Consider the following 144,179-nt stretch of genomic DNA (forward strand, 5'->3'; position numbering starts at 1 on the left):
TATAAAAAACTTATCTCGGGGATTCTCGGAGCAGACTCGGAGGGCGGAGTTCCAGAGTGGTGAGTATATAAAAAAACCTATCTCGGGGATTCTCGGAGCAGACTCGGAGGGCGGAGTTCCAGAGCGGTGAGTATATAAAAAAACCTATCTCGGGGATTCTCGGAGCAGACTCGGAGAGCGGAGTTCCGGAGCGCTGAGAAGATAAAAAAAAACCTATCTCGGGGATTCTCGGAGCAGACTCGGAGGGCGGAGTTCCAGAGCGGTGAATATATAAAAAAACTTATCTCGGGGATTCTCGGAGCAGACTCGGAGGGCGGAGGTCCGGAGCGGCGAGTATATAAAAAAAACTATCTCGGGGATTCTCGGAGCAGACTCCGAGGGCGGAGTTCCAGAGCGGTGAGTATATAAAAAACTTATCTCGGGGATTCTCGTAGCAGACTCGCAGGGCGGAGTTCCAGAGCGGTGAGAAGATAAAAAAAAACCTATCTCGGGGATTCTCGGAGCAGACTCGGAGGGCGGAGTTCCAGAGCGGTGAGAAGATTAAAAAACCTATCTCAGGGATTCGCGGAGCAGACTCGGAGGGTGAAGTTCCAGAGCGGTGAGTATATAAAAAAACTTACCTCGGGGATTCTCGGAGCAGACTCGGAGGGCGGAGTTCCTGAGCGGTGAGTATATAAAAAAACCTATCTCGGGGATTCGTGGAGCAGACTCGGAGGGCGGAGTTCCAGAGCGGTGAGTATATAAAAAAACCTATCTCGGGGTTTCTCGGAGCAGACTCGGAGGGCGGAGTTCCAGAGCGGTGAGTATATAAAAAAACTTATCTCGGGGATTCTCGGAGCAGACTCGGAGGGCGGAGTTCCAGAGCGGTGAGAAGATAAAAAAACCTATCTCGGGGATTCTCGGAGCAGACTCGGAGGGCGGAGTTCCAGAGCGGTGAGTATATAAAAAAACTTACCTCGGGGATTCTCGGAGCAGACTCGGAGGGCGGAGTTCCAGAGCGGTGAGTATATAAAAAAAACCTATCTCGGGGATTCGTGGAGCAGACTCGGAGGGCGGAGTTCCAGAGCGGTGAGTATATAAAAAAACCTATCTCGGGGTTTCTCGGAGTAGACTCGGAGGGCGGAGTTCCGGAGCGGTGAGTATATAAAAAAACCTATCTCGGGGATTCTCGGAGCAGACTCGGAGGGCGGAGTTCCAGAGCGGTGAGTAGATAAAAAAACCTATCTCAGTGTTTCTCGGAGCATACTCGGAGGGCGGAGTTCCAGAGCGGTGAGCACATAACAAAACCTATCTCGGGGATTCTCGGAGCAGACTCGGAGGGCGGAGTTCCAGAGCGGTGAGTATATAAAAAAACTTATCTCGGGGATTCTCGGAGCAGACTCGGAGGGCGGAGTTCAAGAGCGGTGAGTATATAAAAAAACCTATCTCGGGGATTCGCGGAGCAGACTCGGAGGGCGGTGTTCCAGAGCGGTGAGTATATAAAAAAACTTATCTCGGGGATTCTCGGAGCAGACTCGGAGGGCGGAGTTCCAGAGCGGTAAGTAAATAAAAAACTTATCTCGGGGATTCTCGGAGCAGACTCGGAGGGCGGAGTTCCAGAGCGGTGAGTATATAAAAAACTTATCTCGGGGATTCTCGGAGCACACTCGGAGGGCGGAGTTCCAGAGCGGTGAGTATATAAAAAACTTATCTCGGGGATTCTCGGAGCAGACTCGGAGGGCGGAGTTCCAGAGCGGTGAGTATATAAAAAAACCTATCTCGGGGATTCTCGGAGCAGAATCGGAGAGCGGAGTTCCGGAGCGGTGAGAAGCTAAAAAAACCTATCTCGGGGATTCTCGGAGCAGACTCGGAGGGCGGAGTTCCAGAGCGGTGAATATATAAAAAAACTTATCTCGGGGATTCTCGGAGCCGACTCGGAGGGCGGAGTTCCGGAGCGGTGAGTATATAAAAAAACTTATCTCGGGGATTCTCGGAGCAGACTCGGAGGGCGGAGTTCCGGAGCGGTGAGTATATAAAAAAACCTATCTTGGTGATTCTCGGAGCAGACTCGGAGGGCGGAGTTCCGGAGCGGTGTGTATATAAAAAACTTATCTCGGGGATTCTGCGAGCAGACTCGGAGGGCGGAGTTCCATAGCGGTGAGTATATAAAAAAACTTATCTCGGGGATTCTCGGAGCAGACTCGGAGGGCGGAGTTCCGGAGCGGTGAGTATATAAAAAAACCTATCTCGGGGATTCTCGGAGCAGACTCGGAGGGCGGAGTTCCAGAGCGGTGAGTAGATAAAAAAACCTATCTCAGTGTTTCTCGGAGCAGACTCGTAGGGCGGAGTTCCAGAGCGGTGAGCACATAGCAAAACCTATCTCGGGGATTCTCGGAGCAGACTCGGAGGGCGGAGTTCCAGAGCGGTGAGCACATAACAAAACCTATCTCGGGGATTCTCGGAGCAGACTCGGAGGGCGGAGTTCCAGAGCGGTGAGTATATAAAAAAACTTATATCGGGGATTCGCGGAGCAGACTCGGAGGGCGGAGTTCCAGAGCGGTGAGTATATAAAAAAGCCTATCACGGGGATTCTCGGAGCAGACTCGGAGGGCGGAGTTCCAGAGCGGTATATATATAAAAAAAATTATCTCGGGGATTCTCGGTGCAGACTCGGAGGGCGGAGTTCCAGAGCGGTGAGTATATAAAAAAACTTATCTCGGGGATTCTCGGAGCAGACTCGGAGGGCGGAGTTCCGGAGCGGTGAGTATATAAAAAAACCTATCTCGGGGATTCTCGGAGCAGACTCGGAGGGCGGAGTTCCAGAGCGGTGAGAAGATAAAAAAACCTATCTCGGGGATTCTCGGAGCAGACTCGGAGGGCGGAGTTCCAGAGCGGTGAGTATATAAAAAAACTTACCTCGGGGATTCTCGGAGCAGACTCGGAGGGCGGAGTTCCAGAGCGGTGAGTATATAAAAAACTTATCTCGGGGATTCTTGGAGCAGACTCGGAGGGCGGAGTTCCGGTTTGGTGAGTATATAAAAAACTTATCTCGGGGATTCTCGGAGCAGACTCGGAGGGCGGAGTTCCAGAGCGGTGAGTATATAAAAAAACCTATCTCGGGGATTCTCGGAGCAGACTCGGAGGGCGGAGTTCCAGAGCGGTGAGTATATAAAAAAACCTATCTCGGGGATTCTCGGAGCAGACTCGGAGAGCGGAGTTCCGGAGCGCTGAGAAGATAAAAAAAACCTATCTCGGGGATTCTCGGAGCAGACTCGGAGGGCGGAGTTCCAGAGCGGTGAATATATAAAAAAACTTATCTCGGGGATTCTCGGAGCAGACTCGGAGGGCGGAGTTCCGGAGCGGCGAGTATATAAAAAAAACTATCTCGGGGATTCTCGGAGCAGACTCCGAGGGCGGAGTTCCAGAGCGGTGAGTATATAAAAAACTTATCTCGGGGATTCTCGTAGCAGACTCGCAGGGCGGAGTTCCAGAGCGGTGAGAAGATAAAAAAAAACCTATCTCGGGGATTCTCGGAGCAGACTCGGAGGGCGGAGTTCCAGAGCGGTGAGAAGATTAAAAAACCTATCTCAGGGATTCGCGGAGCAGACTCGGAGGGTGAAGTTCCAGAGCGGTGAGTATATAAAAAAACTTACCTCGGGGATTCTCGGAGCAGACTCGGAGGGCGGAGTTCCTGAGCGGTGAGTATATAAAAAAACCTATCTCGGGGATTCGTGGAGCAGACTCGGAGGGCGGAGTTCCAGAGCAGTGAGTATATAAAAAAACCTATCTCGGGGTTTCTCGGAGCAGACTCGGAGGGCGGAGTTCCAGAGCGGTGTGTATATAAAAAACTTATCTCGGGGATTCTGCGAGCAGACTCGGAGGGCGGAGTTCCATAGCGGTGAGTATATAAAAAAACTTATCTCGGGGATTCTCGGAGCAGACTCGGAGGGCGGAGTTCCGGAGCGGTGAGTATATAAAAAAACCTATCTCGGGGATTCTCGGAGCAGACTCGGAGGGCGGAGTTCCAGAGCGGTGAGTAGATAAAAAAACCTATCTCAGTGTTTCTCGGAGCAGACTCGTAGGGCGGAGTTCCAGAGCGGTGAGCACATAGCAAAACCTATCTCGGGGATTCTCGGAGCAGACTCGGAGGGCGGAGTTCCAGAGCGGTGTGCACATAACAAAACCTATCTCGGGGATTCTCGGAGCAGACTCGGAGGGCGGAGTTCCAGAGCGGTGAGTATATAAAAAAACTTATATCGGGGATTCGCGGAGCAGACTCGGAGGGCGGAGTTCCAGAGCGGTGAGTATATAAAAAAGCCTATCACGGGGATTCTCGGAGCAGACTCGGAGGGCGGAGTTCCAGAGCGGTATATATATAAAAAAAATTATCTCGGGGATTCTCGGTGCAGACTCGGAGGGCGGAGTTCCAGAGCGGTGAGTATATAAAAAAACTTATCTCGGGGATTCTCGGAGCAGACTCGGAGGGCGGAGTTCCGGAGCGGTGAGTATATAAAAAAACCTATCTCGGGGATTCTCGGAGCAGACTCGGAGGGCGGAGTTCCAGAGCGGTGAGAAGATAAAAAAACCTATCTCGGGGATTCTCGGAGCAGACTCGGAGGGCGGAGTTCCAGAGCGGTGAGTATATAAAAAAACTTACCTCGGGGATTCTCGGAGCAGACTCGGAGGGCGGAGTTCCAGAGCGGTGAGTATATAAAAAACTTATCTCGGGGATTCTTGGAGCAGACTCGGAGGGCGGAGTTCCGGTTTGGTGAGTATATAAAAAACTTATCTCGGGGATTCTCGGAGCAGACTCGGAGGGCGGAGTTCCAGAGCGGTGAGTATATAAAAAAACCTATCTCGGGGATTCTCGGAGCAGACTCGGAGGGCGGAGTTCCAGAGCGGTGAGTATATAAAAAAACCTATCTCGGGGATTCTCGGAGCAGACTCGGAGAGCGGAGTTCCGGAGCGCTGAGAAGATAAAAAAAACCTATCTCGGGGATTCTCGGAGCAGACTCGGAGGGCGGAGTTCCAGAGCGGTGAATATATAAAAAAACTTATCTCGGGGATTCTCGGAGCAGACTCGGAGGGCGGAGTTCCGGAGCGGCGAGTATATAAAAAAAACTATCTCGGGGATTCTCGGAGCAGACTCCGAGGGCGGAGTTCCAGAGCGGTGAGTATATAAAAAACTTATCTCGGGGATTCTCGTAGCAGACTCGCAGGGCGGAGTTCCAGAGCGGTGAGAAGATAAAAAAAAACCTATCTCGGGGATTCTCGGAGCAGACTCGGAGGGCGGAGTTCCAGAGCGGTGAGAAGATTAAAAAACCTATCTCAGGGATTCGCGGAGCAGACTCGGAGGGTGAAGTTCCAGAGCGGTGAGTATATAAAAAAACTTACCTCGGGGATTCTCGGAGCAGACTCGGAGGGCGGAGTTCCTGAGCGGTGAGTATATAAAAAAACCTATCTCGGGGATTCGTGGAGCAGACTCGGAGGGCGGAGTTCCAGAGCAGTGAGTATATAAAAAAACCTATCTCGGGGTTTCTCGGAGCAGACTCGGAGGGCGGAGTTCCAGAGCGGTGAGTATATAAAAAAACTTATCTCGGGCATTCTCGGAGCAGACTCGGAGGGCGGAGTTCCAGAGCGGTGAGTATATAAAAAAACCTATCTCGGGGATTCTCGGAGCAGACTCGGAGGGCAGAGTTCCAGAGCGGTGAGTATATAAAAAAACCTATCTCGGGGATTCGCGGAGCAGACTCGGAGGGCGGAGTTCCAGAGCGGTGAGTATATAAATAAACTTATCTCGGGGATTCTCGGAGCAGACTCGGAGGGCGGAGTTCCAGAGCGGTGAGTATATAAAAAAACTTATCTCGGGGATACTCGGAGCAGACTCGGAGAGCGGAGTTCCAGAGCGGTGAGTAGATAAAAAACTTATCTCGGGGATTCTTGGAGCAGATTCGGAGGGCGGAGTTCCGGTTTGGTGAGTATATAAAAAAACCTATCTCGGGGTTTCTCGGAGCAGACTCGGAGGGCGGAGTTCCGGAGCGCTGAGACGATAAAAAAAACCTATCTCGGGGATTCTCGGAGCAGACTCGGAGGGCGGAGTTCCAGAGCGGTGAATATATAAAAAAACTTATCTCGGGGATTCTCGGAGCAGACTCGGAGGGCGGAGTTCCGGAGCGGCGAGTATATAAAAAAACCTATCTCGGGGATTCTCGTAGCAGACTCGCAGGGCGGAGTTCCGGAGCGGTGAGAAGATAAAAAAAACCTATCTCGGGGATTCTCGTAGCAGACTCGCAGGGCGGAGTTCCGGAGCGGTGAGAAGATAAAAAAAACCTATCTCGGGGATTCTCGGAGCAGACTCGGAGGGCGGAGTTCCAGAGCGGTGAGAAGATAAAAAAAACCTATCTCAGGGATTCGCGGAGCAGACTCGGAGGGTGAAGTTCCAGAGCGGTGAGTATATAAAAAAACCTATCTCGGGGATTCGTGGAGCAGACTCGGAGGGCGGAGTTCCAGAGCGGTGTGTATATAAAAAAACTTACCTCGGGGATTCTCGGAGCAGACTCGGAGGGCGGAGTTCCAGAGCGGTGAGTATATAAAAAAACTTATCTCGGGGATTCGTGGAGCAGACTCGGAGGGCGGAGTTCCAGAGCGGTGAGTATATAAAAAAACATACCTCGGGGATTCTCGGAGCAGACTCGGAGGGCGGAGTTCCAGAGCGGTGAGTATATAAAAAAACCTATCTCGGGGTTTCTCGGAGCAGACTCGGAGGGCGGAGTTCCAGAGCGGTGAGTATATAAAAAGTATATAAAAAACCTTATCTCGGGCATTCTCGGAGCAGACTCGGAGGGCGGAGTTCCAGAGCGGTGAGTATATAAAAAAACTTATCTCGGGGATTCTCGGAGCAGACTCGGAGGGCAGAGTTCCAGAGCGGTGAGTATATAAAAAAACCTATCTCGGGGATTCGCGGAGCAGACTCGGAGGGCGGAGTTCCAGAGCGGTGAGTATATAAAAAAACTTATCTCGGGGATACTCGGAGCAGACTCGGAGGGCGGAGTTCCAGAGCGGTGAGTATATAAAAAACTTATCTCGGGGATTCTTGGTGCAGACTCGGAGGGCGGAGTTCCGGTTTGATGAGTATATAAAAAACTTATCTCGGGGATTCTCGGAGCAGACTCGGAGGGCGGAGTTCCAGAGCGGTGAGTATATAAAAAAACCTATCTCGGGGATTCTCGGAGCAGACTCGGAGGGCGGAGTTCCAGAGCGGTGAGTATATAAAAAAACCTATCTCGGGGATTCTCGGAGCAGACTCGGAGAGCGGAGTTCCGGAGCGCTGAGAAGATAAAAAAAACCTATCTCGGGGATTCTCGGAGCAGACTCGGAGGGCGGAGTTCCAGAGCGGTGAATATATAAAAAAACTTATCTCGGGGATTCTCGGAGCAGACTCGGAGGGCGGAGTTCCGGAGCGGCGAGTATATAAAAAAACCTATCTCGGGGATTCTCGGAGCAGACTCCGAGGGCGGAGTTCCAGAGCGGTGAGTATATAAAAAACTTATCTCGGGGATTCTCGTAGCAGACTCGCAGGGCGGAGTTCCAGAGCGGTGAGAAGATAAAAAAAACCTATCTCGGGGATTCTCGGAGCAGACTCGGAGGGCGGAGTTCCAGAGCGGTGAGAAGATAAAAAAACCTATCTCAGGGATTCGCGGAGCAGACTCGGAGGGTGAAGTTCCAGAGCGGTGAGTATATAAAAAAACCTATCTCGGGGATTCGTGGAGCAGACTCGGAGGGCGGAGTTCCAGAGCGGTGAGTATATAAAAAAACCTATCTCGGGGATTCTCGGAGCAGACTCGGAGGGCGGAGTTCCAGAGCGATGAGTATATAAAAAAACCTATCTCGGGGATTCTCGGAGCAGACTCGGAGGGCGGAGTTCCAGAGCGGTGAGTATATAAAAAAACCTATCTCGGGGATTCTCGGAGCAGACTCGGAAGGCGGAGTTCCAGAGCAGTGAGTATAGAAAAAACTTATCTCGGGGATTCTCGGAGCAGACTCGGAGGGCGGAGTTCCGGAGCGGTGAGTATATAAAAAAACCTATCTCGGGGATTCTCGGAGCAGACTCGGAGGGCGGAGTTCCAGAGCGGTGAGTAGATAAAAAAACCTATCTCAGGGTTTCTCGGAGCAGACTCGGAGTGCGGAGTTCCAGAGCGGTGAGTATATAACAAAACCTATCTCGGGGATTCTCGGAGCAGACTCGGAGGGCGGAGTTCCAGAGCGGTGAGTATATAAAAAAACTTATCTCGGGGATTCGCGGAGCAGACTCGGAGGGCGGAGTTCCAGAGCGGAGAGTATATAAAAAAACTTATCTAGGGGATTCTCGGAGCAGACTCGGAGGGCGGAGTTCCAGAGCGGTGAGTATATAAAAAAACTTATCTCGGGGATTCTCGGAGCAGACTCGGAGGGCGGAGTTCCGGAGCGGTGAGTATATAAAAAAACCTATCTCGGGGATTCTCGGAGCAGACTCGGAGGGCGGAGTTCCAGAGCGGTGAGAACATAAAAAAACCTATGTCGGGGATTCTCGGAGCAGACTCGGAGGGCGGAGTTCCAGAGCGGTGAGTATATAAAAAAACTTACCTCGGGGATTCTCGGAGCTGACTCGGAGGGCGGAGTTCCAGAGTGGTGAGTATATAAAAAAAACCTATCTCGGGGATTCGTGGAGCAGACTCGGAGGGCGGAGTTCCAGAGCGGTGAGTATATAAAAAAACCTATCTCGGGGATTCGCGGAGCAGACTCGGAGGGCGGAGTTCCAGAGCGCTGAGTATATAAAAAAACTTATCTCGGGGATTCTCGGAGCAGACTCGGAGGGCGGAGTTCCAGAGCGGTGAGTATTTAAAAAAACTTATCTCGGGGATTCTCGGAGCAGACTCGGAGGACGGAGTTCCAGAGCGGTGAGTATATAAAAAACTTATCTCGGGGATTCTCGGAGCAGACTCGGAGGGCGGAGTTCCGGAGCGGTGAGTATATAAAAAACTTATCTCGGGGATTCTCGGAGCAGACTCGGAGGACGGAGTTCCAGAGCGGTGAGTATATAAAAAACTTATCTCGGGGATTCTCGGAGCAGACTCGGAGGGCGGAGTTCCGGAGCGGTGAGTATATAAAAAACTTATCTCGGGGATTCTCGGAGCAGACTCGGAGGACGGAGTTCCAGAGCGGTGAGTATATAAAAAACTTATCTCGGGGATTCTCGGAGCAGACTCGGAGGGCGGAGTTCCGGAGCGGTGAGTATATAAAAAACTTATCTCGGGGATTCTCGGAGCAGACTCGGAGGGCGGAGTTCCAGAGCGGTGAGTATATAAAAATACCTATCTCGGGGATTCTCGGAGCAGACTCGGAGGGCGGAGTTCCAGAGCATTGAGTATATAAAAAAACCTATCTCGGGGATTCTCGGAGCAGACTCGGAGAGCGGAGTTCCGGAGCGGTGAGAAGATAAAAAAACCTATCTCGGGGATTCTCGGAGCAGACTCGGAGGGCGGAGTTCCAGAGCGGTGAATATATAAAAAAACTTATCTCGGGGATTCTCGGAGCAGACTCGGAGGGCGGAGTTCCGGAGCGGGGAGTATATAAAAAAACCTATCTCGGGGATTCTCGGAGCAGACTCCGAGGGCGGAGTTCCAGAGCGGTGAGTATATAAAAAATTTATCTCGGGGATTCTCGGAGCAGACTCGGAGGGTGAAGTTCCAGAGCAGTGAGTATATAAAAAAACCTATCTCGGGGATTCGTGGAGCAGACTCGGAGGGCGGAGTTCCAGAGTGGTGAGTATATAAAAAAACCTATCTCGGGGATTCTCGGAGCAGACTCGGAGGGCGGAGTTCCAGAGCGGTGAGTATATAAAAAAACCTATCTCGGGGATTCTCGGAGCAGACTCGGAGGGCGGATTTCCAGAGCGGTGAGTATATAAAAAAACCTGTCTCCGGTATTCTCGGAGCAGACTCGGAGGGCGGAGTTCCAGAGCGGTGAGTATATAAAAAACTTATCTCGGGGATTCTCGGAGCAGACTCGGAGGGCGGAGTTCCAGAGCGGTGAGTATATAAAAAACTTATCTCGGGGATTCTCGGAGCAGACTCGGAGGGCGGAGTTCCGGAGCGGTGAGAAGATAAAAAAACCTATCTCGGGGATTCTCGGAGCAGACTCGGAGGGCGGAGTTCCGGAGCGGTGAGTATATAAAAAAACCTATCTCGGGGATTCTCGGAGCAGACTCAGAGGGCGGAGTTCTAGAGCGGTGAGAAGATAAAAAAAACCTATCTCGGGGATTCTCGGAGCAGACTCGGAGGGAGGAGTTCCAGAGCGTGAGTGTATAAAAAAACCTATCTCGGGGATTCTCGGAGCAGACTCGGAGGGCGGAGTTCCAGAGCGGTGAGTATATAAAAAAACTTATCTCGGGGATTCTCGGAGCAGACTCAGAGGGCGGAGTTCCGGAGCGGTGAGTATATAAAAAAACCTATCTCGGGGATTCTCGGAGCAGACTCGGAGGGTGAAGTTCCAGAGCAGTGAGTATATAAAAAAACCTATCTCGGGGATTCGTGGAGCAGACTCGGAGGGCGGAGTTCCAGAGTGGTGAGTATATAAAAAAACCTATCTCGGGGATTCTCGGAGCAGACTGGGAGGGCGGAGTTCCAGAGCGGTGAGTATATAAAAAAACCTATCTCGGGGATTCTCGGAGCAGACTCGGAGGGCGGAGTTCCAGAGCGGTGAGTATATAAAAAAACCTATCTCGGGGATTCTCGGAGCAGACTCGGAGGGCGGAGTTCCAGAGCGGTGAGTATATAAAAAAACTTATCTCGGGGATTCTCGGAGCAGACTCGGAGGGCGGAGTTCCAGAGCGCTGAATATAAAAAAAAAACTTATCTCGGGGATTCTCGGAGCAGACTCGGAGGGTGGAGTTCCGGAGCGGTGAGTATATAAAAAAACCTATCTCGGGGATTCTCGGAGCAGACTCAGAGGGCGGTGTTCTAGAGCGGTGAGAAGATAAAAAAAACCTATCTCGGGGATTCTCGGAGCAGACTCGGAGGGAGGAGTTCCAGAGCGTGAGTGTATAAAAAAACCTATCTCGGGGATTCTCGGAGCAGACTCCGAGGGCGGAGTTCCAGAGCGGTGAGTATATAAAAAACTTATCTCGGGGATTCTCGGAGCAGACTCGCAGGGCGGAGTTCCAGAGCGGTGAGAAGATAAAAAAACCTATCTCGGGGATTCTCGGAGCAGACTCGGAGGGCGGAGTTCCAGAGCGGTGAGAAGATAAAGAAACCTATTTCAGGGATTCTCGGAGCAGACTCGGAGGGCAGAGTTCCGGAGCGGTGAGTATATAAAAAACCCTATCTCAGGGATTCGCGGAGCAGACTCGGAGGGTGAAGTTCCAGAGCGGTGAGTATATAAAAAAACCTATCTCGGGGATTCGTGGAGCAGATTCGGAGGTCGGAGTTCCAGAGCGGTGAGTATATAAAAAAACCTATCTCGGGGATTCTCGGAGCAGACTCGGAGGGCGGAGTTCCAGAGCGGTGAGTATATAAAAAAACCTATCTCGGGGATTCTCGGAGCAGACTCGGAGGGCGGAGTTCCAGAGCGGTGAGTATATAAAAAAACCTATCTTGGGGACTCTCGGAGCAGACTCGGAGGGCGGAGTTCCAGAGTGGTGAGTATATAAAAAACTTATCTCGGGGATTCTCGGAGCAGACTCGGAGAGCGGAGTTCCGGAGCGGTGAGAAGATAAAAAAACCTATCTCGGGGATTCTCGGAGCTCACTCGGAGGGCAGAGTTCCAGAGCGGTGAGTATATAAAAAAACTTATCTCGGGGATTCTCGGAGCAGACTCGGAGGGCGGAGTTCCAGAGCGTTGAATATAAAAAAAAACTTATCTCGGGGATTCTCGGAGCAGACTCGGATGGCGGAGTTCCAGAGTGGTGAGTATATAAAAAACTTATCTCGGGGATTCTCGGAGCAGACTCGGAGGGCGGAGTTCCGGAGCGGTGAGAATATATCAAAAACCTATCTTGGGGATTCTCGGAGCAGACTCGGAGAGCGGAGTTCCGGAGCGGTGAGAAGATAAAAAAACCTATCTCGGGGATTCTCGGAGCTCACTCGGAGGGCGGAGTTCCAGAGCGGTGAGTATATAAAAAAACTTATCTCGGGGATTCTCGGAGCAGACTCGGAGGGCGGAGTTCCAGAGCGTTGAATATAAAAAAAAAAACTTATCTCGGGGATTCTCGGAGCAGACTCGGAGGGCGGAGTTCCGGAGCGGTGAGTATATAAAAAAACCTATCTCGGGGATTCTCGGAGCAGACTCGGAGGGCGGAGTTCCAGAGCGGTGAGAAGATAAAAAAACCTATCTCGGGGATTCTCGGAGCAGACTCGGAGGGCGGAGTTCCAGAGCGGTGAGTATATAAAAAAACCTATCTCGGGGATTCGCGGAGCAGACTCGGAGGGCGGAGTTCCAGAGCGGTGAGTATATAAAAAAACTTATCTCGGGGATTCTCGGAGCAGACTCGGAGGGCGGAGTTCCAGAGCGGTGAGTACATCAAAAACATATCTCGGGGATTCTCGGAGCAGACTCGGAGGGCGGAGTTCCAGAGCGGTGAGTATATAAAAAACGTATCTCGGGGATTCTCGGAGCAGACTCGGAGGGCGGAGTTCCAGAGCGGTGAGTATATAAAAAAACCTATCTCGGGGATTCTCGGAGCAGACTCGGAGGGCGGAGTTCCAGAGCGGTGAGTATATAAAAAAACCTATCTCGTGGATTTTCGGAGCAGATTCGGAGAGCGGAGTTCCGGAGCGGTGAGAAGCTAAAAAAACCTATCTCGGGGATTCTCGGAGCAGACTCGGAGCGCGGAGTTCCAGAGCGGTGAATATATAAAAAAACTTATCTCGGGGATTCTCGGAGCAGACTCGGAGGGCGGAGTTCCGGAGCGGTGAGTATATAAAAAAACTTATCTCGGGGATTCTCGGAGCAGACCCGGAGGGCGGAGTTCCGGAGCGGTGAGTATATAAAAAAACCTATCTCGGGGATTCTCGGAGCAGACTCGGAGGGCGGAGTTCCGGAGCGGTGATTATATAAAAAACTTATCTCGGGGATTCTGCGAGCAGACTCGGAGGGCGGAGTTCCAGAGCGGTGAGTAGATAAAAAAACCTATCTCGGTGATTCTCGGAGCAGACTCGGAGGGCGGAGTTCCAGAGCGGTGAGCACATAACAAAACCTATCTCGGGGATTCTCGGAGCAGACTCGGAGGGCGGAGTTCCAGAGCGGTGAGTATATAAAAAATCTTATCTCGGGGATTCGCGGAGCAGACTCGGAGGGCGGTGTTCCAGAGCGGTGAGTATATAAAAAATCCTATCTCGGGGATTCTCGGAGCAGACTCGGAGGGCGGAGTTCCATAGCGGTGAGTATATAAAAAAACTTATCTCGGGGATTCTCGGAGCAGACTCGGAGGGCGGAGTTCCAGAGCGGTGAGTATATAAAAAAACTTATCTCGGGTATCTCGGAGCAGACTCGGAGGGCGGAGTTCCGGAGCGGTGAGTATATAAAAAAACCTATCTCGGGGATTCTCGGAGCAGACTCGGAGGGCGGAGTTCCAGAGCGGTGAGAAGATAAAAAAACCTATCTCGGGGATTCTCGGAGCAGACTCGGAGGGCGGAGTTCCAGAGCGGTGAGTATATAAAAAAACTTACCTCGGGGATTCTCGGAGCAGACTCGGAGGGCGGAGTTCCAGAGCGGTGAGTATATAAAAAAAACCTATCTCGGGGATTCGTGGAGCAGACTCGGAGGGCGGAGTTCCAGAGCGGTGAGTATATAAAAAAACCTATCTCGGGGTTTCTCGGAGTAGACTCGGAGGGCGGAGTTCCGGAGCGGTGAGTATATAAAAAAACCTATCTCGGGGATTCTCGGAGCAGACTCGGAGGGCGGAGTTCCAGAGCGGTGAGTAGATAAAAAAACCTATCTCATTGTTTCTCGGAGCATACTCGGAGGGCGGAGTTCAAGAGCGGTGAGTATATAAAAAAACCTATCTCGGGGATTCGCGGAGCAGACTCGGAGGGCGGTGTTCCAGAGCGGTGAGTATATAAAAAAACTTATCTCGGGGATTCTCGGAGCAGACTCGGAGGGCGGAGTTCCAGAGCGGTAAGTAAATAAAAAACTTATCTCGGGGATTCTCGGAGCAGACTCGGAGGGCGGAGTTCCAGAGCGGTGAGTATATAAAAAACTTATCTCGGGGATTCTCGGAGCACACTCGGAGGGCGGAGTTCCAGAGCGGTGAGTATATAAAAAACTTATCTCGGGGATTCTCGGAGCAGACTCGGAGGGCGGAGTTCCAGAGCGGTGAGTATATAAAAAAACCTATCTCGGGGATTCTCGGAGCAGAATCGGAGAGCGGAGTTCCGGAGCGGTGAGAAGCTAAAAAAACCTATCTCGGGGATTCTCGGAGCAGACTCGGAGGGCGGAGTTCCAGAGCGGTGAATATATAAAAAAACTTATCTCGGGGATTCTCGGAGCCGACTCGGAGGGCGGAGTTCCGGAGCGGTGAGTATATAAAAAAACTTATCTCGGGGATTCTCGGAGCAGACTCGGAGGGCGGAGTTCCGGAGCGGTGAGTATATAAAAAAACCTATCTTGGGGATTCTCGGAGCAGACTCGGAGGGCGGAGTTCTGGAGCGGTGTGTATATAAAAAACTTATCTCGGGGATTCTGCGAGCAGACTCGGAGGGCGGAGTTCCAGAGCGGTGAGTATATAAAAAAACTTATCTCGGGGATTCTCGGAGCAGACTCGGAGGGCGGAGTTCCGGAGCGGTGAGTATATAAAAAAACCTATCTCGGGGATTCTCGGAGCAGACTCGGAGGGCGGAGTTCCAGAGCGGTGAGTAGATAAAAAAACCTATCTCAGTGTTTCTCGGAGCAGACTCGTAGGGCGGAGTTCCAGAGCGGTGAGCACATAACAAAACCTATCTCGGGTATTCTCGGAGCAGACTCGGAGGGCGGAGTTCCAGAGCGGTGAGCACATAACAAAACCTATCTCGGGGATTCTCGGAGCAGACTCGTAGGGCGGAGTTCCAGAGCGGTGAGTATATAAAAAAACTTATCTCGGGGATTCGCGGAGCAGACTCGGAGGGCGGAGTTCCAGAGCGGTGAGTATATAAAAAAGCCTATCTCGGGGATTCTCGGAGCAGACTCGGAGGGCGGAGTTCCAGAGTGGTAAATATATAAAAAAACTTATCTCGGGGATTCTCGGAGCAGACTCGGAGGGCGGAGTTCCAGAGCGGTGAGTATATAAAAAAAATTTTCTCGGGGATTCTCGGAGCAGACTCGGAGGGCGGAGTTCCGGAGCGGTGAGTATATAAAAAAACCTATCTCGGGGATTCTCGGAGCAGACTCGGAGGGCGGAGTTCCAGAGCGGTGAGAAGATAAAAAAACCTATCTCGGGGATTCTCGGAGCAGACTCGGAGGGCGGAGTTCCAGAGCGGTGAGTATATAAAAAAACTTACCTCGGGGATTCTCGGAGCAGACTCGGAGGGCGGAGTTCCAGAGCGGTGAGTATATAAAAAACTTATCTCGGGGATTCTTGGAGCAGACTCGGAGGGCGGAGTTCCGGTTTGGTGAGTATATAAAAAACTTATCTCGGGGATTCTCGGAGCAGACTCGGAGGGCGGAGTTCCAGAGCGGTGAGTATATAAAAAAACCTATCTCGGGGATTCTCGGAGCAGACTCGGAGGGCGGAGTTCCAGAGCGGTGAGTATATAAAAAAACCTATCTCGGGGATTCTCGGAGCAGACTCGGAGAGCGGAGTTCCGGAGCGCTGAGAAGATAAAAAAAACCTATCTCGGGGATTCTCGGAGCAGACTCGGAGGGCGGAGTTCCAGAGCGGTGAATATATAAAAAAACTTATCTCGGGGATTCTCGGAGCAGACTCGGAGGGCGGAGTTCCGGAGCGGCGAGTATATAAAAAAACTTATCTCGGGGATTCTCGGAGCAGACTCCGAGGGCGGAGTTCCAGAGCGGTGAGTATATAAAAAACTTATCTCGGGGATTCTCGTAGCAGACTCGCAGGGCGGAGTTCCAGAGCGGTGAGAAGATAAAAAAAAACCTATCTCGGGGATTCTCGGAGCAGACTCGGAGGGCGGAGTTCCAGAGCGGTGAGAAGATTAAAAAACCTATCTCAGGGATTCGCGGAGCAGACTCGGAGGGTGAAGTTCCAGAGCGGTGAGTATATAAAAAAACCTATCTCGGGGATTCGTGGAGCAGACTCGGAGGGCGGAGTTCCAGAGCGGTGAGTATATAAAAAAACTTACCTCGGGGATTCTCGGAGCAGACTCGGAGGGCGGAGTTCCAGAGCGGTGAGTATATAAAAAAAACCTATCTCGGGGATTCGTGGAGCAGACTCGGAGGGCGGAGTTCCAGAGCGGTGAGTATATAAAAAAACCTATCTCGGGGTTTCTCGGAGCAGACTTGGAGGGCGGAGTTCCAGAGCGGTGAGTATATAAAAAAACCTATCTCGGGGTTTCTCGGAGCAGACTCGGAGGGCGGAGTTCCAGAGCGGTGAGTATATAAAAAAACCTATCTCGGGGTTTCTCGGAGCAGACTCGGAGGGCAGAGTTCCAGAGCGGTGAGTATATAAAAAAACCTATCTCGGGGATTCGCGGAGCAGACTCGGAGGGCGGAGTTCCAGAGCGGTGAGTATATAAAAAAACTTATCTCGGGGATTCTCGGAGCAGACTCGGAGGGCGGAGTTCCAGGGCGGTGAGTATATAAAAAAACTTATCTCGGGGATACTCGGAGCAGACTCGGAGGGCGGAGTTCCAGAGCGGTGAGTAGATAAAAAACTTATCTCGGGGATTCTTGGAGCAGACCCGGAGGGCGGAGTTCCGGTTTGGTGAGTATATAAAAAAACCTATCTCGGGGTTTCTCGGAGCAGACTCGGAGGGCGGAGTTCCGGAGCGCTGAGACGATAAAAAAAACCTATCTCGGGGATTCTCGGAGCAGACTCGGAGGGCGGAGTTCCAGAGCGGTGAATATATAAAAAAACTTATCTCGGGGATTCTCGGAGCAGACTCGGAGGGCGGAGTTCCGGAGCGGTGAGTATATAAAAAAACGTATCTCGGGGATTCTCGGAGCAGACTCGGAGGGCGGAGTTCCAGAGCGGTGAGTAGATAAAAAAACCTATCTCAGTGTTTCTCGGAGCATACTCGGAGGGCGGAGTTCCAGAGCGGTGAGCACATAACAAAACCTATCTCGGGGATTCTCGGAGCAGACTCAGAGGGCGGAGTTCCAGAGCGGTGAGTATATAAAAAAACTTATCTCGGGGATTCTCGGAGCAGACTCGGAGGGCGGAGTTCAAGAGCGGTGAGTATATAAAAAAACCTATCTCGGGGATTCGCGGAGCAGACTCGGAGGGCGGAGTTCCAGAGCGGTGAGTATATAAAAAAACTTATCTCGGGGATTCTCGGAGCAGACTCGGAGTGCGGAGTTCCAGAGCGGTAAGTAAATAAAAAACTTGTCTCGGGGATTCTCGGAGCAGACTCGGAGGGCGGAGTTCCAGAGCGGTGAGTATATAAAAAACTTATCTCGGGGAGTCTCGGAGCACACTCGGAGGGCGGAGTTCCAGAGCGGTGAGTATATAAAAAACTTATCTCGGGGATTCTCGGAGCAGACTCGGAGGGCGGAGTTCCAGAGCGGTGAGTATATAAAAAAACCTATCTCGGGGATTCTCGGAGCAGACTCGGAGGGCGGAGTTCCAGAGCAGTGAGTATATAAAAAAACCTATCTCGGGGATTCTCGGAGCAGATTCGGAGAGCGGAGTTCCGGAGCGGTGAGAAGCTAAAAAAACCTATCTCGGGGATTCTCGGAGCAGACTCGGAGGGCGGAGTTCCAGAGCGGTGAATATATAAAAAAACTTATCTCGGGGATTCTCGGAGCCGACGCGGAGGGCGGAGTTCCGGAGCGGTGAGTATATAAAAAAACTTATCTCGGGGATTCTCGGAGCAGACTCGGAGGGCGGAGTTCCGGAGCGGTGAGTATATAAAAAAACCTATCTTGGTGATTCTCGGAGCAGACTCGGAGGGCGGAGTTCCGGAGCGGTGTGTATATAAAAAACTTATCTCGGGGATTCTGCGAGCAGACTCGGAGGGCGGAGTTCCATAGCGGTGAGTATATAAAAAAACTTATCTCGGGGATTCTCGGAGCAGACTCGGAGGGCGGAGTTCCGGAGCGGTGAGTATATAAAAAAACCTATCTCGGGGATTCTCGGAGCAGACTCGGAGGGCGGAGTTCCAGAGCGGTGAGTAGATAAAAAAACCTATCTCAGTGTTTCTCGGAGCAGACTCGTAGGGCGGAGTTCCAGAGCGGTGAGCACATAACAAAACCTATCTCGGGGATTCTCGGAGCAGACTCGGAGGGCGGAGTTCCAGAGCGGTGAGCACATAACAAAACCTATCTCGGGGATTCTCGGAGCAGACTCGGAGGGCGGAGTTCCAGAGCGGTGAGTATATAAAAAAACTTATCTCGGGGATTCGCGGAGCAGACTCGGAGGGCGGAGTTCCAGAGCGGTGAGTATATAAAAAAGCCTATCTCGGGGATTCTCGGAGCAGACTCGGAGGGCGGAGTTCCAGAGCGGTAAATATATAAAAAAACTTATCTCGGGGATTCTCGGAGCAGACTCGGAGGGCGGAGTTCCAGAGCGGTGAGTATATAAAAAAACTTATCTCGGGGATTCTCGGAGCAGACTCGGAGGGCGGAGTTCCGGAGCGGTGAGTATATAAAAAAACCTATCTCGGGGATTCTCGGAGCAGACTCGGAGGGCGGAGTTCCAGAGCGGTGAGAAGATAAAAAAACCTATCTCGGGGATTCTCGGAGCAGACTCGGAGGGCGGAGTTCCAGAGCGGTGAGTATATAAAAAAACTTACCTCGGGGATTCTCGGAGCAGACTCGGAGGGCGGAGTTCCAGAGCGGTGAGTATATAAAAAACTTATCTCGGGGATTCTTGGAGCAGACTCGGAGGGCGGAGTTCCGGTTTGGTGAGTATATAAAAAACTTATCTCGGGGATTCTCGGAGCAGACTCGGAGGGCGGAGTTCCAGAGCGGTGAGTATATAAAAAAACCTATCTCGGGGATTCTCGGAGCAGACTCGGAGGGCGGAGTTCCAGAGCGGTGAGTATATAAAAAAACCTATCTCGGGGATTCTCGGAGCAGACTCGGAGAGCGGAGTTCCGGAGCGCTGAGAAGATAAAAAAAACCTATCTTGGGGATTCTCGGAGCAGACTCGGAGGGCGGAGTTCCAGAGCGGTGAATATATAAAAAAACTTATCTCGGGGATTCTCGGAGCAGACTCGGAGGGCGGAGTTCCGGAGCGGCGAGTATATAAAAAAACCTATCTCGGGGATTCTCGGAGCAGACTCCGAGGGCGGAGTTCCAGAGCGGTGAGTATATAAAAAACTTATCTCGGGGATTCTCGTAGCAGACTCGCAGGGCGGAGTTCCAGAGCGGTGAGAAGATAAAAAAAAACCTATCTCGGGGATTCTCGGAGCAGACTCGGAGGGCGGAGTTCCAGAGCGGTGAGAAGATTAAAAAACCTATCTCAGGGATTCGCGGAGCAGACTCGGAGGGTGAAGTTCCAGAGCGGTGAGTATATAAAAAAACCTATCTCGGGGATTCGTGGAGCAGACTCGGAGGGCGGAGTTCCAGAGCGGTGAGTATATAAAAAAACTTACCTCGGGGATTCTCGGAGCAGACTCGGAGGGCGGAGTTCCTGAGCGGTGAGTATATAAAAAAACCTATCTCGGGGATTCGTGGAGCAGACTCGGAGGGCGGAGTTCCAGAGCGGTGAGTATATAAAAAAACCTATCTCGGGGTTTCTCGGAGCAGACTCGGAGGGCGGAGTTCCAGAGCGGTGAGTATACAAAAAAACTTATCTCGGGCATTCTCGGAGCAGACTCGGAGGGCGGAGTTCCAGAGCGGTGAGTATATAAAAAAACCTATCTCGGGGATTCTCGGAGCAGACTCGGAGGGCAGAGTTCCAGATCGGTGAGTATATAAAAAAACCTATCTCGGGGATTCGCGGAGCAGACTCGGAGGGCGGAGTTCCAGAGCGGTGAGTATATAAATAAACTTATCTCGGGGATTCTCGGAGCAGACTCGGAGGGCGGAGTTCCAGAGCGGTGAGTATATAAAAAAACTTATCTCGGGGATACTCGGAGCAGACTCGGAGGGCGGAGTTCCAGAGCAGTGAGTAGATAAAAAACTTATCTCGGGGATTCTTGGAGCAGACTCGGAGGGCGGAGTTCCGGTTTGGTGAGTATATAAAAAAACCTATCTCGGGGTTTCTCGGAGCAGACTCGGAGGGCGGAGTTCCGGAGCGCTGAGACGATAAAAAAAACCTATCTCGGGGAGTCTCGGAGCAGACTCGGAGGGCGGAGTTCCAGAGCGGTGAATATATAAAAAAACTTATCTCGGGGATTCTCGGAGCAGACGCGGAGGGCGGAGTTCCGGAGCGGCGAGTATATAAAAAAACCTATCTCGGGGATTCTCGTAGCAGACTCGCAGGGCGGAGTTCCGGAGCGGTGAGAAGATAAAAAAAACCTATCTCGGGGATTCTCGTAGCAGACTCGCAGGGCGGAGTTCCGGAGCGGTGAGAAGATAAAAAAAACCTATCTCGGGGATTCTCGGAGCAGACTCGGAGGGCGGAGTTCCAGAGCGGTGAGAAGATAAAAAAAACCTATCTCAGGGATTCGCGGAGCAGACTCGGAGGGTGAAGTTCCAGAGCGGTGAGTATATAAAAAAACCTATCTCGGGGATTCGTGGAGCAGACTCGGAGGGCGGAGTTCCAGAGCGGTGAGTATATAAAAAAACTTACCTCGGGGATTCTCGGAGCAGACTCGGAGGGCGGAGTTCCAGAGCGGTGAGTATATAAAAAAAACCTATCTCGGGGATTCGTGGAGCAGACTCGGAGGGCGGAGTTCCAGAGCGGTGAGTATATAAAAAAACCTATCTCGGGGTTTCTCGGAGCAGACTCGGAGGGCGGAGTTCCAGAGCGGTGAGTATATAAAAAAACTTATCTCGGGCATTCTCGGAGCAGACTCGGAGGGCGGAGTTCCAGAGCGGTGAGTATATAAAAAAACTTATCTCGGGCATTCTCGGAGCAGACTCGGAGGGCGGAGTTCCAGAGCGGTGAGTATATAAAAAAACTTATCTCGGGGATTCTCGGAGCAGACTCGGAGGGCGGAGTTCCAGAGCGGTGAGAAGATAAAAAAACCTATCTCAGGGATTCGCGGAGCAGACTCAGAGGGTGAAGTTCCAGAGCGGTGAGTATATAAAAAAACCTATCTCGGGGATTCGTGGAGCAGACTCGGAGGGCGGAGTTCCAGAGCGGTGAGTATATAAAAAAACTTACCTCGGGGATTCTCGGAGCAGACTCGGAGGGCGGAGTTCCAGAGCGGTGAGTATATAAAAAAAACCTATCTCGGGGATTCGTGGAGCAGACTCGGAGGGCGGAGTTCCAGAGCGGTGAGTATATAAAAAAACCTATCTCGGGGTTTCTCGGAGCAGACTCGGAGGGCGGAGTTCCAGAGCGGTGAGTATATAAAAAGTATATAAAAAACCTTATCTCGGGCATTCTCGGAGCAGACTCGGAGGGCGGAGTTCCAGAGCGGTGAGTATATAAAAAAACTTATCTCGGGGATTCTCGGAGCAGACTCGGAGGGCAGAGTTCCAGAGCGGTGAGTATATAAAAAAACCTATCTCGGGGATTCGCGGAGCAGACTCGGAGGGCGGAGTTCCAGAGCGGTGAGTATATAAAAAAACTTATCTCGGGGATACTCGGAGCAGACTCGGAGGGCGGAGTTCCAGAGCGGTGAGTATATAAAAAACTTATCTCGGGGATTCTTGGTGCAGACTCGGAGGGCGGAGTTCCGGTTTGATGAGTATATAAAAAACTTATCTCGGGGATTCTCGGAGCAGACTCGGAGGGCGGAGGTCCAAAGCGGTGAGTATATAAAAAAACCTATCTCGGGGATTCTCGGAGCAGACTCGGAGGGCGGAGTTCCAGAGCGGTGAGTATATAAAAAAACCTATCTCGGGGATTCTCGGAGCAGACTCGGAGAGCGGAGTTCCGGAGCGCTGAGAAGATAAAAAAAACCTATCTCGGGGATTCTCGGAGCAGACTCGGAGGGCGGAGTTCCAGAGCGGTGAATATATAAAAAAACTTATCTCGGGGATTCTCGGCGCAGACTCGGAGGGCGGAGTTCCGGAGCGGCGAGTATATAAAAAAACCTATCTCGGGGATTCTCGGAGCAGACTCGGAGGGCGGAGTTCCAGAGCGATGAGTATATAAAAAAACCTATCTCGGGGATTCTCGGAGCAGACTCGGAGGGCGGAGTTCCAGAGCGGTGAGTATATAAAAAAACCTATCTCGGGGATTCTCGGAGCAGAATCGGAGGGCGGAGTTCCAGAGCGGTGAGTAGATAAAAAAACCTATCTCGGGGTTTCTCGGAGCAGACTCGGAGTGCGGAGTTCCAGAGCGGTGAGTATATAACAAAACCTATCTCGGGGATTCTCGGAGCAGACTCGGAGGGCGGAGTTCCAGAGCGGTGAGTATATAAAAAAACTTATCTCGGGGATTCGCGGAGCAGACTCGGAGGGCGGAGTTCCAGAGCGGTGAGTATATAAAAAAACTTATCTCGGGGATTCTCGGAGCAGACTCGGAGGGCGGAGTTCCAGAGCGGTGAGTATATAAAAAAACTTATCTCGGGGATTCTCGGAGCAGACTCGGAGGGCGGAGTTCCGGTGCGGTGAGTATATAAAAAAACCTATCTCGGGGATTCTCGGAGCAGACTCGGAGGGCGGAGTTCCAGAGCGGTGAGAAGATAAAAAAACCTATCTCGGGGATTCTCGGAGCAGACTCGGAGGGCGGAGTTCCAGAGCGGTGAGTATATAAAAAAACTTACCTCGGGGATTCTCGGAGCAGACTCGGAGGGCGGAGTTCCAGAGTGGTGAGTATATAAAAAAAACCTATCTCGGGGATTCGTGGAGCAGACTCGGAGGGCGGAGTTCCAGAGCGGTGAGTATATAAAAAAACCTATCTCGGGGATTCGCGGAGCAGACTCGGAGGGCGGAGTTCCAGAGCGGTGAGTATATAAAAAAACTTATCTCGGGGATTCTCGGAGCAGACTCGGAGGGCGGAGTTCCAGAGCGGTGAGTATTTAAAAAAACTTATCTCGGGGATTCTCGGAGCAGACTCGGAGGACGGAGTTCCAGAGCGGTGAGTATATAAAAAACTTATCTCGGGGATTCTCGGAGCAGACTCGGAGGGCGGAGTTCCGGAGCGGTGAGTATATAAAAAACTTATCTCGGGGATTCTCGGAGCAGACTCGGCGGACGGAGTTCCAGAGCGGTGAGTATATAAAAAACTTATCTCGGGGATTCTCGGAGCAGACTCGGAGGGCGGAGTTCCGGAGCGGTGAGTATATAAAAAACTTATCTCGGGGATTCTCGGAGCAGACTCGGAGGGCGGAGTTCCAGAGCGGTGAGTATATAAAAAAACCGATCTCGGGGATTCTCGGAGCAGACTCGGAGGGCGGAGTTCCAGAGCGGTGAGTATTTAAAAAAACTTATCTCGGGGATTCTCCAAGCAGACTCGGAGGACGGAGTTCCAGAGCGGTGAATATATAAAAAACTTATCTCGGGGATTCTCGGAGCAGACTCGGAGGGCGGAGTTCCAGAGCGGTGAGTATATAAAAAACTTATCTCGGGGATTCTCGGAGCAGACTCGGAGGACGGAGTTCCAGAGCGGTGAGTATATAAAAAACTTATCTCGGGGATTCTCGGAGCAGACTCGGAGGGCGGAGTTCCAGAGCGGTGAGTATTTAAAAAAACTTATCTCGGGGATTCTCGGAGCAGACTCGGAGGACGGAGTTCCAGAGCGGTGAGTATATAAAAAACTTATCTCGGGGATTCTCGGAGCAGACTCGGAGGTCGGAGTTCCGGAGCGGTGAGTATATATAAAACTTATCTCGGGGATTCTCGGAGCAGACTCGGAGGACGGAGTTCCAGAGCGGTGAGTATATAAAAAACTTATCTCGGGGATTCTCGGAGCAGACTCGGAGGGCGGAGTTCCGGAGCGGTGAGTATATAAAAAACTTATCTCGGGGATTCTCGGAGCAGACTCGGAGGGCGGAGTTCCAGAGCGGTGAGTATATAAAAAAACCGATCTCGGGGATTCTCGGAGCAGACTCGGAGGGCGGAGTTCCAGAGCGGTGAGTATTTAAAAAAACTTATCTCGGGGATTCTCGGAGCAGACTCGGAGGACGGAGTTCCAGAGCGGTGAATATATAAAAAACTTATCTCGGGGATACTCGGAGCAGACTCGGAGGGCGGAGTTCCGGAGCGGTGAGTATATAAAAAACTTATCTCGGGGATTCTCGGAGCAGACTCGGAGGACGGAGTTCCAGAGCGGTGAGTATATAAAAAACTTATCTCGGGGATTCTCGGAGCAGACTCGGAGGGCGGAGTTCCGGAGCGGTGAGTATATAAAAAACTTATCTCGGGGATTCTCGGAGCAGACTCGGAGGGCGGAGTTCCAGAGCGGTGAGTATATAAAAATACCTATCTCGGGGATTCTCGGAGCAGACTCGGAGGGCGGAGTTCCAGAGCATTGAGTATATAAAAAAACTTATCTCGGGGATTCTCGGAGCAGACTCGGAGGGCGGAGTTCCGGAGCGGTGAGTATATAAAAAACTTATCTCGGGGATTCTCGGAGCAGACTCGGAGAGCGGAGTTCCGGAGCGGTGAGAAGATAAAAAAACCTATCTCGGGGATTCTCGGAGCAGACTCGGAGGGCGGAGTTCCAGAGCGGTGAATATATAAAAAAACTTATCTCGGGGATTCTCGGAGCAGACTCGGAGGGCGGAGTTCCGGAGCGGTGAGTAAATAAAAAAACCTATCTCGGGGATTCTCGGAGCAGACTCCGAGGGCGGAGTTCCAGAGCGGTGAGTATATAAAAAACTTATCTCGGGGATTCTCGGAGCAGACTCGGAGGGTGAAGTTCCAGAGCAGTGAGTATATAAAAAAACCTATCTCGGGGATTCGTGGAGCAGACTCGGAGGGCGGAGTTCCAGAGTGGTGAGTATATAAAAAAACTTATCTCGGGGATACTCGGAGCAGACTCGGAGGGCGGAGTTCCAGAGCAGTGAGTAGATAAAAAACTTATCTCGGGGATTCTTGGAGCAGACTCGGAGGGCGGAGTTCCGGTTTGGTGAGTATATAAAAAAACCTATCTCGGGGTTTCTCGGAGCAGACTCGGAGGGCGGAGTTCCGGAGCGCTGAGACGATAAAAAAAACCTATCTCGGGGAGTCTCGGAGCAGACTCGGAGGGCGGAGTTCCAGAGCGGTGAATATATAAAAAAACTTATCTCGGGGATTCTCGGAGCAGACGCGGAGGGCGGAGTTCCGGAGCGGCGAGTATATAAAAAAACCTATCTCGGGGATTCTCGTAGCAGACTCGCAGGGCGGAGTTCCGGAGCGGTGAGAAGATAAAAAAAACCTATCTCGGGGATTCTCGTAGCAGACTCGCAGGGCGGAGTTCCGGAGCGGTGAGAAGATAAAAAAAACCTATCTCGGGGATTCTCGGAGCAGACTCGGAGGGCGGAGTTCCAGAGCGGTGAGAAGATAAAAAAAACCTATCTCAGGGATTCGCGGAGCAGACTCGGAGGGTGAAGTTCCAGAGCGGTGAGTATATAAAAAAACCTATCTCGGGGATTCGTGGAGCAGACTCGGAGGGCGGAGTTCCAGAGCGGTGAGTATATAAAAAAACTTACCTCGGGGATTCTCGGAGCAGACTCGGAGGGCGGAGTTCCAGAGCGGTGAGTATATAAAAAAAACCTATCTCGGGGATTCGTGGAGCAGACTCGGAGGGCGGAGTTCCAGAGCGGTGAGTATATAAAAAAACCTATCTCGGGGTTTCTCGGAGCAGACTCGGAGGGCGGAGTTCCAGAGCGGTGAGTATATAAAAAAACTTATCTCGGGCATTCTCGGAGCAGACTCGGAGGGCGGAGTTCCAGAGCGGTGAGTATATAAAAAAACTTATCTCGGGCATTCTCGGAGCAGACTCGGAGGGCGGAGTTCCAGAGCGGTGAGTATATAAAAAAACTTATCTCGGGGATTCTCGGAGCAGACTCGGAGGGCGGAGTTCCAGAGCGGTGAGAAGATAAAAAAACCTATCTCAGGGATTCGCGGAGCAGACTCAGAGGGTGAAGTTCCAGAGCGGTGAGTATATAAAAAAACCTATCTCGGGGATTCGTGGAGCAGACTCGGAGGGCGGAGTTCCAGAGCGGTGAGTATATAAAAAAACTTACCTCGGGGATTCTCGGAGCAGACTCGGAGGGCGGAGTTCCAGAGCGGTGAGTATATAAAAAAAACCTATCTCGGGGATTCGTGGAGCAGACTCGGAGGGCGGAGTTCCAGAGCGGTGAGTATATAAAAAAACCTATCTCGGGGTTTCTCGGAGCAGACTCGGAGGGCGGAGTTCCAGAGCGGTGAGTATATAAAAAGTATATAAAAAACCTTATCTCGGGCATTCTCGGAGCAGACTCGGAGGGCGGAGTTCCAGAGCGGTGAGTATATAAAAAAACTTATCTCGGGGATTCTCGGAGCAGACTCGGAGGGCAGAGTTCCAGAGCGGTGAGTATATAAAAAAACCTATCTCGGGGATTCGCGGAGCAGACTCGGAGGGCGGAGTTCCAGAGCGGTGAGTATATAAAAAAACTTATCTCGGGGATACTCGGAGCAGACTCGGAGGGCGGAGTTCCAGAGCGGTGAGTATATAAAAAACTTATCTCGGGGATTCTTGGTGCAGTCTCGGAGGGCGGAGTTCCGGTTTGATGAGTATATAAAAAACTTATCTCGGGGATTCTCGGAGCAGACTCGGAGGGCGGAGGTCCAGAGCGGTGAGTATATAAAAAAACCTATCTCGGGGATTCTCGGAGCAGACTCGGAGGGCGGAGTTCCAGAGCGGTGAGTATATAAAAAAACCTATCTCGGGGATTCTCGGAGCAGACTCGGAGAGCGGAGTTCCGGAGCGCTGAGAAGATAAAAAAAACCTATCTCGGGGATTCTCGGAGCAGACTCGGAGGGCGGAGTTCCAGAGCGGTGAATATATAAAAAAACTTATCTCGGGGATTCTCGGCGCAGACTCGGAGGGCGGAGTTCCGGAGCGGCGAGTATATAAAAAAACCTATCTCGGGGATTCTCGGAGCAGACTCGGAGGGCGGAGTTCCAGAGCGATGAGTATATAAAAAAACCTATCTCGGGGATTCTCGGAGCAGACTCGGAGGGCGGAGTTCCAGAGCGGTGAGTATATAAAAAAACCTATCTCGGGGATTCTCGGAGCAGAATCGGAGGGCGGAGTTCCAGAGCGGTGAGTAGATAAAAAAACCTATCTCGGGGTTTCTCGGAGCAGACTCGGAGTGCGGAGTTCCAGAGCGGTGAGTATATAACAAAACCTATCTCGGGGATTCTCGGAGCAGACTCGGAGGGCGGAGTTCCAGAGCGGTGAGTATATAAAAAAACTTATCTCGGGGATTCGCGGAGCAGACTCGGAGGGCGGAGTTCCAGAGCGGTGAGTATATAAAAAAACTTATCTCGGGGATTCTCGGAGCAGACTCGGAGGGCGGAGTTCCAGAGCGGTGAGTATATAAAAAAACTTATCTCGGGGATTCTCGGAGCAGACTCGGAGGGCGGAGTTCCGGTGCGGTGAGTATATAAAAAAACCTATCTCGGGGATTCTCGGAGCAGACTCGGAGGGCGGAGTTCCAGAGCGGTGAGAAGATAAAAAAACCTATCTCGGGGATTCTCGGAGCAGACTCGGAGGGCGGAGTTCCAGAGCGGTGAGTATATAAAAAAACTTACCTCGGGGATTCTCGGAGCAGACTCGGAGGGCGGAGTTCCAGAGTGGTGAGTATATAAAAAAAACCTATCTCGGGGATTCGTGGAGCAGACTCGGAGGGCGGAGTTCCAGAGCGGTGAGTATATAAAAAAACCTATCTCGGGGATTCGCGGAGCAGACTCGGAGGGCGGAGTTCCAGAGCGGTGAGTATATAAAAAAACTTATCTCGGGGATTCTCGGAGCAGACTCGGAGGGCGGAGTTCCAGAGCGGTGAGTATTTAAAAAAACTTATCTCGGGGATTCTCGGAGCAGACTCGGAGGACGGAGTTCCAGAGCGGTGAGTATATAAAAAACTTATCTCGGGGATTCTCGGAGCAGACTCGGAGGGCGGAGTTCCGGAGCGGTGAGTATATAAAAAACTTATCTCGGGGATTCTCGGAGCAGACTCGGCGGACGGAGTTCCAGAGCGGTGAGTATATAAAAAACTTATCTCGGGGATTCTCGGAGCAGACTCGGAGGGCGGAGTTCCGGAGCGGTGAGTATATAAAAAACTTATCTCGGGGATTCTCGGAGCAGACTCGGAGGGCGGAGTTCCAGAGCGGTGAGTATATAAAAAAACCGATCTCGGGGATTCTCGGAGCAGACTCGGAGGGCGGAGTTCCAGAGCGGTGAGTATTTAAAAAAACTTATCTCGGGGATTCTCCAAGCAGACTCGGAGGACGGAGTTCCAGAGCGGTGAATATATAAAAAACTTATCTCGGGGATTCTCGGAGCAGACTCGGAGGGCGGAGTTCCAGAGCGGTGAGTATATAAAAAACTTATCTCGGGGATTCTCGGAGCAGACTCGGAGGACGGAGTTCCAGAGCGGTGAGTATATAAAAAACTTATCTCGGGGATTCTCGGAGCAGACTCGGAGGGCGGAGTTCCAGAGCGGTGAGTATTTAAAAAAACTTATCTCGGGGATTCTCGGAGCAGACTCGGAGGACGGAGTTCCAGAGCGGTGAGTATATAAAAAACTTATCTCGGGGATTCTCGGAGCAGACTCGGAGGTCGGAGTTCCGGAGCGGTGAGTATATATAAAACTTATCTCGGGGATTCTCGGAGCAGACTCGGAGGACGGAGTTCCAGAGCGGTGAGTATATAAAAAACTTATCTCGGGGATTCTCGGAGCAGACTCGGAGGGCGGAGTTCCGGAGCGGTGAGTATATAAAAAACTTATCTCGGGGATTCTCGGAGCAGACTCGGAGGGCGGAGTTCCAGAGCGGTGAGTATATAAAAAAACCGATCTCGGGGATTCTCGGAGCAGACTCGGAGGGCGGAGTTCCAGAGCGGTGAGTATTTAAAAAAACTTATCTCGGGGATTCTCGGAGCAGACTCGGAGGACGGAGTTCCAGAGCGGTGAATATATAAAAAACTTATCTCGGGGATACTCGGAGCAGACTCGGAGGGCGGAGTTCCGGAGCGGTGAGTATATAAAAAACTTATCTCGGGGATTCTCGGAGCAGACTCGGAGGACGGAGTTCCAGAGCGGTGAGTATATAAAAAACTTATCTCGGGGATTCTCGGAGCAGACTCGGAGGGCGGAGTTCCGGAGCGGTGAGTATATAAAAAACTTATCTCGGGGATTCTCGGAGCAGACTCGGAGGGCGGAGTTCCAGAGCGGTGAGTATATAAAAATACCTATCTCGGGGATTCTCGGAGCAGACTCGGAGGGCGGAGTTCCAGAGCATTGAGTATATAAAAAAACTTATCTCGGGGATTCTCGGAGCAGACTCGGAGGGCGGAGTTCCGGAGCGGTGAGTATATAAAAAACTTATCTCGGGGATTCTCGGAGCAGACTCGGAGAGCGGAGTTCCGGAGCGGTGAGAAGATAAAAAAACCTATCTCGGGGATTCTCGGAGCAGACTCGGAGGGCGGAGTTCCAGAGCGGTGAATATATAAAAAAACTTATCTCGGGGATTCTCGGAGCAGACTCGGAGGGTGGAGTTCCGGAGCGGTGAGTATATAAAAAAACCTATCTCGGGGATTCTCGGAGCAGACTCCGAGGGCGGAGTTCCAGAGCGGTGAGTATATAAAAAACTTATCTCGGGGATTCTCGGAGCAGACTCGGAGGGTGAAGTTCCAGAGCAGTGAGTATATAAAAAAACCTATCTCGGGGATTCGTGGAGCAGACTCGGAGGGCGGAGTTCCAGAGTGGTGAGTATATAAAAAAACCTATCTCGGGGATTCTCGGAGCAGACTCGGAGGGCGGAGTTCCAGAGCGGTGAGTATATAAAAAAACCTATCTCGGGGATTCTCGGAGCAGACTCGGAGGGCGGAGTTCCAGAGCGGTGAGTATATAAAAAAACCTATCTCGGGGATTCTCGGAGCAGACTCGGAGGGCGGAGTTCCAGAGCGGTGAGTATATAAAAAACTTATCTCGGCGATTCTCGGAGCAGACTCGGAGGGCGGAGTTCCAGAGCGGTGAGTATATAAAAAACTTATCTCGGGGATTCTCGGAGCAGACTCGGAGGGCGGAGTTCCGGAGCGGTGAGAAGATAAAAAAACCTATCTCGGGGATTCTCGGAGCAGACTCGGAGGGCGGAGTTCCAGAGCGGTGAGTATATAAAAAAACTTATCTCGGGGATTCTCGGAGCAGACTCGGAGGGCGGAGTTCCAGAGCGCTGAATATTAAAAAAAAACTTATCTCGGGGATTCTCGGAGCAGACTCGGAGGGCGGAGTTCCGGAGCGGTGAGTATATAAAAAAACCTATCTCGGGGATTCTCGGAGCAGACTCAGAGGGCGGAATTCTAGAGCGGTGAGAAGATAAAAAAAACCTATCTCGGGGATTCTCGGAGCAGACTCGGAGGGAGGAGTTCCAGAGCGTGAGTGTATAAAAAAACCTATCTCGGGGATTCGCGGAGCAGACTCGGAGGGCGGAGTTCCAGAGCGGTGAGTATATAAAAAAACTTATCTCGGGGATTCTCGGAGCAGACTCAGAGGGCGGAGTTCCGGAGCGGTGAGTATATAAAAAAACCTATCTCGGGGATTCTCGGAGCAGACTCGGAGGGTGAAGTTCCAGAGCAGTGAGTATATAAAAAAACCTATCTCGGGGATTCGTGGAGCAGACTCGGAGGGCGGAGTTCCAGAGTGGTGAGTATATAAAAAAACCTATCTCGGGGATTCTCGGAGCAGACTCGGAGGGCGGAGTTCCAGAGCGGTGTGTATATAAAAAAACCTATCTCGGGGATTCTCGGAGCAGACTCGGAGGGCGGAGTTCCAGAGCGGTGAGTATATAAAAAAACCTGTCTCCGGTATTCTCGGAGCAGACTCGGAGGGCGGAGTTCCAGAGCGGTGAGTATATAAAAAACATATCTCGGGGATTCTCGGAGCAGACTCGGAGGGCGGAGTTCCAGAGCGGTGAGTATATAAAAAACTTATCTCGGGGATTCTCGGAGCAGACTCGGAGGGCGGAGTTCCGGAGCGGTGAGAAGATAAAAAAAACCTATCTCGGGGATTCTCGGAGCAGACTCGGAGGGCGGAGTTCCAGAGCGGTGAGTATATAAAAAAACTTATCTCGGGGATTCTCGGAGCAGACTCGGAGGGCGGAGTTCCAGAGCGGTGAGTATATAAAAAAACTTATCTCGGGGATTCTCGGAGCAGACTCGGAGGGCGGAGTTCCAGAGCGGTGAGTATATAAAAAAACTTATCTCGGGGATTCTCGGAGCAGACTCGGAGGGCGGAGTTCCAGAGCGCTGAATATAAAAAAAAAACTTATCTCGGGGATTCTCGGAGCAGACTCGGAGGGCGGAGTTCCGGAGCGGTGAGTATATAAAGAAACCTATCTCGGGGATTCTCGGAGCAGACTCAGAGGGCGGAGTTCTAGAGCGGTGAGAAGATAAAAAAAACCTATCTCGGGGATTCTCGGAGCAGACTCGGAGGGAGGAGTTCCAGAGCGTGAGTGTATAAAAAAACCTATCTCGGGGATTCGCGGAGCAGACTCGGAGGGCGGAGTTCCAGAGCGGTGAGTATATAAAAAAACTTATCTCGGGGATTCTCGGAGCAGACTCAGAGGGCGGAGTTCCGGAGCGGTGAGTATATAAAAAAACCTATCTCGGGGATTCTCGGAGCAGACTCGGAGGGCGGAGTTCCAGAGCGGTGAGAAGATAAAAAAACCTATCTCGGGGATTCTCGGAGCAGACTCGGAGGGCGGAGTTCCAGAGCGTGAGTATATAAAAAAACCTATCTCGGGGATTCGCGGAGCAGACTCGGAGGGCGGAGTTCCAGAGCGGTGAGTATATAAAAAAACTTATCTCGGGGATTCTCGGAGCAGACACCTGAGGGAGGAGTTCCAGAGCGGTGAGTAAATAAAAAACTTATCTCGGGGATTCTCGGAGCAGACTCGGAGGGCGGAGTTCCAGAGCGGTGAGTATATAAAAAACTTATCTCGGGGATTCTCGGGGCACACTCGGAGGGCGGAGTTCCGGAGCGGTGAGTATATAAAAAACTTATCTCGGGGATTCTCGGAGCAGACTCGGAGGGCGGAGTTCCAGAGCGGTGAGTGCATAAAAAAACCTATCTCGTGGATTCTCGGAGCAGACTCGGAGGGCGGAGTTCCAGAGCGGTGAGTATATAAAAAAAATTAGCTCGGGGATTCTCGGAGCAGACTCGGAGGGCGGAGTTCCGGAGCGGTGAGTATATAAAAAAACCTATCTCGGGGATTCTCGGAGCAGACTCGGAGGGCGGAGTTCCAGAGCGGTGAGTAGATAAAAAAACCTATCTCGGGGTTTCTCGGAGCAGACTCGGAGGGCGGAGTTCCAGAGCGGTGAGTATATAACAAAACCTATCTCGGGGATTCTCGGAGCAGACTCGGAGGGCGGAGTTCCAGAGCGGTGAGTATATAAAAAAACTTATCTCGGGGATTCGCGGAGCAGACTCGGAGGGCGGAGTTCCAGAGCGGTGAGTATATAAAAAAACTTATCTCGGGGATTCTCGGAGCAGACTCGGAGGGCGGAGTTCCAGAGCGGTGAGTATATAAAAATACTTATCTCGGGGATTCTCGGAGCAGACTCGGAGGGCGGAGTTCCGGAGCGGTGAGTATATAAAAAAACCTATCTCGGGGATTCTCGGAGCAGACTCGGAGGGCGGAGTTCCAGAGCGGTGAGAAGATAAAAAAACCTATCTCGGGGATTCTCGGAGCAGACTCGGAGGGCGGAGTTCCAGAGTGGTGAGTATATAAAAAAACTCACCTCGGGGATTCTCGGAGCAGACTCGGAGGGCGGAGTTCCAGAGTGGTGAGTATATAAAAAAACCTATCTCGGGGATTCTTGGAGCAGACTCGGAGGGCGGAGTTCCAGAGCGGTGAGTATATAAAAAAACCTATCTCGGGGATTCGCGGAGCAGACTCGGAGTGCGGAGTTCCAGAGAGGTGAGTATATAAAAAAACTTATCTCGGGGATTCTCGGAGCAGACTCGGAGGGCGGAGTTCCAGAGCGGTGAGTATTTAAAAAAACTTATCTCGGGGATTCTCGGAGCAGACTCGGAGGACGGAGTTCCAGAGCGGTGAGTATATAAAAAACTTATCTCGGGGATTCTCGGAGCAGACTCGGAGCTCGGAGTTCCGGAGCGGTGAGTATATAAAAAACTTATCTCGGGGATTCTCGGAGCAGACTCGGAGGACGGAGTTCCAGAGCGGTGAGTATATAAAAAACTTATCTCGGGGATTCTCGGAGCAGACTCGGAGGGCGGAGTTCCGGAGCGGTGAGTATATAAAAAACTTATCTCGGGGATTCTCGGAGCAGACTCGGAGGGCGGAGTTCCAGAGCGGTGAGTATATAAAAAAACCTATCTCGGGGATTCTCGGAGCAGACTCGGAGGGCGGAGTTCCAGAGCGGTGAGTATTAAAAAAAACTTATCTCGGGGATTCTCGGAGCAGACTCGGAGGACGGAGTTCCAGAGCGGTGAGTATATAAAAAACTTATCTCGGGGATTCTCGGAGCAGACTCGGAGGGCGGAGTTCCGGAGCGGTGAGTATATAAAAAACTTATCTCGGGGATTCACGGAGCAGACTCGGAGGGCGGAGTTCCGGAGCGGTGAGTATATAAAAAACTTATCTCGGGGATTCTCGGAGCAGACTCGGAGGGCGGAGTTCCAGAGCGGTGAGTATATAAAAAAACGTATCTCGGGGATTCTCGGAGCAGACTCCGAGGGCGGAGTTCCAGAGCGGTGAGTATATAAAAAACTTATCTCGGGGATTCTCGGAGCAGACTCGGAGGGTGAAGTTCCAGAGCAGTGAGTATATAAAAAAACCTATCTCGGGGATTCGTGGAGCAGACTCGGAGGGCGGAGTTCCAGAGCGGTGAGTATATAAAAAAACTTATCTCGGGGATTCTCGGAGCAGACTCGGAGGGCGGAGTTCCAGAGCGCTGAATATAAAAAAAAAACTTATCTCGGGGATTCTCGGAGCAGACTCGGAGGGCGGAGTTCCGGAGCGGTGAGTATATAAAAAAACCTATCTCGGGGATTCTCGGAGCAGACTCAGAGGGCGGAGTTCTAGAGCGGTGAGAAGATAAAAAAAAACTATCTCGGGGATTCTCGGAGCAGACTCGGAGGGAGGAGTTCCAGAGCGTGAGTGTATAAAAAAACCTATCTCGGGGATTCGCGGAGCAGACTCGGAGGGCGGAGTTCCAGAGCGGTGAGTATATAAAAAAACTTATCTCGGGGATTCTCGGAGCAGACTCGGAGGGCGGAGTTCCGGAGCGGTGAGTATATAAAAAAACCTATCTCGGGGATTCTCGGAGCAGACTCGGAGGGCGGAGTTCCAGAGCGGTGAGAAGATAAAAAAACCTATCTCGGGGATTCTCGGAGCAGACTCGGAGGGCGGAGTTCCAGAGCGTGAGTATATAAAAAAACCTATCTCGGGGATTCGCGGAGCAGACTCGGAGGGCGGAGTTCCAGAGCGGTGAGTATATAAAAAAACTTATCTCGGGGATTCTCGGAGCAGACTCGGAGGGCGGAGTTCCAGAGCGGTGAGTATATAAAAAAACCTATCTCGGGGATTCTCGGAGCAGACTCGGAGGGCGGAGTTCCAGAGCGGTGAGTATTAAAAAAAACTTATCTCGGGGATTCTCGGAGCAGACTCGGAGGACGGAGTTCCAGAGCGGTGAGTATATAAAAAACTTATCTCGGGGATTCTCGGAGCAGACTCGGAGGGCGGAGTTCCGGAGCGGTGAGTATATAAAAAACTTATCTCGGGGATTCACGGAGCAGACTCGGAGGGCGGAGTTCCGGAGCGGTGAGTATATAAAAAACTTATCTCGGGGATTCTCGGAGCAGACTCGGAGGGCGGAGTTCCAGAGCGGTGAGTATATAAAAAAACGTATCTCGGGGATTCTCGGAGCAGACTCCGAGGGCGGAGTTCCAGAGCGGTGAGTATATAAAAAACTTATCTCGGGGATTCTCGGAGCAGACTCGGAGGGTGAAGTTCCAGAGCAGTGAGTATATAAAAAAACCTATCTCGGGGATTCGTGGAGCAGACTCGGAGGGCGGAGTTCCAGAGCGGTGAGTATATAAAAAAACTTATCTCGGGGATTCTCGGAGCAGACTCGGAGGGCGGAGTTCCAGAGCGCTGAATATAAAAAAAAAACTTATCTCGGGGATTCTCGGAGCAGACTCGGAGGGCGGAGTTCCGGAGCGGTGAGTATATAAAAAAACCTATCTCGGGGATTCTCGGAGCAGACTCAGAGGGCGGAGTTCTAGAGCGGTGAGAAGATAAAAAAAAACTATCTCGGGGATTCTCGGAGCAGACTCGGAGGGAGGAGTTCCAGAGCGTGAGTGTATAAAAAAACCTATCTCGGGGATTCGCGGAGCAGACTCGGAGGGCGGAGTTCCAGAGCGGTGAGTATATAAAAAAACTTATCTCGGGGATTCTCGGAGCAGACTCGGAGGGCGGAGTTCCGGAGCGGTGAGTATATAAAAAAACCTATCTCGGGGATTCTCGGAGCAGACTCGGAGGGCGGAGTTCCAGAGCGGTGAGAAGATAAAAAAACCTATCTCGGGGATTCTCGGAGCAGACTCGGAGGGCGGAGTTCCAGAGCGTGAGTATATAAAAAAACCTATCTCGGGGATTCGCGGAGCAGACTCGGAGGGCGGAGTTCCAGAGCGGTGAGTATATAAAAAAACTTATCTCGGGGATTCTCGGAGCAGACTCGGAGGGCGGAGTTCCAGAGCGGTGAGTAAATAAAAAACTTATCTCGGGGATTCTCGGAGCAGACTCGGAGGGCGGAGTTCCAGAGCGGTGAGTATATAAAAAACTTATCTCGGGGATTCTCGGGGCACACTCGGAGGGCGGAGTTCCGGAGCGGTGAGTATATAAAAAACTTATCTCGGGGATTCTCGGAGCAGACTCGGAGGGCGGAGTTCCAGAGCGGTGAGTGCATAAAAAAACCTATCTCGGGGATTCGTGGAGCAGACTCGGAGGGCGGAGTTCCAGAGCGGTGAGTATATAAAAAAAATTATCTCGGGGATTCTCGGAGCAGACTCGGAGGGCGGAGTTCCGGAGCGGTGAGTATATAAAAAAACCTATCTCGGGGATTCTCGGAGCAGACTCGGAGGGCGGAGTTCCAGAGCGGTGAGTAGATAAAAAAACCTATCAAGGGGTTTCTCGGAGCAGACTCGGAGGGCGGAGTTCCAGAGCGGTGAGTATATAACAAAACCTATCTCGGGGATTCTCGGAGCAGACTCGGAGGGCGGAGTTCCAGAGCGGTGAGTATATAAAAAAACTTATCTCGGGGATTCGCGGAGCAGACTCGGAGGGCGGAGTTCCAGAGCGGTGAGTATATAAAAAAACTTATCTCGGGGATTCTCGGAGCAGACTCGGAGGGCGGAGTTCCAGAGCGGTGAGTATATAAAAATACTTATCTCGGGGATTCTCGGAGCAGACTCGGAGGGCGGAGTTCCGGAGCGGTGAGTATATAAAAAAACCTATCTCGGGGATTCTCGGAGCAGACTCGGAGGGCGGAGTTCCAGAGCGGTGAGAGGATAAAAAAACCTATCTCGGGGATTCTCGGAGCAGACTCGGAGGGCGGAGTTCCAGAGCGGTGAGTATCTCAAAAAACTCACCTCGGGGATTCTCGGAGCAGACTCGGAGGGCGGAGTTCCAGAGTGGTGAGTATATAAAAAAAACCTATCTCGGGGATTCGTGGAGCAGACTCGGAGGGCGGAGTTCCAGAGCGGTGAGTATATAAAGAAACCTATCTCGGGGTTTCGCGGAGCAGACTCGGAGGGCGGAGTTCCAGAGCGGTGAGTATATAAAAAAACTTATCTCGGGTATTCTCGGAGCAGACTCGGAGGGCGGAGTTCCCTAGCGGTGAATATTTAAAAAAACTTATCTCGGGGATTCTCGGAGCAGACTCGGAGGACGGAGTTCCAGAGCGGTGAGTATATAAAAAACTTATCTCGGGGATTCTCGGAGCAGACTCGGAGGGCGGAGTTCCGGAGCGGTGAGTATATAAAAAACTTATCTCGGGGATTCTCGGAGCAGACTCGGAGGACGGAGTTCCAGAGAGGTGAGTATATAAAAAACTTATCTCGGGGATTCTCGGAGCAGACTCGGAGGGCGGAGTTCCGGAGCGGTGAGTATATAAAAAACTTATCTCGGGGATTCTCGGAGCAGACTCGGAGGGCGGAGTTCCAGAGCGGTGAGTATATAAAAAAACCTATCTCGGGGATTCTCGGAGCAGACTCGGAGGGCGGAGTTCCAGAGAGGTGAGTATTTAAAAAAACTTATCTCGGGGATTCTCGGAGCATTCTCGGAGGACGGAGTTCCAGAGCGGTGAGTATATAAAAAACTTATCTCGGGGATTCTCGGAGCAGACTCGGAGGGCGGAGTTCCGGAGCGGTGAGTATATAAAAAACTTATCTCGGGGATTCTCGGAGCAGACTCGGAGGACGGAGTTCCAGAGCGGTGAGTATATAAAAAACTTATCTCGGGGATTCTCGGAGCAGACTCGGAGGGCGGAGTTCCGGAGCGGTGAGTATATAAAAAACTTATCTCGGGGATTCTCGGAGCAGACTCGGAGGGCGGAGTTCCAGAGCGGTGAGTATATAAAAAAACCTATCTCGGGGATTCTCGGAGCAGACTCGGAGGGCGGAGTTCCAGAGCGGTGAGTATATAAAAAAACCAATCTCGGGGATTCTCGGAGCAGACTCGGAGAGCGGAGTTCCGGAGCGGTGAGAAGATAAAAAAACCTATCTCGGGGATTCTCGGAGCAGACTCGGAGGGCGGAGTTCCAGAGCGGTGAATATATAAAAAAACTTATCTCGGGGATTCTCGGAGCAGACTCGGAGGGCGGAGTTCCGGAGCGGTGAGTATATAAAAAAACCTATCTCGGGGATTCTCGGAGCAGACTCCGAGGGCGGAGTTCCAGAGCGGTGAGTATATAAAAAACTTATCTCGGGGATTCTCGGAGCAGACTCGGAGGGTGAAGTTCCAGAGCAGTGAGTATATAGAAAAACCTATCTCGGGGATTCGTGGAGCAGAATCGGAGGGCGGAGTTCCAGAGTGGTGAGTATATAAAAAAACCTATCTCGGGGATTCTCGGAGCAGACTCGGAGGGCGGAGTTCCAGAGCGGTGAGTATATAAAAAAACCTATCTCGGGGATTCTCGGAGCAGACTCGGAGGGCGGAGTTCCAGAGCGGTGAGTATATAAAAAAACCTGTCTCCGGTATTCTCGGAGCAGACTCGGAGGGCGGAGTTCCAGAGCGGTGAGTATATAAAAAACTTATCTCGGGGATTCTCGGAGCAGACTCGGAGGGCGGAGTTCCAGAGCGGTGAGTATATAAAAAACTTATCTCGGGGATTCTCGGAGCAGACTCGGAGGGCGGAGTTCCGGAGCGGTGAGAAGATAAAAAAACCTATCTCGGGGATTCTCGGAGCAGACTCGGAGGGCGGAGTTCCAGAGCGGTGAGTATATAAAAAAACTTATCTCGGGGATTCTCGGAGCAGACTCGGAGGGCGGAGTTCCAGAGCGCTGAATATAAAAAAAAACTTATCTCGGGGATTCTCGGAGCAGACTCGGAGGGCGGAGTTCCGGAGCGGTGAGTATATAAAAAAACCTATCTCGGGGATTCTCGGAGCAGACTCAGAGGGCGGAGTTCTAGAGCGGTGAGAAGATAAAAAAAACCTATCTCGGGGATTCTCGGAGCAGACTCGGAGGGAGGAGTTCCAGAGCGTGAGTGTATAAAAAAACCTATCACGGGGATTCGCGGAGCAGACTCGGAGGGCGGAGTTCCAGAGCGGTGAGTATATAAAAAAACTTATCTCGGGGATTCTCGGAGCAGACTCGGAGGGCGGAGTTCCGGAGCGGTGAGTATATAAAAAAACCTATCTCGGGGATTCTCGGAGCAGACTCGGAGGGCGGAGTTCCAGAGCGGTGAGAAGATAAAAAAACCTATCTCGGGGATTCTCGGAGCAGACTCGGAGGGCGGAGTTCCAGAGCGTGAGTATATAAAAAAACCTATCTCGGGGATTCGCGGAGCAGACTCGGAGGGCGGAGTTCCAGAGCGGTGAGTATATAAAAAAACTTATCTCGGGGATTCTCGGAGCAGACTCGGAGGGCGGAGTTCCAGAGCGGTGAGTAAATAAAAAACTTATCTCGGGGATTCTCGGGGCACACTCGGAGGGCTGAGTTCCGGAGCGGTGAGTATATAAAAAACTTATCTCGGGGATTCTCGGAGCAGACTCGGAGGGCGGAGTTCCAGAGCGGTGAGTATATAAAAAAACCTATCTCGGGGATTCTCGGAGCAGTCTCGGAGGGCGGAGTTCCAGAGCAGTGAGTATATAAAAAACTTATCTCGGGGATTCTCGGAGCAGACTCGCAGGGCGGAGTTCCAGAGCGGTGAGTATATAAAAAACTTATCTCGGGGATTCTCGGGGCACACTCGGAGGGCGGAGTTCCGGAGCGGTGAGTATATAAAAAACTTATCTCGGGGATTCTCGGAGCAGACTCGGAGGGCGGAGTTCCAGAGCGGTGAGTATATAAAAAAACCTATCTCGGGGATTCTCGGAGCAGTCTCGGAGGGCGGAGTTCCAGAGCAGTGAGTATATAAAAAACTTATCTCGGGGATTCTCGGAGCAGACTCGGAGGGCGGAGTTCCAGAGCGGTGAGTATATAAAAAACTTATCTCGGGGATTCTCGGGGCACACGCGGAGGGCGGAGTTCCGGAGCGGTGAGTATATAAAAAACTTATCTCGGGGATTCTCGGAGCAGACTCGGGTGGCGGAGTTCCAGAGCGGTGAGTATATAAAAAAACCTATCTCGGGGATTCTCGGAGCAGACTCGGAGGGCGGAGTTCCAGAGCAATGAGTATATAAAAAACTTATCTCGGGGATTCTCGGAGCAGACTCGGAGGGCGGAGTTCCAGAGCGGTGAGTATATAAAAAACTTATCTCGGGGATTCTCGGAGCAGACTCGGAGGGCGGAGTTCCAGAGCGGTGAGTATATAAAAAACCTATCTCGGGGATTCTCGGAGCAGACTCGGAGGGCGGAGTTCCGGAGCGGTGAGTAGATAAAAAAACCTATCTCAGTGTTTCTCGGAGCAGACTCGGAGGGCGGAGTTCCAGAGCGGTGAGTATATAACAAAACCTATCTCGGGGATTCTCGGAGCAGACTCGGAGGGCGGAGTTCCAGAGCAGTGAGTATATAAAAAAACTTATCTCGGGGATTCGCGGAGCAGACTCGGAGGGCGGAGTTCCAGAGCGGTGAGTATATAAAAAAACTTATCTCGGGGAATCTCGGAGCAGACTCGGAGGGCGGAGTTCCAGAGCGGTGAGTATATAAAAAAACTTATCTCGGGGATTCTCGGAGAAGACTCGGAGGGCGGAGTTCCGGAGCGGTGAGTATATAAAAAAACCTATCTCGGGGATTCTCGGAGCAGACTCGGAGGGCGTAGTTCCAGAGTGGTGAGTATATAAAAAAACTTACCTCGGGGATTCGTGGAGCAGACTCGGAGGGCGGAGTTCCAGAGCAGTGAGTATATAAAAAAACCTATCTCAGGGTTTCTCGGAGCAGACTCGGAGGGCGGAGTTCCTGAGCGGTGAGTATATAAAAAAACTTATCTCGGGGATTCTCGGAGCAGACTCGGAGGGCGGAGTTCCAGAGCGGTGAGTATATAAAAAAACTTATCTCGGGGATTCTCGGAGCAGACTCGGAGGGCGGAGTTCCAGAGCGGTGAGTATATAAAGAAACCTATCTCGGGGATTCGCGGAGCAGACTCAGACTGCGGACTTCCAGAGCGGTGAGTATATAAAAAAACTTATCTCGGGGATTCTCGGAGCAGACTCGGAGGGCGGAGTTCCAGAGCGGTGAGTATATAAAAAAACTTATCTCGGGGATTCTCGGAGCAGACTCGGAGGGCGGAGTTCCAGAGCGGTGAGTATATAAAAAACTTATCTCGGGGATTCTCGGAGCAGACTCGGAGGGCGGAGTTCCGGAGCGGTGAGTATATAAAAAACTTATCTCGGGGATTCTCGGAGCAGACTCGGAGGGCGGAGTTCCAGAGCGGCGAGTATATAAAAAAAACTATCTCGGGGATTCTCGGAGCAGACTCGGAGGGCGGAGTTCCAGTGCGGTGAGTATATAAAAAAACCTATCTCGGGGATTCTCGGAGCAGACTCGGAGAGCGGAGTTCAGGAGCGGTGAGAAGATAAAAAAACCTATCTCGGGGATTCTCGGAGCAGACTCGGAGGGCGGAGTTCCAGAGCGGTGAATATATAAAAAAACTTATCTCGGGGATTCTCGGAGCAGACTCGGAGGGCGGAGTTCCGGACCGGTGAGTATATAAAAAAACCTATCTCGGGGATTCTCGGAGCAGACTCCGAGGGCGGAGTTCCAGAGCGGTGAGTATATAAAAAACTTATCTCGGGGATTCTCGGAGCAGACTCGCAGGGCGGAGTTCCAGAGCGGTGAGAAGATAAAAAAACCTATCTCGGGGATTCTCGGAGCAGACTCGGAGGGCGGAGTTCCAGAGCGGTGAGAAGATAACGAAACCTATTTCGGGGATTCTCGGAGCAGACTCGGAGGGCGGAGTTCCGGAGCGGTGAGTATATAAAAAACCCTATCTCGGGGATTCTCGGAGCAGACTCGGAGGGCGGAGTTCCAGAGCGGTGAGTATATAAAAAAACCTATCTCGCGGATTCTCGGAGCAGACTCGGAGGGCGGAGTTCCAGAGCGGTGAGTATATAAAAAACTTATTTCGGGGATTCTTGGAGCAGACTCGGAGGGCGGAGTTCCAGAGCGGTGAGTATATAAAAAACTTATCTCGGGGATTCTCGGAGTAGACTCGGAGGGCGGAGTTCCGGAGCGGTGAGAAGATAAAAAAACCTGTCTCGGGGATTCTCGGAGCAGACTCGGAGGGCGGAGTTCCAGAGCGGTGAGTATATAAAAAAACTTATCTCGGGGATTCTCGGAGCAGACTCGGAGGGCGGAGTTCCAGAGCGGTGAGTATAAAAAAACTTATCTCGGGGATTCTCGGAGCAGACTCGGAGGGCGGAGTTCCGGAGCGGTGAGTATATAAAAAACTTATCTCGGGGATTCTCGGAGCAGACTCGGAGGGCGGAGTTCCAGAGCGGCGAGTATATAAAAAAAACTATCTCGGGGACTCTCGGAGCAGACTCGGAGGGCGGACTTCCAGTGCGGTGAGTATATAAAAAAACCTATCTCGGGGATTCTCGGAGCAGACTCGGAGAGCGGAGTTCCGGAGCGGTGAGAAGATAAAAAAACCTATCTCGGGGATTCTCGGAGCAGACTCGGAGGGCAGAGTTCCAGAGCGGTGAATATATAAAAAAACTTATCTCGGGGATTCTCGGAGCAGACTCGGAGGGCGGAGTTCCGGACCGGTGAGTATATAAAAAAACCTATCTCGGGGATTCTCGGAGCAGACTCCGAGGGCGGAGTTCCAGAGCGGTGAGTATATAAAAAACTTATCTCGGGGATTCTCGGAGCAGACTCGCAGGGCGGAGTTCCAGAGCGGTGAGAAGATAAAAAAACCTATCTCGGGGATTCTAGGAGCAGACTCGGAGGGCGGAGTTCCAGAGCGGTGAGAAGATAACGAAACCTATTTCGGGGATTCTCGGAGCAGACTCGGAGGGCGGAGTTCCGGAGCGGTGAGTATATAAAAAACCCTATCTCGGGGATTCTCGGAGCAGACTCGGAGGGCGGAGTTCCAGAGCGGTGAGTATATAAAAAAACCTATCTCGCGGATTCTCGGAGCAGACTCGGAGGGCGGAGTTCCAGAGCGGTGAGTATATAAAAAACTTATCTCGGGGATTCTTGGAGCAGACTCGGAGGGCGGAGTTCCAGAGCGGTGAGTATATAAAAAACTTATCTCGGGGATTCTCGGAGTAGACTCGGAGGGCGGAGTTCCGGAGCGGTGAGAAGATAAAGAAACCTGTCTCGGGGATTCTCGGAGCAGACTCGGAGGGCGGAGTTCCAGAGCGGTGAGTATATAAAAAAACTTATCTCGGGGATTCTCGGAGCAGACTCGGAGGGCGGAGTTCCAGAGCGTTGAATATAAAAAAAAAACTTATCTCGGGGATTCTCGGAGCAGACTCGGAGGGTGGAGTTCCGGAGCGGTGAGTATATAAAAAAACCTATCTCGGGGATTCTCGGAGCAGACTCGGAGGGCGGAGTTCCAGAGCGGTGAGAAGATAAAAAAAACCTATCTCGGGGATTCTCGGAGCAGACTCGGAGGGCGGAGTTCCAGAGCGTTGAATATAAAAAAACCTATCTCGGGGATTCGCGGAGCAGACTCGGAGGGCGGAGTTCCAGAGCGGTGAGTATATAAAAAAACTTATCTCGGGGATTCTCGGAGCAGACTCGGAGGGCGCAGTTCCAGAGCGGTGAGAAGATAAAAAAAACCTATCTCGGGGATTCTCGGAGCAGACTCGGAGGGCGGCGTTCCAGAGCGTGAGTATATAAAAAAACCTATCTCGGGGATTCTCGGAGCAGACTCGGAGGGCGGAGTTCCGGAGCGGTGAGTATATAAAAAAACTTATCTCGGGGATTCTCGGAGCAGACTCGGAGGGCGGAGTTCCAGAGCGGTGAGTATATAAAAAAACTTATCTCGGGCATTCTCGGAGCAGACTCGGAGGGCGGAGTTCCTGAGCGGTGATTATATAAAAAAACCTATCTCGGGGATTCTCGGAGCAGACTCGGAGGGCGGAGTTCCAGAGCGGTGAGTATATAAAAAAACTTACCTCGGGGATTCTCGGAGCAGACTCGGAGGGCGGAGTTCCAGAGCGGTGAGTATATAAATAAAACCAGTCTCGGGGATTCGTTGAGCAGACTCGGAGGGCGGAGTTCCAGAGCAGTGAGTATATAAAAAAACCTATCTCGGGGTTTCTCGGAGCAGACTCGGAGGGCGGAGTTCCAGAGCGGTGAGTATATAAAAAAACCTATCTCGGGGATTCTCGGAGCAGACTCCGAGGGCGGAGTTCCAGAGCGGTGAGTATATAAAAAAACTTATCTCGGGGATTCTCGGAGCAGACTCGGAGGGCGGAGTTCCAGAGCGGTGAGTATATAAAAAAACTTATCTCGGGCATTCTCGGAGCAGACTCGGAGGGCGGAGTTCCTGAGCGGTGATTATATAAAAAAACCTATCTCGGGGATTCTCGGAGCAGACTCGGAGGGCGGAGTTCCAGAGCGGTGAGTATATAAAAAAACTTACCTCGGGGATTCTCGGAGCAGACTCGGAGGGCGGAGTTCCAGAGCGGTGAGTATATAAATAAAACCAGTCTCGGGGATTCGTTGAGCAGACTCGGAGGGCGGAGTTCCAGAGCAGTGAGTATATAAAAAAACCTATCTCGGGGTTTCTCGGAGCAGACTCGGAGGGCGGAGTTCCAGAGCGGTGAGTATATAAAAAAACCTATCTCGGGGATTCTCGGAGCAGACTCCGAGGGCGGAGTTCCAGAGCGGTGAGTATATAAAAAACTTATCTCGGGGATTCTCGGAGCAGACTCGCAGGGCGGAGTTCCAGAGCGGTGAGAAGATAAAAAAACCTATCTCGGGGATTCTCGGAGCAGAGTCGGAGGGCGGAGTTCCAGAGCGGTGAGAAGATAACGAAACCTATTTCGGGGATTCTCGGAGCAGACTCGGAGGGCGGAGTTCCGGAGCGGTGAGTATATAAAAAACCCTATCTCAGGGATTCGCGGAGCAGACTCGGAGGGTGAAGTTCCAGAGCGGTGAGTATATAAAAAAACCTATCTCGGGGATTCGTGGAGCAGACTCGGAGGGCGGAGTTCCAGAGCGGTGAGTATATAAAAAAACCTATCTCGGGGATTCTCGGAGAAGACTCGGAGGGCGGAGTTCCAGAGCGGTGAGTATATAAAAAAACCTATCTCGGGGATTCTCGGAGCAGACTCGGAGCGCGGAGTTCCAGAGCGGTGAGTATATAAAAAAACCTATCTCGCGGATTATTGGAGCAGACTCGGAGGGCGGAGTTCCAGAGCGGTGAGTATATAAAAAACGTATCTCGGGGATTCTCGGAGCAGACTCGGAGGGCGGAGTTCCAGAGCGGTGAGTATATAAAAAACTTATCTTTTGGATTGTCGGAGCAGACTCGGAGGGCGGAGTTCCGGAGCAGTGAGAAGATAAAAAAACCTATCTCGGGGATTCTCGGAGCAGACTCGGAGGGCGGAGTTCCGGAGCGGTGAGTATATAAAAAAACCTATCTCGGGGATTCTCGGAGCAGACTCGGAGGGCGGAGTTCCAGAGCGGTGAGAAGATAAAAAAAACCTATCTCGGGGATTCTCGGAGCAGACTCGGAGGGCGGAGTTCCAGAGCGTTGAATATAAAAAAACCTATCTCGGGGATTCGCGGAGCAGACTCGGAGGGCGGAGTTCCAGAGCGGTGAGTATATAAAAAAACTTATCTCGGGGATTCTCGGAGAAGACTCGGAGGGCGGAGTTCCAGAGCGGTGAGTAGATTAAAAAAACCTATCTCGGGGATTCTCGGAGCAGACTCGGAGGGCGGCGTTCCAGAGCGTGAGTATATAAAAAAACCTATCTCGGGGATTCTCGGAGCAGACTCGGAGGGCGGAGTTCCGGTGCGGTGAGTATATAAAAAAACTTATCTCGGGGATTCTCGGAGCAGACTCGGAGGGCGGAGTTCCAGAGCGGTGAGTATATAAAAAAACTTATCTCGGGGATTCTCGGAGCAGACTCGGAGGGCGGAGTTCCGGAGCGGTGAGTATATAAAAAAAACCTATCTCGGGGATTCTCGGAGCAGACTCGGAGGGCGGAGTTCCAGAGCAGTGAGTATATAAAAAAACCTATCTCGGGGTTTCTCGGAGCAGACTCGGAGGGCGGAGTTCCAGAGCGGTGAGTATATAAAAAAACCTATCTCGGGGATTCTCGGAGCAGACTCCGAGGGCGGAGTTCCAGAGCGGTGAGTATATAAAAAACTTATCTCGGGGATTCTCGGAGCAGACTCGCAGGGCGGAGTTCCAGAGCGGTGAGAAGATAAAAAAACCTATCTCGGGGATTCTCGGAGCAGACTCGGAGGGCGGAGTTCCAGAGCGGTGAGAAGATAACGAAACCTATTTCGGGGATTCTCGGAGCAGACTCGGAGGGCGGAGTTCCGGAGCGGTGAGTATATAAAAAACCCTATCTCAGGGATTCGCGGAGCAGACTCGGAGGGTGAAGTTCCAGAGCGGTGAGTATATAAAAAAACCTATCTCGGGGATTCGTGGAGCAGACTCGGAGGGCGGAGTTCCAGAGCGGTGAGTATATAAAAAAACCTATCTCGGGGATTCTCGGAGCAGACTCGGAGGGCGGAGTTCCAGAGCGGTGAGTATATAAAAAAAACCTATCTCGGGGATTCTCAGAGCAGACTCGGAGGGCGGAGTTCCAGAGCGGTGAGTATATAAAAAAACCTATCTCGCGGATTATCGGAGCAGACTCGGAGGGCGGAGTTCCAGAGCGGTGAGTATATAAAAAACTTATCTCGGGGATTCTCGGAGCAGACTCGGAGGGCGGAGTTCCAGAGCGGTGAGTATATAAAAAAACCTATCTCGGGGATTCTCGGAGCAGACTCGGAGGGCGGAGTTCCAGAGCGGTGAGTATATAAAAAAACCTATCTCGGGGATTCTCGGCGCAGACTCGGAGGGCGGAGTTCCAGAGCGGTGAGTATATAAAAAAACCTATCTCGCGGATTATCGGAGCAGACTCGGAGGGCGGAGTTCCAGAGCGGTGAGTATATAAAAAACGTATCTCGGGGATTCTCGGAGCAGACTCGGAGGGCGGAGTTCCAGAGTGGTGAGTATATAAAAAACTTATCTTTTGGATTGTCGGAGCAGACTCGGAGGGCGGAGTTCCGGAGCGGTGAGAAGATAAAAAAACCTATCTCGGGGATTCTCGGAGCAGACTCGGAGGGTGGAGTTCCGGAGCGGTGAGTATATAAAAAAACCTATCTCGGGGATTCTCGGAGCAGACTCGGAGGGCGGAGTTCCAGAGCGGTGAGAAGATAAAAAAAACCTATCTCGGGGATTCTCGGAGCAGACTCGGAGGGCGGAGTTCCAGAGCGTTGAATATAAAAAAACCTATCTCGGGGATTCGCGGAGCAGACTCGGAGGGCGGAGTTCCAGAGCGGTGAGTATATAAAAAAACTTATCTCGGGGATTCTCGGAGCAGACTCGGAGGGCGGAGTTCCAGAGCGGTGAGTAGATTAAAAAAACCTATCTCGGGGATTCTCGGAGCAGACTCGGAGGGCGGCGTTCCAGAGCGTGAGTATATAAAAAAACCTATCTCGGGGATTCTCGGAGCAGACTCGGAGGGCGGAGTTCCGGAGCGGTGAGTATATAAAAAAACTTATCTCGGGGATTCTCGGAGCAGACTCGGAGGGCGGAGTTCCAGAGCGGTGAGTATATAAAAAAACTTATCTCGGGGATTCTCGGAGCAGACTCGGAGGGCGGAGTTCCGGAGCGGTGAGTATATAAAAAAACCTATCTCGGGGATTCTCGGAGCAGACTCGGAGGGCGGAGTTCCAGAGCAGTGAGTATATAAAAAAACCTATCTCGGGGTTTCTCGGAGCAGACTCGGAGGGCGGAGTTCCAGAGCGGTGAGTATATAAAAAAACCTATCTCGGGGATTCTCGGAGCAGACTCCGAGGGCGGAGTTCCAGAGCGGTGAGTATATAAAAAACCTATCTCGGGGATTCTCGGAGCAGACTCGCAGGGCGGAGTTCCAGAGCGGTGAGAAGATAAAAAAACCTATCTCGGGGATTCTCGGAGCAGACTCGGAGGGCGGAGTTCCAGAGCGGTGAGAAGATAACGAAACCTATTTCGGGGATTCTCGGAGCAGACTCGGAGGGCGGAGTTCCGGAGCGGTGAATATATAAAAAACCCTATCTCAGGGATTCGCGGAGCAGACTCGGAGGGTGAAGTTCCAGAGCGATGAGTATATAAAAAAACCTATCTCGGGGATTCGTGGAGCAGACTCGGAGGGCGGAGTTCCAGAGCGGTGAGTATATAAAAAAACCTATCTCGGGGATTCTCGGAGCAGACTCGGAGGGCGGAGTTCCAGAGCGGTGAGTATATAAAAAAACCTATCTCGGGGATTCTCGGAGCAGACTCGGAGGGCGGAGTTCCAGAGCGGTGAGTATATAAAAAAACCTATCTCGCGGATTATCGGAGCAGACTCGGAGGGCGGAGTTCCAGAGCGGTGAGTATATAAAAAACTTATCTCGGGGATTCTCGGAGCAGACTCGGAGGGCGGAGTTCCAGAGCGGTGAGTATATAAAAAACTTATCTTTTGGATTCTCGGAGCAGACTCGGAGGGCGGAGTTCCGGAGCGGTGAGAAGATAAAAAAACCTATCTCGGGGATTCTCGGAGCAGACTCGGAGGGCGGAGTTCCCGAGCGGTGAGTATATAAAAAAACTTATCTCGGGGATTCTCGGAGCAGACTCGGAGGGCGGAGTTCCAGAGCGTTGAATATAAAAAAAAAACTTATCTCGGGGATTCTCGGAGCAGACTCGGATGGCGGAGATCCGGAGCGGAGAGTATATAAAAAAACCTATCTCGGGGATTCTCGGAGCAGACTCGGAGGGCGGAGTTCCAGAGCGGTGAGAAGATAAAAAAAACCTATCTCGGGGATTCTCGGAGCAGACTCGGAGGGCGGAGTTCCAGAGCGGTGAGTATATAAAAAAACCTATCTCGGGGATTCTCGGAGCAGACTCGGAGGGCGGAGTTCCAGAGCGGTGAGTATATAAAAAAACCTACCTCGGGGATTCTCGGAGCAGACTCGGAGGGCGGAGTTCCAGAGCGGTGAGTATATAAAAAAAACCTATCTCGGGGATTCGTTGAGCAGACTCGGAGGGCGGAGTTCCAGAGCAGGGAGTATATAAAAAAACCTATCTCGGGGTTTCTCGGAGCAGACTCGGAGGGCGGAGTTCCAGAGCGGTGAGTATATAAAAAAACCTATCTCGGGGATTCTCGGAGTAGACTCCGAGGGCGGAGTTCCAGAGCGGTGAGTATATAAAAAACTAATCTCGGGGATTCTCGGAGCAGACTCGCAGGGCGGAGTTCCAGAGCGGTGAGAAGATAAAAAAACCTATCTCGGGGATTCTCGGAGCAGACTCGGAGGGCGGAGTTCCAGAGCGGTGAGAAGATAACGAAACCTATTTCGGGGATTCTCGGAGCAGACTCGGAGGGCGGAGTTCCGGAGCGGTGAGTATATAAAAAACCCTATCTCAGGGATTCGCGGAGCGGACTCGGAGGGTGAAGTTCCAGAGCGGTGAGTATATAAAAAAACCTATCTCGGGGATTCTCGGAGCAGACTCGGAGGGCGGAGTTCCGGAGCGCTGAGTATATAAAAAAACCTATCTCGGGGATTCTCGGAGCAGACTCGGAGGGCGGAGTTCCAGAGCGGTGAGTATATAAAAAAACCTATCTCGCGGATTCTCGGAGCAGACTCGGAGGGCGGTGTTCCAGAGCGGTGAGTATATAAAAAACTTATCTCGGGGATTCTCGGAGCAGACTCGCAGGGCGGAGTTCCAGAGCGGTGAGAAGATAAAAAAACCTATCTCGGGGATTCTCGGAGCAGACTCGTAGGGCGGAGTTCCAGAGCGGTGAGAAGATAACGAAACCTATTTCGGGGATTCTCGGAGCAGACTCGGAGGGCGGAGTTCCGGAGCGGTGAGTATATAAAAAACCCTATCTCAGGGATTCGCGGAGCAGACTCGGAGGGTGAAGTTCCAGAGCGGTGAGTATATAAAAAACCTATCTCGGGGATTCGTGGAGCAGACTCGGAGGGCGGAGTTCCAGAGCGGTGAGTATATAAAAAAACCTATCTCGGGGATTCTCGGAGCAGACTCGGAGGGCGGAGTTCCAGAGCGGTGAGTATATAAAAAAACCTATCTCGCGGATTCTCGGAGCAGACTCGGAGGGCGGAGTTCCAGAGCGGTGAGTATATAAAAAACTTATCTCGGGGATTCTCGGAGCAGACTCGGAGGGCGGAGTTCCGGAGCGGTGAGTATATAAAAAAACCTATTTCGGGGATTCTCGGAGCAGACTCCGAGGGCGGAGTTCCAGAGCGGTGAGTATATAAAAAACCTATCTCGGGGATTCTCGGAGCAGACTCGCAGGGCGGAGTTCCAGAGCGGTGAGAAGATAAAAAAAACCTATCTCGGGGATTCTCGGAGCAGACTCGGAGGGCGGAGTTCCAGAGCGGTGAGAAGATAAAAAAACCTATTTCGGGGATTCTCGGAGCAGACTCGGAGGGCGGAGTTCCGGTGCGGTGAGTATATAAAAAAACCTATCTCAGGGATCCGCGGAGCAGACTCGGAGGGTGAAGTTCCAGAGCGGTGAGTATATAAAAAAACCTATCTCGGGGATTCGTGGAGCAGTCTCGGAGGGCGGAGTTCCAGAGCGGAGAGTATATAAAAAAACCTATCTCGGGGATTCTCGGAGCAGACTCGGAGGGCGGAATTCCAGAGCGGTGAGTATATAAAAAAACCTATCTCGGGGATTCTCGGAGCAGACTCGGAGAGCGGAGTTCCAGAGCGGTGAGTATAAAAAAAAAACTATCTCGGGGATTCTCGGAGCAGACTCGGAGGGCGGAGTTCCAGAGTGTTGAGTATATAAAAAACTTATCTCGGGGATTCTCGGAGCAGACTCGGAGGGCGGAGTTCCAGAGCGGTGAGTATATAAAAAACTTATCTCGGGGATTCTCGGAGCAGACTCGGAGGGCGGAGTTCCAGAGCGGTGAGTATATAAAAAAACCTATCTCGGGGATTCTCGGAGCAGACTCGGAGGGCGGAGTTCCGGTGCGGTGAGTATATAAAAAAACTTATCTCGGGGATTCTCGGAGCAGACTCGGAGGGCGGAGTTCCAGAGCGGTGAGTGCATAAAAAAACCTATCTCGGGGATTCGTGGAGCAGACTCGGAGGGCGGAGTTCCAGAGCGGTGAGTATATAAAAAAACCTATCTCGGGGATTCTCAGAGCAGACTCGGAGGGCGGAGTTCCAGAGCGGTGAGTATATAAAAAAACCTATCTCGGGGATTCTCGGAGCAGACTCGGAGGGCGGAGTTCCAGAGCGGTGAGTATATAAAAAAACCTATCTCGGGGATTCTCGGAGCAGACTCGGAGGGCGGAGTTCCAGATCGGTGAGTATATAAAAAACGTATCTCGGGGATTCTCGGAGCAGACTCGGAGGGCGGAGTTCCAGAGCGGTGAGTATATAAAAAACTTATCTCTAGGATTCTCGGAGCAGACTCGGAGGGCGGAGTTCCAGAGCGGTGAGTATATAAAAAAACCTATCTCGGGGATTCTCGGAGCAGACTCGGAGGGCGGAGTTCCGGAGCGGTGAGTATATAAAAAATCTTATCTCGGGGATTCTCGGAGCAGACTCGGAGGGCGGAGTTCCAGAGCGGTGAGTGCATAAAAAAACCTATCCCGGGGATTCTCGGAGCAGACTCGCAGGGCGGAGTTCCAGAGCGATGAGTATATAAAAAAACCTATCTCGGGGATTCTCGGAGCAGACTCGGAGGGCGGAGTTCCAGAGCGGTGAGTATATAAAAAAACTTATCTCGGGGATTCTCGGAGCAGACTCGTAGGGCGGAGTTCCAGAGCGGTGAGAAGATAACGAAACCTATTTCGGGGATTCTCGGAGCAGACTCGGAGGGCGGAGTTCCGGAGCGGTGAGTATATAAAAAACCCTATCTCAGGGATTCGCGGAGCAGACTCGGAGGGTGAAGTTCCAGAGCGGTGAGTATATAAAAAACCTATCTCGGGGATTCGTGGAGCAGACTCGGAGGGCGGAGTTCCAGAGCGGTGAGTATATAAAAAAACCTATCTCGGGGATTCTCGGAGCAGACTCGGAGGGCGGAGTTCCAGAGCGGTGAGTATATAAAAAAACCTATCTCGCGGATTCTCGGAGCAGACTCGGAGGGCGGAGTTCCAGAGCGGTGAGTATATAAAAAACTTATCTCGGGGATTCTCGGAGCAGACTCGGAGGGCGGAGTTCCGGAGCGGTGAGTATATAAAAAAACCTATTTCGGGGATTCTCGGAGCAGACTCCGAGGGCGGAGTTCCAGAGCGGTGAGTATATAAAAAACCTATCTCGGGGATTCTCGGAGCAGACTCGCAGGGCGGAGTTCCAGAGCGGTGAGAAGATAAAAAAAACCTATCTCGGGGATTCTCGGAGCAGACTCGGAGGGCGGAGTTCCAGAGCGGTGAGAAGATAAAAAAACCTATTTCGGGGATTCTCGGAGCAGACTCGGAGGGCGGAGTTCCGGTGCGGTGAGTATATAAAAAAACCTATCTCAGGGATCCGCGGAGCAGACTCGGAGGGTGAAGTTCCAGAGCGGTGAGTATATAAAAAAACCTATCTCGGGGATTCGTGGAGCAGTCTCAGAGGGCGGAGTTCCAGAGCGGTGAGTATATAAAAAAACCTATCTCGGGGATTCTCGGAGCAGACTCGGAGGGCGGAATTCCAGAGCGGTGAGTATATAAAAAAACCTATCTCGGGGATTCTCGGAGCAGACTCGGAGAGCGGAGTTCCAGAGCGGTGAGTATAAAAAAAAAACTATCTCGGGGATTCTCGGAGCAGACTCGGAGGGCGGAGTTCCAGAGTGTTGAGTATATAAAAAACTTATCTCGGGGATTCTCGGAGCAGACTCGGAGGGCGGAGTTCCAGAGCGGTGAGTATATAAAAAACTTATCTCGGGGATTCTCGGAGCAGACTCGGAGGGCGGAGTTCCAGAGCGGTGAGTATATAAAAAAACCTATCTCGGGGATTCTCGGAGCAGACTCGGAGGGCGGAGTTCCGGTGCGGTGAGTATATAAAAAAACTTATCTCGGGGATTCTCGGAGCAGACTCGGAGGGCGGAGTTCCAGAGCGGTGAGTGCATAAAAAAACCTATCTCGGGGATTCGTGGAGCAGACTCGGAGGGCGGAGTTCCAGAGCGGTGAGTATATAAAAAAACCTATCTCGGGGATTCTCGGAGCAGACTCGGAGGGCGGAGTTCCAGAGCGGTGAGTATATAAAAAAACCTATCTCGGGGATTCTCGGAGCAGACTCGGAGGGCGGAGTTCCAGAGCGGTGAGTATATAAAAAAACCTATCTCGGGGATTCTCGGAGCAGACTCGGAGGGCGGAGTTCCAGAGCGGTGAGTATATAAAAAACGTATCTCGGGGATTCTCGGAGCAGACTCGGAGGGCGGAGTTCCAGAGCGGTGAGTATATAAAAAACTTATCTCTAGGATTCTCGGAGCAGACTCGGAGGGCAGAGTTCCAGAGCGGTGAGTATATAAAAAAACCTATCTCGGGGATTCTCGGAGCAGACTCGGAGGGCGGAGTTCCGGAGCGGTGAGTATATAAAAAATCTTATCTCGGGGATTCTCGGAGCAGACTCGGAGGGCGGAGTTCCAGAGCGGTGAGTGCATAAAAAAACCTATCCCGGGGATTCTCGGAGCAGACTCGCAGGGCGGAGTTCCAGAGCGATGAGTATATAAAAAAACCTATCTCGGGGATTCTCGGAGCAGACTCGGAGGGCGGAGTTCCAGAGCGGTGAGTATATAAAAAAACTTATCTCGGGGATTCTCGGAGCAGACTCGGAGGGCGGAGTTCCAGTGCGGTGAGTATATAAACAAACCTATCTCGGGGATTCTCGGAGCAGACTCGGAGGGCGGAGTTCCAGAGCGGTGAGTATATAAAAAAACCTATCTCGGGGATTCGTGGAGCAGACTCGGAGGGCGGAGTTCCAGAGCGGTGAGTATATAAAAAAACCTATCTCGGGGATTCTCGGAGAAGACTCGGAGGGCGGAGTTCCAGAGCGGTGAGTATATAAAAAAACCTATCTCGGGGATTCTCGGAGCAGACTCGGAAGGCGGAGTTCCGGAGCGTTGAGTATATAAAAAAACTTATCTCGGGGATTCTCGGAGCAGACTCAGAGGGCGGAGTTCCAGAGCGGTGAGTGCATAAAAAAACCTATCTCGGGGATTCGTGGAGCAGACTCGGAGGGCGGAGTTCCAGAGCGGTGAGTATATAAAAAAACCTATCTCGGGGATTCGTGGAGCAGACTCGGAGGGCGGAGTTCCAGAGCGGTGAGTATATAAAAAAACCTATCTCGGGGATTCTCGGAGCAGACTCGGAGGGCGGAGTTCCAGAGCGGTGAGTATATAAAAAAACCTATCTCGGGGATTCTCGGAGCAGACTCGGAGGGCGGAGTTCCAGAGCGGTGAGTATATAAAAAAACCTATCTCGCGGATTATCGGAGCAGACTCGGAGGGCGGAGTTCCAGAGCGGTGAGTATATAAAAAACTTATCTCGGGGATTCTCGGAGCAGACTCGGAGGGCGGAGTTCCAGAGCGGTGAGTATATAAAAAACTTATCTTTTGGATTCTCGGAGCAGACTCGGAGGGCGGAGTTCCGGAGCGGTGAGAAGATAAAAAAACCTATCTCGGGGATTCTCGGAGCAGACTCGGAGGGCGGAGTTCCCGAGCGGTGAGTATATAAAAAAACTTATCTCGGGGATTCTCGGAGCAGACTCGGAGGGCGGAGTTCCAGAGCGTTGAATATAAAAAAAAAACTTATCTCGGGGATTCTCGGAGCAGACTCGGATGGCGGAGATCCGGAGCGGAGAGTATATAAAAAAACCTATCTCGGGGATTCTCGGAGCAGACTCGGAGGGCGGAGTTCCAGAGCGGTGAGAAGATAAAAAAAACCTATCTCGGGGATTCTCGGAGCAGACTCGGAGGGCGGAGTTCCAGAGCGGTGAGTATATAAAAAAACCTATCTCGGGGATTCTCGGAGCAGACTCGGAGGGCGGAGTTCCAGAGCGGTGAGTATATAAAAAAACCTACCTCGGGGATTCTCGGAGCAGACTCGGAGGGCGGAGTTCCAGAGCGGTGAGTATATAAAAAAAACCTATCTCGGGGATTCGTTGAGCAGACTCGGAGGGCGGAGTTCCAGAGCAGTGAGTATATAAAAAAACCTATCTCGGGGTTTCTCGGAGCAGACTCGGAGGGCGGAGTTCCAGAGCGGTGAGTATATAAAAAAACCTATCTCGGGGATTCTCGGAGTAGACTCCGAGGGCGGAGTTCCAGAGCGGTGAGTATATAAAAAACTAATCTCGGGGATTCTCGGAGCAGACTCGCAGGGCGGAGTTCCAGAGCGGTGAGAAGATAAAAAAACCTATCTCGGGGATTCTCGGAGCAGACTCGGAGGGCGGAGTTCCAGAGCGGTGAGAAGATAACGAAACCTATTTCGGGGATTCTCGGAGCAGACTCGGAGGGCGGAGTTCCGGAGCGGTGAGTATATAAAAAACCCTATCTCAGGGATTCGCGGAGCGGACTCGGAGGGTGAAGTTCCAGAGCGGTGAGTATATAAAAAAACCTATCTCGGGGATACGTGGAGCAGACTCGGAGGGCGGAGCTCCGGAGCGGTGAGTATATAAAAAAACCTATCTCGGGGATTCTCGGAGCAGACTCGGAGGGCGGAGTTCCGGAGCGGTGAGTATATAAAAAAACCTATCTCGGGGATTCTCGGAGCAGACTCGGAGGGCGGAGTTCCAGAGCGGTGAGTATATAAAAAAACCTATCTCGCGGATTCTCGGAGCAGACTCGGAGGGCGGAGTTCCAGAGCGGTGAGTATATAAAAAACTTATCTCGGGGATTCTCGGAGCAGACTCGCAGGGCGGAGTTCCAGAGCGGTGAGAAGATAAAAAAACCTATCTCGGGGATTCTCGGAGCAGACTCGTAGGGCGGAGTTCCAGAGCGGTGAGAAGATAACGAAACCTATTTCGGGGATTCTCGGAGCAGACTCGGAGGGCGGAGTTCCGGAGCGGTGAGTATATAAAAAACCCTATCTCAGGGATTCGCGGAGCAGACTCGGAGGGTGAAGTTCCAGAGCGGTGAGTATATAAAAAACCTATCTCGGGGATTCGTGGAGCAGACTCGGAGGGCGGAGTTCCAGAGCGGTGAGTATATAAAAAAACCTATCTCGGGGATTCTCGGAGCAGACTCGGAGGGCGGAGTTCCAGAGCGGTGAGTATATAAAAAAACCTATCTCGCGGATTCTCGGAGCAGACTCGGAGGGCGGAGTTCCAGAGCGGTGAGTATATAAAAAACTTATCTCGGGGATTCTCGGAGCAGACTCGGAGGGCGGAGTTCCGGAGCGGTGAGTATATAAAAAAACCTATTTCGGGGATTCTCGGAGCAGACTCCGAGGGCGGAGTTCCAGAGCGGTGAGTATATAAAAAACCTATCTCGGGGATTCTCGGAGCAGACTCGCAGGGCGGAGTTCCAGAGCGGTGAGAAGATAAAAAAAACCTATCTCGGGGATTCTCGGAGCAGACTCGGAGGGCGGAGTTCCAGAGCGGTGAGAAGATAAAAAAACCTATTTCGGGGATTCTCGGAGCAGACTCGGAGGGCGGAGTTCCGGTGCGGTGAGTATATAAAAAAACCTATCTCAGGGATCCGCGGAGCAGACTCGGAGGGTGAAGTTCCAGAGCGGTGAGTATATAAAAAAACCTATCTCGGGGATTCGTGGAGCAGTCTCGGAGGGCGGAGTTCCAGAGCGGAGAGTATATAAAAAAACCTATCTCGGGGATTCTCGGAGCAGACTCGGAGGGCGGAATTCCAGAGCGGTGAGTATATAAAAAAACCTATCTCGGGGATTCTCGGAGCAGACTCGGAGAGCGGAGTTCCAGAGCGGTGAGTATAAAAAAAAAACTATCTCGGGGATTCTCGGAGCAGACTCGGAGGGCGGAGTTCCAGAGTGTTGAGTATATAAAAAACTTATCTCGGGGATTCTCGGAGCAGACTCGGAGGGCGGAGTTCCAGAGCGGTGAGTATATAAAAAACTTATCTCGGGGATTCTCGGAGCAGACTCGGAGGGCGGAGTTCCAGAGCGGTGAGTATATAAAAAAACCTATCTCGGGGATTCTCGGAGCAGACTCGGAGGGCGGAGTTCCGGTGCGGTGAGTATATAAAAAAACTTATCTCGGGGATTCTCGGAGCAGACTCGGAGGGCGGAGTTCCAGAGCGGTGAGTGCATAAAAAAACCTATCTCGGGGATTCGTGGAGCAGACTCGGAGGGCGGAGTTCCAGAGCGGTGAGTATATAAAAAAACCTATCTCGGGGATTCTCAGAGCAGACTCGGAGGGCGGAGTTCCAGAGCGGTGAGTATATAAAAAAACCTATCTCGGGGATTCTCGGAGCAGACTCGGAGGGCGGAGTTCCAGAGCGGTGAGTATATAAAAAAACCTATCTCGGGGATTCTCGGAGCAGACTCGGAGGGCGGAGTTCCAGAGCGGTGAGTATATAAAAAACGTATCTCGGGGATTCTCGGAGCAGACTCGGAGGGCGGAGTTCCAGAGCGGTGAGTATATAAAAAACTTATCTCTAGGATTCTCGGAGCAGACTCGGAGGGCGGAGTTCCAGAGCGGTGAGTATATAAAAAAACCTATCTCGGGGATTCTCGGAGCACACTCGGAGGGCGGAGTTCCGGAGCGGTGAGTATATAAAAAATCTTATCTCGGGGATTCTCGGAGCAGACTCGGAGGGCGGAGTTCCAGAGCGGTGAGTGCATAAAAAAACCTATCCCGGGGATTCTCGGAGCAGACTCGCAGGGCGGAGTTCCAGAGCGATGAGTATATTAAAAAACCTATCTCGGGGATTCTCGGAGCAGACTCGGAGGGCGGAGTTCCAGAGCGGTGAGTATATAAAAAAACTTATCTCGGGGATTCTCGGAGCAGACTCGTAGGGCGGAGTTCCAGAGCGGTGAGAAGATAACGAAACCTATTTCGGGGATTCTCGGAGCAGACTCGGAGGGCGGAGTTCCGGAGCGGTGAGTATATAAAAAACCCTATCTCAGGGATTCGCGGAGCAGACTCGGAGGGTGAAGTTCCAGAGCGGTGAGTATATAAAAAACCTATCTCGGGGATTCGTGGAGCAGACTCGGAGGGCGGAGTTCCAGAGCGGTGAGTATATAAAAAAACCTATCTCGGGGATTCTCGGAGCAGACTCGGAGGGCGGAGTTCCAGAGCGGTGAGTATATAAAAAAACCTATCTCGCGGATTCTCGGAGCAGACTCGGAGGGCGGAGTTCCAGAGCGGTGAGTATATAAAAAACTTATCTCGGGGATTCTCGGAGCAGACTCGGAGGGCGGAGTTCCGGAGCGGTGAGTATATAAAAAAACCTATTTCGGGGATTCTCGGAGCAGACTCCGAGGGCGGAGTTCCAGAGCGGTGAGTATATAAAAAACCTATCTCGGGGATTCTCGGAGCAGACTCGCAGGGCGGAGTTCCAGAGCGGTGAGAAGATAAAAAAAACCTATCTCGGGGATTCTCGGAGCAGACTCGGAGGGCGGAGTTCCAGAGCGGTGAGAAGATAAAAAAACCTATTTCGGGGATTCTCGGAGCAGACTCGGAGGGCGGAGTTCCGGTGCGGTGAGTATATAAAAAAACCTATCTCAGGGATCCGCGGAGCAGACTCGGAGGGTGAAGTTCCAGAGCGGTGAGTATATAAAAAAACCTATCTCGGGGATTCGTGGAGCAGTCTCGGAGGGCGGAGTTCCAGAGCGGAGAGTATATAAAAAAACCTATCTCGGGGATTCTCGGAGCAGACTCGGAGGGCGGAATTCCAGAGCGGTGAGTATATAAAAAAACCTATCTCGGGGATTCTCGGAGCAGACTCGGAGAGCGGAGTTCCAGAGCGGTGAGTATAAAAAAAAAACTATCTCGGGGATTCTCGGAGCAGACTCGGAGGGCGGAGTTCCAGAGTGTTGAGTATATAAAAAACTTATCTCGGGGATTCTCGGAGCAGACTCGGAGGGCGGAGTTCCAGAGCGGTGAGTATATAAAAAACTTATCTCGGGGATTCTCGGAGCAGACTCGGAGGGCGGAGTTCCAGAGCGGTGAGTATATAAAAAAACCTATCTCGGGGATTCTCGGAGCAGACTCGGAGGGCGGAGTTCCGGTGCGGTGAGTATATAAAAAAACTTATCTCGGGGATTCTCGGAGCAGACTCGGAGGGCGGAGTTCCAGAGCGGTGAGTGCATAAAAAAACCTATCTCGGGGATTCGTGGAGCAGACTCGGAGGGCGGAGTTCCAGAGCGGTGAGTATATAAAAAAACCTATCTCGGGGATTCTCGGAGCAGACTCGGAGGGCGGAGTTCCAGAGCGGTGAGTATATAAAAAAACCTATCTCGGGGATTCTCGGAGCAGACTCGGAGGGCGGAGTTCCAGAGCGGTGAGTATATAAAAAAACCTATCTCGGGGATTCTCGGAGCAGACTCGGAGGGCGGAGTTCCAGAGCGGTGAGTATATAAAAAACGTATCTCGGGGATTCTCGGAGCAGACTCGGAGGGCGGAGTTCCAGAGCGGTGAGTATATAAAAAACTTATCTCTAGGATTCTCGGAGCAGACTCGGAGGGCAGAGTTCCAGAGCGGTGAGTATATAAAAAAACCTATCTCGGGGATTCTCGGAGCAGACTCGGAGGGCGGAGTTCCGGAGCGGTGAGTATATAAAAAATCTTATCTCGGGGATTCTCGGAGCAGACTCGGAGGGCGGAGTTCCAGAGCGGTGAGTGCATAAAAAAACCTATCCCGGGGATTCTCGGAGCAGACTCGCAGGGCGGAGTTCCAGAGCGATGAGTATATAAAAAAACCTATCTCGGGGATTCTCGGAGCAGACTCGGAGGGCGGAGTTCCAGAGCGGTGAGTATATAAAAAAACTTATCTCGGGGATTCTCGGAGCAGACTCGGAGGGCGGAGTTCCAGTGCGGTGAGTATATAAACAAACCTATCTCGGGGATTCTCGGAGCAGACTCGGAGGGCGGAGTTCCAGAGCGGTGAGTATATAAAAAAACCTATCTCGGGGATTCGTGGAGCAGACTCGGAGGGCGGAGTTCCAGAGCGGTGAGTATATAAAAAAACCTATCTCGGGGATTCTCGGAGAAGACTCGGAGGGCGGAGTTCCAGAGCGGTGAGTATATAAAAAAACCTATCTCGGGGATTCTCGGAGCAGACTCGGAAGGCGGGGTTCCGGAGCGTTGAGTATATAAAAAAACTTATCTCGGGGATTCTCGGAGCAGACTCAGAGGGCGGAGTTCCAGAGCGGTGAGTGCATAAAAAAACCTATCTCGGGGATTCGTGGAGCAGACTCGGAGGGCGGAGTTCCAGAGCGGTGAGTATATAAAAAAACCTATCTCGGGGATTCTCGGAGCAGACTCGGAGGGCGGAGTTCCAGAGCGGTGAGTATATAAAAAAACCTATCTCGGGGATTCTCGGAGCAGACTCGGAGGGCGGAGTTCCAGAGCGGTGAGTATATAAAAAAACCTATCTCGGGGATTCTCGGAGCAGACTCGGAGGGCGGAGTTCCAGAGCGGTGAGTATATAAAAAACTTATCTCGGGGATTCTCGGAGCAGACTCGGAGGGCGGAGTTCCAGAGCGGTGAGTATATAAAAAACTTATCTCGGGGATTCTCGGAGCAGACTCGGAGGGCGGAGTTCCGGAGCGGTGAGTATATAAAAAATCTTATCTCGGGGATTCTCGGAGCAGACTCGGAGGGCGGAGTTCCAGAGCGGTGAGTGCATAAAAAACCTATCCCGGGGATTCTCGGAGCAGACTCGCAGGGCGGAGTTCCAGAGCGATGAGTATATAAAAAAACCTATCTCGGGGATTCTCGGAGCAGACTCGGAGGGCGGAGTTCCAGAGCGGTGAGTATATAAAAAAACTTATCTCGGGGATTCTCGGAGCAGACTCGGAGGGCGGAGTTCCAGAGCGGTGAGTATATAAACAAACCTATCTCGGGGATTCTCGGAGCAGACTCGGAGGGCGGAGTTCCAGAGCGGTGAGTATATAAAAAAACCTATCTCGGGGATTCGTGGAGCAGACTCGGAGGGCGGAGTTCCAGAGCGGTGAGTATATAAAAAACCCTATCTCGGGGATTCTCGGAGCAGACTCGGAGGGCGGAGTTCCAGAGCGGTGAGTATATAAAAAAACCTATCTCGGGGATTCTCGGAGGGCGGAGTTCCATAGCGGTGAGTATATAAAAAAACTTATCTCGGGGATTCTCGGAGCAGACTCGGAGGGCGGAGTTCCGGAGCGGTGAGTATATAAAAAAACTAATCTCGGGGATTCTCGGAGCAGACTCGGAGGGCGGAGTTCCAGAGCGGTGAGTATATAAAAAAACTTATCTCGGGGATTCTCGGATCAGACTCGGTGGGCGGAGATCCAGAGCGGTGAGTATATAAAAAAACTTATCTCGGGGATTCGCGGAGCAGACTCGGAGGGCGGAGTTCCAGAGCGGTGAGTATATAAAAAACTTATCTCGGGGATTCGCGGAGCAGACTCGGAGGGTGAAGTTCCAGAACGGTGAATATATAAAAAAACTTATCTCGGGGATTCTCGGAGCAGACTCGGAGGGCGGAGTTCCAGAGCAGTGAGTATATAAAAAAACCTATCTCGGGGATTCTCGGAGCAGACTCGGAGGGCGGAGTTCCATAGCGGTGAGTATATAAAAAAACTTATCTCGGGGATTCTCGGAGCAGACTCGGAGGGCGGAGTTCCAGAGCGGTGAGTATATAAAAAATCTTATCTCGGGGATTCGCGGAGCAGACTCGGAGGGCGGAGTTCCAGAGCGGTGAGTATATAAAAAAACTTATCTCGGGGATTCTCGGAGCAGACTCGGAGGGCGGAGTTCCAGAGCGGTAAGTATATAAAAACACTTATCTCGGGGATTCTCGGAGCAGACTCGGAGGGCGGAGTTCCAGAGCGGTTAGTATATAAAAAAACTTATCTCGGGGATTCTCGGAGCAGACTCGGAGGGCGGAGTTCCGGAGCGGTGAGTTTCTCAAAAAACCTATCTCGGGGATTCTCGGAGCAGACTCGGAGGGCGGAGTTCCAGAGCGGTGAGAAGATAAAAAAACCTATCTCGGGGATTCTCGGAGCAGTCTCGGAGGGCGGAGTTCCAGAGCTGTGAGAATATAAAAAAACTTTCCTCGGGGATTCTCGGAGCAGACTCGGAGGGCGGAGTTCCAGAGCGGTGAGTATATAAAAAAAACCTATCTCGGGGATTCGTGGAGCAGACTCGGAGGGCGGAGTTCCAGAGCGGTGAGTATATAAAAAAACCTATCTCGGGGTTTCTCGGAGCAGACTCGGAGGGCGGAGTTCCAGAGCGGTGAGTATATAAAAAAACTTATCTCGGGGATTCTCGGAGCAGACTCGGAGGGCGGACTTCCAGAGCGGTGAGTATATAAAAAAACTTATCTCGGGGATTCTCGGAGCAGACTCGGAGGGCGGAGTTCCAGAGCGGTGAGTATATAAAAAAACTTATCTCGGGGATTCGCGGAGCAGACTCGGAGGGCGGAGTTCCAGAGCGGTGAGTATATAAAAAAACTTATCTCGGGGATTCTCGGAGCAGACTCGGAGGGCGGAGTTCCAGAGCGGTGAGTATATAAAAAAACTTATCTCGGGGATTCTCGGAGCAGACTCGGAGGGCGGAGTTCCAGAGCGGTGAGTATATAAAAAACTTATCTCGGGGATTCTCGGAGCAGACTCGGAGGGCGGAGTTCCAGAGCGGTAAGTATATAAAAAAAATTATCTCGGGTATTCTCGGAGCAGACTCGGAGGACGGAGTTCCAGAGCGGTGAGTATATAAAAAAACTTATCTCGGGGATTCTCGGAGCAGACTCGGAGGGCGGAGTTCCAGAGCGGTGAGTATATAAAAAAACTTATCTCGGGGATTCTCGGAGCAGACTCGGAGGGCGGAGTTCAGGAGCGGTGAGTATATAAAAAAACCTATCTCGGGGATTCTCGGAGCAGACTCGGAGGGCGGAGTTCCAGAGCGGTGAGAAGATAAAAAAAACCTATCTCGGGGATTCTCGGAGCAGACTCGGAGGGCGGAGTTCCGGAGCGGTGAGTATATAAAAAACTTATCTCGGGGATTCTCGGAGCAGACTCGGAGGGCGGAGTTCCAGAGCGGTGAGTGCATAAAAAAACCTATCTCGGGGATTCGTGGAGCAGACTCGGAGGGCGGAGTTCCAGAGCGGTGAGTATATAAAAAAACCTATCTAGGGGATTCTCGGAGCAGACTCGGAGGGCGGAGTTCCAGAGCGGTGAGTATATAAAAAAACCTATCTCGGGGATTCTCGGAGCAGACTCGGAGGGCGGAGTTCCAGAGCGGTGAGTATATAAAAAAACCTATCTCGGGGATTCTCGGAGCAGACACGGAGGGCGGAGTTCCAGAGTGGTGAGTATATAAAAAACTTATCTCGGGGATTCTCGGAGCAGACACGGAGGGCGGAGTTCCAGAGCGGTGAGTATATAAAAAACTTATCTCGGGGATTCTTGGAGCAGACTCGGAGGGCGGAGTTCCAGAGCGGTGAGTATATAAAAAAACCTATCTCGGGAATTCTCGGAGCAGACTCGGAGGGCGGAGTTCCGAAGCGGTGAGTATATAAAAAAACTTATCTCGGGGATTCTCGGAGCAGACTCGGAGGGCGGAGTTCCAGAGCGGTGAGTATATAAAAAAACCTATCTCGGGGATTCTCGGAGCAGACTCGGAGGGCGGAGTTCCAGAGCGGTGAGTATATAAAAAAACCTATCTCGGGGATTCTCGGAGCAGACTCGGTGGGCGGAGTTCCATAGCGGTGAGTCGATAAAAAAAGTTATCTCGGGGATTCTCGGAGCAGACTCGGAGGGCGGAGTTCCAGAGCGGTGAGTATATAAAAAAACCTATCTCGGGGATTCTCGGTGCAGACTCGGAGGGCGGAGTTCCTGAGCGGTGAGTATATAAAAAAACCTATCTCGGGGATTCTCGGAGCAGACTCGGAGGGCGGAGTTCCATAGCAGTGAGTATATAAAAAAACGGATCTCGGGGATTCTCGGAGCAGACTCGGAGGGCCGAGTTCCGGAGCGGTGAGTATATAAAAAAACTAATCTCGGGGATTCTCGGAGCAGACTCGGATGGCGGAGTTCCAGAGCGGTGAGTATATAAAAAAACTTATCTCGGGGATTCTCGGATCAGACTCGGTGGGCGGAGTTCCAGAGCGGTGAGTTTCTAAAAAAACTTATCTCGGGGATTCGCGGAGCAGACTCGGAGGGCGGAGTTCCAGAGCGGTGAGTATATAAAAAACTTATCTCGGGGATTCGCGGAGCAGACTAGGAGGGTGAAGTTCCAGAGCGGTGAATATATAAAAAAACTTATCTCGGGGATTCTCGGAGCAGACTCGGAGGGCGGAGTTCCAGAGCGGTGAGTATATAAAAAAACCTATCTCGGGGATTCTCGGAGCAGACTCGGAGGGCGGAGTTCCAGAGCGGTGAGTATATAAAAAAACCTATCTCGGGGATTCTCGGAGCAGACTCGCAGGGCGGAGTTCCATAGCGGTGAGTATATAAAAAAACTTATCTCGGGGATTCTCGTAGCAGACTCGGAGGGCGGAGTTCCAGAGCGGTGAGTATACAAAAAAACTTATCTCGGGGATTCGCGGAGCAGACTCGGAGGGCAGAGTTCCAGAGTGGTGAGTATATAAAAAAACTTATCTCGGGGATTCTCGGAGCAGACTCGGAGGGCAGAGTTCCAGAGCGGTGAGTATATAAAAAAACCTATCTCGGGGATTCTCGGAGCAGACTCGGAGGGCGGAGTTCCAGAGCGGTGAGTATATAAAAAAACTTATCTCGGGGATTCTCGGAGCAGACTCGAAGGGCGGAGTTCCGGAGCGGTGAGTATATAAAAAAACCTATCTCGGGGATTCTCGGAGCAGACTCGGAGGGCGGAGTTCCAGAGCGGTGAGAAGATAAAAAAACCTATCTCGGGGATTCTCGGAGCAGACTCGGAGGGCGGAGTTCCAGAGCAGTGAGTATATAAAAAAACTTACCTCGGGGATTCTCGGAGCAGACTCGGAGGGCGGAGTTCCAGAGCGGTGAGTATATAAAAAACTTATCTCGGGGATTCTCGGAGCAGACTCGGAGGGCGGAGTTCCAGAGCGGTGAGTATATAAAAAAACCTATCTCGGGGATTCTCGGAGCAGACTCGGAGGGCTGAGTTCCGGAGCGGTGAGTATATAAAAAGACTTATCTCGGGGATTCTCGGAGCAGACTCGGAGGGCGGAGTTCCAGAGCGGTGAGTGCATAAAAAAACCTATCTCGGGGATTCGTGGAGCAGACTCGGAGGGCGGAGTTCCAGAGCGGTGAGAAGATAAAAAAACCTATCTCGGGGATTCTCGGAGCAGACTCGGTGGGCGGAGTTCCATAGCGGTGAGTTGATAAAAAAAGTTATCTCGGGGATTCTCGGAGCAGACTCGGAGGGCGGAGTTCCAGACCGGTGAGTATATAAAAAAACCTATCTCGGGGATTCTCGGAGCAGACTCGGAGGGCGGAGTTCCAGAGCGGTGAGTATATAAAAAAACCTATCTCGGGGATTCTCGGAGCAGACTCGAAGGGCGGAGTTCCAGAGCGGTGAGTATATAAAAAAAACTTATCTCGGGGATTCGCGGAGCAGACTCGGAGGGTGAAGTTCCAGAGCGGTGAATATATAAAAAAACTTATCTCGGGGATTCTCGGAGCAGACTCGGAGGGCGGAGTTCCAGAGTGGTGAGTATATAAAAAACTTATCTCGGGGATTCTCGGAGCAGACTCGGAGGGCGGAGTTCCAGAGCGGTAAGTATATAAAAAAACTTATCTCGGGGATTCTCGGAGCAGACTCGGAGGACGGAGTTCCAGAGCGGTGAGTATATAAAAAAACTTATCTCGGGGATTCTCGGAGCAGACTCGGAGGGCGGAGTTCCAGAGCGGTGAGTATACAAAAAAACCTATCTCGGGGATTCTCGGAGCAGACTCAGAGGGCGGAGTTCCAGAGCGGTGATTATATAAAAAACTTATCTCGGGGATTCTCGGAGCAGACTCGGACGGCGGAGTTCCAGAGCGGTGAGTATATAAAAAACTTATCTCGGGGATTCTCGGAGCAGACTCGGAGGGCTGAGTTCCAGAGCGGTGAGTATATAAAAAAACCTATCTCGGGGATTCTCGGAGCAGACTCGGAGGGCGGAGTTCCGGAGCGGTGAGTATATAAAGAAACTTATCTCGGGGATTCTCGGAGCAGACTCGGAGGGCGGAGTTCCAGAGCGGTGAGTATATAAAAAACTTATCTCGGGGATTCTCGGAGCAGACTCGGAGGGCTGAGTTCCAGAGCGGTGAGTATATGAAAAAACCTATCTCGGGGATTCTCGGAGCAGACTCGGAGGGCGGAGTTCCGGAGCGGTGAGTATATAAAAAAACTTATCTCGGGGATTCTCGGAGCAGACTCGGAGGGCGGAGTTCCGGAGCGGTGAGTATATAAAAAAACCTATCTCGGGGATTCTCGGAGCAGACTCGGAGGGCGGAGTTCCAGAGCGGTGAGAAGATAAAAAAACCTATCTCGGGGATTCTCGGAGCAGACTCGGAGGGCGGAGTTCCAGAGCGGTGAGTATATAAAAAAACTTACCTCGGGGATTCTCGGAGCAGACCCGGAGGGCGGAGTTCCAGAGCGGTGAGTATATAAAAAACTTATCTCGGGGATTCTCGGAGCAGACTCGGAGGGCGGAGTTCCAGATCGGTGAGTATATAAAAAAAACCTATCTCGGGGATTCTCGGAGCAGACTCGGAGGGCGGAGTTCCGGAGCGGTGAGTATATAAAAAAACTTATCTCGGGGATTCTCGGAGCAGACTCGGAGGGCGGAGTTCCAGAGTGGTGAGTGCATAAAAAAACCTATCTCGGGGATTCGTGGAGCAGACTCGGAGGGCGGAGTTCCAGAGCGGTGAGTATATAAAAAAACCTATCTCGGGGATTCTCGGAGCAGACTCGAAGGGCGGAGTTCCAGAGCGGTGAGTATATAAAAAAAACTTATCTCGGGGATTCGCGGAGCAGACTCGGAGGGTGAAGTTCCAGAGCGGTGAATATATAAAAAAACTTATCTCGGGGATTCTCGGAGCAGACTCGGAGGGCGGAGTTCCAGAGTGGTGAGTATATAAAAAACTTATCTCGGGGATAATAGATGAATAGGTCGGCGCAACATCGAGGGCCGAAGGGCCTGTACTGCGCTGTAATGTTCTATTTTCTATTTTCTATTTCATTCACTAACAGTCTAGAATTCACGACAATTTTGTTATCCCAGGAGACGGGATTGGGGGCTCCTGCATCCTTGAGTATGATTATTGGTTTACTTGCCTCACTGGAGGGGTATGGGGTCACTTTTCCTGAGGATACAAATTCCTGGTAACTCTCAGGGATTTTGTTAAGCTTTCCCGCACTCTCTGTGGCAGGTTTACTGGGTCTGACTGCCGCAGTCAAAGGCACAGCCTGATCTGCTGTGCTTTACATCAGGGCCCGTTTTCCTGCACTGATCTGGTGGACTCTCATTCATCCCAATTTGCTTCACTCTGTACGTAACTCCTTTATTGCCAATGTAACTCCTTTATTCAAAAAGGCAGGGAAACAGAAGGCAGGAAACTATAGGCCAGTTAGCTTCGCAACCCTCTTGCGGAAAATGTGAGACATTATTATTAAAGATGTAATAGCAGACACTTAGAAAACAAATCAAAGTAATCAGGCAGAGTCAGCATGGTAATCTGAAAGGGAAATCATGTTTAATCAATTTATTCGAGTTCTTTGAAGAAGTAACATGTGCTGTGAATGAAGGGGAACTGGTGGATATACTGTACTTAGATTTCCAGGATGCATTTTATAAGGTGCCAAATCAAAGGTTATTGTGGAAAATAAATACTCATGGTGTAGGCGTAACATATTGGCATGGATAGAAGATTGGCTAGCCAACGGGAAACAGAGACTCGGCACAAGTCATTTTCTGGTTGGCACGATGTGGTGTGCCACATGGATCAGTGCTGGGGCCTCAATTTTTTACAATTTATATAAATTACTTGGATAAAAGGACCGAAGCTCTGGTTGCTAAATTTTCTGATGAGACAAAGATAGATAGGGAAGTAAGTTGTGAAAACGACATAAGGAGGCCACAAAGGAATATAGATATGTTAACTGGGTGGGAAAAGATCTGGCAGATGGAGCATAATGTGGTAAAACGTGAAATTGGCCATTTTGACAGGAAGAATAAAAAAAATGAAACATACTTTCTTAATGGTGAGAGATTGCAGAGCTATAAGATGCAGGGGTATCTGTGTGTCCTAGTGCATTAATTGCAGAAGTTCAGTATGCAAGTGCAAAAAGGAAATCGGAAATCTAATAGAATGTTATTGCTTATTGCAAGGGGAATTGAATACCACACGAGGGAGATTATGTTTCACATCTCAGGGCATTGGTGAGACGATATCTGGAATGCTATGTACAGTATTAGTCTCCTTAATTAAGGAAAGTTGTAAATGCATTGAAAGCAGCAAGAGAATGTTTACGAGACTAGTACCTGGAATGGGCGGGCTGTCTTTTGAGGAAAGGCTGGACAGGCTAGTCTTATATCCACTGGGGTTTAGAAGATTATTCAAGTACACTTTGGGCAGTGGCAGTACCCGAGACACTACACGTGTAGTGTCTCCCACCCACCCTCCTCCTCTAACCAAAAAAGAAAGGACTCTGGTGTGTTGATAAGGTAAGCTTTTTATTTAAAAAGTTCAGTCCGTCGGATTGCTAAGCGAACAAGTTTTGATTTTTTTTTTTCGTTTGGTTTTTCAGTAGATTTGTTGGGAATCTAGAGTAGTGGGAATGGAGGTAAAAGCAGTTGTATGTTCCTCCTGCAGAATGTGGGAGGTAGGGGTCGCCAAGAATGTCCCTGCTGACTGCATCTGCGGGAAGTTCACCCAACTCCAGCTCCTCGCAGACCGCGTTAGGGAACTGGAGCTGGAGCTGGATGAACTTCGGATCATTCGGGAGGCGGAGGGGATTATTGACAGGAGTTATAGGGAGGCAGTCACACCTCAGGTAAAAGAAGTAGGTAGATGGGTTACCGTCAGGGGAAGGAAAGGGAACCAGCAGGCAGTGCAGGGATCCCCTGTGGCCGTTTCCCTCAACAACAGGTATACCGTTTTGGATACTGTTGAGGGGGACGACTTACCAGGGGTAAGCAATGGGGTACAGGTCTCTGGCACAGAGTCTGTCCCTGTTGCTCAGAAGGGAAAGGGGAAGAGGAGCAGAGCATTAGTCATTGGGGACTCCATAGTTAGGGGAACAGATAGGAGGTTCTGTGGGAACGAGAGAGACTCACGGTTGGTGAGTTGCCTCCCAGGTGCCAGGGTACGTGATGTCTCTGATCGTGTTTTTGGGATCCTTAAGGGGGAGGGGGAGCACCCCCAAGTCGTGGTCCACATAGGCACCAACGACATAGGTAGGAAGAGAGATGGGGATTTAAGGCAGAAATTCAGGGAGATAGGGTGGAAGCTTAGAGCGAGAACAACCAGAGTTGTTATCTCTGGGTTGTTGCCCGTGCCACGTGCTAGCGAAGAGAGGAATAGGGAGAGAGAGGAGTTGAACACGTGGCTGCAGGGATGGTGTAGGAGGGAGGGTTTTGGTTTCCCGGATAATTGGGACTCTTTCTGGGGTAGGTGGGACCTCTACAAACAGGATGGTCTTCACCTGAACCAGAGGGGTACCAATATCCTGGAGGGGAGATTTGTTAGTGCTCTTCGGGGGGGTATAAACTAAATCAGCAGGGGAATGGGAACCTAAATTGTAGTTCCAGTGTACAGGCTGTTGAGAGTAGTGAGGTAGGGGATAAGGTTACAGGGACGCAAGAGGGCACTGGCAAGCAAGAACTTGGTTTACAGTGTGTCTACTTCAACGCCAGGAGCATCCGGAATAAGGTGGGTGAGCTTGCAGCATGGGTTGCTACCTGGGATCCTGATGTTGTGGCCATTTCAGAGACATGGGTAGAGCAGGGGCAGGAATGGATGTTGCAGGTTCCGGGATTTAGATGTTTCAGTAAGAACAGAGAAGAGGGTAAAAGAGGGGGGGGGGTGTGGCATTGTTAATCAAGGAAAGTATTACATGGTCGGCGCAACATCGAGGGCCGAAGGGCCTGTACTGCGCTGTAATGTTCTAATTCTAATTCTAATTCTAATTCACACTCCTGGCTGGCCTCCCACATTCTACTCTCTGTATCCTTGTGATCATCCAAAACTCTGCTGTCATCTTCTAATTTACACCAAATTCTGTTCACCCAACATCCCTGTGCTCATTGACCTACATTGGCTCTTGGTCCAGTAACACCTCAATTTTAATATTCTTACACCTGTGATCAAATCCCTCCATGTCCTCACCCCTCTGATTACCCCAATCCTTTGTTTATGTCCAATATTCCTGAAACGTGTTCATCTTAAAGTCTTTTTAAATTCCTTTTTAAAGTGAGTTTATTTCCCTCTGTCTCTCTCCCTGACCACACATTTCACCTCTCCAGCTCCACTGGGGCTGTAGAAGTTTGGATCCTTAAAATGGTGTGAGCTGCACTGCCAGTCACATCCAGCACATTGTGCAGGACACCCAGGCTCGCCGAGGTGCTAGCGTGGGTGTAACGTGTGTGTGTCTGTAGTGTGAGGAGGGGTATGAATATGATGTCAATCAGCCATTCCGGTAGCTTTGATGTACGTCTTTGAAACTTGGTCTGTACATGTCCACTGACCGCCTGTGTCAGTCACTCTCAGCTGAACATACATTCAGCAGCACGGGAACTAGCTCCAGTGTTATTTAAAAGGACCAGGCATCAAGCTTACAGGTGTAGGGCTTTAGACTTACTTCTGCTATTGTAAAGTTAGTGGAGGTGCTGTGGATAGTTTTCTGGAGGTTGTGCTGTGAGCTGCTGCAGACATTCAGGGAGGAGAGAGGATTTGTTGACCCAACTCTGGACAAGGTTTGGGGACTGTAGGTACAGTGTCTCTGGGTCTGTAACATGACCAACAAATGGAGCAGAGGCTGCAGAGAGGGGAGCTCTGTAAAGAGGGGGGAGGAGGGGGCTCTGTCCGACCCACACCGTGTTTTCCAAGAGCAAAAAGAACAGTGGTCATAATATCAAGCGCTGGGGAACACCACTGTGTCCTACCCTCGATTCTGAATAACAACCTTTCACCACTTCCCTCTGTTTACTGTTCCTTAGTCAATGTTATATCCACACTGTCACTGTCCGTTTAATCCATCGGATTCAGTTTTCCAAACCTGTCCATTGAATGTCACTTGATCAAACACCTTTTGAATGTCCATATATATAACTTCAATCACACCACCCTCATCAACCCTCTCCATTGTTTTATCAAAGAACTCCATCAAGTTTACCTCACCACCACCTCAATCTACTCCTCCACTGTTGTTAAATTATCAGACTGCTTCCCCGACATCCAGTACTGGATTAGCAGAAATTTCCTCCAATTAAATATTTGTAAGATTGAAGCCATTGTTTTCACTCCCCACTCCAACTCTGTTCCCTTGCTATTGACTCCATCCCTCTCCCTGATATCAGTCAGAGATTCAGACAGTCTGTTTGCAAACTTGATGTCACATTTGACCACAAAGTGAGCTTCTAACATAATATTCAGGCTATCACTACGACCGCGTTTTCCACCTCAGTAACATCGCCCGACTTCACCCCTGTCTCAGCCCATCTGCTGCTGAAACTCATTCATGCCTTCATTACCCCAATACATGACAATTCACATACTGCCGTCTGGTCTCCCACATGCTACTTTCTGTAAACTTGAGGTCCTCCAGAACTCTGCTGCCCATGTCGTATCTCTCACCAAATTCCGTCACATATCACTGACTGCTGACCAAGCAATGTCGTTCTTTTCCCTGCATGAAATCGCCCCCGCCCTGTATCTGTAATGTCCTCCAGCCCACAACCCTTCAATATATATATGCTCCTCTAATTCAGGCCTCTTCTGCGTTCCTGATATGAACTTTTCCACCATTGGTGGCCACACCGTCAGTTGCCTAGACCCCAAGCTCTGGAAAGTGCAGCTGAAGTCGTGGCGACAGAGCTGGTGAAGGAGGGAGGACTTCAGTTGTGTGTATCATTGGGATACCTTCTGGGGAAGGTGGGAATGGTACAAGAAGGACGGGTTGCATCTGAACTGGAGGGGCACCAATATCCTGGGCGGGAGGTTTGCTCGGGCTCTTCGGGAGGGTTTAAACCAGTTTGGCAGGGGGATGGGAACAGGAGCTACGGAACAGGGTAGTTGTTGAACAGGCAGATACAGAGTGCAGAGAGTCTGTTAGGAAGGTTAGACAGTTGACAGGCAAAGTTGCAGCCAGTATGATGGATTGAAGTGTGTCTATTTTAAAGCAAGAAGTGTAAAATTAAGGGTGATGAACTTAGAGCATGGATCAGTACTTGGAGCTACGATCTTGCGGCCTTTACGGAGACTTGGATATCACAGGGGCGGGAATAGATGTTGGATTTTCCGGAGTTTAGATGTTTCAAAAGGAATAGGGAGGGAAGTAAAAGAAGTGGGGGAATGGCATTGCTAATCAGGGATAGTATCACAGCTGCAGAAAGGGAGGTCGTCGCGGAGGGTTTGTCTACTGAGTCATTATGGTTCGAAGTCAGAAACAGGAAAGGAGTTTTCTATAGAGCCCCCATAGCAACAGAGACACGGAGGAACAGATTGGGAGGCAGATTTTGGAAAGGTGCAGAAGTAACAGGGTTGTTGTCATGGGTGACTTCAACTTCCCTAATATTGATTGGAACCTCCTTAGTGCAAATAGTTTGGATGGAGCAGTTTTTGGCAGGTGTGTGCAGGAAGGTTTCCTGACTCAATATGCAGATAGGCCGACTGGAGGGGAGGCTATGTTGGACTTGGTGCTTGGTAACGAACCAGGCCAGCTGGCAGATCTCTCGGTGGGAGAGCATTTCGGTGATAGTGATGACAACTCCCTGACCTTTACTATCGTCTTGGAGAGGGACAGGAGCAGACGGGATGGGAAAATATTTAATTGGGGGAGGGGGAATTACAATGCTATTAGGCAGGAACTGGGGAGCATAAATTGTGAACAGATGTTCTCAGGGAAATGCACGACAGAAATGTGGAGGTTGTTTAGGGAGCACCTGCTGCGACTGCTGGACAGGTTTGTCTCGATGAGGCAGGGAAGGGATGGCAGGGTGAAGGAACCTTGGATGACAAGAGATGTAGATCAGCTAGTCAAGAGGAAGAAGGAAGCTTACTTAAGGTTGAGGAAACAAGAATCAGACAGGGCTCTCGAGGGTTACAAGGTAGCCAGGAAGGAACTGAAGAATGGACTTCGGAGAGCTAGAAGGGGACATGAAAAAGTCTTGACGGGTAGGATTAAGGAAAATCCCAAGGCGTTCAACAATTATGTGAGGAACAACAGGATGGCCAGAGTGAGGGTAGGGCCGCTCAGGGATAATGGAGGGAACTTGTTTTTAAAGTCGGAGGAGGTAGGGGAGGTCCTAAATGAATAACTTGCTTCAGTATTCACTGGTGAGAGGGACCTGGACGTTTGTGAGGACAGCGTGGAACAGACTGATATGCTCGAGCAGGTTGATGTTGAGATGGAGTATGTGCTGGAAATTGTGAAAGAAATGAGGACAGATACGTCCCCGAGGCCAGACGGGATATACCCAAGGATATTACGGGAAGTGAGGGAAAAGATTGCCGCGCCTTTGGCGATGATATTTGCTTCCTCACTGTCCACTGGAGTAGTACCGGATGATTGGAGGGTGGCAAATGTTGTTCCCTTGTTCAAGAAAGGGAATAGGGATAACCCTGGGAATTCTAGACCAGTCAGTCTTCCGTCGGCAGTGGGCAAATTATTGGAGAGGATTCTGAGAAACAGGAATTATGATTATTTGGAAAAGCATAGTTTGATTAGAGACAGTCAGCATGGCTTTGTGAGGGGCATGTCATGCCTCACAAGCCTTATTGAATTATATGAACATGTGACAAAACACATTGATGAAGGAAGAGCAGTGGATGTGGTGTATATGGATTTTAGCAATGCGTATGATAAGGTTTCCCATGGTAGGCTGATTCAGAAAGTGAGGAGGCATGGAATACAGGGAAAGTTGGCTGTCTGGATACTCTGTCTGGCCAATAGAAGGCAGAGGGTGGTAGTAGATGGAAATAATTCAGCATGGAGCTCGGTGACCAGTGGTGTTCCACAGGGATCTGTTCTGGGACCTCTGCTCTTTGTGATTTTTATAAATGACTTGGATGAGGAAGTGAAAGGCTGGGTTAGCGAGTTTGCTAATGACACGAAGGTTGCTGGAGTTGTGGATAGTGTGGAAGGCTGTTGTAGGTTGCAACGGGACATTGACAGAATGCAGAGCTGGGCTGAGAAGTGGCACATGGAGTTCAACCGGGAAAAGTGTGAAGTGATTCATTTTGGAAGGTCGAATTTGAAGGCAGATTACAGGCTTAAAGACAGGATTCTTGGTAGTGTGGAGGAACAGAGGGATCTTGGGGTCCATGTCCATAGATCGCTCAAAGTTGCCACCCAAGTTGATAGGGTTGTTAAGAAGACGCATGGTGTCTTGGCTTTCATTAACAGGGGGACTGAGTTTAAGAGCCGCGATGTTATGCTGCAGCTCTATAAAGCCCTGGTTGGACCACACTTGGAATATTGTGTTCAGTTCTGGTCGCCTCATTATAGGAAGGATGTGGAAGCTTTAGAGAGGGTGCAGAGGAGATTTACCAGGATGCTGCCTGGACTGGAGGGCATGTCTTACGAAGAAAGGTTGAGGGAGCTAGGGCTTTTCTCAATGGAGCGAAGAAGGATGAGAAGTGACTTGATAGAGGGGTACAAGATGATGAGAGGCATAGATAGAGTTGATAGCCAGAGACTTTTACCCAGGGCGGAAAGGGCTATCACCAAGGGTCATAATTATAACGTGATTGGAGGAAGGTTTCGGGGAGATGTCAGAGGTTGGTTCTTTACACAGAGAGTGGTGGGTGCGTGGAGTGCACTGCCAGTGGTGGTAGTAGAAGCAGTTACAATAGCGACATTTAAGCGACTCTTGGATAGGTACATGGATGATAGTAGAATGAAGGGTATGTCGTTAGTTTGATCTTAGAGTAGGTTAAAGGTTAGGCACAACACCATGGGCCGAATGGCCTGTACTGTGCTGTCCTGTTCTATGTTATATGTTCTAAAGTACTCATTTAGTACCTCGCCCATTTCCTCTGGCTCCACACATAGATTCCCTTCTCTGTCCTGAGTGGACCAACCCTTTCTTTGGTAACCCTCTTGCTGTTTAAATACGTATTAAAAGCCTTGGGATTTTCCTTAATCCTGCTTGCCAATGACTTCTCATGACCACGTTTAGCCCTCCTAACTCCTTGCTTAAGTTCCTTCCTACTGTCTTCATATTCCTCAAGGGATTCGGCTGTTCCTAGCCTTCCAGCCCTTACAAATGCTTAATTTTTCTTTTTGACGAGGCTCACAATATCCTGCGTTATCCAAGGTTCCTGAAATTTGCCAAACTGATCCTTCTTCCTCACAGGAACATGCTGGTCCTGGATACTAATTAACTGACATTTGAAAGTCTCCCACATGTCAGATGTTGATTTACCCTCAAACAGCCGCCGCCAATCTATATTCTTCAGTTCCTGCCTAATATTGTTATAATTAGCCTTCCCACAATTTAGGACCTTCACCCGAGGACTACTCCTATCCTTATCCACAAGTACCTTAAAGCTTATGGAATTATGGTCACTGTTCCCGAAATGCTCCCCAGCCGATACTTCGACGACCTGGCCGGGCTCATTCCCCAATACCAGGTCCAGTACGGCCCCATCCTTAGTTGGATGACAAAGTCATGAGAGGTATAGACAGGGTGGATAGCAAGAAGCTTTTTCCCAGAGTGGGGGATTCAATTACTAGGGGTCACGAGTTCAAAGTGAGAGGGGAAAAGTTTAGGGGGGATATGCGTGGAAAGTTCTTTACGCAGAGGGTGGTGGGTGCCTGGAACGCGTTGCCAGCAGAGGTGATAGACGCGGGCATGATAGCGTCGGTTAAGATGTATCTAGACAGATACATGAATGGGCAGGAAGCAAAGAGATACAGACCCTTAGAAAATAGGCGACGTGTTTAGATAGAGGATCTGGATCGGCGCAGGCTTGGAGGGCCGAAGGGCCTGTTCCTGTGCTGTAATTTTCTTTGTTCTTTGTTCTTTGGACTATCTACGTATTGTTTCAAGAAGACCTCCTGGATGCTCCTTACAAATTCTGCCCCATCCAAGCTCCTAGCACTCAGTGAGTCCCAGTCAATATGGGGGTAGTTAAAATCACACACCACTACAATCCTGTTGCCTTTGCATCTTTTCAAAATCTGTCAACATATCTGCTACTCTCCCTCCAGCTGGCTGTTGGGAGGCCTGTAGTAAACCCCCCAACATCGTCACTTCACCGTTCCTATTCCTGAGCTCCACCCATATTGCCTCGCTGCATGACCCCTCCGAGGTGTCCTCCTCCAGCTGTGATATTCTCATTAACCAGTAATGCAACTTCCCCGCCCCTTTTACCAGTAGACTTGACTATTCCAACACACTCCTGGCTGGTCTCCCACATTCTACCCTCCATAAACTTGAGGTGATCCAAATCCCTGCTGCCCATGTCCTCACTCACACCAAGTCCTGTTCATCCATCACCCCCTTTACTCTCTGAACTTCATTGGATCCTGGTCAGCAACACCTCAATTTTAGAACTCCCATCCTTCTTTTCAAATCCCTCATTGCATCACCCCTCCCTACCTCTGTAATCTCCTCCACCCCTACAACACTCCTAGATATCGGCACTCATCTACTTCTGGCCTCTTGAGCATCCCGAGCTTAATTGACAATCTGAGCTCTTTCTGCCCTCAGTCTGGTTCAGTAAATATACCGAATCGGATGTTTAGGTAAAATCAATTACTTTAGTTGCGCAGTCGCCGGTGGACTTACTCTGATACAGTGGCACTGACTCCACCAGTGTCTGTCGGATCCACCAGAGTAAGTGTCCATTTGTGATACAGATACTACTGTTTATACATTAAGATTCATGCTGCGCCTCCTTGTTTAACCAATCAGTGCGGTACAATTCAACTTCAACCACGTGATAACATGCAGTGCATCTGTTATTGAAGTTAACAATACACTCCTTTCTTAACACATACTTGTTACTGACATAATTTTGTTTTGCACCAGCAAGATAAAAGAAAGCAGACAAGCAAGATAAATTAGCAAAAGGAGATAAGTCAGCAACAAACATTCTGGTCTCACTCCCCACATTTATCATGAGTTCTGTCTCTACCTTGTGACAGTTGATCCTGTTATCTTATCAAGTTTGCATTCCTAAGTGCTTCGTGCAGTCTGCAGTTACCCAAAGCAGCGGTCGTATACACTGATAAGAGGGGCCCTACATTTCTTATTATCAATCACACAGGGATGGACAGGATGTGTTTTACAAGAGTCCATTGCTCCAAACTACAGGGAGCTACAAAATCATGCCATAAAGGAACAGATGTCCTTGTAATTACCGGCGTTAGCTAGTCTATACAATTTCACACCTTCAGCCTTTACTTTTAACTATTTCATTGCGGTTTCTGCAACCTTAAATCATCCTATCAAAGCTCAGCAAAGCTACTATTCCTAACTTGGCTGCATTTCCCATTTAGCATCGTGCCATGCCTTTCTGCTCATTTCCACATTCCCCCCCTTTCTCATTCTATGATAACCTTCTCTCTACTGATCCACTTATATATGAATGTATATATATATTCACTAGGATTATATGGATCTATTTACTCAAATAACATTTAAACAATATAATATAGAAGCAAAAAGCTCAGCAACTGCTGAATCAGAAGGGTAGGCTGAGCCACCCTCGGACAAGGGGCGTGAGTTGCCCTGGTCAGTATGTTTCTCACACTAAGGATTGTGTCATGTCTGGATGATGAGATAAAAAGAGTGCTGTTGAAGCACAATGTCTCTCTCTCTCTCTCTCTCTACCAGCTGCAAGGTCAAGTTGCCTCTGGAGCCCTGAAGTTATGAAGTCATTTCTGATAAGCTGTATCTCCCTGCAGCACTGAAGCTAGCTTGTTAGCAGTGCATGATTGCTTAATTATTTCATCTTAAATATCCCCATTAAATTCTGTTCTTAAAATTCTGTTCTCACAGTCCCCCCTTTGATTCTTCAAAACACTTTTAAGAATCCTTCCATTGATCCCCCTTAGGTGCCTTTGATGGTCTCTACTTGTTTAGAAACAACCTTCAACACCCGGAGGGGTCGCAGTCAATACATTGCCTGCTTGTGCCACAAGAGGGGCCTGCGGGAACTCTGGAAAGGCATAAGTTTTGTAGGGGCTTCAATTACTTGTTTACAACATAAAAGGTGGTACACTTGGACAATTACAATTTCGTTTAAGCATCACTGTTACATAATCGATTGTACAAACATAATACAATTCCATTCTTAGAGTATGTGAGAATAAGAAATACTGAAATGTTGTTTCTACAGCTTGTGGAAAGTTACCAAGAAGTCATTTGTGCACAACATAATGAAATCACTGAAAAAGAGAACTGATAAGGATATGTCAGTGGAGACCTGAAGACAGTACATCACTGACAAAGAGAGCTGATAAGGGTATGTGGAGACCTTAAGACAGTACATCACTGACAAAGAGAATTGATAAGGGTATGTAAGTACAGACCTTTGGACAGTACAACACTTAAAAATTGTGCTTAGGCAGGTAACAGAGAAACAGCAAGAGTTAGAACAAAGGATGCAGTGAATAAGAAACTGCCCCACTAAGATAAAGGCTGACAGCTGCAAGTTAAAACACATAATGGAGAGCCAAATAAGGTAAAACAAAAACAAGAGTTAGGGGCTAGAAAGTTAGAGTAGGGGGAGAAGTAAACAGAGGAGGAGACTGTAGCAACCATAGGATAGGTTAGTGTCATAATACGTTATAACCAATAATGTAAAATAAAGGCGTGGACAAATGGATTTGTATTGTATAAACATGAACTGAATATGTTGATTGGTGTGCCTGCTTGTTGGACACCCGATCTTGCAAGAACGTTAAATAAACTTACTTCTTCAGAGTTTGACTTGGTGTAAATTATTATTAAGTGGGCTACGTTTCTCACAATTGGGGGCTCCTCCGGGATCTCTTCATCATTGCCAGGACCGCGGCCGACGACAGACGAGAAGACGCGTCCCGTTAATTTAAAAACTGTCTCGTTTCTCTCGTTGGTAGCGGACCCGAGTAATCGACTGAAAATGATCCTAGGGAAGTCACTCTGAACGAGTATTTAGTGCGGCAGGTACACGCGTGAAGTCAGGCAACTCCGTGCACGGACCAAGGTAAGAAAAACGACTTTTAAGTATTATCTTGGTGACTTATGGTTAACTGTAGGATCAGACCTTCTAAGTACCAAAAGTCCTTGAGGAGTGAATTTTACAGTCCTGCAGGATAAGACCCTTCAGCTAGGAGGTGAGTACTGTATGGTATAAGACCCTTCAGTTAGGAGGTGAATACCGTAAGGTATAAGACCCTTCAGCTAGGATGTGAATACCGTAGGGTACAAGACCCTTCAGTTAGGAGGTGAATACTGTGGGGCAGTATAAGACCCTTCAGCAAGGAGGTGAATACTGTATGGTATAAGACCCTTCAGTTAGGAGGTGAATACCGTAAGGTATAAGACCCTTCAGCTAGGAGGTGAATACCGTAGGGTACAAGACCCTTCAGTTAGGAGGTGAATACTGTGGGGCAGTATAAGACCCTTCAGCTAGGAGGTGAATACCGTAAGGTATAAGACCCTTCAGTTAGGAGGTGAATACTGGTTAACTGCAGGATAAGACCTTCTCAGTACTGCAGTATAAGACCCTTCAGCTAGGAGGTGAGTACCATAGGGTACAAGACCCTTCAGTTAGGAGGTGAATACTGTGGGGCAGTATAAGACCCTTCAGCTAGGAGGTGAGTACCGTGGGGTATAAGACCCTTCAGTTAGGAGGTGAATACCGTAAGGTATAAGACCCTTCAGCTAGGAGGTGAATACCGTAAGGTACAAGACCCTTCAGTTAGGAGGTGAATACTGTGGGGCAGTATAAGACCCTTCAGCTAGGAGGTGAGTACTGTATGGTATAAGACCCTTCAGTTAGGAGGTGAATACCGTAAGGTATAAGACCCTTCAGCTAGGAGGTGACTACCGTAGGGTACAAGACCCTTCAGTTAGGAGGTGAATACTGCCGGGTATAAGACCCTTCAGTTAGGAGGTGAATACCGTAAGGTATAAGACCCTTCAGCTAGGAGGTGAATACCGTAGGGTACAAGACCCTTCAGTTAACCATGGGAAATAAATCGTCTAAAAAGGAAGACGATGGGAGACAAGGAAAGTCTGCCAGCAACATCCCTCCAGAAAGTCCATTGGGACGGATGTTGGAGTATTGGGATTTAGAGTCAAAAACCAAGGAGAAAAAGACCCAAATATGATCTAAGGACAGCAAGAAGGACCACCCCTAAACCCGACGATAACGACGACGATAGAGACAGAGAGTCTCCTAAGACAATGATGCCCTTGAGAGAGGTACCAATAGGAAATAATGAAATTGGATTTGTTAGTGCACCATTAACGTCAGGAGAGGTAAGAGTGTTTAAAAAGGAAATGAAAGTCCTCGTAGAAGACCCCTGAAAATTTGGGAAAGAGAAAACCCTCCCGGGGTAGGGGGAAACGAACCAGCTGAACAAAAATACCCTAATCAAGACCCGCAGTGGCAGAACAATAATATCGGCCATAGGGGCCAGATGAAAGACCTTAGAAATCTGATAGTAAAAGGCATTGTTGTAAACAAGTAGTTGAAGCCCCTGCAAAACTTATGCCTTTACAGAGTTACCGCAGGCCCCTCTTATGGCACAAGCAGGCGACATATTGAGTGCGACCCCTCTGGGTGTTGAAGGCTGTTTCTAGACAAATAGAGACCATTAAAGGCACCTCGGTGGGATCAAGGGATTGATTCTTAAAAATGTTTTGAAGAATCAAAAGGGGGACTGTGAGAACAGAATTTAGATTTTTGAATTTTTAAGAACAGAATTACATGGGAACATTTAAGATGAAACAATTAATCAGTCATGTATTGCTAACAAGCTAGCTTCAGTGCTGCAGGGAGGGACAGCTTATCAGAAATGACTTCATAACTTCAGGGCTGCAGAGGCAACTTGGCCTTGCAGCTGGTAGAGAGAGAGAGAGAGAGAGAGAGAGAGAGAGCGAGACATTGTACTTCAACAGCACTCTTCTTAACACCCAGACATGACAATCCTAGGGGAAAGTTAGAATGAAAAACATACCGCCCAGGCTAACACACACCCCCTTGTTAGAGGGTGGCTCAGCCTACCCTTCTGATTCAGCAGTTGCTGAGTTTTTTATATTTTCTTTTATATTATACTGTTTAAATGTTATTTGAGTAAATAGATCCACATAATCCTAGTGAATATAAATAATCATATATAAGTTGATCAGTAGAGAGAGAAGGTTATCATAGAATGATAAAAGGGGGGAATGTGGAAGTGAGCAGAAAGGCATGGCACAATGCTTAATGGGAAATATAGCCAAGTTAGGAATAGTAGCTTTGCTGAGCTTTGATTTTAAGTGGCAGAAACCACAATGAAATAGCTAAAAGGGATGGCCAGAGTGTGTGCAAGCTGTGGCAGCCACAGCACTTCAGACCAAGGAAGTCATTTTACCTCGAAGCTATTACAAGAAATAGTTAGGGGATTGGGAATCCAATGGGACTTCCATACCCCTTGGCACCCTCCCTCTTCAGGGCGGGTGGAAAGAATGAATCAGACCTTAAAGAAACACCTGTCCAAACTGATACTTGAAACAAGGTTACCCTGGACAAAATGTTTACCTATAGCGATACTCAGAATTCGGACAACCCCTAGAAAAGATGTGGGACTGTCCCCCTATGAAATGCTATTCGGATTACCCTATATGGGAACCAGGGGCAAGATGCCAACCTTAGAAACTAAAGATTCGTTTCTAAAGAACTATATACTGGCGTTTTCTTCCTCATTGTCATTCCTCAGGAAGTAAGGCCTGTTAGCACAGACACCACCTCTCGAATTTGCAGTGCACAAGATCCAACCAGGAGATTGGGTTCTGGTGAAATCGTGGAAAGAGACTAAACTACAACTGAACTGGGAAAGACCATACCAGACTCTCCTAACCACTGAAACAGCCATAAGAACGGCAGAAAGAGGTTGGACCCACTACACAAGAATCAAGGGGCCGGTACAACCCCCGGCCGAGGAAGGAACTTGGACAACCGAATTAACTGAAGAACCATTGAAAATAAAGCTAAAAAGACTTTGAGTAACGAACTTTTTTTAATATAACGGCGCGAGCGCGAAAATACTGTCTGTAATATTGTGTGCCTTCTCTCTTTCTTTTCAAAAGTAGCCAGGAAATAAAATGGGTTGGATGTTTTTGTATTACCCACTTCCAATTAGACAACAAGGTGTTTGGAGTAACAGTTAGAGAAGGGAAAAAGAAAGGTGAATTAAAATGTTGTTTTCAGGTAACAATAGATAAGACTGGTAAACCATCTAACAAACTAAAAGGGACCTCTCATAACGATCCTAACATAGTAAAAATAATAGAGGTAAAGGACCTGAGAAAGACAATTGAGATAGAAACCGGTTACGGGGACACAAATGCCTGGGTAGAATGGATAAAATTACCTGTAAAAAGTTTGAACAAAAACAATTGCTATGCTTGTGCATCTGGTAGACCGATAGCTCAAGTAGTACCTTTCCCGCTGGGGTGGGAGCGTGACCGAAAGGGCATGGAATGCATGTTAGCCCTATATCAGGATAAGACGGCTTGGGATATTCAAACTTGCATATCCTTGTCAATAATGTTCCCTCCCCTAGAGAAAGAAGATTCAAGGACTCCCCCTTCGTTTTTAGCCACCGGTGTGAATCACACATCATGCGTACATCGACACGGTGCGGAGCTAACCAGAAATATGGGAGAGTTGAAGTCATGCATCGAGACTGAGGACGTAACTGGAAGAGTCAGGGGAGGGAACTACTCATCATTGAATGTCCCCAGAGCGGATTTATGGTGGTATTGCGGAGGAAAAATCCTGAGACAGTCCCTACCCTCCCAGTGGAAGGGGACATGCGCAATTGTTCAATTGGCAATACCATTCACCTTGGCATTTGAGAAACAAAAGATAATAACGAGGGAAAGGGGTAAAAGGGAAGCGATAGCGAACTCTTTTGACGACCAGGTATACATGGATTTCATAGGGGTCCCAAGAGGGGTACCTGATGAATTCAAGGCCCGAAACCAAATAACCGCCGGTTTCGAGTCTTTGTTTTGGTGGGTCACTATTAACAAAAATGTAGATTGGATAAATTATATTTATTACAACCAACAAAGATTTATAAATTATACTAGAGATGCGGTAAAAGGTATAGCTGAACAATTAGATGACACTAGTAGAATGGCTTGGGAAAATCGACTGGCTCTAGATATGATCTTAGCAGAAAAAGGAGGTGTGTGTATAATGTTAGGAGGGAAATGTTGCACATTTATCCCAAATAACACAGCACCCGATGGTTCAATCACCCGAGCACTGCAAGGGTTAACAACTTTAGCAGAAGAGATGGCTGAAAATTCAGGAGCAGACACTTCCCTGACGGGGTGGCTTGAATCCTGGTTTGGAAAATGGAAAGGCATGATAATCTCGGTTTTTACCTCCCTGATCATGGTTGTCGGAATACTAATAACCATCGGGTGTTGTATTATTCCTTGTGGAAGAGGGCTGACACAGCGATTGATTGAGACAGCTTTGACGAAGCAGATGTCAAGACAAAGAGGCCAGGAAGAAAGTATATACCTGTTAGGTAATGACAAAGTGGATAGTATCAACGGAAATACAGACATTGAAAAGGCGGCTGAACTAATGCTCAGAGGATTTGAGAGGACATATGAGAACCCTCCGCAGTATGTAGAAAACAACAAGGATTAAGTAAAAGAAAAGGGGGAATTGTGAGAATAAGAAATACTGAAATGTTGTTTCTACAGCTTGTGGAAAGTTACCAAGAAGTCATTTGTGCACAACATAATGAAATCACTGAAAAAGAGAACTGATAAGGATATGTCAGTGGAGACCTTAAGACAGTACATCTCTGACAAAGAGAACTGATAAGGGTATGTGGAGACCTTAAGACAGTACATCACTGACAAAGAGAATTGATAAGGGTATGTAAGTACAGACCTTGGGACAGTACATCACTTAAAAATTGTGCTTAGGCAGGTAACAGAGAAACAGCAAGAGTTAGAACAAAGGATGTAGTGAATAAGAAACTGCCCCACTAAGATAAAGGCTGACAGCTGCAAGTTAAAACACATAATGGAGAGCCAAATAAGGTAAAACAAAAACAACAGTTAGGGGCTAGAAAGTTAGAGTAGGGGGAGAAGTAAACAGAGGAGGAGACTGTAGCAACCATAGGATAGGTTAGTGTCATAATACGTTATAACCAATAATGTAAAATAAAGGCGTGGACAAATGGATTTGTCTTGTATAAACATGAACTGAATATGTTGATCGGTGTGCCTGCTTGTTGGACACTCGATCTTGCAAGAACGTTAAATAAACTTACTTCTTCAGAGTTTGACTTGGTGTAAATTATTATTAAGTGGGCTACGTTTCTCACAAGTACATTGATCATTCATTAATTCATTTTAAGCATATATGAAATGGTTATACAATTACCCTTTTATGGCATAACTAATTGTCCCTCCTTTGACAGAGCAAGTTCTAACACTAATTGCTTTTTCTGGTAGCTGTCCAACCTGTGTTCATACATCCTCTTACATCGCCTAATTAATTTCTAAAAGTTGCCAAATTAAGTACGTCACATATAAAACCATGATACCCAAAACCACTATCAGGACATGGGAGATAATTCTAAACCAGGGGTGTATCTGCACGTCTGACCCCCAGTTCCATAAGTCCTCACACCAGGTAGAATCATTTATCTCATCAATCTCATCTTGTAGCATCTTCGACTGTTGCTCCAAATTGTAGTACACGAGAGCAATGACTTCTCGCTGCTGTCTCTCTTTACCCAAGCGTGTGGGCAATGGCTGAATAGTATATTCATAGTCCCGGAGGTAATTTGTCAAATCTCCTTAATACTTTCTGTCACAGTTATCGTTTCTGTCTTTTGTTTCTGTATCTCTACCAACTCCATCTTCCCTACTGGGGTTGGTATTTGTGGGTTGAACCAAAATGTACTGTTGCTCACCGGCCAAGTCCGTTTCTGTCCATACTGGTACTCCTTTGCTGTGGTGGTTAAGCAATATCTGCCCTTTCCCATATAGGACACATGGGTTAACCCTGACAATGCTTTCCTAGTCTTCATGGTGCAATTTACAGTGGCATTAAATCCACATTTTGATTGTGCCACTTTATCTATCGGATGAGGACATATGATCACCTGGTTTTCCAGACTACACTCAGACAATGGACAATGTTGTTCCAATTACTTATTTTCCAATTTCCATAGCATAGGGTAAAATATCGTTGTGTTTTATGTATCACTCCTGTATTTTCTACTTTGTATAATTGCATCCCTAACGTATCTCTCAGAATTACAGGTATTCCCAACACTACTCCAATACTCATAGATCCTGTATTTACTCATTCCTGATCTTTCCATACTTTAAGTTTTCTGATTTGGCAGCTGGTAATTTTATCATTTATGTGACTAGCTAAGTCCTCCAACTGGGTGTAATTTCTCCAAACTGGTACCTGCCCTGCATCAATTTGCCTCCAATTTTCCTTCGTTTCTTCTAACATCCACGGACCATATGTACTACAAACACATTCATTATTTGAAATGTCACTGTTCACTAATATTATATGTTACTGGTTACTCGGCCCTGAGTCCCTACAGTGACTATTGGGATCATCAGGACTATTGCCACTCCTATAGCTTTGCCCATTTCACAATCTGGGATCACTGGGTATACTCTGGTGAGTCCTTTCGGAGTACAATTGTCCATTGTCCCTTTTCTCTCGGCTAGCCGAGCCAGATATGGGCTGTCTATCCAATCGGGCACCTCCCCCCTTTGGATCTGATCGAGGTTGTGTCGTGTCTGTCCCACCATCCACAAGCCATAAGCGTGGCAGAGTTGTCCCTGTCTTAGCTTTGTGGCATATTCCTGTGCTCTATCTATGAGGTGGTTGACGGTTCTGGCATGTGCCTCTAATATCGTAATTCCGTCTAATTGTATCTCTGTGCCCTCTTTTCCCAGATTGGTCTGATCCTCCTGATTTTTCTCTGCTCTCTTTAAGAGTCCCTTCATTACTCCTTTAAGGTGTTCCATCTTTTCAGTCATGCCAAAGACTTGCTGGTTGATAGGTTAATTGGCCATTATAAATTGCCCCTGGTATAATTAGGTGGTAGGGAAATATAGGGAAGGTGGGGATGTGGAAGGAACATGGAATCAGTGCAGGATTAATAAAAATGGGTGGCCGACGGCTGGCACAGACTCGGTGGATCGAAGGGCCCGCCCAAATGCTGCATCTCCAAACTAAACCAAACTAACCCTTGGATATCTAATGAGTTTACTATGGAGGCACCGGTATTGAATCCGGTAGCAACGTCATTAACTATCCCCCTCTTTGTTCTATAGAGCGGATCCTGACCTCTAAATCTAGTGGCACCCATGGCATCGGCAGCCTGCTGCATTACAATCTTACTTAATACATTATACATATTTCTTGCCTGTTCCGTACAACATCCTGGCATTTGCATCCCTGAGATATTGACCAGGACAGTCACAATCTCATGTTTAACATTATCAAACAACGCTTCCCCTGTGCTCGATGTACCCACACACATCCAAGTTCCTTTCAACTTTCCTTATCATCTGTTGCCCAATGGGAGGGGCACAAACAATTCCAAAGACACAGCTCTCAATTACCCCTTCCCCTTTCTGTCTGGTCACGCAGTTAGCACGGTCATCTGTGGAACACCGTACACATACTGCATCTTTGTTCGGATTCACCGTAAGCCATGCAGTCAAGTAGGTTTACTGGCCGTTATTCACTTACCGTCCAAGATGTTGTGCAATGCCCCTTGGTTCATATAGTCCATATTAATACTCCTTTCACCAATCCGTTGTGCATCCATTACCGGGTCTTTGTTCTTCCTCTCCGGATATTAGCATCAGGCCCCACAGCCACTGCAGTCCGGTTCTTTCCCATTCGCCACTAGTGGTTATATCTGTAATTTAAACACACTGCCCTGGTGGTAACCAGGTGTTAGCCTTTGTCCATGTTGTGAGTCTCCCCCGATGAGGGATACATGTCTACCTGTGGGGACCGAACATGGCCTGGGGAATCCAGGAGATAATTTATATTCTTATCATCTCTACTCTTTCGAAATTATCTATATGGTCCCGTTGTGCTCGGGTTTCGTTCCCCACAATCCTTGCCCAGTTAGTAACCCATCTAATAATAATCCAATGCCTATCAATACTACCATTATTCCCTTGATTATATTTTTTCAGTTTGACCATGTATTTCCATCGCCCTTCCCTTTACCATTACTTTGTCTCCGACAACAGGCACCTTTGTATGTTCCTCTATCATGTTTCTATAGAACCTCCTGCCTCACATTGTGCAGTTGTCTGCACAGCTCCTTCACAAATCTTTAACCCTTTCTTTCATGGGTCCTACTTCCTTACTACCTGCTACGACATACCTTGGCAGTCTCATCACCCTTCCTGTCACCGTATTCATCAAGTCCTTTCCTACTTTAGCTACACCACTCTGTCCTTTTTGTTCCTTTTTCAAAATATCCTTTACTAGCTGACTAAGAGTTCTAACATTCTGGTCCACATTTTCCAAATCTATAGTATTGACAATTGAAGTTCCCGTATTAAGGACTGTGGCTGCGTCATTCACTAAACTATATTTATGTCACTTTCCCTTTATATTCCCTCATTGCCAAATTCCTGTCTCAACAATTGTTACAGTAATACCTTGTACAACTCTCGGGTCTTCTCAGGGCACCAGCCAGTTGGCTGGATATCTGAGATACTCAATATTACCGGTACCAACTCAAGCTTTATATTATCATATACAATTTTATTAGTTTTTATTATCGCAAGTCCATTTTCTGGTCCTGCAATTAAGGCAGGGCAAGGGAGACCAGTCACTTGTGACTGCTGGGTTGCAACCTTACTCGTCGGTAATTCGGATGTGGGGGTAACCGTGGGGGTTGGTGCTTCTTGTCTGTTTAATCCCACAACCTGGAATAGGAACTGTCCTTTTTTTGAGAGCTTTAATATCTTGCGCTAGGGAGAGTTCGAGGATTGTCTGCACTCACTTTTGCTCTATCTCATGCTTTCCTTGTGTTACTACTATTCCCAAATAAGAAACATTTTCCTTCAATATCTGTGCCTTTCTCAGCTTAACTTTCACTCTGACCTTCTGGAGGAAGGTGGAATATCGATCAATTATTACAAAATCCCTGGGAAAGACACGTCCAGGTGAACCGTTGTCCCTGGAACGTAAACTTAAAGAACCCACAGCTAATATATCAATTACATTTTGTTTATTGATTCCAATTTCTTATGCCCAGACTTGGTTGTATTTCTTGTACGTTAAAGACAGAAGTGCTTGCAACTATCTCTTCTTCTCAAGCACTTTGTCTCATTGATAAAGATGCTGTGACATTTGATGTCTGCAATTAAATTCTTAAATTCTCAAAGCTGCTAGATCTCTTGCTGTGGCATCAGTTCTCATATGGCCTTGGAACCTGCCGTCACCTGCTTAAAAAGAATCCATTGTGGCTCTGCCCCTGAGCCCAGTGGGTTAATTTGTCCAACACTATCCGTCAATTTAAAATTCAAGGTTTAATAATGTCCATTCTATATATTTTTGACTCTCAGCAATGCAAAAAGCTGCAGCGGATTAAGTTCTTTGTTTGTCTCCAAGGGGGCGGAGCAAAACATTTTCAGCTGAGTCACTTTACGTAACCTTTCTTTTCTGATCAAAAAGAACTACTGTCCATTTTAAACTTTTTTTTCAATCCTTTTGGTATCCTTAGGGTTGCTTTCCTTTGAAGTTGAAAATGCCACAAATGCTTGTGTTGTTTTCCAACCCCAAGGAAAGCATCTCCGTCAGGAAAGACAGCATTTTAGATTAAACCCCTAATGTTTCCGAACTTTTAGCATCTTTTGTAAGAGGTTTCGAATCCAAGGATTTTTTTTAATGTCAAAGATGCTCCCAAATTCCAATTCACTGCACTAAATATTTAAAAATCAAAACTGCCGATGTTATATGAACGAGTACTGTGTCCGGAACTGAAGACTCCTCCAAAACATGACATGGCCACAAATGAAATTTCCAGTTTTTCAACTTAGCAGGTCAATTCACCTTAATAATATAAACTTAACTCAGACTTATTAACTTATTATACTTATTACACAGAACAGAATAGCACGTGCTTTTTTTTAAGATGGTAAATTACGTCATTCTTCTTGTTCTTTCTTCAGGTGCCTTTTCAAAGGTCTGTAATAAAACCAAAAACTAAAGAAAATGTTATTTAACATTCTTACAACAAAAGATTTAACACCAGCTCCTTACACAAATTTTAATCTTTCCCATTATCTCCTTTTTTATCCTTCTCTCCCTTAAAACAATATCCAATTCCTGACATTTGCTACTTAAACACAATCAGTAAAACATGTCTTCAATTTTAGACTGTAAAATAAAACAATAGCAGAGTTTCTAATTAAAACAATATTCTAACCCTCAAACTGGACCTCGGCGAAAAATTCCAATCTGAAGCCTAAAACACTGCTTCAATTGGATTTTTGCCAGACATCTTCAGACCTTCAAGGCTGTAGCTTATCTCTTAGAAAATTGTTCATTGCCTTTTCACAGTTGCAAAACCAATTAAAAAAATAAAACTTGAACTTAAAATATAATTCAATTTTATATCCCATTCCTGGGTGCACAATCTTAAATCGAAATGAACACACTCAACAATCACTTTTCACACTCATTAAATTCCAAACAACTTAATAGACTCATGCTTTCAACATTAAAGCCAGACAACAAAGAGTTAACGACAGTCAGTTCTGCGGAACACAATTTGTACATTCCAGAGACATTCAATTCATGGAAGCTTCCAACATTCACGCATTCAAATCAAAGACACAGTAACTTGTTTTTACTCTAAAACATACCTATCTTTAAAAACACATATCTACCGTGGCGCTTCTGCATCTTCCTTGAGTGGGCAAACGGACGTGGGCCGCCTTTCTCCAGAGGACATGGTTTACTTGCCCCCGGGGCAGCCCTTCTTCCTTTCAAGCCGTCAGGCCCATGCTTCCTTCTACTTTCTCAAACCCTAGTTCTTTTCTATGAATCAAGCAGCGTTAAAACGAAAGAAAACGAACAAGACACAAGAAAACGAATAGACACAGTAACACAAACAAAGGACGAACCACACACAAGGAGACCAACAGGCGCAGTTAATGTTGGGATCAACAGAATTTTTAGAGTCTTTTAGTTTTCCCCTTCACTAATTGGTATTCCTAATTTAAGGGCGTTTTCTTGCCAACTTGATAGGAGGATTAGTTAAAGTTACTGACAAATTATTATCTAAACAGTGACTTACAAATTATCATCCAAACATTTACTGACAAATTATCTTATTCGAACCATTTAATTCACAAACAAGCGTTATCTTACTTAACCTCAGTCCCATCAGCCGTCCTCGAAAGGAACAGACCGAACCGGACCTAAAAAAATAAAACTTTAACCTCAGTCCCATCAGCCGTAGTCAAAACTAAACTACTAAACCAGGCCTAAAAATAAAACCTTAACCTCACGGCCGGAGCCCCTCTTTGCGCGTATCAGTTCCCAGCCGGGTAACCTGACCTTCAGCCGTACCTACATCGACTGAACTTTGTCTTCTCTAATCTGCCAGTCTGTTCGTTGTTCTCGTCCAGGCGATCTTACCTGACCATAAGCGAGTGATCAAACTTTCATCGGACTACGAGGCAGAGGAAAACCGACATGGTAATGTTTCAACTACTCACATCGGGGGCCCATTTCACCTCTCCCCATCCAAGACGAGTCTGATTCTGATTTCACTGATGATCGGCGGTCGTCTGTTGAGATTCCACTTCTGACACCAAATGACCATCTGAGTTATTTTTGCCCTCAGTCTGGTTCAGTAAATATACCGAGTCGGATGTGTAGGTAAAATCAATTACTTTGTTTGCGCAGTCGCCGGCGGACTTACTCTCATACAGCGGAACTGACTCCACCACAGTCTGTATGATCCTCCAGAGTAAGTGTCCGTTTGTGATACAGATACTACTGTTTATACATTAAGATTCATGCTACGCCTCCTTGTTTAACCAATTAGTGCGGTACAATTCAACTTCAACCACGTGATAACATGCAGTACATCTGTTATTGAGGTTAACAATACACTCTTTTCTGAACACATACTTGTTACTAACATAATATTGTTTTGCACCAGCAAGATAAAAGAAAGCAGACAAGCAAGATAAATTAGCAAAAGGAGAGAAGTCAGCAACAAACATTCTGGTCTCACTCCCCACATTTATCATGAGTTCTGCCTCTACATTGTGACAGTTGATCCTGTTATCTTATCAAAGAACAAAGAAGAAAGAAAATTACAGCACAGGAACAGGCCCTTCGGCCCTCCAAGCCTGTGCCGATCCAGATCCTCTATCTAAACAGGTCGCCTATTTTCTAAGGGTCTGTATCTCTTTACTTCCTGCCCATTCATGTATCTGTCTAGATACATCTGAAAAGACGCTATCATGCCCGCGTCTACCACCTCCGCTGGCAACGCGTTCCAGGTACCCACCACCCTCTGCGTAAAGAACTTGCCACGCATATCCCCCCTAAACTTTTCCCCTTTCACTTTGAACTCGTGTCCCCTAGTAATTGAATCCCCCACTCTAGGAAAAAGCTTCTTGCTATCCAACCTGTCTATACCTCTCATGATTTTGTACACCTCAATCAGGTCCCCCCTCAACCTTCGTCTTTCTAATGAAAATAATCCTAATCTACCCAAGCTCTCTTCATAGCTAGCGCCCTCCATACCAGGCAACATCCTGGTGAACCTCCTCTGCACCCTCTCCAAAGCATCCACATCCTTTTGGTAATGTGGCGACCAGAACTGCACGCAGTATTCCAAATGTGGCCGAAGCAAAGTCCTATACATCCGTAACATGACCTGCCAACTCTTGTACTCAATACCCCGTCCGATGAAGGAAAGCATGCCTTATGCCTTCTTGACCACTCTATTGACCTGCGTTGCCACCTTCAGGGAACAATGGACCTGAACACCCAAATCTCTCTGCACATCAATTTTCCCCAGGACTTTTACATTTACTGTATAGTTCACTCTTGAATTGGATGTTCCAAAATGCATCACCTCGCATTTGCCCTGATTGAACTCCATCTGCCATTTCTCTGCCCAACTCTCTAATATATCTATATTCTGCTGTATTCTCTGACAGTCCCCTTCACTATCTGCTACTCCACCAATCTCAGTGTCGTCTGCAAACTTGCTAATCAGACCACCTATACTTTCCTCCAAATCATTTATGTATATCACAAACAACAGTGGTCCCAGCACGGATCCCTGTGGAACACGACTGGTCACACGTCTACATTTTGAGAAACTCCCTTCCACTGCTACTCTCTGTCTCCTGTTGCCCAGCCAGTTCTTTATCCATCTAGCCAGTACACCCTGGACCCCATGCGACTTCACTTTCTCCATCAGCCTACCATGGGGAAGCTTATCAAACGCCTTACTGAAGTCCATGTATACGACATCTACAGCCCTTCCATCATCAATCAACTTTGTCACTTCCTCAAAGAATTCTATTAAGTTGGTAAGACATGACCTTCCCTGCACAAATCCATGTTGCCTATCACTGATAAGCCCATTTTCTACCAAATGGGAATAGATCCTATCCCTCAGTATCTTCTACAGCAGCTTCCTTACCACTGACGTCAGGCTCACCGGTCTATAATTAGCTGGATTATCCCTGCTACCCTTCTTAAACAAGGGGACAACATTAGCAATTCTCCAGGCCTCCGGGACCTCACCCGTGTTTAAGGATGTTGCAAAGATATCTGTTAAGGCCCCAGCTATTTCCACTATCGCTTCCCACAGTAACCTGGGATAGATGCCATCCGGACCTGGGGACTTGTCCATCTTAATGCCTTTTAGAATACCCAACACTTCCTCCCTCATTATGCCGACTTGACCGAGAGTAATCAAACATCTGTCCCTAACCTCAACATCCGTCATGTCTCTCTCCTCGGTGAATACCGATGCAAAGTATTCGTTTAGAATCTCACCCATTTTCTCTGACTCCACGCATAACTTTCCTCCTTTGTCCTTTAGTGGGCCAATCCTTTCTCTAGTTACCCTCTTGCTCCTTATATATGAATAAAAGGCTTTGGGATTTTCCTTAACCCTGTTTGCTAAAGATATTTCATGACCCCTTTTAGCCCTCTTACTTCCTCGTTTCAGATTGCGCCTACAAGCCCGATATTCTTTCAAATCTTCGTCTTTCTTCAGCCGCCTAGACCTTATGTATGCTTCCTTTTTCCTCTTAGCTAGTCTCACAATTTCACCTGTCATCCATGGTTCCCTAATCTTGCCATTTCTATCCCTCATTTTCACAGGAACATGTCTCTCCTGCACGCGAATCAACCTCTCTTTGAAAGACTCCCACATATCAAATGTGGATTTACCTTCAAACAGCTGCTCCCAATCTACATTCCCCAGCTCCTGCCGAATTTTGGTATAGTTGGCCTTCCCCCAATTCAGCACTCTTCCTTTTGGACCACTCTCATCTTTGTCCATGAGTATTCTAAAACTTACGGAATTGTGATCACTATTCCCAATGTAGTCCTCTACTGAAACTTCAACCACCTGGCCGGGCTCATTCCCCAACACCAGGTCCAGTATGGCCCATTTCCGAGTTGGACTATTTACATACTGCTCTACAAAACCCTCCTGGATGCTCCTTACACATTCTGCTCCATATGGACCTCTAAAACTAAGTGAATCCCAGTCAATGTTGGGAAAATTAAAATCTCCTATCACCACCACCCTGTTGCTCCTACATCTTTCCATCATCTGTTTACATATTTGTACCTCTATCTCACGCTCGCTGTTGGGAGGCCTGTAGTACTGCCCCAACATTGTTACCGCACCCTTCCTATTTCTGAGTTCTGTCCATATTGCCCATATAACACCCATGCACTGATACCCTCTGTCTTCTGTGACCAAGCCAGTTCTGTATCCATCTTGCCAGCTCACCTCTGATCCCATGTTACTTCACCTTTTGTACCAGTCTGCCATGAGGGACCTTTAAAAAGGCTTTACTAAAGTCCATATAGATGACATCCACTGCCCTTCCTTCATCAATCATCTTCGGCACTTCCTCAAAAAGCTCAATCAAATTAGTGAGACACGACCACCCCTTCATAAAACCATGCTGAGGATTGGACACAGGGCAGTCTTTGAGGTGGACAGGGGTAGAAACTGGATGAGGGTCAACTGATACCCCACCAGCCTGAGGATAGGACCCAGGACAGTCTTTGAGCTGGACAGCGGTAGACACTGGATGAGGGTCCACTGATACCCCACCAGCCTGACGATAGGATACAGGGCAGTCTTTGAGGTGGACAGGGGTAGACACTGGATGAGGGTCCACTGATCCCCCACCAGCCTGTGGATAGGACACAGGGCAGTCTTTGAGGTGGACAGGGGTAGACACAGGATGAGGGCCCGCTGATACCCCACCATCCTGAGTACAGGACACAGGGCAGTCTTTGTGGTGGACAGGGGTGGACACTGGATGGTCTCGACCTGATGTTGGTCTGGGCTGATGCTGGACGTTCCAATCTGGACACCTAGAAAGGTGACACGATGTTATACCAGCTGGGCCTTACATGAATGGTCTTTAAGTCCAGCTCCCAAAGTAACTGTAGTAGTTCTGGTAAAAGGGTTAAATGTGGGCACACGTCTGTGGTGATGATGAGGAGATCATCGACATATTGCAGCAAGAAGGAAAACTATGAAAGGCTCATAAGTGCCCCGGCCATACGTTTGTGTAAAATAATGGGATTATTATCGAACCACTTGTGACAGACATGTCCAGGGGTATCTCTGGTCCTCAGAAGTGAATGTGAATTTAAATTGCTTCTCTAGTTTTACGTGGATACTCCAATAACCATTCGAGATATCCAGGGTGGAGAAGACAGCCCTGCCGCTGGGAATCCGGGAGAGTAGGGTGGGTGTCTCTCAGACAACCGGGTTTACACAAGGGTGACTGAGTTGAGTTTGTGGTGGTAAATTATCAGTCACCAGCTGCCATCCGGTTTTCTAACCGGCCAAATCCGGCAGTTAGTAGTGAATGTGTCTTTGTGAACTACACCCTGGTATAACAATGACCTGATAGTGTCTGGAATATATGATATAATCTCAGCTCGCTAAGAATACTGCTTCATGGAGCATGCAATGTTCAGTTAATTTCTTCGGGTCTGTTCATGTTTCCACAGTCATCTTTCTGGGTTGTGAATACACTCAGCACCGACTCGACAATCGCCGCTACCTTCGGGTCATCAGAGGTGTTTGGTTCCCACTCTTCTGGTACTTTAATCATGTATATTGAGGGTGCACTGGACACCAGAGTAGGGGTTTGGTTTAATGGTCTACCATATACAAATATAGTGATCATCCATTACTGCTGATAACCTTTGAGCACATTACTGCCCAGTAGTCCCTGTCCATTGTGCAGGATCATATAAAAGGGAGTCAGGACTTTGAAATGAACTCTGTTCCCTCTCCTACACCACTGTAAGATCTGATCAAGGGTCACAGATTAACCAAAAGGAGTTCGAAGGGTCACAAGCAGTTTATTGAGGAGTGACAGTTCAAATAGAGCACCAAATCAGAATAGACATAGTAGACATACGACCTGGGACAGGTGAGAAAGGCTTTCTGGCTATGGATCAGATGTTGGAAGCTATTATGAAAGACGTTATAGCAGATCACGTATAAAAATTCAAGGTGATCAGGCACAGTCAACATGATCTTTTTGAAAGGGAAATCATGTTTAACCAATTTACTAGAGTTCTTTGAAGAAGTATCATGTGCTGTGGATAAAGATAACCGGTGGATGTACTGTACTTAGATTTCCAGAAGGCATTTGCTAACGTGCCACCTCAAAGGTTATTGCAGAAAATAAAAGCTAATGGTATAGGTGGTAGCATATTGGAATAGATAGAAGTTTGGCCAGCTAACATGTCACAGAGGGTCGGCAAAACAAAGAACAAAAACAAAGAAAATTACAGCACAGGAACATGCCCTTCAGCCCTACAAGCCTGCGCCGATCCACATCCTCTATCTAAACAGGTCGCCTATTTTCTAAGGGTCTGTATCTCTTTGCTTCCTGCCCATTCATGTATCTGTCTAGATACATCTTAAAAGACGCTATCGTGCCTGCGTCTACCACCTCCGCTGGCAACGCGTTCCAGGCACCCACCACCCTCTGCGTAAAGAACATTCCACGCATATCCCCCCTAAACTTTTCCCCTCTCACTTTGAACTCGTGACCCCTAGTAATTGAATCCCCCACTCTGGGATAAAGCTTCTTGCTATCCACCCTGTCTATACCTCTCATGATTTTGTACACCTCAATCAGGTCCCCCCTCAACCTCCGTCTTCCTAATGAAAATAATCCTAATCTGCTCAACCTCTCTTCGTAGCTAGCGCCCTCCATACCAGGCAACATCCTGGTGAACCTCCTCTGCACCCTATCCAAAGCATCTACATCCTTTTGGTAATGTGGCGACCAGAACTGCACGCAGTATTCCACATGTGGCCGAACCAAAGTCTTATACAACTGTAACATGACCTGCCAACCCTTGTACTCAATACCCCGTCCGATGAAGGAAAGCATGCCGTATGCCTTCTTGACCACTCTATTGACCTGCGTTGCCACCTTCAGGGAACAATGGGTCATTTCCTTTTTGGTAAGATGTAACAAGTAGTGTGCCACAGGGATCAGTGCTGGGGTCTCAACTTTTTACAATTTATAAAAATGACTTGGACAAAGGGGCTGAAGGTATGGTTGCCAAATTTGCTAATGGCACAATGATAGATCGGAAAGTAAGTTATGAAGAGGATATAAGTGGGCTATAAAGGGATATAGAGGTTGGATAAGTCCACACAATCTTTATTACAGTGATCATTTAGGAATGCTCTGGATCAGAATGTGGTGCTATTCCAGCCAACATTAGCAGCATCCAGGTCTTGGAACACGATGTACATCCTGTCTGGAGAAATGTGCAGGTGCTTGTTGACCAGCTCCAACTGAATTTTGGAGTAAGTTCTAGCAAATGGAGTATACTGTGAGAAAATGTGGAATTGTTTATTTTAGCATGAAGAATAAAAAAATTCAGCATATTGTCTGAATGATGAGTGATTGCAGAGCTCTACGATGCATGAGGAAATAGGTGTCCTAGTGCATGTATTATATATGGTTTTTATGTAGGTACAACACATAATTAGGCAACTAATCGAATATTACCATATATTGCAGGAGGATTTAAATACTAAAGCAGGGAGTTTATATTTCAATTATACAGGACATTGATGAGACCACATCTGGTGTATTGTGTACAGTACTGGTATCCTTATTTAAGGAAGGATGTAAAAGAGTTGCGAGCAGTTCAGAGAAGGTTTACTCCACTCATACCTGGAAGGAGCGGGCTATCATATGAGGAAAAGTGGACAGGCTGGTCTTATATCAGCTGGAGTTTAGAAGATTAAAAGGCGATTTGATTGAAACATAAGATTCTGAGTGTGGGATAGAGCAAGTGAGGGCGACAGAGAGAGAGAGAGAGAGAGCTCAGCTCATCTGCTGCTGAAACCCTCATCCCTGCCTTTGTTACCTCGAGACTTGACTATTCTAACACACTCCTGGCTGGTCTCCCACATTCTACTCACTGTAACCTGTGGTCATCCAAAACTCTGCTGCCATCTGCTAATTTACACTAAATTCAGTTCACCCAACATCCCTGTGCTCACCGATTTACATTGGCTCTTGGTCCAGTAACACCTCAATTTTAATATTCTCTCTCTTGTGATCAAATCCCTCCATGTCCTCATCCCTCTGATTATCCCAATCCACTGTCCATTTCCAATATTCCTGAAACTTGTTCATCGTAAAGTATTTTTTTAATTCCCTTTTTAAAGTGATTTTCTTTCCCTCTGTCTCTCTCCCTGACCACACATTTCATCTCTCCAGCTCCACTGATGCTGTGGAAGTTTGGATCCATGAAATGGTGTGAGCTGTACTGCCAGTTACATCCAGCACATTGTACAGGACACCCAGGCTGGCCGGGGTGATAGCGTGGGTGTAACATGTGTGTGTCTGTAGTGTGAGGAGGGGTCTGAATATGGTGCCAATCAGCCATTCCGGCAGCTTTGATGTACGTCTTTAAAACTTGGTCCTTGCATGTCCACTGACCGCCTGTGTTACTCACTCTCAGCTGAACATGCATTCAGCAGCACGCGGAACCCACTACAGTGTTATTTAAAAGGACCAGGAATCCATCTTACTGGTGAGGGGCTTTTGACTTACTTCTGCTATTGCAAATTTAGTGGAGGTGCTGTGGATTGTTTTCTGGAGGTTGTGTTATGAGCTGCTGCAGACATTCAGGGAGGACAGAGGATTTGGTGACCGAACTCTGGACGAGGTATGGGGACTGTAGCTACAGTGTCTCTGGGTCTGCAATATGATCAACAAATGGAGCAGAGAGGGGAAGCTCTGTAAAGAGGGAGGAGGAGGGGTCTCTGCCCTATCTACCCCTGATTTTCCAGCAGCGAAAATAGCAGTGGTCCTGATACCGAGCCCTGGGGAACACCACTGTATACTCCCATTGTGTCTGAACAACAACCTTTCAGCACTTCTCTTTGTTTACTGTTCCTTAGCCAATGTTATATCCACACTGTCACTGTCTCTTAGGGTTCAGTTTTCCTAACCTGTCTAGAAAATGTCACTTGACCAAACACCTTTTGCAAGTCCATATTTATAACTTTAATCACACCACCCTCATCAACCCTCTCCAATTTTCAAATTTCCTCCACTTAAATATTGGGAAGAATGAAGCCATTGCTTTCACTTCCCACTCCAACTCTGCTCCCTTGCGATGTTTTCGGTCCCTCTCCCTGGTAAAAGTCTGAGATTCAGACAATCTGTTTTCAACCTTGGTGTCACATTTGAGCACAAAATGAGCTTAAACCTCATTTTCAGGATATCATTACAACCTCCTATTTCCACCTCAGTAACATCGCCCGACTTCACCCCGTCTCAGCCCATCTGCTGCTGAAACCTCAATCATGCCTTCATCACCTCTGTGTGATTATTCCAACTCACTCCTGACTGATCTCCCACATTCTACGCTCTGTAAACCTGTAATCCAAAACTCTGCTCCCCATGTCTTAGCTCACACCAAGTCCCGTTTATCTATCACTGACTGACATTGGCTCGCAGTCAAGCAATGTCTTGATTTTAAAATTCTTATCCTTGTTTTCAGATCCCTCAATTGTCTCGCCCCTCCCTATCTCTGTAATTTCCTGCAGCCCCATAACCCACAGAGATATCTGTGCTCCTCGAATTCTGACCTGTTGTGTATCTCTGATTTTAATCACGGAACCACTGGCGGCCGTGCCTTCAGCTGCCGGGGGCCCAAGCTCTGTAATATCCCCCTACACCTCTCCACACCTGTCTACATCGCTTTCCTCCTTTTAGACATTCCTTAAAACCTACCTCTTTCACTAAGCTGTTGGCCATCTGACCTTATATGGCTCCGTTTCATACATCGTTTTATAATGCTCCTGTGAAGCATCTTGGGACGTTTTATAACATTAAATCCAACCACCGACATTAGACTGACTCGTCAGTAATTAGAGGCTTTACTCCATCTCTCCTTTTTTAAAGAGAGTGCTACATTTACAACCCTCCAGTCCTTTGTCATCACTCCCATATCCAAGGAGGATTGGAAGATTCTGGCCAGTGCTTCTGTTATTTCAACCATTCCTTCCCTCAGAAATCCTCATACATTCCATCCAGACTGGCTAAATGTTCTCATTTATTGTGGGGCAAATAAGCGTTGCATTGAAAGGTGTTAACTGAACCTGTTTGTTTATTCACTGGAATTAATGTCAGTCCCCATGGACCCTAATTGTGTTACTGGAGGGTTTCCATCTTCTATTAATAAGAGACTCCTTTCAATGTGTTCTTCCATAGTGTCAGCGGGAGATCAGCCCCTGCACTAATAGGGGTCAGCTGCTCCAGAGAGAGAGAGAGGATAGATCAGAATCTGTGAACAATAGATTGGAATGTTACAACAATGGGTCAGAATCTGAGAACAATAGATTGGAATGTTACAATAATGGATCAGAATTTGAGAACAATAGATTGGAATGTTACAACAATGGGTCAGAATCTGAGAACAATAGATTGGAATGTTGCAATAAGGGACAGCAGGAGTTTCTCCTCTTGGCTTTACTGGCTCACTGCAGACTATACTTGGATAACATTAGAAGAGTGGATCTTTTATGCAGTGAGGATGATTCAACCGATTTATTATCCCATCCTCGCTATTATTGGTGTCCCTGGTAAGTTTCTGTATCCAGCTATTAGATTCATAAATCATATTTCACTGAATTAGCGTTCTTGTCATTTAAATAGTGAGAAGACTGAAGGCATTGTCTTCAGTTTCTGCCACATTTCCATTCCCTATCCATGATCTGCATCCCCCTCACTGGCTCTGGTCTGAGGCTGAAAAGGAAGTTTACAACCTCTGGTATCTATTTAATGCTGAGCTGAGTTCATTCCCATAATCTCTCCATCCCCAACCCTGCCTATTGTTATGGTCAGGTGAGCAGGCATCACAGTCGCTCCTCTTGTCATTCCTCTTATTTGACTGCAACAGTGGTTGCCATTTTTAAGCATTGGATGTGTTTTCTGTCTCAGTGAGTATTTTCCCTTTTCCCTTTGGTGTGATGGTGAAGCAGCCAATCGGACCGGTTCTCTTGAGCTTAAACACAAAAGAAGTGAGTTTATCACATTTAACAATCTCAAGCCGATCTAAATAAAATATTAAAAAATACACCATACATCTACGCACACACTCACACGATATTCACAGCGAAATAGATTACAGAGTGAGAAGTAAATATGTGGTTGGATTGGAATCCAGATTAAATACTTAAATAAAATACTCATTCTGTGAGGTTGGATGATTCGCTGGTCTTGATTATGATTTGATTTGATTAGAGATACAGCACTGAAACAGGCCCTTCGGCCCACCGAGTCTGTGCCGACCATCAACCACCCATTTATACTAATCCTACACTAACCCCATATTCCTACCAAACATCCCCACCTGTCCCTATATTTTCCTACCACCTACCTATACCAGTGACAATTTATAATGGCCAATTTACCTATCAACCTGCAAGTCTTTTGGCTTGTGGGAGGAAACCGGAGCACCCGGAGAAAACCCACGCAGACACAGGGAGAACTTGCAAACTCCACACAGGCAGTACCCGGAATCGAACCCGGGTCCCTGGAGCTGTGAGGCTGCGGTGCTAACCACTGCGCCACAGCCGCTTCTGGCTGAAGTAGCATTTTTCAATTCTTTGGCTGGTCAAAGTGCCCTTTGTGGCTGGCCCACATGGCCCAAGGATTTCTTGGAGGCAGACTTGGAGGTGGCTTTATTCCCCTAGTTACTTTGTCTGTCGCAATCTGTAGACTTGTACGATCTACAGTCGCATGTGGTTTTCAAAATTGTGATGCTATCTGGGGAGAGAGAGAGAGAAGGGCACAGTCCTTCTGCTTCTGCACAGTTTGACTCACTGTCTTGTCTGTCTTTGTCCAGGGGAATCTCCCAGGTTTCGAAAAGATGGAAATAAGGTCTCCAGACTGCCTCACTGTATTCTCTGGACCCTTACAATGAGATTCAAGGTTAGAAACCTCTATCCACTCAGGGTTCAGGATACAAGTATTTACACTTGGAGGAGTTTCAAAGTCCATGTGTCAGGATGGCCTTGTATGCCATGTTAATTAATATGATCCGAGGTAATTCAATCACGAGAGCAAGCCAATGATTTGGGGCCAGGCTCATTAGACATGTTGGAGGCCTTGGTGAAAAGGTGTTTGTGATGCCAATTGCAGAGGCCATCTTGGCTGCCAGTTTTTTCAAGGTTAACTGTTACATTTTTTCCATTAAAAGTTTACTGTACGTTCATAATCGATTAATCAAAATTCCTCATTTGGCATATTGTGTTAACTTGTCACCACCGGAGCACATGAAAAGAAATGTGATTATAGAAACATTTCGCTACAGAATTGCGAGAAGGAAAAGAAGGAAACACAAATTTCTTCTCAATAACCACTTATCAAATTCACACATCAGTGTTAGAATTACAGCAGCTGGCATTTTCTGTTACAGTTGTACTGACTTAATTTTTTGGTGTTTTGTCTGGGATGGTTAAGTGTCGGGTTCGACCCTGGACAATGCATCAGCGATTACAGTGTTTTTTTTCTCTCCTGCAATGCAACATTTACCATTCAGGTTCCTGCACCTTGATAATCCTTCTCCCTAAACAGACAGCGTGCAATATTTTTTTTTTAGCCCCTGAGATTTCCTCTGGGCCTTCGTTCTTGCTGAGTTCTGCTTTGAAATTGTTGAGTTTGATCAGCTTTGAGTTTGGGACCTGATCATTGGGTTCTTCAGTGGGTAGATCCACACTGACATTACTTTTAGCTTTCTGGTGAGGTACACAAGTGCTGTTTACTTTAGGGTATTTTCCCTTCACTTGTTTCTTTCCTATGGGGAGGATTTTTTTTCGAATCTGCCCTATGTACTCTCGGACATTAGCACTCGCAGGTGTCTGTCCAGCTTTCACTTCACTCTCTGGCGGCACTTCGACTAAGTGATGCATCTCCCTCACCATCAGCTTGTCTTTTTGGGAACTTTCTTTGTCCTTGTAGTTTTCTGTAAATGTTGTTAGCAGCCTTTTTAGGGTGCCTCTTTGATCTGCATTTAAGGAGGAGAGTGTGTGATTTCATTTATCTAACATGTCAGGGTTGGCTAATTTAAGAGTAGGGGGTTCCGATTGGGAATCCGCCTGGCGCTGCTCTAACCTGTCCTCACTGTCCTTTTAAATCCTCCCCTCCTGACTGTCTGACAGATCTATACTTGTCTGTCCCCTCCACAACCTTTGCTTTTTTCCTCTGGTCTGGGGTGTCAATGAAATAATTTACCTGACTATTCCTTTTGCCACTCGATATGGACCACTGAACCGGAATTTCAGGGATTCACCATGCATTGGGAGACTTAACAATACATGGCCTCTGGGCCGAAATGTTCTGGCCTTGGCATTTTTGTCTGCTTGCATTTTCAGAACTGCCTGGGAGGTCTTTACATGTTCCTGAGCCATTGCACAGGCTCTGGTGAGCCGCTCCCAGAGCATGGAAATCTAGTCTTACATGGAATACTCTTCCTTGTGTCCCAAAAGCTTCTCCTTGATTAGTTTCAGAGGACCCCTCACCTCTTCTCCATAAACTAATTCAAAGAGACTAAAGGCAGTGGAATCATTGGATAAGTCCCAGTAACCAACAGGTGAAATCCCAGCCCTTTGTCCCAGTCATGGGGTTACTCATAGCAGTATGGCCTGACCATTGTCTTGAGGGTCTTGTGGTACCGCTCCAAAGCCCCTTGTGACTGTGGGTGGTAGGCTGAGGATTTTTGCTGGGTTATGAATATGAATATATAGAATATCCATGACCTTTTCAAAAATACTGGATATAAAATGTGTGCCCTGGTCCATCTGGATCTCAGCAGGCAGCCCATATCGGGTAAAGAATTGGGTTAGTCCCTCCGCAACTACCTTGGCAGAGATAGTTCTTCCAGGGAATGGCCTCTGGGAATCGGGTCACCATATCCATAATGGTGAGAAGACATTGGTATTCCCGCTCGTTTGCAGCAGGTGCGGAACACGATCCACCAGTACTCTGCTGAAGTATTCCCCAAAGCTGTTATGGAAATTAGGGGTGCAGGTTTTATTTCAGGTTGGGGCTTCCCCACAACCTGGCACATGTGGTCAGATTTACAGAACTCCACCACATCTCTGTGGAGTTGTGGCTAGTCAAGATGCGGTCTTATGCGGGCTTCAATTTTTCATACACCGACATGTCCAGTCATTGGAATCTCGTGGGCCATTCTTAATATTTCTTTAAGGGACCTCAGTGGCACCACCATCTGGTGAACCGCTTTCCACGTTTCATCCACAGGTCTGTGAGGAGGTCTCCACTTCCTCATCAGCACCACATTCTTTAAATAGTAGCACTCTGGAACTCCATCTGCTTCAGTTTTGGTTTGGACAGTCTGTGCTATATTTTAACACTGGGTCGGGTTGTTGAGTCTCAACTAAGGAAGATCTGTTTAAAACATCCTTTGGGTCCTTTACCTTCCCAAAGAAGGTTTCAGACAACAAGACAGTCAAGTAAACTGTCTGCCGTGTCAGTTCAGGGGTTTGTTTGGCCATGGACCGAGTCACCACACAATCAGGGAGAAAGTCAGGGACCTTCTCCTGTAACTGCTCTGTCTCCCTGACCTCTTTGGTCTCTCTAGAACTACTAGGGAAGCTGCCACCTTTTTCCCCTGTCAATCATTACCCAGGAGCAGGTCGACCCATCCACCGGTAGACTAGGTACAATCGCCATGGTTACCAGTCCTGAAACATGGGTCATACCCCAAGTGCACCAGATATAGTGATATGGACATATACTTCCAATACCATTCTATAACACTCCAGAATTCACTACACCTTTGTTATACCAGGAGAAGGGATTGGGGGCTCCTGCATCCTTGAGTATGATTATTGGTTTACCTGCCTCACTGGAGGGGTATGGGGTCACTTTTCCTGAGGAGACAAATTCCTGGTAACTCTCAGGGATTATGTTAAGTTTTCCTGCACTCTCTGTGGTAGGTTTACTGGGTCTGACTGCCGCAGTCAAAGGCACAGCCTGATCTGCTGTGCTTTTCATCAGGGCCCGCTTTCCTGCACTGATCTGGTGGTCTCTCATTAATCCTATAGGTTTTCGCGTCATTTCCAGCATTCAGCTCGATGGTGTCCTGCCTTATTACGGTGGAAACACACAGGTCTTCGGCCATTACTCCTGCTGTCAGTAACGTCCTATTTGGCCTCAGGATGGGACCCATGTGTCCAGCTTTCCCTTCTTGCCCATGGCTGTTCGGGCTCCTATCACCTACCCTCCTTTTATTCCCGGGTCTTTGTGGTGACGAAGGAAGGGTTTCCCTTTGGGATTAAGGCCTTGTGTAGAAGGGAAAATTCTTCTGCCAGAATTGCAACCTGCCTGGCTCTTTGAACTTTCTGTCCCACTTTGTTGGTTTTAATGGGAGGGAGAGCGAGTTTTTGAACTGCTCGAGATGGATCACCACTCTGAAGTTTTCATATGTGGGCTGTATCTTGAGTATCTGTATCCACTGGTCAAAAGTAAACAGAAAAACAGACTGTAAAATCTTCTATTGTTACATAAAAAGGAAACGTTTGGCGAAGACAAATGTGGGTCCATTACAAGCAGAGACAGGAGAATTTATAATGGAGAATAGAGAATTGGCAGAGAAGCTGAATGATTACTTTGTGTCTGTCTTCGCTGAGGAAGATACAAGAAAATTCCCAGAATTAGAGATCCAAGTGACATGGGAGATTGAGGAAGTGAAGGAAATTAATATTAGTAAGAAGGGTTTATTGGAGAAATTAATGGGGCTGAAGGTTGATAAGTCCACAGGACCTGATATTCTACATCCCAGAGTGTTGAAAGAGGTAGCTATGGAGATAGTGGATGCATTGGTGATCATCTGCAACAATTCTATAGATTCTGGAACGTTTCTGCAGATTGGCAGGCAGAAAATATCACCCCACTATTTAAGAAGGGAGGGATAAAGAAAACAGGGAATTATAGACCTGCTTTCGTACGCCAGTCATTGGGAAAATGCTAGGAATCTATTCTAAAGGATGAGATAAATGGACAGTTAGATAAAAATGATCTGATTGGGCATCGTCAACATGGGCTTATGAATGGCAAATCATGTTTGACGAATCTGTTGGAGTTTTATTGAGGATGTTACTAACACAATTGAGAAAGGGGAGTCGGTGGATTTGGTACACTTGGATTTTCAGAATTCTTTTGATAAAGTCCCCCACAGGAGGTTGGTTAGCAAAATTAAAGCACATGGGAGAGGAGTTAATATACTGGTGTGGATTAAGGATTGGCTAACAGGCAGAAAACAGAGAGCAGTAATAAACAGATCATTCTCACTTTGACAGGCTGTGACTAGTTGTGTACCACAAGGATCATTACTTGGGCCCCAGCTGTTAACAATATCTATCAATGATTTGGATGTGGGGATCAAATGTAATATTTCCAAGTTCGCAGATGACATAAAACTAGGTGGGAATGTATGTTGTGAGGACGATGCAAAGCGGTTTCAAGGGGATTTGGGCAGACATAGTGACTGGGCAAGAACATGGCAGATGTAATATAATGTGGAATAATATGGAGGTATCTACTTTGGTAGGAGGAACAGATGTGCAGAGTCTTTCTTAAATAGTAAGAGATTAGAAAGTACCGATGGACAAAGGGACCTGGGTGTCAGGAAGTCACTGAAAACTAACAGGCAGGTGCAGCAAGCAGTTCGGAACGCTCATGGTCTGTCAGCCTTTATCGCAAGATGATTTGAGTACAGCAGTAGTGAAGTTTTGCTTCAATTGCATCGAACCTTGTTTAGACCGCACCTGGAGTGCTGTGTGCAGTCTTTGTTCGCTTACCTTAGGAAGCATATTATTGCCATAGAGGGAGTGCAAAGAAAGTTCACCAGACTTGTTCCCGGGATGGCAGGACTGTCCTATGAAGAGAGATTGGGGAAATTGGCCCAGTATTCTCTAGAGTTTCGAAGAACGAGAGTTGATCTCATTGAAACCTACAAAATATTTAAAGGGGTAGACAGGGTGGATGCATGTATGATATTTCCCCTGGTTGCAGAGACTCCAACCAATGGATACAATTTCAAAATAATGGGGAAGCCACTTAGGACTGCTATGAGGATAAATGTTTTGACTCAGAGGGTTGTGAATCTTTGGAATTCTCCACCCTAGTGGGCTGTAGAATCTTAGTCATTGAGTATGTTTAAAGTATAGATTGACAGATTTCTAAGTGCAAATGACATACTGTGTGAAAAAGGCATTGAAGTGGATGATCAGCCATGGTCATATTGAATGGTGGAGCAGGCTCTATGGGTTGAACGGCTCACTCCTGCACCGATGTTCCTACATTCCCAAGCTGCTTAACTCTTTCAAACTGGAGGTAAGCTTAGTCAGGCTGCCTTCGGAGGGTTCAGATTTTTTGCTGGTACACCCCCAGTACTATTTCATATGCGCCCAGGATAGCATTTTTAGTCATTTCATAATCTGATGAACTTTCATCTGGCAACAGTGAATAAACTTCATGGGATTTTCCTGTTACTTTGCTTGCTAAAAACAGTGTCCAGCTCTCTGCCGGCCATTTCAGCTGTTTTGTTTGCTTTTCAACAGTGATGAAAAATTCTGCCACCTCCTCCTCATTGAACTTTGCAATGAACTGGGATAACTTTAAGAGCTCAGCGCATGGTCCTGAGCAAAGGGAAGCTCCCTCACTAGCTGTGTCTTCACTAGGTGTACTGGGTCTTCCACTAGTTGTTTGAGCCACCTTAACTTCCTTTTCCTCCTTCTCCTTCTGGAACACTCTTTCTTTTTCCCTTTCTTGACACTCACTCTGTTCTTTCTCGCTCTCTCTGGAATTCTAATTCTAGTCTCTTCTGTTCTCGTTTTACCTTAGCGATCATTACTCTATCTGTTAGTAATTCTAACCCTGTTTGAGTCTTCAGCTTCAAGTGAAAAATGATTGGCCACAAGTCTTAGGATTTTTGGTTTCCTAGCTTTTGGACGGAGAGTAATCCCCAACTGTCCAGGTACATTACTCAACTTTTCAACAGGCTTTTAACTTGTCCCAAGTTGCTTCACTCTGTACGTAACTCCTTTATTGCCAATGTAACTCCTTTATTCAAAAAGGCAGGGAGACGTAAGGCAGGAAACTATTGGCCAGTTATCTTCGCAACCCTCTTGCGGAAAATGTGAGATGTTATTATTAAAGATGTAATAGCAGACACTTAGAAAACAAATCAAAGTAATCAGGCAGAGTCAGCATGGTAATCTGAAAGGGAAATCATGTTTAATCAATTTATTCGAGTTCTTTGAAGAAGTAACATGTGCTGTGAATGAAGGGGAACTGGTGGATATACTGTACTTAGATTTCCAGGATGCATTTGATAAGGTGACAAATCAAAGGTTATTGCGGAAAATAAATACTCATGGTGCAGGCGTAACATATTGGCATGGATAGAAGATTGGCTAGCCAACGGGAAACAGAGACTCGGCACAAGTCATTTTCTCGTTGGCACGATGTGGTGTGCCACATGGATCAGTGCTAGGGCCTGAACTGTTTACAATTTATATAAATGACTTGGATAAAAGGACCGAAGGTCTGGTTGCTACATTTTCTGATGAGACAAAGATAGATAGGGAAGTAAGTTGTGAAAACGACATAAGGAAGCCACAAAGGAATATAGATATGTTAACTGGGTGGGCAAAGATCTGGCAGATGGAATATAATGTGGTAAAACTTGAAATGGTCCATTTTGACAGGAAGAGTAAAAGAAATGAAACATATTATCTTAATGGTGAGAGATTGCAGAGCTCTAAGGTGCAGGGGTATCTGTGTGTCCTAGTGCATTAATTGCAGAAGATGAGTATGCAGGTGCAAAAAGGAAATCGGAAATCTAATAGAATGTTATTGCTTATTGCAAGAGGAATTGAATACAACAGGAGGGAGATTATGCTTCACTTCTCAGGGCATTGGTGAGACGATATCTGGAATGCTATGTACAGTATTAGTCTCCTTAATTAAGGAAAGATGTAAATGCATTGAAAGCAGCAAGAGAATGTTTACTGGACTAATACCTGGAATGAGCGGGCTGTCTTATGAGGAAAGGCTGGACAAGCTAGTATTATATCCACTGGGGTTTAGAAAATTATTCAAACACACTCCTGGCTGGTCTCCCACATTCTACTCTCTGTATCCTTGTGATCATCCAAAACTCTGCTGCCATCTTCTAATTTACACCAGATTCTGTTCACCCAACATCCCTGTGCTCACTGCCCTACATTGGCTCTTAGTCCAGTAACACCTTAATTTTAATATTCTCACTCGTATGATCAAATCCCTCCATGGCCTCAAGACTCTGATTATCCCAATCCCCTGTACATTTCCAATATTCCTGAAGCTTGTTCATCTTAAAGTCTTTTTCTAATTCCCTTTTTAAAGTGAGTTTCTTTCCCTGTGTCTCTCTCCCTGATCAAACATTTCATCTCTCCAGCTCCACTGGTGCTGTGGAAGTTTGGATCCATAAAATAGTGTGAGCTGCACTGCCGGTCACATCCAGCACATTGTACAGGACAGCTAGGCTGGCCGGGGTGCTAGTGTGGGTGTAACGTGTGTATGTCTGTAGTGTGAGTAGGGCTCTGAATATGGTGTCAATCAGCCATTCCGGCAGCTTTGATGTACGACTTTGAAACTTGGTCTGTGCATGTCCACTGACCGCCTGTGTCAGTCACTCTCAGCTGAACATACATTCAGCAGCACGAGGAACCCCCTCCAGTGTTATTTAAAAGGACCAGGCATCAAACGTACAGGTGTAGAGCTTTAGACTTACTTCTGCTATTGTAAAGTTAGTGGAGGTGCTGTGGATAGTTTTCTGGAGGTTGTGTTGTGAGCTGCTGCAGACTTTCAGGGAGGACAGAGGATTTGTTGACCCAACTCTGGACAAGCTATAGGGACTGTAGTTACAGTGTCTCTGCGTCTGTAACATGACCAACAAATGGAGCAGAGGCTGCAGAGAGGGGAAGCTCTGTAAAGAGGGAGGAGGAGGGGGCTCTGCCCTACCCACCCCGGGTTTACCAAGAGCAAAAAGAGCAGTGGTCCTAATACGGAGCTCTGGGGAACTCCACTGTCTCCTTCCCTCGAGTCTGAACAACAACCTTTCACCATTTATCTATGTTTACTGTTCCTTAGCCAATGTTATATCCACACTGTCACTGTCCCTTTAATCCATAGGGTTCAGTTTTCCTAACCTGTCTATTGATTGTCACTTGATCAAACACCTTTTGAAAGTCCATATATATAACTTCAATCACACCACCCTCTCCATTGTTTTATCAAAGAACTCCATCAAGTTTACCTCACCACCACCTCTATCCACTCCTCCACTGTTGTTAAATTATCAGACTGCTTCCCCGACATCCAATACTGGATTAGCAGAAATTTCCTCCAATTAAATATTTGCAAGATTGAAGCCATTGTTTTCACTCCCCACTCCAACTCTGTTCCCTTGCTATTGACTCCATCCCTCGCCCTGATATCAGTCAGAGATTCAGACAGTCTGTTTGCAAACTTGATGTCACATTTGACCACAAAGTGAGCTTCCAACATAATATTCAGGCTATCACTACGACCGCGTTTTCCACCTCAGTAACATCGCCCAACTTCACCCCTGTCTCAGCCCATCTGCTGCTGAAACTCATTCATGCCTTCATTACCCCAATACATGACAATTCACATACTGCTGTCTGGTCTCCCACATGCTACTTTCTGTAAACTTGTAGTCCTCTAGAAATCTGCTGCCCATGTCCTATCTCTGACCAAATCCCGTCACATATCACTGACTGCTGACCAAGCAATTTCTTTATTTGAATTCTCCACCTTCTTTTCCCTCCATGAAATCGCCCCCGCCCTGTATCTGTAATATCCTCCAGCCCACAACCCTTCATTATATATATGCTCCTCTAATTCAGGCCTCTTCTGCACCCCTGATATTAACTTTTCCACCATTGGTGGCCACATCGTCAGTTGCCTCGGCCCCAAGCTCTGGAATAACATTCTTACGCCTGTCCACCTCGCCATCCCTCCACGGCACCACCACACTTTCCTCCTTTTGGACACTCATTTAAACCTACCTCTTTGAACACGTTTTTGGTCCTCTGACATAATATCTTCTGATATGTGTCGGTGTCATTTTTTGTTTTACAATGCTCCTGTGAAGCATCTTGGGTTTTTTATTACATTAAAGGCACTATATAAAATCTGTTTTTGTTGTTGAAGTTTGCCAGAAATGATTTGCAATTCGTATTTCCGTGCTGCGGGACCTGGGATTCATGTACATAGATCTTTGAAGGTGGCAGAACATATTGAGAGGATTGTTCGTAAAGCATATGGGATCTTGGGCTTCATAAATAGGGGTCGTGAGTACAGAAGAAGGAAACTAATGCTGAACCTTTATCAAGCTCTGATTAGGCCCCAACTGGAGTACTGCATCCAGTTCTGTTCATCATACTTTTGGAAGAATGTGAGGGTCCTTGACAGGGTGTACAGGAGATTTACCAGAATGGTTCCAGAGATGGAGGATTTTAGCGACAAAGTTAGTCAGGAAAAGCTGGGATTGTTTTCCTTCGAGCAAAGGAGATTGAGGGGAGATTTGATAGAGCAATACAAAAGGATGGCATGTTTGGATAATGTAGACAGGAAAAGATATTCCCATTAGCTGATGGTACAAGGACTAGAGTGAAGGTTGTAGGCAAGTGATACAGGGGGATGAGGAACAACTTTTTTGAACAGTGAGTGGGAATGGCCTGGAAATCACTGCCTGCGAGGGTGGAGGAAGCAGAGATGGTGAATGATTTCAAAAGGATATTGGATGGACACTTGATGGAAACAAACTTGCAGGAATATGGAGACAGAGCTGGGGAATGCGACTGGATTTATCTAGGAAGAGCTAACATGGACGCTATGGACCGAATGGCCTCATTCTGTGCTAAAATGACTATGACTCTACAAATCTATTACAGGGGATTGCTTTTACTACTGCTTTCCTATACTGGGAAAGTTTATAATGGACTGGACAGTATCACCCTGTTGAATCCCGTGATGTAAGTGAAATGTTTGATGTCTCAGAACGTGGTTAACAAATGTCCTTCACAAACAGAGTAAATCAGTTCGGACCCACTCACAATTCTGGAGTCATTCACAATGGGGAGTAGTTTCTCCTGGTTTTCTCTACCTAGGACAGCAGCCAGGCTTTTAACTGTGTCCCCCATCGCCATGTGGAAAGTCTTGTCAGGGTTAGGTGAGATAAGACACGTTGCCTGGGCGACAGCTTTCTTCAATTGTGTTACCGCTTCCGTGCTCTCTTCATTCCAACCGGGTTTAACCTGGTCATCATCGCCATTAGGTAGTTTATAAAGTGGAGCCACAGTCTCTGCAGATCGAGCGATGAGTGTCCACTGATACCCCACCAGCCTAAGCATAGGACACAGGGCAGTCTTTGCGGTGTACAGGAGTAGATGCTGCATAAGGGTCCGCTGATACCCCACCAGCCTGAGGATAGGACACAGGGCAGTCTTTGAGGTGAACAGGAGTAGACAGTGGATAGTCTCGACCTGATGTTGGTCTGGGCTGATGCTGGATGATTCAATCTGGACACCTAGAAAGGTGACACGATCTCGCACCAGCTGGGCCTTACGTGGATGGTCTTTTAGTCCAGGTCCCAAAGCAGCTGCAGTAGTTCCAGTAAAAGGGTTGAATGTGTGGACACGGTCTGTGGTGATGAGGAGGAGATCATCAACATATTTCAGCACGCAGGAAGACTGTGAAAAGCTGATAAGGGCCCCGGCCATACGTTTGTGGAAGATATTGGGGTTATTGTGGAACCCCTTGTGACAGACAGGCAAGGGGGATCTCTGGTCCTCAGAAGTGAATGTGAATTTAAATTGTTTCTCCAGTTTTATTGGGATACTCCAATAAACATTAGAGATATCCAGGTTGGAGAAGACAGTCCTGCCGCTGGGAATCCGGGAGAGTAGGGTGGTTGTCTCTCAGACAACCGGGTTCACACAGGGGTGACTGAGTTGAGTTTGTGGGGGTCAATAGTCAGTCACCAGCTGCCATTCGGTTTTCTAACCCGTCAAATCGTGGAGCATACAATGGTCAGTTATTTTTTTCGGGTCTGCTCATGTATGCACAGTCATCTTTATGGATTGTGAAGACACTCAGCACCGACTCGAGTATCGCCTGTACCTCAGGGTCATCAGAGGTGTCCATTTCACACTCCTGTGAATATTTAGGTTACACTGGACACCACAGTCGGGGTATGTTTTAAGTTTCTTCAGTATACATATGTAGGGATAATCAATTACTGCTGATAACCTTTGAGCACATTACTGCCCAGTAGTCCCTCTCCATTGTTCAGGATCATAGAAAAGGGAGGAATGACTTTGACATGAAATCTATTCGCTCTCCTACACCGTTGCAAGATCTGATCTAGGATCACAGATTAACCAAAGGGAGGTCGAAGGGTCACCAGCAGTTTATTGAGGAGTGACAGTTCAAATGCAGCACCAAATCAGAATAGACATAATAGACATACGACCTGTGACAGGTAAGAAAGCCTTTCTGGCTATGGATCAGATGTTAGAAGCTATTAGTAAAGAAGTTATAGTGGGGCAAAAAATCGAGGTGATCAGGCAAAGTCAACATGGTTTTGTGAAAGGCAAATCATGTTTAACCAATTTACTGGTGTTCTTTGAAGAAGTAAAACGTGCTATGGATAAAGGAGAACCGGTGGATGTATTGTACTTCGGTATCCAGAAGGCCATAGATAAGATGCCACAACAAAGGTCATTGCAGAAAATAAAAGCTGATGCTGTACGGGGTAACATTTTGGCTTGGATAGAATATTGGCTACCTAACAGGCAAGAGAGAGGAGGCATAAATGGGTAATTTTCTGGTTGTCAAGCTGTAACGAGTGGTGTGCCACAGGGGATCAGTGCTGGGGCCTCAACCTTTTACAATTTATACAAATGACTTGGATGAAGGGACCGAAGGTGCAGTTGCTAAATTTGCTGATGACGCAAAGATAAGTCAGAAAGTAAGTTTTGAAGTGGACATAAGTGGGCCATAAAGGGATAGATGGATTGAGTGAATGGGAAAAGATGTGGCAAATGGGGTATAACGTGGGAAAAGGTGCAAATGTCCATTTTGGCAGGAAGAATAAAAATTAAGTGGATTATCTGAATTTTGAGAGATTGCAGAGTTGACACGGAGGGGGAACTGGGTGTCCTCGTGCATCAGGTGAGAATGCAGGTACAACAAGTAATTAGGAAAACTAATCGAATGGTATCATTTATTGCAGGAGAAATTGACTCCAAAAGTAGAGAGGTTATGTTTCAGTTGTACATGGCATTGATGCTGCGACATCTGGAGTAATGTGTACAGTCCCAGTCACATAATTTATGGAAGCAGTTCAGAGAAGATTTACTAAACTAATAACTGGAATGTGTGCGTTTTCTTATGATGAAAGGTTGGACAGGCTAGTCTTATATCCGCTGGAGTTTAGATGAGTAAGAGGGGACTTAATTGAGGCATATAGGATTCTGAGTGTAGGACAGAGCAAGTGATGGAGACGAGAGAGAAACAGAGAGGGAGAGAGAGAGAGAGAAAGAGGGGTCAGATCAGCTTATCTGCCGCTGAAACCCTCATCCATGCCTTTGTTACCTCGAGACTTGACTATTCTAACACACTCCCGGCTGCTCTCCCACATTCTACTCTCTGGTCATCCAAAACTCTGCTGCCATCTTCCAATTTGCACCAAGTTCTCTTCACCCAACATCCCTGTGCTCACTGACATACATTGGCTCTTGGTCCAGCAACACCTCAACTTTAATATTCTCATTCGTATGATCAAATTCCTTCATGTCCTCACCGCCCTGATTATCCAAATCCCCTGTCCATTTCCAATATTCCTGAAACTTGTTCATCTTAAAGACTTTTTCTAATGCCTTTTTTAAAGTGAGTTTTTTCCCCTCTGTCTCTCTCCCTGACCACACATTTCATTACTCCAGCTCCATTGGCGCTGTGGAAGTTTGGATCCATAAAATGGTGTGAGCTGCACAGCCGGTCATGATGGACATCATTTGATTCACAGGAGTCCATTTGTTCCAAACCACAGGGAGTCACACAATCAGGCCATAAAGAACAGATGTCTTTGCAATTACCAGTGTCGGCTAGTCATTACAGTCTCACACGCTCTGCCTTTACTTTTAACTATTTCATTGTGGTTTCTGCCACTTAAAATCAAAGCTCAGCAAAGCTACTGTTTCTAACTTGGCTATATTGCCCATTAAGCATAGTTCCATGCCTTTCTGCTCACTTCCACACCTGTACGCCCCGATTTCTCTGCCTGTCAATACTCCGAAGGGTTCTGTAATTTACTGCATACTTCCCACCTGTATTAGATCTTCCAAAATGCATTAACTCACATTTCTCCGGATAAAACTCCATCTGCCATTTCTCCGCCCAAGTCTTCAACCGATCTATATCCTGCAGTATCCTGTGAAAATCTTCATCACTATCCGCAACTCCACCAACCTTTGTGTCATCCGCAAACTTATGAATCAGACCAGCAACATTTTCCTCCAAACCATTTATATATACCACAAACAGCAAAGGTCCCAGCAGTGATCACAGAAGTCACAGCCCTCCATTCAGTAAAGCACCCTTCCAATGCTACCCTCTATCTTCTATGACCAGGTTATGTCTGCATCCATCTTGCCAGCTCATCTGTGATCCCGTGTGACTTCAACTTTTGTACCAGTCTGCCATGAGGGACCTTTTCAAAGGCTATACTGAAGTCCATGTAGACAACATCCACTGCCCTTCCTTCATCAATCATCTTCGTCACTTCCTCAAAAAACTCAATCAAGTTAGTGAGACACGACCTCCCCTTCACAAGACCATGCTGCCTCTCGCTAATCAGTCCATTTGCTTCCAAATGGGAGTAAATCCAGTCCCGAATAACCCTCTCCAGTAATTTCCCTACCACTGACGTAAGGCTCACCGGCCTATACTTTCCTGGATTATCCTTGCTACCCTTCTTAAAACAAAGGAATATCATTGGCTGTTCTCCAGTCCTCTGGGACCTCACCTGCAGCCAATGAGGATACAAAGATTTCTGTCAAGGCCCCAGTAATTTCCTCCCTTGCCTCCTTCCGTATTCTAGGGTAGATTCCATCAGGCCCTGGGGACTTATCTACCTTAATGTTTTCCAAGACGCCCAACACCTCCTCCTAAAAGATATCGCCATGACCCAGTCTATCTACACTCCCTTCCCTATTCTCATCATCCACCAAGTCCTTCTCTTGGGTGAATACTGAGGCAAAGTATTCTTTTAGCACCACGCCCATTTCCTCTGGCTCCACGCTTAGATTTCCTCCTCTGTCCTTGAGTGGGCCAACCATTTCCCTGGCTACCCTCTTGTTCTTTATATACGGATAAAAAGCCTTGGGATTTTCCTTAATCCTGTTTTCCAATGACTTTTCATAACATCTTTTAGCCCTCCTGACTCCTTGCTTAAGTTCCTTCCTACTTTCTTTATATTCCTCAAGGGATTCGTCTGTTCCCAGCCTTCCAGCCCTTATGAATGCTTCCTATTTTTGACTAGGCTCACAATATCCCGCTTTATCCAAGGTTCCCGAAACTTGCCAAACTTATTCTTAATCCTCACATGAATATGCTGGTCCTGGATTCTAATCAACTGACGTTTGAAAGACTCCCACATGTCAGATGTTGATTTACTCTCAAACTGCCGCCCCCAATCTAAATTCTTCAGTTCCTGCCTAATATTGTGAAAATTAGCCTTCCCTCAATTTAGCACCTTCACCCGAGGACTACTCTTATCCTTATCCACATGTACCTTAAACCTTATGGAATTATGATCACTGATCCCGAAATGCTCTCCTACGGAGACATTGATCACCTGGCCGGGCTCTTTCCCCAATTCCAGGTCCAGTACAGCCACTTCCCTAGTTGGACTATCTGCATATTGTTTGAAGAAGCCCTCCCAGATGCCCTATTTACAAATTCTGCCCCATCCAAGCCCCGAGCACTAAGTGAGTCCCAATCAATATAGGGGAAGTTAAAATCACCCACCACAACAACCCTGTTGCCTTTACATCTTTACAAAATCTGTCTACATATCTGCTCCTCTGTCGCCTGCTGGCTGTTGGGAGGCCTGTAGTAAACCCCCAACATCGTGAACGCACCCTTCCTGTTCCTGAGGTCTACCCATATTGTCTCGCTGCATGACCCCTCCGTGGTGTCCTCCCGCAGTACAGCTGTGATATTCTCCTTAACCAGTAATGCAACTCCCCCACCCCTTTTACATCCCCCTGTATCCCTCCTGAAACTTCTAACTCCTGGAACATTTAACTGCCAATCCTGCCCTTCCCTCAACCAAGTCTCTGTAACAGCAACAGCATCATAGTTCCAAATACTAATCCAAGCTCTATGTTCATCGACATTACCTGTTATAATACTCGCATTGAAACAAATGCACTTCAGACCACCAGTCCCGCTGTGCTCAGCAACATCTCCCTGCCTGCTCTTCCTCGTAGCCTTACTGGCCTTACTCACTAGTTTCCCTCAGTTATTTCACTTTCTGACCTACTGCTCTGGTTTTCACCCCCCGCCACACTAGTTGAAACTCTCCTGAGTAACGCAGATTTGTTCCTACACTTCCTTCCCACCAGCTAGTGACCTATAGACAACAGGGAGCAACGTAACTGCAACTTTTTTGCTCCTTCGCGCCAGCCATTTAGATTCTGCCCTTGACCCACTCCCACTCCCACTGCCTCCCCCGCCCGGGACATATTCTCTCTCCAGCACTATAATGTTCTCATCAATCAATACCACCACCACTACCGCTATTCTTCCTTCTATCTTTCCTGAATACCTTGTATCCAGGAATATTTAACACCCGGTCCTGCCTTCCTTTGAGCCAGGTCTCTGTTATAGCCACAACATCATATTTCCATATGGCAATCTGCGCATGTACCTCACCAGTCTTATTCACCACACTTAATGCTTTCGCATACACGCACACTAACCCTCACGTAAATGTTATTACTTTCTCCCATTCTCAGACCCCACCTGATAATATTCTAAACCCTGCTATAGTGCTATCCAACTCTTCCAGTATTCTGTGCGCCTTGGAATTTCTCTCTGATGCTTACTTCTGGTTCCTATACCCCTGCCAATTTAGTTTAAACCCTCTCCAATAGCACGAACAAATCGTCCGACAAGGGAATTAGTCTCAGCTCTGTTCAGGTGTAAATCGTCCTATCTGTACAGATCCCACATTCTCCAGACCGGCTCCCAGTGTCCAGGAATCTAAACCTCCCCGCATCTGCATCATTCTTCCAGCCACACATCCATCTGTACTATCCACCTATGCCTCTCCTCACTCGCATGGGGTATTGAGAGTAATCCGGAGATTACTTACCTCCAGCTATTCAGCTATGGCAGGCACATCACGCAAACACAGTGCAACAGAATCACTGAAGTCCTGCTTGCTAACTTCTTTCCCAGCTCCCTAAAATCTGACTGCAGGACCACCTCCCTCTTTCTGCCTCTGTCGTTGCTTCTGATGTGGACCACGACTGCTGGCTGTTTACCCTCCACCTTCAGGATGCTCTGCAGCCACTCAGTGATATCCTTGACCCTGACACCAGGGAGGGAACACACCATTCTGGATACACATCTGCGGCCTCAGAAACGCTCGTCTGTTCCCGTGACTATCGAATTTCCAATCACTATCAACATTCCAGTCTTCCCTGTAACCCTCCTCCGCCACCCCCCCCCCCCCCCCCCCACACACACACCGCAGTACAGGTGAGACAGCCCTGGTACCATGGCCTTGCCTGTGGCTGCAGTCCTCAGATGAACCATCACTTTCCTCAGTATTGAATACTGGTTGGAGAGTGAGATGCACTCAGGAGTCTCCTGTGTTACCTGCTGATTCTTCTTGATGTGCTCTCCACAAATCACTCAACCTCACATATACACGACAGTGACATCCATGATCCCACCATCTGCAGCTTGTACATCATCCCAGACAGCAGGATGAGGGCGAGGCCGGAGTTAAGAAGGGACATAAGGCAGGAACATAACATCATCCTGAATGCTCGCGGTGATGCCGGATGCTGCGGGCTCTGTCACAGCCAGTCCCATGATGTATAGAACCATCTCATCCCTCAGGCTCAGGGGTGAAGGAATGCCTGGTCCTCGCTGGTTCACTGCTGCTCCCTGTGAATATGGACCACCTTGTCCTGTAAGAGGGAGGGCAAAATGTCAGTGATTCTGTTGCACTGTGTTTGCGTGATGTGCCTGCCATAGCTGAATAGCTGGAGGTATGTGGAGGCACTGAGAGGTGGGTGTGAAGCTGGTATCAGTGGAAGGTGTGTGAGGGTGAGGTGGAGTATGTGAATGTTAGGTGTGAGTCCTGAGTGTTAGGGGCTGCTGATGAGTGAGTGATGGGGTTGTGGTACATTGAGCAGTGTGAGAGGTTGGTGATGTTGGGGCAGGAGATGCCATGTGCAAATGAATTTACTGACATTAACCACCCGAGTGAGCTCATTAAACTTCTTCTGGCTCTGCTATCAGGTCCTCGGGGCCAGACTTCTTGCATTGACCTCCCTGAACGCCTGCTCCCATTCCCTTCGGAGGGCGTTCCTTGAGGGTCTCCGCCCCACACCACGGAAACATGGCCTCTCTCCTCCTGTCACCCACCATGACTAAGGCCTCCAGCACTACATTTGTGAGCCGCAGAGCCCTCTCTCTGTCCTAGCATCCCGTTTACCTTGTCTACAATTGCAGCATTAACAGTCAGAAGCAGCAGACTCCTGCGATTCAGTGCAACTTCCCTTTAAGAGGGACAGACTACCTTTAAGAGCGGTATCCTGGCAAACATCTGCCAGACCCACACACAGTCAGGTCCCTCTTCTGCGTGCAGACAGACAGCAGCGCGGGTCACCCTCAGGGACATGTAGAATTCATGGAAATGTGGAGGCAGCAGGACGTTTGTGTGTCACCTCTCAGAATAGGAACAGGTCCGGGAACATCATGACACCTCGGCCCAAAAAGCAATGCAAACCCGATTTTCTCGCATTTCTATTTCCCTTTCCCTCTTTCGCACTGTTTCACTCTCCCACTCCATCTTTCTCCCTCTCTCTTCACTCTCTCACTTGTTCATAGATTCAGAGATTGATGCAGCATAGAAGGTGGTTATTCGGCCCTTTGTCTCAGTGTTGTCTCTTTGAAAGAGCTGTTTAATTCGTTCCTCTCCCCTCCTCTTTCCCCAGATTCCTGTTTTTTTTTTCCTTTTCAGGTATTTGTTAAATTCGCTTTTGAAAGATATCATTGAATCTGCTTCCACCATGTTTTCAGGCAGTGAATTCCAGATCCCAAAAACTTGCTGTGCAAGAAAATTCTCCTCATTTCACCTCTGGTTCTTTGTCAATTACCTTCAATCTGTGTCTTCTTAAAACTGAACTTTCTGACGCTGGAAACCGTTTCACATTAATTACCCTATCAAAACCCTTCATGATTTTGAATTCTATATGAAATCTCCTCTTACCCTTCCCTGCTGTAAAGAGCACAATCCCAGATTTTCCAATCTCTCTATGTTCCCGAATTCCCAGATCCCTGGTGCCATTCTAGTAAATCACCTCTGTATCTTCACTAAGTCCTTGACATCATTACCAAAGTGTGGTGATCAGAATGTGGACACAATTCTCCAGTTTGGACCTAACCAATGATGTATAAAAATCATCATTTCCTCCTGAGTTTTATTACTCTGTGTCTCCCTCTCTAACACCAAGGACACTCAATGTTACCTTGAAAGAGCTGTGTGTGTACCCCCCAGGTCTCTCTAATCCTACACCCATTTTATAATGGTCCCATTTAGTTTATGTTGTTCCTCCACATACTTCCTACCCAAATGTCTCACTTCACACTTCACTGTGTTAAATTACATCTGCCATGTTCCTGTACATTTCACCAGTCAGTCTCCATCATCCTGAAGTCTGTTACTATCCTTCTCACTGTTTATTAACATTTTTGAGCTTCCGTCCATCTGAAAGCTTTGGCATTATCCTCTCTGTACACAAGCCCATTGCATTAACATACAACAACAATTACCCAACAGTGACCCTGGGGACCCCACTGTGTACTTCCCTGCAGACTGAACAACAACCATTCTCAACTATTCTCTGCTTTCTGTCACTTAGTTAATCTCCTGCATGCTGCCATTGGAAATTAAAAAAAAACTTCCATTTATGTAGCGCCTTCATGACCACTGCATGTCCCAAAGCGATTTACAATCAATGAGTACTTATTAAACCCTAGTCACTATTGTAATGTAGGAAAGATGGCAGAAGATTTCAGCACAGCAAGATCCCACAAGCAGCAATGTGATAATGATCAGATCTTTAACATCCACCTGAGAGGGCAGATGTTGGTTTAATGTTTCATTCATTAGACGGCACCTCTGACAGTGCAACACTCCCTCAGTACTGTCACTGCAGTGTCAGCATTGATTCTTGTGATCAAGTCCTGCAGTGACACTTGATCCCAGAAGCTTGTGACTGAAAGGGGAGGGAGATACAAACTGAGCCACTGCTGACATTGGTCCTTTAATCCCGTGTGTTTCCAATATGGTAACATGGCTGTTACGTGATACTTTATCAAACGCCTGTTTAAAGGATAGGAATATTGGGAAAGTAGAGGCAGGAACAATCATGGAAACATAGAATAGCATTGCACAGAAGAAGGCCATTCTGTCCAACATTTCAGTGCTGGCCCTTTTGAAGATCTTCCAGTTAGTCCCACACCCTGGCTCTTTTTTTTATTCATTCATGGGATTTGGGCGTCACTGGCTTGGCCAGCATTTATTGCCCTTGTTGCCCTTGAGAAGGTGGTGGTGAGCTGCCTTCTTCAACCGCTGCTGTCCATTTGGAGTAGGTAGACCCACAGTTAAGTTAGGAAGGGATTTTGAACCAGCGACAGTGAAGGAACGGCGATATAGTTCCAAGTCAGGATGGTGTGTGACTTGAACGGGAACTTGAAGGTGGTGATGTTCCCATGTATTTACTGCCCTTGTCCTTCCAGTCGGTAGAGGTCGTGGGTTTGGAAGGTGCTGTCTGAGGAGCCTTGGTGCGTTGCTGCAGTGCATCTTGTAGATGGTACACACTGCTGCTACTGTGCGTCTGTTGTGGAGGGAGTGAATGTTTGTAGATGGGGTGTCAATCAAGCGGGCTGCTTTGTCCTGGATGGTGTCGAGCTTCTTGAGTGTTATTGGAGCTGCACCCATCCAAACAAACGGAGAGTATTCCACCACACTCCTGACTTGCGCCTTGTGGATGGTGGACAGGCTTTGGGGAGTCAGGAGGTGAGTTACTCGCCTCAGGATTCCCAGCCTCTGACCTGCTCTTGTAGCCACGTTATTTATACGTCTACTCCAGTTCAGTTTCTGGTCAATGGTAGCCTCTAGGATGTTGATAGTGGGGGATTCAGCGATGGTAAGGCCATTGAATATCAAGGGGGGATGGTTAGATTCTCTCTTGTTGGAGATGGTCATTGCCTGGCACTTGTGTGGCGCGGATGTTACTTGCAACTTATCAGCCCAAGCCTGGATATTGTTCAGGTCTTGCTGCATTTCTGCACGGACTTCTTCAGTATCTGAGAAGTCACGAATGGTGCTGAACATTGTGCAATCATCCGCAAACATCCCCACTTCCGACCTTATGATTGAAGGAAGGTCATTGATGAAGCAGCTGAAGTTGGTTGGGCCTAGGACAGTACCCTGAGGAACCCCTGCAGTGATGTCCTGGAGCTCAGATGATTGACCTCCAACAACCACAATCATCTTCCTTTGCACTGGGTATGACTCCAGCCAGCGGAGGGTTTGAGATAATGAGGTAATGAGATCAGGAGCTGAGTGGCTCGAGCGGAACCTAAACTGAGCGTCACTGAGCAGGTTATTGCTAAGTAAGTGCTGTTTGATAGCACTGTCGATGACACCTTCCATCATTTTACTGATGATTGAGAGTAGGCTGATGGGGTGGTAATTGGCCCGGTTGGTCTTGTCCTGCATTTTGTCTGCAGGACATACCTGGGCAATTTTCCACATTGCCTGGTTGATGTCAGTGTTGTATCTGTACTGGAACAGCTTGGCTAGTGGCACGGCAAGTTCTGGAGCACAGGTCTTCAGTACTATTGCTGGAATATTGTCAGGGCCCATCGCCTTTGCAGTATCCAGTGCCTTCAGTCGTATATTGATATCACGTGGAGTGAATCAAACCCTGAGAAACAGTACTTTATACTCCCTCCACCACCAGTCTGAACAATGACTGTTCACCACTTCTCTCTGTTTTCTGTCCCTGAGTCACTGTCATATCCACACCATCACTGTCACATTAATCCATGTCTTCCATTTCTCAAAACACGTCTATGAAATGTCATTTGTTCACAGGCCTTTTGAAAATCTATATACATAAGTGGATATACATGAGTAGGGGCGGAAGATGTTGGTATGGTCCTTAATGAATACTTTGTATCTGTCTTCACAAAATGGGGGGACGATGCAGATATTGTGGTTAAGGAGGAGGAGTGAGAATTATTGGATGTGATCTACATAGGCAGCGAGGAAGTATTAATGGGATTAGCATCCTTGAAAGTTGATCCATCACCAGGGCCAGTTGAAATGTATCCTGGGCTGTCAAAAGAGGTGAGAGAGGAAATAGCAGAAGGTCTGACCATCATTTTCCAGTCCTCACTGGATACAGGTGTAGTGCCAGAGGATTGGTGAACTGTTAAAATTGTACCTCTTTAAAAAGGCAGCAAGGGATAGACCGAATAATTGCAGGCCAGTCAGCCTAACCTCAGCAGTGGGCACATTATTCGAATCTATTCTGAGAGACAGGATAAAGTGTCACTTAGAAAGTCACAGGTTAATCACGGATAGTGAGCATGGATTTGATAAGGGAAGATATTGTTTGACCATTGATTGAATTTTTCGACGAAGTAGCAAGGATGATAGATGAGGGTAGTGCAGTTGATATGGTCTACATGGATTTTGGCAAGGCTTTTGTCAAGGTCCCATGTGGCATACGAGTTAAAAAGATAAAATCCCATGGGATCCAGGGAAATTCAGCAAGCTGGATGCAAAATTGGCTCAGTGACAGAAAACAAAGGGTGATTGTTGACGGGTGTTTTACTGACTTGAGGTCTGTTTCCAGTGGCGTTCCACAGGGCTCTGTACTGGACTTCCTGGTTTTTTTGTCGTATATATTAACGATTTGAACGTAAATGTAGGGGGCATGATCAAGATGTGTGCAGATGGTACACAGATTGGTCTTGCGGTAGATAGCGAGGAGGATAGCTGTGGGCTGCAGGAAGATATTGATGGCCGAAAAGTGACAAATGGAATTCAACCTGGATAAGTGCAAGGTGATGCAATTGAGGAGGTCAAACACGGCAAAGGGATAGACGATTAATCGGAAAATACTGAGAAGTGTAGAGGAAGTGAGGGACCTTGGAGTCAATGTCCACTGATCCCTGAAGGTAGCAGGTCAGGTCGATAAGGTGGTTAAGAAGGCATATGGAATCCTTTCCTTTATTAGCTGAGGTATAGAATACAAGAGCAGGAAGGTTATGCTGGAACTGTATAGCTCATTGGTAAGGTGACAACCTGAGTACTGTGTGCAGTTTTGGTCACCTCATTACACAAAGGATGTAATTTCACGAGAGAGGGTACGGAGGAGATTTACGAGGATGTTGCCAGGACTGGAAAAATGCAGCTCTGAAGAAAGATTAGATAGGCTGGGGTTGTTCTACTTGGAACAGAGAAGGCTGAAGGGAGATCTGATTGAAATGGACATAATTTAGTGGGGCCTGGATAGAGTGGAGGTGAAGAGTCTATTCACCTTAGCAGAGAGATCAGTGACTGGGGGGCAGTGACTTAAAGCGCTTGGTAGAAGGATTAGCGGGGAGTTGAGGAGAAACTTGTTCACCCAAAAATACAAAACTGGCTCAGTGGCAGGAAACAAAAGGTAATTGTTATCATAAAAGCAAAATTCTGTGGATGCTTGAAAACTGAAGTAAAAACAAGAAATGCTGGAAATACTCAGCATAATGGCAGCATATGTGGAGGGAGAAGCAGAAATAATGTTTAAGGTTAGTGAAGAAGGGTCACTGACCTGTAACGCTAACTCTGCTTCTCTCTCCACAGATGCTGCCAGACCTGCTGAGTATTTCCAGCATTTCTTGTTTTTATGAAAGTGTAATTGTTGACGGGTATTTTAGTGACTGGAGGACTGCTTCCATTGGCATTCCACAGGGTTCAGTCCTGGGTCCCCTGTTTTTAGTGAGGGTCTAGAACTTACTGCCTGTAAGGATAGTTGAGGCAGAATCCCTCCACTCATTCAAAAGGAGTCTGGATGTTCACATCAAGTGCCATAATCTGCAGGGCTCTGGATCAAATGCTGGAAGGTGGGATTAGAATAGGTGGATCATTTATCGGCCGGCACAGACACAATGGGCCAAGTGGCCTCTTTCTCGGTCTTAAACCTTCCATGAGTATATTACATGAAACACGCTATCCTCATTAACACTCACAGTTACGTACTCAACGAACTCGATCAAGATTATCAGAAATTATTTTCCATTAACCTATCCATGCTACATGTCACTGATTAACCCATGTTTGTACAAGCAAGATATATTTTTGTGCTGGGTTATGACCTCTAGAATTTTCCAACCACAAACGTTAGACTGATAGTAACAGGGTTTATCCAAACTCTACTTTTGAAACAGTGTAACATTTACAACCCTGCAGTCCTCTGGCATCACTCCCATATCCAAGGGGGATTGAAAGGTTCTGTCCAGTGCCTCTGTTATTTCCACCATTCCTTCCCTCAGTAACGATCATACATCCCATCCAGACTTGATAAATGTTCTACTTTACTGCGGTACAAAATGTGTTGGATTGAAAGGGGTTAACTGAACTTGTTTGTTCAGTAACTGTAATTAATGTCAGTCTCCATGGACCTTATTGGTGTCACTGGAGGGTTTCCCTCTTCTATTAAGAAGCACTCCTTTCAATGTGTTATTTTATAGTGTCAGCGGGAGCATCAACCCCGGCACTAACAGGAATCAGCGGCTGCAGAGAGAGGGAGAGGATAGATCAGAATCTGAGAATAATGGATTGGAATGTTACAACAATGGACAGGAGTTTATCCGATTGGTTTGACTTTCATACTGCAGATTTTTATTGGACACCATTAGAACAGCGGATTTATTATGCTCTGAAGATGATTCAATTTATTTACTATCCCATCCTCGCTATTATTGGTGTCCCTGGTAAGTCTATGTATTCATCTATTAGATTCAGAAAGCATGTTTCACTGATTTAGTGTTCTTGTCATTTAAATCGTGAGAAGACAGAAACCATTATCTTCAGTTTCTGTCACAAGCTCCATTCCCTGTCCATGAGCTGTATCCCCCTCGCTGGCCGTTGTCTGAGGCTGAACCAGGAAGTTTACAACCTCTGGTATCTATTTAATGCTGAGCTGAGTTCATCCCCATATTCTCTCCATCCCCAACTCTGCCAATTGTTATGGCCAGGTGAGGAGGGGTCAAAGTCGCTCGTCTTTATTTGACCACAACAGTGTTTGTCCTTTATAAACAGTGGATATGCTTAACGTCTCAGTGAATGTTTTACATTTTACCTTTGGAGTGATGGTGAAGGAAGTGATTGGACAGGTCTATTGAGTTTAAACATGAAAGAGGTGAGTTTATTATACTTAACAATATAAATCTGATCTAAATAAAACCATTAAAATAAACAGAACACATTTATGCACGCACTCACACGAGAATCACACAGAAATAGATTACAGAGTGAGAAGTAAATTTGTGGTTGGATTGGAGTCCAGAATAAATGTTACAATAAAACTCATTCTGTGAGGTTTGACCATTCCGTGGTCTTCCTGCTGAAGTTCTCTCCTTGAAGTCTTTTTCTGGTCAAAGTACAGTTTGTGGCTGGTCCACATGGCTGAGGGATTTCTTTGAGGCAGACTTGTCGGTGGCTTTCTTCCCCTGGTTACTCTGTCTGTAGCAATCTGTAGGCTTGGAGGGCCCACAGTCGCATGTGGTTTTCAAATTTGTGATGCTACTTGGAGAGAGAGAGACGTAGAGAAAGGGAGGGGTGTGGGGGGAACACAGCCCTTCTGCTTCAGCACATTTTGAATCACTGACTTGTCTGTTTTTGTCCAGGGGAAACTCTCAGCTTTCACAGAGATAGATAGTCTCCTGACTGCCTCAGTGCATTCGCTGGACCCTTACAATGAGATTCAAGGTTAGGAACTTTTATCTCTCCAGGGCTCAGGATACCAGTATTTACTCTCGGAGCAGTTTGCTCTTTCAAAGTCAATGTGTCAGGATGGCCTTGTATGCCGTGTTAATGAATGTAATCTTAGGTAATTAAATCACTGGAGCAAGCCAATGATTTGGGTGCAGGCTCATCAGACATGTATCTCCTGTTGCAGTCTTTAGAATGTGAAAAGGTGTGTCAGATGCCAATTGCGGTGGCCATCTTGGCTGCCAGTATTTTCAAGGATGGCTGCAAGATCTATTTTCTATTAAAAGTTTACTGTAAGTTTCCAAACGATGAATTACATTTCATAATTTGGCACATTGTGTTATCTTGACAGCGCCACAGCACACGGGGAAAAAATGTGATAACAAGAACATTTTGTTTTAGAATTGCGGTAATAAAAAGAAGAAAGCACACATTCATTCTCAATAATCACTTCCCAAACTGACATATTAATCTTCGAATTACTGCAGCTGACATTGTCTGTTACAGTTGTACTGATTTAATGTTTTGGTGCTTTGTCTGGGATGGTTATGTGTCGGAATCGACCCTGGACATTGCATCAGCGATTACATTGTTTTTTTTCTCTCCTGCAATGAAGCTTTAACCATTCAGGTTCCTTCACCTTGATAATCTTTCTCCCGAAACCGACAGTGTGTAATAAATTGTTTTTTTTTGGCCCCTGTGAGGTGTCTGAAATTTCCTCTGAGCCTTTGTTCTTGCCGAGTTCGGCTTTGAAAGTGTTGTGTTTGATTAGCTTTGGGTTTGGGACCTGATCATTGTGTTCTTCAGTGGGTAGATCCACACTGACCTTACTTTTAGCTTTCTGGTGAGGTACACAAGTGCTGTTTACTTTAGGGTATTTTCCCTTCCCTTTTCCCTCTACTACGGGGAGCATCATTTTTCTCACTGGCCCCATGTCCTCTGGGATTTTATGGCTCGCAGGTGGCTTTACATCTTTCACTGCACTCTCCTGCGGCCCCTCGACTCGGTGAGGCATCTCCCTCACTATTGGCTTGCCTTTTTGGGAACTTTCCTTTGTCATTGCGTGTTTCTGTAAATGCTATTAGCAGACTTTTTAGGTTGCCTCATTGACCTGCATTTAAGAAGGAGAGCGTGTGGTCTAATTAATCTAACATTTCAGGGTTGGCTAATCGGAGAGTAGGGGATTCCAGTTGGGAATTCTCCAGGCCCTCCTCTAACCTGTCCTCATTGTCCTTTTCAATCCATCCCTCCTGACTGTCTGACAGATCTGTACTTGTCTGTCCCCTCCACAGCCTTTGCTTTTTTCCTTTGGTCTGGGTGTCAATTAAATAATTTACCTGTCTATTCCTTTTGCCACTCGATATGGACCACTAAACCGGGATTTCAGGGGTTCACCCTGCATTGGAAATAGTAACAATACATGGTCTCTGTCCTGAAATGTTTTGGCCTTGGCATTTTTGCCTGCTTATCTTTTCATAACTTCCTGGGAGATCTGTTGGTGTTCTTGAGCAATTGCACAGGCTGTCGTGAGCCACACCCGGAGCATGAAAATGCAGCATAACATGGAACACTCATCCCTGTGTCCCAAAAACTTCTCCTTGGTTAGTTTAAGAGGACTTCTCACCTCGTGTCCATAAACTAATTCAAAGAGACTAAAGCCAGTGAAGTCAGTGTATAAATTCCTGGTAACCAACAGGAGAAATCCCAACCCTTTGTCCCAGTCATAGCAGTATGGCCTGATCATTGTCTTTAGGGTCTGGTGGTACTGCTACAAAGCCCCTTGTGACTGTGGGTGGTAGGCTTTAGCTGGGTTATGTGCAGAATACCCATGACCTTTTCAAAAATACTGGACGTAAAATGTGTGCCCTGATCCATCTGAATCTCAGCAGGCAGCCCATAACGGGTTAGCCCCGCCACCACGACCTTGGCAGAGATAGTTCTGCGGGGCAATGGCCTCTGGGAATCGGGTCACCACATTCATAATGGTGAGAAGATACTGGTTGTCCCGTTTTATTTTCAGCAGTTGTCCCACATAATCCACCAGCATTCTGCTGGAGGGTTCCACAAATTCGGGTATGGGAATTAGGGGTGAAGGATTTATTGCAGGTTGGGGCTTCCCCACAACATGGCAGGTGTGACCAGTTTTACAGAACTCCACCACATCTTTGTGGAGTTGTGGTCAGTCAAAATGCTGTCTGATGTGGGCTTTAAATTTTCATACATCAACATGTCAGTCTTTGGAAGTTCGTGGGCCATTAATATTTCTTTAAGGGACCTCAGAGGGACCACTATCTGGTGAAGCACTGTCCACTCTTCATCCGCAGGTCTGTGAGGAGGTCTCCACTTCCTCACCAGCACCTCATTCTTTAAATAGTAGCACTCTGCAACTCCCTCTGCATCAGTTTTGGTTTGGACAGTCTGTGCTATATTTTAACACTGGGTCGAGTTGTTGAGCCTCAACTAAGGAAGATCTGTTTAACACGTCCTTTGTGTTCTTTACCTTCCCAAAGAAGGTTTCAGATAACCAGACAGTAGGGTCATCGTCTCCAGTGTCAGTTCAGCCACCTCTGATGGGGATTGTTTCGCCATGAACTGAGTCACCACAGAATCAGGGAGAATGCTGGGGACCTTCTCCTGTAACTGTTCTGTGTCCCTGATCTCTTGTGGTCTCTGCAGAACTTTTGCAGAAGCAGCCAACTTTTCCCTGCCAGATCAATACCCAGGAGCAGGTCCCCATGGCTACTGGTCCTGAAAATAGGTCGCACTCCAAGTGCACCCAATATAAAGGTATGGACATATTCTGTCTTCCAATACCATTCGCTAACACTCCTGCATTCACTGCACTCTCCGAGAAAGGACATGCCTTTTACCAGCAGAAGGGATTGGGTGGACCCTTTATCCCTGAGTATGACTGGGGCTTGCTTACCTCACTGAAGGGGTATGATGTCACTTTTCCCTGGGATTCAAAATCCTAGTAACGCTCAAGGATTTTGTTACGTTTTCCCGCACTCTCTGTGGTGCGGTTACTGTGTCTGACTGTTACAGTTAAAGGCACAGCCTGACCTGCTGTGCTTTCCATCAGGGCCCGTTTTCCTGCACTGATCTGGTGGACCATGAGTAATCCTACAGGATTTCCACATCACTTCCAGCATTCAATCGATGCTGACCTTCGTTACTGCAGTGGAAACACACAGGTCATCGGCCATTTCTTCTGCTCTCAGTGCCGTCCTATTTGGCCTGAGTGTGGGCCCCTGTGTGTCCAGATTTTCCTCCTTGCCCGTGACTGTTCAGGCTCTTATCACCCTCCCACCTTTTATTCCCGGGTCTTTGTGGTGATGAGGGAATGCATTCCCTTTGGGGTTAAGGCCTTGTGTACAAGGAAAAAAATCATCATCCAGAATTGCAACCTTCCTGGCTCTTTGAACGTTTTTTCCCTCTGAGTGGGTTTTAGTGGGAGCCGAATTGAGTTTTTGAACTCCTCGAGAAGGATCACCACTCTGAGGTTTTCATAGGTGGGATGTATCCTGATTTTCCGTATCTACTAACAAACATAAAAACGGACTGTAAAATCTTCTTTCGGTACGTAAAAAGGAAACGTTTGGGTAAGACATGTATGTGTCCATTACAGGCAGAGTCAGGGGTATTTATAATGGGGAATCGAGAAATCGCAGAGAAGCTAAATGATCACTTTGTGTCTGTCTTCACTGAGAAAGATACAAGAAATCTCCCAGAATTAGAGATCCTAGGGATTAGGGGGAATGTGGAAGTGAAGCAAATTAATATTAGTAAGAAGTTTGTGATGGAGAAATTAATGGGGTTGAAGGTTGATACGTCCCCAGGACCTGATATTCTAAATTCCAGAGTGTTGACAGAGGTAGCTATGGAGACAATGGGTGCATGGAACGGCTCCAGCATATTGGAAGGTCACAAATGTCATCCCACGATTTAAAAAGGGAGGGAGAGAGAAAACGGGGAATTGCAGACCTGTTAGCCTGACATCAATAGTAGGGGAAATGGTAGAATCTATCATAAAGGATGTGATAAATGGATAATTGGACAGTAATGATCTGATTTGGCATAGTCCACATGGATTTATGACTGGGAAATTATGTTTGATGAACCTGTTGTAGTTTTTTGAGGATATTAGTAACATAATTGAAAACGTGGAGTCGGTGGATGTAGTATATTTGGATTTTCAGATGAATTTTTGATAAAGACCCCACAAGACGTTGGTTAGTTAAATTTAAGCACATGGGATAGGACGTAATACACTGGCATGGATTAAGGATTGGATAACAAGAATAACACAGAGAGTAGGAATAAATAGGTTATTCTGGCTTTGGCAGGCTGTGACCAGTGGGGTAAGTAAAAAGGAAACATTTGGGTGAGTACTTGGGCCCCATCTGTTCACAATATGGATCATTGATTTAGATGTGGGGACCAGAGTAATATTCCCAAGTTTTCAGATGATACAAAAAGATGTGGGAATGTATGTGTTGTGAGGAAGGTGCAAAGCGGCTTCAAGGGAATTTGGACAGACTTCGTGAGAGGGCAAGAACGTGGCAGATGGAATATAATGTGGACAATATGAGGTTATCCACTTTGTAAGGAGGAATAGATGTGCAGGGTATTTCTTGAATGGTAAGAAATTAGAAAGTGTAGATGTACAAAGGGATCTGGGTGTCCTTGTCAATAAGTCACTGAAAACCGACATGCAGGCAAAGCAAGCACTCAAGAAGGCCATTGGTATGTTAGCCTTTATCACAAGAGAATTTGAGTACAGGAGTGGTGAAGTCTTGCTTCAGTTGTATGGAACCTTGTGATACCACACCTGCAGTACTGTGCGCAGCTTTGCTCCCCTTACTTTAGGAAGTACATTATTGCCATAGGGGGAGTGCAACGAAGATTCACTAGACTTGTCCCTGGGATGGCAGGACTCTCCTATGAAGAGATTGGGAAAACTGGGCCTGCATCCTCTAGAATTTCGAAGAATGAGATGTGATCTCATTGAAACCGACAACATAATTAAACGGATAGACGGTTTGATGCAGCTAAGATGTTTCCCCTGGTTGGGGAGTCTAGAACCAGCAGAGACAATTTTAAAATAAGGGGGAAGTCACTTTGGACGGAGATGAGGTGAAATTTCTTCACTTAGGGGTTTGTGAATCTTTGGAATTCTCTACCCCAGAGGGCTGTGGAAGCTCAGTCATTGAGTATGTTTGAAGCAGAGATTGACAGATTTATAAATACAAATGACAGAAAGGGATATGGGGATAGTGTGGTAAAAAGGAATTGAAATAGAAGATAACCCATGATCGTATTGAATGGCGGGGCAGACTAGATGGGCTGAATGGCCTACTCCTGCTCCTATGTTCCGAAGCTGCTTAACTCTTTCAAACTGGAGGTAAGTTCGCTCAGGCTACTTTCGTTGTGTTCTGAATTTTTGGTGGTACGCTTCTGATACTATATCATATGCACCATGGATAGCGTTTTTAGTCATCTCAGAATCTGATGAACTTTCATCGTGTAACAGTGAATAAACCTCATGGGCTTTTCCTGTTCCTTTGCTTTATAAAAACAGTGTCCAGCTCTCTGCCGCCATTTCAGCTGCTTTGCAAGTTTTTCAAAAGTGATGAAACATTCTGCCACATCCTCCTCATTGAAATTCAGAATGAACTGGGGTAACTTTAAGAACTCAGCGCATGGTCCTGAGCTATGGGCAGCTCCCTCACTAGCTGTGCCTTCACTGGGTGTACTGGGTCTTCCTCTAGTTGATTGAGCCGCCTTAACTCCCTTTCCTCCTTCTCCTTCTGTGACACTCTTACTGTTTCCCTTTCATGAAACTCACTCTGCTCTTTCTCGTTCTCTCCTGATTTCTCATGCTAGTCTCTCTGTTCTAGCTTTACCTTAGCTAATATTATTCTATCTGTTAGTGATTCTAACTCTTCCTGAGTCTTCAGCTTCAAGTGAAAAATGATTGGCCACAGGTCTTAAAATTTCGGGTTTCCTAGCTTTTGGACGGAGAGTAATCCCTTACTGTACATTACTCAACTTTTCAACAGAGAGCGATTTTAACCTGTACCGTGTTACTTCACTCTGTATGTAACTCTTTTATGCCAATGTAACTCTTTTATTCAGACATGGAGGGAGACAGAAGGCAGGAACAATTATGAGGCGCATAGATAGGGTAGAGAAGAAGAAAGTTTTCCCTTAGCAGAGGTGTCAATAACCGGGGGCCATTGATTTAAGATAAGGGGCAAGTGGTTTCGAGGAGATTTGAGGAAAAAAAATATTTCACTCAGAGGGTGGCTGGAATCTGGAACACACTACCTGAAAAGATGGTAGAGGCAAGAACCCTCACAACATTTAAGAAGTATTTAGATGAGCATTTGAAATGCCGTAGCATACAAGGTTACGGGCCAAGTGCTGTAAAAGGGGATTAGAATGGACAGGCTTGATGGCTGGCACAGACAGCGTGGGGCGAAGGGACTGTTTCTGTGCTGTAAAACTCTGTGCATCTGTGACACTTGCAATTTCTCATTTGTTGTTGCGTTATGATCACTAGAACCTCCAGATTTCTGTTACAGCCAGGTGAGGAGGGGTCCCAGGCTCTCCTCTTGTCCTATCTTTTATTTCACTGCAGCGGGGCGTATTCCCTTTTAGCAGTGGACATGCTGACCATCTCAGTGAGCATTTTACCTTTCACCTTTGTTGTGATCGTGAAAGAACCAATCAGACAGGTTTTCTTGAGTTTAATCAGGAGGTTCCAGAAGCTGGCCGAGCGCATCTACCCTGAGGCACAATGTGGCTTTCGTGCAGAGAGATCGAGCGTTGACATGCTGTTCTCCCTTCGTCAGATACAGGAGAAATGCCGTGAAAAACAGATGCCCCTCGACATTACTTTCATTGATCTCACCAAAGCCTTTGACCTCGTCAGCAGACGTGGTCTCTTCAGACTACTAGAAAAGATTGGATGCCCACCAAAGCTACTAAGCATCATCACCTCATTCCATGACAATATGAAAGGCACAATTCAACATGGTGGCTCTTCATCAGAGCCCTTTCCTATCCTGAGTGGCGTGAAACAGGGTTGTGTTCTCGCACCCACACTTTTTGGGACTTTCTTCTCCCTACTGCTTTCACATGCGTTCAAGTCCTCGGAAGAAGGAATTTTCCTCCACACAAGATCAGGGGCAGGTTGTTCAACCTTGCCTGTCTAAGAGCGAATCCAAAGTACGGAAAGGCCTCATCAGGGAACTCCTCTTTGCTGACGATGCTGCTTTAACATCTCACATTGAAGAGTGCCTGCAGAGTCTCAACGACATGTTTGCGGCTGCCTGCAATGAATTTGGCCGAACCATCAGCCTCAAGAAAACGATCATCATGGGGCAGGTCGTCAGAAATGCTCCATCCATCAATATTAGCGACTACGCACTGGAAATGTTTCAAGAGTTAACCTACCTAGGCTCAACTATCACCAGTAACCTGTCTCTAGATGCAGAAATCAACAAACGCATGGGAAAGGCTTCCACTGCTATGTCCAGACTGGCCAAGAGAGTGTGGGAAACTGGCGCACTGCACGGAACACAAAAGTCCGAGTGTATCAGGCCTGTGTCCTCAGTACCTTGCTCGATGGCAGCGAGGCCTGGAGAACGTAAGTCAGCCAAGAGCGACGTCTCAATTCATTCCACCTTCACTGCCTCCGGAGAATACTTGGCAGCAGGTGGCAGGACCATATCTCCAACACAGAAGTCCTCGAGGCGGCCGACATCCCCAGCTTATACACACTACTGAGTCAGCGGCGCTTGAGGTGGCTTGGCCATGTGAGCCGCATGGCAGATTGCAGGATCCCCAGACACATTGTACAGTGAGCTCGCCACTGGTATCAGACCCATCGGCCGTCCATGTCTCCGCTTTAAATACGTCTGCAAACGCGATATGAAATCCTGTGATATAGATCATAAGTCGTGGGAGTCAGTTGCCAGCGTTCGCCAGAGCTGGCAGGCAGCCATAAAGGCGGGGCTAAAGTGTGGAGAGTCAAAGAAACTTTGCAGTTGGCAGGAAAAAAATACAGAGGTGCAAGGGAAGATCCAACAGTATAACAGCCCCGACAATCAAATATTCCTGCAGCACCTGTGGAAGAGCCTGTCACTCCAGAATTGGCCTTTATAGCCACTCCAGGCGCTGCTCCACACACCACTACAACCTCCAGTCTCTTGAGATAAGGAGGCAAAAGAAGAAGAATCAAGAGGTGAGTTTATTATACTTAACAATCTAAACTGAATCTAAATAAAATAATAAACATACACACATTCATACACACACACACACACACACACAGACAAGCAAATCACACAGAAATAAATTATAGAGTAAGAGCTAAATTTCTATTCGGATTAGAGTCCAGAATAAATTAAAAATAAACAAAATCTGTGAGATTGGGTAATTCTGTGGTCTGTCCCTTTGCCTCCCTTATTTATAAGTGTCATGTCATCTGCAAGGTTTTAAATTATGTTGTTTTACATATAAGTTTATGTCACGTGTATATTTATTTATATGTCAGGAAGAGCACTGGTTTTAATTCTGACCCCTGAGAAACAGCACTGTATACTCCCCCTTCCCCAGTGTGAACAATGTCTGTTCAACACTTCTCTCTGCTTTCTGTCCCTGAGTCACTGTCATATCCACACTATCACTGTCACATTAATCCATATGTTACATTTTTCATAACAAGTCGATGAAATGTCATTTGATCACAGGCCTTTTAATAGTCCAGATACATAACAGAAAACACAATATCCTCATCAACACTCACAGTTCGGTCATCAACTAACTTGATCAAGATTATCAGACTTGATTTTCCATTAATCTATCCGTACTGTTTGTCATTTAATGTCACATGTTTTTCCTCGAATGATATATTTTTGTACTGGGTCACGGCCTCTAGAAATCTCCAACCACCGACATTAGACTGACTTGTCAGTCGTTATTGGGTTTATCTAATGTCTCCTTATTTAAACAGCTTGTAACATTTACAACCCTCCAGTCCTTTGACATCACTCCCAGATCCAAGGAGGATGGAAAGCTTCTAGCCAGTGCCTCTGCTATTCCCACATTCCTTCCCTCAACAAACCTCATATATCCCATCTGGACTGGGTAAATCTTCGAAACTATTGTTGTATAAAAAGTGTTGGATTGAAAGGTGTTAACTGAACCTGTTTGGTCATTGACTGTAATTAACGTCAGTCTCCAAGGACCCTAATTGTGTCACTGGAGGGTTTCCCTCTTCTATTAAGAAGGGACTCCTTTCAATGTGCTGGCTCATAGTGTCAGTGGGAGCATGACCCCCGGCACTAACAGAGATCAGTGGCTCCAGAGAATGAGAGAGGAGAGATCAGAATCTGAGAACAATAGATTGGAATATTACAGTAGTGGGTCAGAATCTGAGAACAATAGATTGGAATATTACAACAATGGGTCAGAATCTGAGGACAGTAGATTGGAATGTTAAAACAATGGACAGCAGGAGTTTCTCCTTTTGGTTTAGCCTCGTTATTGCGGATTATTTTTGGATAACATTAGATTTGCGGATCTGTTATGCTCTGAAGATGATTCAAACGATTTGCTATCCCATCCTCGCTATTCTTGGTGTCCCTGGTAAGTCTCTGTATCCAACTATTAGATCTATAATTCATATTTCACTGATTTAGTGTTCTTGTCCGGTAAATCTTGGGAAGACGTAAGCCACAGTCTTCAGTCTCTGTCTCACATTCCACTCTGCGTCCACTTTCCGCATTCCCCTCCCTACCCAATGTCTGAGGCTGAAACAGACGGTTGGAACCTCTATATTTCTACCTGAGCTGAGTTCATTGCCATATTCCGCCTATCACCAACCCCACCTACTAAAACCTCTGGAATATCACCCATCACCACCTCTGCCCATCTGCTAATAAACCCTCATCTGTGCCGTTGTTAAATCCACACTTAACTATTCCAATTCTATCCTGGTCACCCTCCCAGTTATCAACCTCCATAAACCACAGCCCATCCTGATCTCTGCTGCCTACATCCTAACTCACACCAAATCCCGATCACCCATTACCCCTGTGCTCACTGATCTACATTGGCTCCTGGTCTGGCAGCACCTTAATTTTAGTATTCTCATTCTTGTGTTTGAATCCCTCCATGGCCTCACCCCTCCAATTAGTTCCATTTCCCTTCCATGTCACATATTCGTGTAAATCTTATGCCTTCAAGCCTTTTTCCAATTCCCTTTTCGAAGTGAGCTGTTTTCACTCTATATCTTCCCCTGCTGTGATTTTCACTCTATGACGGCACTGGTGCCAACGGTATGGAAACCTGGATCTGTAAAATGATGTGAACTGAACTGCCAGCCACTTCTAGTGTGGCCTGCACAGTGCCCCATGTTGGGCAGGGAACTAGTCTGGTTATACTGTGCATGTGCTATCAGTGTGAGGAAGGGTTTGAGTTGACGTCAATCTGCCATTCCGACAGCTTTGATGTACGTCTTTGAAACATTGTCTTTGCATGTCCACTGACAGCCTGTGTCAGTCACTCTCAGCTGAACATACATTCAGAAGCAATGAAGGACTCCCACTGGTGTTATTTAAAATGACCAGGCATCCAACTTAAAGGTGAGGGTTTTTTGACTTCTTTCTGCTATTGTAAAGTTAGTGGAGGTTCTGTGGATGGTTTTCTGGAGGTTGTGTTATGAGCTGCTGCAGACATTCAGGGAACACAGAGGATTTGGGTACTGTAGTTAAAGTGTTTCTGGGTCTGTCACATGACCAACAAATGGAGCAGAGGCTGCAGAGAGGGGAAGCTCTGTAAAGAGGGAGGAGGAGGGGGCTTTGTCCTACCCACCCCGTGTTTTCCAAGAGCACTTTTCCTACCTACGCTTAACCCAGGAGCAGTGTGTGAGGTGACTCTGATTCAATAAGGTGATGATCACAGAGCTGTGTCACCGCCTGTAACACGACCTGGAGCCTGACACCAGGGTGAGGACGGAGCTTTCAGTGGCTGATAAGGTCACAGTTTCATTGAACTTCTATGTATCTGGATCTTTGCAGGTGGGAGCAGGTGCCGTATCCAACATAGAGACGTAGAAATCGATGTAGTCATAAAGTCATTTCTGACATAAAAGGAAGCCATTCTACCCCTCCATGCCAGCTCAATGTAAAACAATCCAGTCATTCCCACTCCCCCTCTCAATCCCCGTATCCCTGCAAGTTCATTTCCTTCAGGTGTCCATCCAGTTTCCTTTTGAAATCATCGATTGTCTCGGCTTCCACCACCCTCATGGGCAGTGAGTTACAGCTCATTGCCATCCACTGTGTAAAAAAGTTCTTCCTCATATTCCCCCTGCATCTCTTACCCAAAAACTCCCATCTGTGTCCCCTAGTCCGTGTTTCATCAGTGAATGGGAGCCGTTTTTCCATGTCTATCTTATCTAAGCCTATCATAATCTTGTACACCTCTATCAAATCTCTCTCAATCTCCTTTACTCCAGGGAGAACAACTCCAGCTTCTCAAAACTAACCTTGTAACATAGATAGCATAGATAGATTGACATTTGCTCTGTTTGTAAACACGTGCCATCCCCGCACTGTATGTGTTTGATGCGGACAGTGTAGAGGGAGATTTACTCTATATCTAACCCCGTTCCCCCCCCCCCTTTTATATATTATATGTCGAGGCGGCCTTTATTCCTCAGGCCCGCTTCATATGCATATTTAAATTTTAAAAATAACTTTATTAAGAACAGATTAAATAAACCAAAAACTCAAATTAAAATGCCATTCTCGGCGTTGATGATGCACTCCAGTCCCTGCGGTGACCACCGGTCATGGACGGCTTCAACCGTACCAGCGGACATCGCATGCTGCTTCTCCAAGGACACCCGGGCGCGAATGTAACCGTGGAAGAGGGGCAGGCAATCGGGGAGGACGGCCCCCCGGACGGCCCGCAGCCTGGACCTGTGAATTGCCACCTTGGTCATGCCCAGGAGCACACTGACGAGGAGATCCTCCTCCCGGCCCAAGCCCCTCCGCTCCGTGTTCCCAAAGATCAGGAGTGTAGGACAGAGGTGCAGCCAGAACTTGAGGAGCAGCCCCTTCAGATACTCAAAGAGGGGCTGCAACCTCACACACTCGGTATATATGTGGAACACGGACTCGTCCAGGCTGCAGAAAGTACAGGTCGCCTGGGAGTCTGTGAACCTACTTAAAAGTCTGTTGCACGGGATTGCCCTGTGCAACACCCTCCACCCCAGGTCCCCGATGTAAAGGGGGAAGACTCCCGCGTGAGAGACCTCCATCGGTGTTTCCCCTCGCTGCCAGATGGCAACGCGGACCGCCAGGGCATGTCCGGCCGGCTGACAAAGGCGAGGAAGTGGAGAGTGTGAAGGAGCATCCCATGCAAGAAACCCCTCCGCGCCGACTGGAATGGCATGGAAGGCATTTCCGAGAGGCAGCTCGGGTTGTGCGGCCCCGGCTCACGAGGAGGGTTTTGGGGCCTGGGGCTGATGAGCAGTTCCAGCCGAGCGGAGGTCAGCTCGGCCGGGAACGCTCCACTCTCCCGAGCCCCATCGCCACCCACAGTGATGGGCATCCCAGGGGCTTCGGCTACTCCTCTACACACTGGTCTGGCACTGGAGTAGTCCGCCCGGACAGCCAAGGTGCTCTCCTCAGTCGGCGGGGGAGCACCTTGACTGGAGGTGACCATGTTCTAGAATCGGACTAGTTCCCGGTAAAAGACAGGCAACTCCCTCAGAGAGGCGCGGCTAATGGACTCCACCGGGAGCTGCGTGTCATCTCGAAGGCAGTGACACTGGCGGAAAAATATGTCACCAGCAACCATCATCTGGGAGGACGCTCGACGTACAGGTATCTCTGCAGTGTCCGAAGGCGGAGGTCGCAGCCTGGGTGCGGACGCACACCAGCGACTGGCTGCCCTCCTCGATCGGGAGACTCAGGACCGCGGCAGAGACCCAGTGTTTCCTGTTGCCTCAGAAGAAATCGACGAGTTTCTTCTGGATCTTGGTTGCAAATGCAGGGGGCGGGGCCAAAGTGACCAACCGGTACCACAGCATGGAGGCCACAAGTTGGTTTATCAACAGCGCTGGGCCCCTGTAGGAAAGCACTCGGAGCAGTCCTGTCCAGGGCCCCAGCCGAGTGGTGAGTTTCGCCTCCAACTCCTGCCAGTTTGCCAGCCAGGCTTCCTCAGCAGGGCTAAGGTGGACTTCCAGATAGAGGAGGTGCGTGGTGCTTCACACAAAAGGTGTCATCTCCTCCGGCAGGGAGTCCACCCGCCACTGACCCACCAGGAGAATGGAACATGTCTCCCAATTGATCCTCGCAGAGGATGCTGCAGAAAAGGTCTGCTGGCAGTCGCGCATCCTGCACAAGTCAACAGGATCCGTGACCACGAGGAGCACGTTGTCGGCGTAAGCCGAGAGGACAAACCACATGGCCGGCTCGCGCAGAGCAAATCCCCTCAACCTCCTGCGAACTACGCACAGGAAGGGCGCCACACAGATGGTGTACAATTGGCCGGACATGGGGCATCCCTGACGCACTCCGCTCCCAAAGCGAAGGGGCGCCGTCAAGGACCCGTTACCCTTGACCTGACACTCTGCGGCGGCTTATAAAAGTCGGACCCGGGCCACGAAATGCGGCCCGAGTCCGAAAGCGCGCCGAGTCCCGAAAAGGTATTCGTGATCCACCCTGTCAAACGCCTTCTCCTGGTCGAGGTTAGAGAAAGGCGACTGACTGACCAGTCCTCTGGGAAAGATGGATCAGGTCCCGGACCAGGTGGATATTGTCCTGGTTGGACCAGCCCGGGACCGTGTATGACTGGTCTGCTGGATCATGTGGGCCAGCACGGAGCCCAGGCGGGTAGACATAGCCCGGGCAAAGATCTTATAATCCGTGCTGAGGAGGGAGACTGAACGTCAGTTTCCAAGCAGGTGGAGATCACCCCTCTTCGGCAGGAGAACGATGACCGCCCTGTGCAACGAAAGGGGCATCTGCCCGGTCACCAGGCTTTCCCCCAGGACCCTCGCGTAATCGACCCCCAGAACGTCCCAGAACGCCCTGAGGTACTCCACGGTCAACTCATCCAGCCCTGGGGATTTGCCCCTCGAGAGCTGATGGAGGGCCCCGGTCAGCTACACCAAAGTGAGCGGTGCCTCCAACCATTCGGCGCCCTCCGGGCTGACCTGCGGCAGGTCCTCCCACAAAACTTGTCGCTGGACAGATCCGGAGAGAACAACACACTGTAATAAGTACGAACCAGGAGGCCCATTCCCTCCGGATCCGTGATGGAGGAACCGTCGTCGGCCAGCAGCTCGACGAGCTGCTTACGGACCCCCCGCCTTTTTTTTCAGCGAGTAGAAGAAGGGTGAGGTGCGGTCCAACTTCCAGGATCTGGATCCGCGACCTCACGTACGCGCCTCGGGACTCTATGAGCTGCAGGTCCCTCAGCGAGTGCTTCTTCTCTTTGTACGCCTGCCACAGGGCCGGGTCCGCGACGGCATGACCGAGGCGGGACTCCAAATCGAGGACCACCTTCTCTAGGCGCCCGATCTCAACTTCCCGCCTCTTGGTCGACCCCCTCGCATACTCCTGACAGAAGACGCGGCTGTGAGTCTTGCCCACATCCCACCAAAGCCTCAAGGAGGGGAAGCCCCCCTGCGTCCTTCTCTAGTCGGCCCAGAATCGACAGAACGAGTCGCGAAATCGCTCGTCCTCCAGCAACCGGTTGTTAAAGTGCCAGTACGCGGACCCTGCCCGCGTGCGGAGTGGAGTGAACTCCGCCCACACCAGGTGGTGGTCCGAGCACTGCACCAGCCTCATGGAGGCCGCCGGGACAAGGGAGACGTATGCCTGCGAAAAGTAGAGGCGGTCGATTCGGGACACTCCTCCTCCAGACCTCCACATGAAGGCGCTGGAGTCGGGATGGAGATTCCGCCAGACGTACACCAAGTTAATGGAGCTGATCAGTCTCCTCAACTTCTCCACCGAAGCTTGGCCGCGCTGGGGACCGGAACTATCCCCCACCTCGAGGGTGCAGTTAAAATCCCCCCCGAGGATGATACACTCGCCGCTATCGATGGAGCTCAATAGAGCGGACACTTCTTCAAAGAAGTGCACTTACAATGCGCCGGGCCTGGGCGCATACCCGTTCACAAACAGGAGTGGCACGCTACATAGGCGAACGGCGAGGTGGAGCAAGCGGCCCGGCACTAGCTCCTTGACCCCCAAGATCTCTGGCTGAAAAGTCGGGGCAAACAAGATAGCCACTCTCACTAGAAACAGGGGTGAGGTGACTCATGTAGACCCCACTCTGTCACTCCAGGAGCCAGGTGGCTTCATCTCCCGGAACGGTGTTGGTTTCCTGCAGAAAGCTCACCGCGTATCTCCCTTCCCTCAGGACAGAGAGATTGTGTAATCTGCGGTGAGCCCCTCTGCTGCCGTTGATGTTGAGGATGGCTATGGTTACCTTCATGTCAAAGGTACTTAAAACCCGTCACCAACACCTCACTGTGAGGAGGGAGTGGAAGTGCACCTGGCCCTCCACTCCCCCAGCAACCCATTGAGGAACACATTAAAACGGCGCCTCTCAACCAGTTTCACGTCCGCGCGCTTGCCCGCTATCTTAAAGGCGGCACAGACGGACTGGATGATCAGCGCCAGATTCGACCAACGGTCGAGGGCCAGCTGAACTTTATTGCGGTAACGTCTGCAAGCCGCGAGGAAATCCCGGAGTTCCGCCGTGGGGATGAGAGGAGATTCGGTGGGAGGCACGAGGGACTCCACCACCTCACTGGCGATGGAATCAAGATCATCCTCCTTGCCCCGCACCGAATCCCCATCCTCCTCCGTGTTGTCACCGCCAGCGGCCGACACATCCACCACACACTGTGGGGCGGACGTCCCGGCCGCGCCAGCTGGTCCCGCCTCCGTCACGATCCCACACCCAGGATCGATGGCGGAGGAGTCCTCTCTGGGTTCTATTGTGAAACTGGAGCCTGTAGGCACCAGCGGTTCAGGACCCCCCTCCACCTCCATCCCCAGGCCAATGAGTGGTCCAGGGGAGACAGAAGTTCCGGACTCCGGGAAACCAGCCGGAGCCGAGACTGGAGGCGGCGAGAGGAGGCCATCTCCCGCTCCGCCAGCACCCACAGGCCCAGCAGATGGGGCAGCATTCTCAGTTATAACTGGGTCGGGTGTCTCCTGGTTGGTGGTGGACTCCAGCTGGGAGGCCCGACCCACTGGGG

This window comes from Heterodontus francisci, unplaced genomic scaffold (genome assembly GCF_036365525.1).
Source record: "Heterodontus francisci isolate sHetFra1 unplaced genomic scaffold, sHetFra1.hap1 HAP1_SCAFFOLD_75, whole genome shotgun sequence".
Taxonomy (NCBI): Eukaryota; Metazoa; Chordata; class Chondrichthyes; order Heterodontiformes; family Heterodontidae; genus Heterodontus; species Heterodontus francisci.